Source organism: Sciurus vulgaris (assembly GCF_902686455.1).
Source record: "Sciurus vulgaris genome assembly, chromosome: 17".
Lineage (NCBI taxonomy): Eukaryota > Metazoa > Chordata > Mammalia > Rodentia > Sciuridae > Sciurus > Sciurus vulgaris.
In genome coordinates this window covers 60,796,335-60,925,031 of record NC_136478.1, presented here as the reverse complement: position 1 = coordinate 60,925,031, position 128,697 = coordinate 60,796,335, and the positions used below count along the sequence as shown (strand labels likewise).

Below are 128,697 nucleotides of genomic sequence, written 5' to 3'. Positions count from 1 at the left end.
TTCAAGAGCTCCGAAAAAAGTCTGGTGTGGATGCGCGTGCCTGTAGTCTCAGCAATTCAGGAGGCTGAGGCAGGATGATCCCAAATTCCAGACCAACTCAGCAATTTAGTGAGGCCCTAAGCAACTTAGTAAGACCCCATAACAAAAAATAAAAAGGGGCTAAAGTTGCAGCTCAGTGATTAAGCATCCCTGGGTGCAATCCCCAGTACCAGGGGTGGGAGGGAAAGAGCCATGAAAAGTTTAGAGGCAGAGGCCCCAGCCCCACCCTGCCCCAAACACAGCCCCCCCAGCCTCCTGTCTCTTCCCTTGCTCTGCAGGGCCTCCAGGTCTGGGGGGACCCAGCTTGGGAAGCTGGGACTGGGTGGATCTGGGATGAGTCCAACTCCAGCAAGCAGAGAAGAGGGCTGGGCCCACTTCCCACCATCCCCTCACCTCTATGTCGCTTTTCCCCTCTGAGTCAGGACAGGCCACCATCAGCCACCACAACCTGAGTGTCACCAGGGGTCTAGAAGGAGGAAGGTTAAAAACCAGCACAGACAAGTTCAGAGGTCTTTTTTGTATGAGCCCAAAGGATGACAAGTCCTGGCTCTGGGGACATGAGGGCCCCTCTTAACACTTGCTGGGACAATAGACAGGTCCTTCACTGGTCCCTGAGCCCACCCTCCTTTCAAGAAGCAGATATTATAGGAGATTCAGAGATGAGCAAGACCTTTCCTGAGTTCAGATTCCAATGACTGAGCTGGAAATAGAATCAAGGTGGAAGATCCTTTCATTTTCATCTTTCCACCGGGTGAAATGCTCCTTGACCCTCGCAGCTTGGGTGCTGGCAAGGGGCCCACATTTCTCAACCTGCAGTGCTCCCATAAACTCAGAGAAGAAAACAAGGACATGCAAGGTGGTCTCCATAAGCATGGAGATTGGTGGTCTTGATGAATGCAGAGTTAGATGCCTCTGCCCTGCCTGCCCCGGAATGGCCAAGGTAAACTCAATCATCACAGGCAACGGGCAGCAGTAGTAGAGGAAGTATTTCCGCTATGAGTCTCTTGTCTGCCTTGTTCTGGCTGCACAACATCCAAACCTGACTCCTTAACCCATCTGTCGTGTCCACAATATAATAGAATAAATCTGCTTCTCCTTCAACTGGGTATCATAGTGGATTCTGTTGTTTGCAGCTAAGAGCCTTGACCAATACAGGTTATTTCCAGATAGTGATCTGCCCTGGAAACATAGAGCCCTAGAGTTCTTTCAGAACTAGACCACACCAGTCTTGGAACCCAGTTCTAAAGGAAGAGTTCCAGGCATACTGATAAAAAAAGTTTCAACGGATAAGAATACAGCTGTGCAAGACAACTGCTTTGAAGGGTGAAGTACTAGTTAAGACAAGTTAGTCCCAGCATGTGGTTTTTTTTTTTTTTTTTCACTCATCGAATGTGATGTGTCTATGACTTCCTTCGGTGGACACAATGACGACTCACTCAGTAGTATTGAGAAGCCACCCACGGCCTCCCTCTTGATTCCTGCTCAAACCTTCTCCAAAACCTCCTCGGGATCAGGAGTAGAAGATCACCTAACCTGATTCTACTCGTGAGCAAGCATCAGACAAACTCGAATTGAGGGATTCTATGAAATAAGTGGTTTGCACTCTAAAAATGTCAGTATCATGGAAGAGAGGGGCTGAGGACTGTCCTAGGCATAATTACGGATCAGATCCTTGACTGGAAAAATGTTTTTGCTATAAAGCATAGTATTGGGATAGCTGGGGGAAATTGAAAAAGGCCTCTAGGTTAGATCACAGAAGTAGACCGATGTCGACTTCCTGATTTTGGACATAGAGGCAAACGTCCTTGTTCTAGGAAATACACACTGCAACATTTATGAGTAAAGGGGATTGGGTCAGCAACACACTCCCAAACAGTTCTGAACAATAATAGGTGCTCGTGTGGTACTAAATGTGAGTGATGGTCACGACACCAATGTGATGAAATGCCACAGCTGGGAGACCTGTACGGAGGGACACAAGAGCTTTTCTACTATTGCTACTTTTCTATGACTCTAAAATTATTTCACATAAAATTACCCTTATTTTTACACTAACAAATAGGGGATTAGGTTTTAGAGTCATACAAAGTACCAAGATAAATAGAACTGTCCTCTGAAAATCCCCTCCCAGGTAAGAAACACCCCAAATGTCCATCCAGAAGGGATCGGTTACATATATCATGGAGCAGCCACCAGGAAAATGTGTTTCCCTTGAAAGTTGTGATTTAGATCAATTATGATTGACATAGAAACTGTATTAGATGCATTTTTAAATTTTAAAAAGCAGATTACGACTTGTATGGTACACTCCCATTTTTGTAAAAATATGTGTACCAAGTGTCTGGGAGGATATAGAACCAAATTCCCACGTGTGCTGTGAGAAACGTGGCACAGCGTTTGCATCTCATGCTCAAGACCTTGGGTTCCATCCAAGAAGGAGAAGCGGTGGGGGGTGATATAGATGGCTTTTATGAAGTCTTCTTTTACATTTTCAGGGGTCATGAACTCTTTATAAGGAGCACACGCTATCATTGTTGTGTCCACAACAATGAAATCATTTCTATCTTTAAGAAGCACTAAACATAGTCCTAAACCATACAGCAAAACCTAATTAAACGTGAATGGAATAATAAAGATAAGTGGCAAAAGACTTATTGTCGAAGCTGAACGATGGGCACATGGGATTTTGTGATGTGAGCTTCTCTACTTGTGTGCATGTTTGAAAAATTTCCCTTTCCACTCCATATCTTCTAATCAAATAGAAGAGCTCCTTGCATGGCTCCCTCCCCCGAGGCCTCCCACACTCAGCAACTCTTTCCACCCAGGTCCATCTTCAACTCCACACCCGGGCCCCAGCTCAAGCCTCTCTTCTGCCAGTACCACCAACCCAGCCTCCTCTGGCCTCCAGCTTCCACTTCAGCCCATTTCCAAGTGGCCCCAGGGCTGCCCTTACTTATAACCCTCCATGGTTCCCCAGTGTCCCAGCACCAGTTCCCAGCATCCGCACTTTGGCGACCCCACCATTTCTGTCCAGTGTTACCTCACCTTACTTGCCAATCACGCTCTGTGCCAAAGAAACCCACAGGTCACTCTCAGGAAGCAACTCCCTGGCCCTGGGCCTTTGCATATGCAACTCCCTGCCCCTTTCCCCAGCTGTCAAATTCTCAATTCATCCTTAGACAAAGTATCATCTCTCCTGGTGAATCACCAAAAGTGGTTGACTGCTTTCTCAGAACCTCTGAACACTCATTCCAAACATTCACTTGTTTATATAATTAAAATATCTATTTCCACTGGCAGTTGGGCATGCCTATAACCCCAGCTACTCAGGAGTCAGGAGGCTGAGGCAGGAGGACAGCAAATTCAAGGTCAGCCTGGGCAACTTACCAAGACCTTGTCTATAAATAAAAGGAGCTTGGGATGTAGCTCAAGGGTAGAGTTCTCCTGGATTCAATTCAATAAAGTACATACTCATAACCAGAAGTATATACTCAAAACTCATGGTACTGGCATTTCTAGATGTGTTTTGGGGGTGGAGAGAAGGGCGCAGCAGAGAGCTGGTAGAGGAAGGGCCTATTTCTTTTTGTTGTTGTTCTTTTTAGTTATGTGTCATGTAGTTTATTCTATGTGACAGTAGAATGCATTTTTTAAAATATAATTCTTTTTTCTTTTTTTTGGTAGAATGTATTTTGACATATCATACACACATGGAGAATGACTTCCCATTCTTGAGGTTGTACATGATGTGGAGTTACACTGGTCGTGTATTCAAATATGAACACAGGAAGTGATGTACGATTCATTCTACTCTTTCCCATTCCCAGCCCCACATCCTTCCCCCCACTCCTCCCTGCTCAATCCAGTGAACCTCCACTCCTCCCCACTTCTGTTAGTCAGCACCAGTTATCAGAGAGAACATTTGATCTTTGGTTTTTTGGTATTAGTTTATTTCACTTAGCATGGTAAGTTCTATCCACTTACCGGCAAATGCCATAATTTCATTTTTCTTGAAGGCTGAGTAATATTCCATTGTGTATATGTACCATATTTTCTTTATCCATTTATCTGTTGAAGGGCACCAAGTTGGTTCCATAGCTTAGCTATTGTGAATTGAGCTGCTATAAACATTGATGTGGCTGCATCACTGTAGTATTCTGATTTTAAGTCCTTTGGGCACTTGCTGAGGAGTGTGATAACTGGATCAAATGTGGTTCCACTCCAAGTTTTCTGAGGAATCTCCACACTGCTTTCCAGAGTGGCTGCACCAAACTGCAGTCCCACCAGCAATGTATGAGTGTGCCTTTTTCCACACTCATAAGGGCCTAGTTCTTAGATCCCAGATCCCTGGCCTTTCTCCTTTATCAGTAACTTTGTCCTTCTAACCTGGGGTCCTCCTGCTTTCTAAAGTGGAAAAGGCTTCAGCAGAACAGCCTCAGAAGGGCTTAGCAACCTTCACAAAGAATGTCTCAAGGACTCCACCCACCTCCCCAGAGTGCCCAGGGACGCCGACTCTGCCTCCCTTTAACCAGCCTCAGGTCCTTCCAGCAATGGAAACCATCCAAGTTCAGGTGCATCCATGGGAGCAAAAAGAAGGGGGATGGTTAAAGAGACGAGAGGAGTGGAAAGCATTAATAAGAACTTTTAAATATCCAAATAGAGTTCTTGAGCAAAGAAAGGACTATTTGGGGGAATTGGGCTTGTAGCTCAGTGGTGGAGCACTTGCCTAGCAGGTGTGGGGCACTGGATTGGATCCTCGGCACCACATAAAAGTAAATGAATAAAGGTATCATGTCCATCTATAACCAAAAATATCTTTTAAAAAAAGGACTATTTTGCTGCTATTTGGTTTTGAAACAAACATGGAATCTCTTAAAATTATTTCAAAGTTTTCCTTAAGACTCCACAAACAAAATAAATGATTATATTTACAATTATAATAAGAGTTCTGCTAATGCTGAGAGAGTGGGTGAATTTTCCCCTTCCATTTCCTTCTCTGTTCTCTCGTGCCCCTGGCAATTCCACAGGTGCTTAGAACTCTGAGAGGAGACATTTCCTGCCTGGTTAGGACTCTGAGGTTGTAAGACGGTGGCACAAGTCTTGGTTCCTTTGTTCCCCTCTGTGCCTTCCTGCTACTTGGCCCTGGATGTAGGTGCAGACACAAAAAGTGAGCACACCTGGTAACTAGGGCCCTAAATTCCAGCTAGAGGACCAAACAGGGGAGGGGGACCCAGCAAGTACCAGAAAGGGAGAAGCCTGGGAAAGGTGTCCAGGGAAGTTTTTTGAAATGAATTCCTGGGCTTGTCTCAGAGTCACACGTGTGGTCTGAGCCCTGAACAGCAATCCAAAGACTCTGAGAACAAAATTCAGGGACATACTACTCTATGCTCCAAACTGACCAGTGGGTAGTCCACATGGAAGACACGGCAGAAAAGCACAGATCTGAGAAGCACAGTTTGAAATAAGAATGCACAATGAAACCACAACCCACAGCAGTCTGCTCAGGACCTGTGGCCGGAAGCAAAACAGGTCAATGAACTGTCTAAACAAAATGTCAACACTCCACAAAGGATTTAAGCAAGGCCAGAGCTTCATAACTTAACATTCAAAATGTCCAGGATACAGTCTAAAATCACTCACAGTTCACGGGAGAAAATCAATAGGCACACAGACGATGTGAATGTTGGAATTGAGAGACATACGGCAGTGATTAAAGCAGAGTAAAACAACATGTCTCATTGACAGAACAGGGAAACACGTGTTGCAGGTTTCCTTTGAAAAGGGTAGGGAAAAAAAGGAATGAGGAACTGAGCATCAGCAAATAATATCCAACAAGAAGCCACCATTTTGGTGTCTCAGCATCTGTTTCCACCAATCTACCCTTATGTAAACTCTTGTACAACATCAAAAACAACACCATGCTCCCATCTACTAGGATGCTGTTAGGGTAACGGGTGCAAATATCCACAAAAGACACAGCTCTGAGTTCAAGCAAAGGAGTTGAGTTCAAGCTCTGAGTTCAGCTCTGAGTTCAAGCTCCTCTGCAAGGAGCAGCAGCCTGCAGGAAGAACTTCTGAACTATACAGTCATGTACAATGGAGTAGTTAAAGAAGAATCAGTCTGGCCCTGTGACTGTTACTTGACATCTTTGCTGTGGTTTCTGTAGTTAGGGACTCTATTGGGGTGGTGGGTGGGCAGGTGCTGATTTTCAAAATGGGGTTACTTTGGCCTAAGGACCTAACATTCCGGCCTTTTGTCTGATAATGATAAGGGACGTCATTTGTTCTGGCCTCTTCAAGCTGAACAGGGGCAAAGAAGGGTTTAGGCTGGAACTTCGAGGAGGGGGCTACGTTGGCTCATAAAGAGTTGGTTTACAGTCTCATTAGTGAGTGCCTTTACTCGATCTTGTAAAAAAAATTTCAGGCAGTTTAGCAGACAAGGTCCTAATAAGAATAGTATGATGGGTGTAAGAAGAGGGCCCATCAACAGGAGCAGCCAGGGGAGAGACTCGCCCAATAGGTTCCAGGAAGGTGACTGCTGCTGTTCCCAGCGGCATTTGTCAGTGTTCTCCCAGGGTTCAGCTATTTTTCCTTGAACTAGTCGGAAGTTGTTGAAGTAACAGCATTCCTCTCCTGGAAAGTCACAGGTGCCTCCCTTCTCTACTATTAGTGAGTCAGTGGCTCTCCTGTTTTGGAGAACCACATCGGCTAAGGAGGTGACTTGGATTTGAAGAGACTCTAGGGAATATGCCCCAGTGGCAAAGTAGGGGAGGTGCAGCTTTGACCGTCAGGGGCTAATTGTACAGGTTAAAACTCGCACTTAGGAGGGTGGCTGGAAAAAGGTTGAAACTCATTGTTTTTATTCAGGGATCCATTGTTTCCCAGAGTTTCAATATTTGTGGTGGCTCCATTTAGGGCTAATTTGTGATGGGGGAAGGTCTAAGTTGAGGGCCCATTGTCATTAGGAAAGGGTGTGCTGGGAGAGGTTTAATGTTTGGCCAGTTTCCTCTCCCTCCTCCCATGCCACACTGTTCCTCTGTTTTTCTTGGGGAGTTGTCTTTGAGGAATATCATTCTCCATAACCCTTCATTCAAAACTCTAAAAGGGTAGAGAGAGTCGAGGAGTCAGGTCAGATCTGGCTGCTTCAAGCTGAGAAGGGCCAAATGGGGGGACTCACCTTTCAGAGTTCTGGAATAGAGCATGGAGATCCGTCGGGGAGGGGTGATTGGGGAGAGCCTTGAGGTCATCCCTTTGTGGTCCCAGTGGGTCAGGAGGTGAGCAGGAAATTGGCGTCCACATGTTCCAGGAGGTGGATGGGGCCGGGCAGGGAAGCTTATTAAGAAATTGTTCCTATACAGAATTAAGAATAGGCAGGGAAAGGTTATTACAAGTACAGTGAATCAGGAGATTATAAGAAAGGGATGATTGATTGATTTGCTAGTACTAGGAAAACAATTTTCCAGTGTCAAAACAGGACATGTTCTTCTAAAATACCAGGAATCATGCACCTCAAGTACAGCAAACATGATTAACTTTGGAACCAGAATTTCCTGGTGTTTTAACCATCCCCATCCTGCTTGACAAATTATGCAAAACAGGAACCAAGATAAAATTTACAGTACAGTTATAGCCAGTAACCCAGCTACATGTGTAGAAAAATATTTAAAAGGGTTAAGAGAAGAAATTCCTTCAGGTAAACTGCCCCAAACTTCTTCATTATTAAGAGTGGGCACTTTTGCATTGGTCATGGTCAGAACCTGAGATTGTAATTTTAACACATTATATATTGTTGTCCAGACAATAAAACATAGGTACTTAATACATATGCTGTGAGATAAAATTCTTCATGAAAGGAAATATTAAGATGGGTAACATTTTTAAACTTATATTGAAAATTACTGTTTGAGATTTGAAAAGTTTCCTGAGTCAGACTTATTTTCCATATTTCGGGTGGTCCTAGAGCTGTTTAACCTTGTCTCTCATCACTCCAGATTGGTTTACATAGGAAAAGCATTCTTCCCTGATTGGTTGTAGGATGAAAAACGTCAGGGAGTCCAATTGAGTTTGTAAAGTCAGTACCAAATCAGTGACCCATTGGATATCTGCAATAACCTGTGCTGACTATTTTTATAGTGAATGAAGTTTCGTAACCCTGCTACTCCTGTGTTAATCCTGTTTTTAGCCCTATGAATAAGGAAATATTTGGGGGGTGGCAGGCAGCTCTTGCATCTGGTGTCTGCTGTTATTGGAATGGGTAGGCTTTGGTTGTGGGGTAAAGTGTCAGTTTGAGGAGTAATTTTGGTAGGCAGGGATACATATGAGCCTCCAAATGGGGGGAAAAACACGTAATTTGGGGACATCTGGGCAGTGGGACTGACACAAGTGTAGGTCTTAAGTTCCAATAAAGGAACTATTGTCTTTCTTTTTAAACCCAGTTATGTCTGTATTTTGGTCATAACTGGTTTTGCTAGGTATTCAAGACCAATCTGGTCAAACTGACCTTGCTCCTATCTGCTGTTAAGAGCCAGCCGAGTTCCCACAGTTGTCACTCTTGAGGAACTTAAGAGCAGCTTCTTAGCTCCTTTAGTGCCATCTGCTAGGTAGGGTCTCTTTAATGAGGTGGCTTCCCTTGGAAGGATCAGGGATGTCTCCCTTTTCCAATGACCATCCTCTTTGCAGCAGGAGTACTGATTGGCTTTCTGTTCTCCAGTGGTTTAATCAGTCTCCCTGATCAGGAGATCTTGTGGCCCAGAGGTGCAAAGCTCAGTAGAGAAGTTCTCTCATTTCCTGGGTTCAGGCTGACTCTGAGGGCAAGAGTCAAATACTGGTTTCTGGGCCCTTTTGTGTTAATCTTGATTTTAAACTTGATCTTAAACAACCAGCAAGGCAGCCTCACCAGTCTTAAAGTAAGAGTACTGGGCTTTAACTTTAATGTCTATAACCTTACAGTCATTTATCCATTTATTTAACTCAGGTCTGTATTAGTACTGGAAGTTACCACTCTATACTATCTGTCCTGTAGGTGATGGCTTATTATCTCTAGGTTGTGTGTTCTTGAAGCAGTACCTCTGAAAAACATTAGCAGGTAACAGTTTTTACAAAATGAAATTAGCAAGAGTAAAAACATATTCAGTGCGCATGATAGCTATCTTGAATCTTGACTGAGTTATATATTATGTCCCCTATTTGAGATCACAACAAAATAAATCTTTTGAAAACAACTTTAAATGAGCAGAGTCTGGCCTACTGTGGAGCCATTCTAACACACAATGATGTGGGAGGCAGAGCCTTATCTCAGGTAAGGTGGGGCTCTTCACAAATCTTGGGTAAAGTGTTCTAATTTTGAAGCTGATTTTGCTACTTTCTTAAGTTTCATTTTACAAAGTTTACCTATATTGTTTCCTGAGTCTATTTGAACATTAGTTTATACCATATAACATTATATCTAAAACATGAATCAAAGAAAGACTGAAAGAGCTTTTAATTTTCCTTTTGTGTGGAAAAATGGCAAAATTCTTTCATGTTTCATGATATTAACCTTTAAACAGATCAGGTTCTCATTATATTTTAGAAATACATTTACATTTTTATCCCAGTATAGAAGGTAACATAAGGTTCAGGTCCAGTTACAGAACATTAAATGATATAAATAAATCCCCAATAAAATTCACTATTCTTATAAGTTTGAGATTATCATTACAGACAAGTTTAGTTTGGAGAATAGCAACTTGATAAAAATACTCTTTTAAATTTTCTGCTTTAAAGGCCTGTATACCTGGAAGATATGAACACATTTAGTATGCCATACTAATTTTTTTATATTAACCAAGTTTAGCTTTTAAAGGGAAATTCAGACTCTGTAATGTAATTATTTTCTGTAAGAGAGAGAGAGAGAGCCTTAAAACCATTTTTTCTGTGTTGCAGTCCAGAAGTTTAAAAGGGACACCTTTTTCCCCTTCAGTCTTAGGTTGGCTGCTCGCTGGGCCTGCTGGCTATTGCAGTTTACATTCCAGTGCAGGCTGCAGTAAGGCTAGGCAAGGGAAATTTCTGCCTAGGCTTTTTAACCCTTTTTTTCTCTGGCTGGTAATCAGGTCAGGTTTGGATGCAAAAAATTATGAAACATTATCTCCCACTGCTTTTGAGGGCTGCTATACTATACTCCTTGGTGAGACATGCCACTGGCTGTTGGGCTGGTTAGGGTTATTTTTCTCTCTCTCTCCGTGACAAGCTGATTAAATTTTTGCTCCATAGGTAAGTTGAGGGTAGGAACTTGAAATAAGGGTTTTTACATGACTTTGGGCTGGGACTTCACTCCATTTGCCATTTTGAAATAAATGATTTTTAATTTTTTGAGAATTTCTTGATCAAAGTTTCCATGTTTGGACTTATGGAAGGGAAATGAAGGGTGAGGGAGGCTTGAAATTTTTAGAGGAGCTCTCTCCCCATTAAGGAAGTGGGGCAATGAAGCATAATTAAAAAGGAATGGGTTAAAGGAGCTCCCTCAATGCTGAGGGTTGGCTATGCATGGGTTGGAAGTTATTCCCTCTACCCCGACTATAGAGATTTTGGAAGGTCGAGTTGGTCCCCAAAATTCTGGCAAAGCTGAAAAAGTTGCTCCCATATCAATGAGGAAAGAAACTGGCCTACCTGCAACAGTGGCAGTTACCCTGGGGTCCCGGTGGGTGATGGTCATCAGGACAGAGTCCTGGGCACCTTCAGTCCTCAGAGTTTTGGCCCCTCACCTCGTTGGGTGGAGAGACAATCGACTCCCAAGGGTCCATCCCTTTTGCATTTAGGGCACAGGCCGGGAGGGGGTCTGGGATCAGGGCATGTATGGGCCCAGTGTCCTTCCTGTTTGCACTTGAAACAGGGTCCAGGAGGTGCCTTGTGGTGCCCTTTATTGGAAGCTGGACCTTGGGTTTGCTGTGCAGGGCCCGTGCTGAAAGTTGGAATTTGGTTTTATCTCTTTTCTCTTTGTCTATTTTATGTTGTTCTTCTCTATAATTAAAAACTTAAAAGGCACCATTAAGGATGGTTGATTGGGGCATTTGGAGGTCTTCCTCTAAAGTTTTTTCCAAATATCTGGGGCAGATTGGGAGATAAAATGGGTCATTGGGATGATAGTGCCGCCTGGGGGTTGTGGGTCAACCTTGGTACAGTGTTGAAGAGCCTCTGTAAGACGGGAGAGAAACTGGGCTGGATTCTCATTAGGTTCTTGGCTAATTTCCCTAAGATCATCAAAATTAACCACCTTCTGAGTGGCCTTTTTAAGATCTGCCAGGAGACTGATAATGCCATGGTTGGTAACCCCAGTGGGCTCCTCCAAGGGAGCTGCAGCAGCTCCCACAGGGTGAGCGGGGTTGGTTCGGTGTGTCCCATCTGTGTGTGCTCGGGGCAGCCGAATGCTCTGTCTTTCCTCAGGAGGAGGGAAGAGGAGAGACTGATGCAGATATCATGCCATGTCGGATGGTAGGACTGGGTAAGGTCCTGGGATTTTTTAGTATGGGAATCAGGATCAGTAGAGTAGGACCCGAAACGCTTCTCAGTCTGGGAGAGGTCAGTGAGCGGGAAGGGACTGACCAGGCAATGCGGGGGCTGCTGCTGGAGCAACCGGGTGGGCCCATGAGAGCGGGTGTGAGGAGAGAGGAGGCGAGGCGGGAGTGGGGGACATGGTGTTGTGAAGGGGAGTGGGGACAGAGATGGGAGCAGACGGGGAAGACGGATTTCTGTTTAGTGAAGGTGTGTCTGAGGGGATGAAGGTGTGGCTGAGTGAGCAGATGAGGAAGCATGGGTGAAGAAAGTTCTTGAGGTTGAGAAAGTGAAGCGTGATCTGTGGGTCAGAAGGGGAAAGTCGTTAGGATTGGGAGGTGAAAGGGTTAAGGGAAAGCCAGCGAGCAAGAGGGACCTGTGCTGGGGAGCAGGACTGGCACAGAGGGGCGAGAGCGAAGAGAAGAGAAGGCTTGAGCATAGGGGATCTCTACCCGGTTGCCGCTACGGAGGCAGAAGTCATGTAGATCCTGTTTGATGGTGGGATTGAAAGTCCCATTCTCTGGCCATGAGGAGTCACTGTCTAACTGACTGTGTTGCAATAGGAAATGAGCTTTCGAGGTTTGAGATCTGGAGTCAAATGCAGAGGCTGAAGGTTTTTGAGGAGACAGCCAAGGGGGTGGGGGTCATGGAGAATTTTAGATTGGGCAGCGCACATGGCTAAGAGTTCTCAGGAAACTAGAGAAGGGAGACAGGAGAGGAAAGGGCGTTCCTGCAACCTCTCTGATTTCCCACGTAGGAGCAGACCGTCAGTGAGGGTCCTCACGGTTCCTGACAGGTCTACCACCAAAGCCGAGGGAGACTCTGACCCAGCACTGGGATTTTTGGAGAGAGAGAGAGAATGAGAGAGAGTGTGAGTTCAGGGCCACCACAGAATTGTCCAGAGTCAAATTCTGTGGTGGGTGAGGAGGTTGGCAATGGCAAGAGGCAGAAACACCCTATGGTGGATACTGGCCAGGGGGCACGGTCAAGGGGACTCGGATCCCCGTGAGGGGAGAGCCAGCAGGCAATGAGTGTGGATCCCCTCCCAGGTTTTGGCACCAGAATGTTAGGGTAACTGGCACAAATATCCACAAAAGACACAGCTCTGAGTTCAAGTAAAGGGTGATTGACAGAGAGAGTCTGCCAGGCTGCCCCCCTGCAAGGAGCAGCAGCCTGCAGGAAAAACTTCTGAACTATACAGTCATGTACAATGGAGTAGTTAAAGAAGAACCGGTCTGTCCCTGTGACCATTACTTGACATCTTTGCTGTGGTTTCTGTAGTTAGGGACTCTATTGGGGTGGGCCTACTGGGAAGGTCATGCCTGGGTGGGCAGGTGCTGATTTTCAGAATGGAGTGACTTTGGCCTAAGGACCTAACAGAGTGCAACTATTCCTTCTAAACAGGAAGTTGTGCCAGGTGCAGGGGAGCATACTTGTAATCCCAGCAGCGCAAGAGGCTGAGGCAGGAGAATCATGGGTTCAAAGCCAACTTCAGCAACTTAGCAAGGCCCTAAGCAACTTAGCAAGACCTATCACAAAATAAAATATAAAAAGGGCTGGGGATGTGGCTCAGAGGTTAAGTGCCCCTGGGTTCAATCCCTAGTACAAAAAAAAAGAAAAAAAGGAAGTTGAAGTTGTCCTTGACCTTGACTTCTCTCAGAAAAGTAGCAGTTAACAGTGGCTTTGACATGTGTCAGAATTTCTCATGGAGCCTCCTAGTCCTTTATGATGATTCCAAGCTAGATCCAGTAGAGATGGTGGCTGCATGTGCTTAATTAGATTCCTCCATTTAGACACTTGAGTTTAGATGGGGTCACTTCAAATGGTTATGGACACATGTAATATAAAAATTGAGTTCATGAACAAATCTCTGCACTTAGTTCCAGAGGGAGGCAACCCACGGCAACCCATGTGTTGTCCTTGGAGTAAAGTTCTGAGCATCTAGTCCTGGCCGGCAAGTCTGTTTAAAGGTGTGCTTCAACCAGACCTGGGGAGTACTCTGGACTGAAAGGCAGGGCAGCAATGCCATGGACCCTCGGTCGCCATCACGGAGGACGGCATGAGTGTTCCACTGGATTTGCCCCTCTTGGAACCAGGCTGTCCCACTACTGAACAATGCTGATTTTTTTTAAGTTTTGCAGGTCAAGTCCCCAGTAAGCCAGTAGTTTGTGTAACGTAGAAGGCCCAAACATCTCTGCATCTCTCTGATGGTTGCTAAGTCCTTAGGGGCCAGGTTTGTTGAGTCCAGGAATTGATTTCACCTTATTTGCAAGCTAATAAGTTAGCCTGTTCCTGTTCTATCCACAAAAGACACAGCTCTGAGTTCAAGCAAAGGTTGATTGACAGAGAGAGTCTGCCAGGCTGCCCCTCTGCAAGGAGAAGACACAAGACTCCTGGGTCAGAGACAGAGGATCTTATTACTCCCAGCACAGCAAGAACAGTAAACGCCAGCAGGTCTGCACTGACTCCCCTCCTCCCCAGATCCCACAAGGGCCTGCACACACTGTGGAGAGGAGTCGTGATCTGGGCGAGTCTGCTGCCTTGTAGCCAGCAATAAGCGAGCCTCTCTCCACGAGGCAGGAGACTTGCCTCGTCTCTTAAGGTTGCTCGCGGCCTAAGCAACACCAAAGGAAGAGTGACTGGGGCCTGCAGGCATGGCACATCCCGCAGGACACACAGGACCAGGACATCAGTGGAGGACATTCTCCCAGCAGTACTCCCGCCCCTGAACTACCTCATTTCTGCTTCTGGCAAATTTTCACGTGGCGCTGGCCCTCCGTCAGTCACTCTCACAGAGGCTGGAATAAAATCTTATCAATTTTTTTCATTAGGCATTTAATCAGGACTACTCTCAACAGGACCCCAAGCAACAGGGTGAGTCTAGCCTTGAGCACTGACTTCAATCATGCCCAAGTGGCCCAGACTCGGCCTATGTGACTAAATCCCAGGGGAATTTCAGACAGCCAAGACAAGGTCTAAGGCTGGTCCACTGTCTGTTATGACTTTCATAAAGAAGTTCAAACTGATCCTGCTCTTTGGTTTCATTACTAATAATTATAGGGTGACAAGGGATGGACCCCAAAGCCTCTCCCAGCCCCATGGGACATGCCATGGCTCACCTTCCTTACACATAATGCATATAACCTGGAAAGCTACAGTCACTGCAGTTTTGTGGCCAGACTTGACCTGGATCACGGTCACTTGGTCATGGTTAAGCCATGTGTGTAACATCCGCAAGCATTTTCGAGCTAAGATGGGAGCCAGCCAACTTTTTCTGTAAAGGACCAGATAACAAATATTCTGGGTTTTGTAGGACATATGGTCTCTGTTACATATTCATCTTTTATATATATAAACACAGACATAAAACTCCTTCAAAATATAAAGACCTTTACCAACTCGTAGGCCGTACAGAAACAGGTCACGGGTCAGGTCGTCCTACAGGCTATAGTTTGCTGCTGTTTGAACTAAGGACTTGAGAGTCCAAGCAAAAAATCCTGGAAGCTAACAAGAATCAAGTTTGCCACCCAGAGGGCAAACTGCCAAGCTGTCCCATGGGAAGAGAGGTGCAGCATGCTCACGAGTGGCCAGGAAGCAAGGTCCTCAACTTTCATAAGAGGTTTCACTTTGGTCTCAGTCATTATTAGAGGCGGTCAAGGAGAGTTAAGTCCCTCTGGGGACTGTCACATTCAGTGACCAAACGGTCTGAGGTGTGTGGACCAGGAGAAGTGTGGAAGGTAGAGTCAGAAATCCTTGCTAGGTGCCTTGGCAAGTGCCTGTAATCCTAGCGGCGTGGGAGGCTGAGGCAGGAGGATCCTGAGTTCAAAGCCAGCCTCAGCAACTTAGCAAGGCCCTTTCTCAAAATAAAACAAAAGGGCTGGGGTTGTGGCTCAGTGGTTGAGCAACACTGGGTTTAATCCCTGGTACCAAAAAAGAAAAAGAGAAAATGCTTCCAGCAGGTTTTTGGGGAGACTGTTCCAGCATTGAAGAGGGCCATGTGCCTGGGGGTAGGAGGAAAACGAGGGTCTCACACAGAACCTGAAACTGCAGCTGTGACCAGTCTTCTGAGTGGGCCTTGGATGACTGCTGTCCCCTAGTGGACAGCACGGTCCTTGACCAGAACCAAACCAGCCAGTAATTTAGGGGAGCCTCTACGCACTGAGGTCCCCATGGCGCCTGCTTGCTTCAGTCCCTGTGGGGAGGCGGGGAGGTGAGGCTGTCTGTGAAGGGTGGTCTCTACTTTTCCACAGAAAACGGAGAGGACGTGAGGACCCAACCACGTGAATGGATGTACCTTAGGCTTAACCGGTTCCACCTTCACAGCCATCAGTCTGAGTTGACCTACCCCCAAATGGGGGTGTGAGGCCAGGGAGTCAGGCGCCACCGGTCTGGGTTTCCCTTCAAGGACAACTTGATGGCATTAACAGCTGCCTTTCTCAAGGGGCACATTTGGTGGCTGCATCAAGCAGGGGGGGTGTGGTGCTGGGAAGTGGCCTCTTCGATTTATCCTGTAGCGATCAAGTTGTTAAAGCTCTGATTTCTTTTCCTCGTCCTGGGATCCAGCTGTTTCTGGCAGAACACATGGAGAGGATGGCTGTGCATGACGGTCCCTGGCAGAGACAATCCACGCAGACTTATGGGGCATAAGTAGCAAGAGCACCATCGATGCTCACATTCAGCCGTAGAACCGTATGCCAGTATGTCGACTTGCCCAAAGGGTCCTGCTCAACAAGGTCACTTGGCTTTCCTTCCCCACTGTTAGCCTTATAAGCGGAATTCAGGTACTTCTTCTCCCTTGGGGAACTTGGACCAAAAAGTCAACCTTGCCTTGAATCAGTAACTGCAGTCTCAGCCACCAACCAGAAGCAAGGTTGGGGCTAGCCTGGGCAAACAGCAAAGGCAGGGTTGTTGACCTTTATCCCCCTGACTCTCCCCTCAGGATCGGTGCCCACGGATGTACTGCAGGCGCTCCCAGTATCAGCAGGGACTCAGGCAAAGATCCCCTCTCCTTCTGCCCCTCCACGTGCCATCAGGCTCAGCTCCAGTCCTCAACAGTGTGGTCAGCCCTGTGACCAGCTGTGGGGCTGGTCCAAATCAGGCTGAGGCAGGGGCCAGGAGCTAGGGGGGTGGGCTCTGCACTGAAGTGTCCAGTCTATGCAAAGACTCCACCAAGCAGCAAGATCCTCATTCTTTGATTTTTAAAAAAGTCAGTTCACATTTAACATTTAAGCAACATTAATTTCCAACAGACAAATTCACTAGCCATTAAACATTCCACAAAAATATTACAAGTAAGGTGTTAACCAGATGTACACGAGACTTTCTTTTTTTAAAGCAAGAGTTAAAAACAAAATAGTGGTTGATTGTCCACAGGTTCTCTAGAAGTGGTATCCAACTTCTTGCATGGTAAGATGTATTTGGGCTTTTCTTTCAGACATACCCATCCATTCCCCAGATGTCTTCCTGTAAGTCCATTCATTAACCAACAAATACTTACTGAGTGCATATTTTTAACATAAACTGTTCTAGGTGCTGCTGATTAGAGGTAAGCACACAAAACAGACCAGGTTCTCGCTGCCCTGGGCTTATGGCTTCATCACATAAATACAGCCCTGTACACACTAACAATACCTGGCCACTGCCCAGGAGTGCAGACACTTTCAGAAGAGAAATACTTAGTCAAAGATTCAGGTCTTTAAAAACACATCCCAGACACTAACATCAGAACTAGACTGCCATTCATGTCACAGGTTTTGCTGTTTGGGGGATGAGTGGTCCAGAAGGAACTACAACTCTCTGATTTTAAATCAGAATGTTTGATCGGATATAAAAACCTTAGAAGGGCGGGGTTGTAGCTCAGTGGCAGAGCACTTGCTGAGCACACATGAGGCACTGGGTTTGATCCTCAGCACCACAGAAAAATAAATAAAGGTATTGCATCCGTCTGCAGCTAAAAAATAAATAAATAAATAAATAAAAAACCTTAGAAGGGATATATTTTTGAAAAGCTTGGAGAATGAAATGTGTTTTACAATACACAATAGCACTGTCTAAGCACCTGCACCCTCCATAAAAATAGAGCCAGGGGTGGTGGCACAGGCCTGTGATCCCAGCGGCTCAGGAGGCTGAGGCAGGAGGATCACAGGTTTGAAGCCAGCCTCAGCAACTTAGCGAGACCCTAAGCAATGTTCTGGGACCCTGTCTCAATTTTTAAAAAAGCTGCTCAGTGGATAAGCACCTTTGGGTTCCATTCTTGCTTAAAAAAAAAAAAAAAAAAAAAAAATCGTAGAAAATAACTCTGAGTACACCAGCCTGTTCTCTGCTTGCCTGGCTTCTTCAGGAATTTCTCAGGGTCGGTTTCCTCTTCGCATGCCCTGGTTTCCTTGTATTTGTTCTCAGACCCTTTGTTATTTCTTTGCTCTCTTCCTTCTCTTCCGGTGGCCCTGACCCAGCAGGGTGTGACAGCGGACTACAGGGACATTGACACTGGTCTGTGGTTTTTCTTTCCCCTTTTTCTTGAAGGAGGATTGGGTTTCTTCAGATGTTGCATCCACCCCTCTCAATCACTCTCACTTCTTTGCCAGAAAAATCAAACACCTGGGTGATTTAAAGAACTTTTTTTTTTTTTTTTTTTTTTTGGTTGTAGATGGACACAACACCTTTGTTTTTTATTTATTTATTTTCATGTGGTGCTGAGGATGGAACCCAGTGCCTCAGGAGTAGGCCTCGGCCACTGCTCCCCTGCCCCGCCCCCCACCCCCGGGGGTTTTAACTTGGGTTTCTCTGACTTCTCTGTTTGGGCCAACAAGTTCCTTGGGCTTGTCTCTCCCGCCTCCTCGCCTGCCTTCACCCGTGCGCTCCAGGCAATTCCGACTGCTCCCTGGTCCTCCAGGACGCTGGGCCAGCGCTCACCCCAGCGCTCGCTCGCCCTCCTCCTCTTCCCTGCATCCTCTGACCCTTCTTCCAGCTCTTCCTAAAGTTCCTTCCTCCAGATTCGGGCTTGGCCTCGGCTCCTTCCTCCTCCAACAAGAGGCCACTTGGTGTTCCCTTCCTGGCCTAATGCCGAGCCTTGCTTTTTCCCTTGCGTTTTCCGCGCCTGACCTTCGCCTTCCACCTAGATTTCCAGATTCGTCTACCTCACCTTCCCCACACTCTCCCCAAGGCGACGGGGGTCTCCGTCCTCCACGGAGGTGGAGAGGTCTTCCTGGTCCAGTTCTCCCTCGGCGCTGCCACCCGGTGTCGGATATGGAAAATCAGAAACCCCCAGTGGTGTGGCCTGGGAAGAGTGAGAGGAGAGCAGCACCCTGATGGCTTTATCCGTCCCCAGTGCGCTCTTTTCCAGTGACAGAACAATCCCCAGCAAGGAAGCCAAAGCATTGATCCTTTCCCAGGGACAGTACGATGGGACCCAAGGGAAAGATATAAGTGCTGAACGTGGACCCCAGACCCTCCATGCTTCTCTAAGTAAAAACAATGCCCAGTTAAAACAGATTTAAAATTCTCACAACCCATTTCCTGAGCATCCAAACTGATGTCTGACCCTAGACTCCCCCATCTCGCCCAATGAAACAGACCCAAACTGACAAGCTCATTGATTAAGTCACCTCTTGGTATAACCTAAATAAGCATTGGCTCCCCCTTGGGCCCATGGCTCATTTCCACCAGGAAAGTGGGTCCATCATAGGTATGATTCCAATCCTGAATAAAGGCTTTGGCTGGTCCGTGAAGTTTGCATCCAGCCGGGTCCTTTTGTGCTAACACTCTGGGTCAGCAGCCCACAGGATGGCAGCAGCTGCCCCCATAGGAAGAGTTCCAGGGAGTGATTCAGAGAGCTGGGGTGGTGGCCTGGGCAGCCTCTGCCAGGTCCTCACTTCCAAAGCCACTTATTTTAGCTTTAGAGACCCTGGTCTCAGCATTCACAGCCATGCTGCCCTCTGACCGGGCCCGTGGGGCTAGCTGCCTCCTTTTGGTGACAATTCTCCCCCCAGCTGCCTGGACAGTGAGCAGCAGCCCAGGCCCAATTGGATCAGTTTGTTTCAATCTTCCTTCCCTTCCCTCCCCCTCCTCTCCCTCTCTCTCCTTCCTGGATGCCAGGAGCTGAACAGCTTTCCTCTGCCACACCCTCCTTCAGCCTTGATGTTCTGTCTTACCTCAGGCTCAAAGAGCCAGAGCCGGCCAACCACAGACTCAAAACTGCTTTCAAGATTGGGAAGCATTGGGCTGGGGAGATAGCTCAGTCGGTAGGGTGCTTGGCTTGCATGCACAAGGCCCTGGGTTCGATCCCCAGCACTGCAAACAAAACAAAAAAAAAGATTGGGAAGCATTGCCAAAGAGCAAGGGGAGAGGGCAGCGGTAGAGGGTCTTGCTGAATTGGCCAGGTTGGCCTCTAACTTGAGATCCTCCCACCACGCCTGGCTGTCCAGAATCAAGTTTACATAGGTCCTGAGCAGTGTTATAAGAGTCCAATCAGTATTTGTCACCTTTATTTTAAAACTAGCATTTGCAAACACCAAAGCTATCAACATGGATTGGTTTGACCAAAAACCAATGATATTTACAACCAAAAAAAAAAAAAAAAAACCAAAATCCTACTTTGGGTCCCATTTAAAGATAGGACTGTGAAGACCTTCATTACTGGTCAACCCTCTGGATGACAAAAGTCTCTGCTGGATCCCAAAGTCTTCTCATATCCTGGGACCAAGTCCACGGAGTCCTTTTCCTTCCTATTCTAGGAAGTCATGCCTTCGTCATAATGGCACCCTCTCTGCCGGTGCTGCCAGGCCTGGTGTGTTACTATGCCCCACTCAGTGGTTAACCCACTGCTGCCTCGTGGACGTCGCCAGCCTCCCCAGTCAGAGACAGCAGACTTCCTATTACTCATGCTCAGCAGGCAGCATGAGCATCAGCACATTTGCTTGGTTCCTCTGGATTTCCAAGTCCCATGGGGGCTTCTCCAGACATCTGTGGGGTCTGGAGAGGATGAGGAGTTCCAGAATCATCTGAAGGATTCTGGCAAGAAGGACTCCTACTCAGACTTGGCCTGGACACTTGCTAGAGTGGCTTTAGTGAAATTGCTACAGGTGGGAGATGTTGTCTCCAAGAACCAAAAGGGCTGGAGGCTGCAGAGCCAGCATGCCGGCCTAGCTATGCAACAAAATGTCTTCTTGAACCACAGCCCAGATAGTCCTCAAAATGCTGATGTGGATGACAGGGCCTTCAGTTATGTCTTCGTTCAGGCCCATCTGCCCTTAGTTAGCCAAGACTGGGTGGCAGGCAGTGCATATAACCAGGGGAGGTCATTCACAAAAAGTCTTTCTTTCCAAAGACAATACACAAATGGCTAAAAACAATGAAATTATGCTCAAAATCACTAGTCATTAGGGAAAGGAAAATCAAAAAGTACACTGAGGTTGTACAGGTGCATGTCTGCAATCTCAGCAGCTCGGGAGGCTGAGGCAAGAGGATCACAAGTTCAAAACCAGCCTCAGACCCTAAGCAACCTAGTGAGACCCTGTCTCTAAATAAGAAATTTATAAAGGGCTGTGGATCTGGCTCAGTGGTTAAGCACTCCTGGGTTCAATCCCTGGACCAAAAAAAGGTACACTGAGATGCCATTTCATACCTTCTGGGATAGCTACGATTTTCTTTTAAAAAATTAAAAATAACAAGTGATTGGCAGGGATGTAAAGAAATATGAACCCTCACATATTGCTAGTGAGAATGTAAAATGGTCCAGTGTCTGTGTTAAGAAAGCTTGGACGTTCCTCAAAAAAGTGAAACCTAGACTTGCCACATATCTGATCCAGTAATTCCACTTCCAGGTATCTACCCAAAGCACTGAAAACAGGTGTTCAATCAAAAACTTGTACCCAAATGTTCACAACATTAATCACAGTAATCAAAAGATGAGCACCCAAAAGTCCATCAACAGGTGAATGGATAAACTGGCACATCGACACAATGGAGCATTATTCAGTCACAAAGCTGACTGAAGTTTTGATACATTCTGAAATGTGTGTAAATCTTGAAAACATTATACTAATGAAATAAGATGCTAAGGCCATATATTTTTATTCTATTTAGATGAAATGTCCAAGTAGGCAAGGTTGGGTGCAATGGTGCATGCCTATAATTCCTATTACTGGAGGTTGAGGCAGGTGGATTGCAAGTTTGAGATCAGCCTCAGCAACTTAGTGTGGCTGTAAGCAACTTAATGAAACTCTGTCTCAATAAAATATAAAAAGGACTGGATGTGGCTCAGTGCTAATTGCCCCTGGGTTCAATCCCCAGTACCGCCCTCAAAAAAAAGTGTCAAAGCAGTAAATGCTATATTTTGTATATTTTGCAAAAATAAAAAATAGAATCGAGAGAAAAATTGCCTCTATTTATAGACAGCACGATCATGTACACAGAAAAGCCCAAAGAATATGTAAAAATAATACTAGAATTGAGTTTAGAAAAAATATAGGACAAAAGGTCAATATAAAATATCAGCAGCATTTTTGTATACTAACAATAGGAAATTAGGAATTAAAAATTTGCAATCAGTACCATGTACAATAACATTGGATAGGGATAAATCTAACAAAATATGCACAAGATTTATATGCTGAAAACCAGAAACATTCATAACAAAAGTCAAAGGAGACCTAACTGAATTGAGATATACAATGTTCCTTAATCAGAAGATTCAATTCTAGTAAGCTGCCAATCTCCCCAAATTGATTTGTAGATTCACCCAATTCCAAGCAAAGTTCCATGAGGTTTTTGGAAAAAATGACAATAGGGTTCCAAAATTTATCTAAAAAAATCAAAGAAGTAGAACAGCTAAAAGCAAAAAATTTTGAAAAACAAGAACAAAGTTGGAGAACACACTCTACCTGATTTTAAGATTTGGCATAAGCTATAGCAATCAAAACAGTATGGTAATGATAGACAGACACACACAAGTATTGCACTGAATGGAGTATACAGAAATAAACTCAGGCATACACAATTACCTTTTGACAAAGATGCCACAATAATTCAATGGAAGAAAAAAATAATCTTTTCAGCCATTGGTCCTAGAATAATTGGACTATCTTTATGAAAAAGAAAAGAGAGAAAAAGAAGGAGAAGGAGAGGGGAGAGGGGGAAGAGGAGGAGGAAGAGGAGCAGGAGGAGAAGGAGGAAGGAAGGAAGGAAGGAAGGAAGGAAGGAAGGAAGGAAGGAAGGAAGGAAGGAAGGAAGGAAGGAAGGAACCTTGACCCCTATATTGCTTCATAAAGAAAAATTAACTCAAAATAGATTGTAGGCCTAAATGTAAAGCCTAAAACTCTAAAACTCTCAGGAGAAAATCTTTGTCATCTTGGGTTAGTCAAAGATTCTCAGATAGATCACCAAATGGCTTGTACTTGATCCTTTTCCACCTGTATGTCTTCCCTCAATGAATTGATTTCATCTGTATCCTTAGCCCTAGTGCTACATATCCTGACCCCTTTGCATGACAATGGTGACCTCAAAACAAAATTACTAGGTACTGTGCTTGTAGAAGCAAGATGGAGTTTAACTGGACCATTATGGAGGTGAAACCAATGGTTCCCTCCTAGTGGGGTGATGGTGACAAAAAAGGCCAGCAAGTACTGAGTTCTAGTAACAGAGTGGGCAACATAACCATGGTCTGCTCATTTAGGGTACTCTGGAAAGGTCAGTGAGAGGGTGGGACAGCTGTGATGTCCACTAACCTGGAATCTGGCAAGATTCCCCCCAACCAAGGTGCTCTAGATCTTGGACGTGAGGAAACACAGGTGGACATCAACAGAAGAATATGTGAGCCCCAAATCCCTCAAGCAAGTCATTTGAAAAAGAGGTGCATTTTACACACAAAGGAAAGTAGGTAGTGAGGCTGCAAATCATCATGGAGGCAAGGAGGCGGGAGGATGGCAAGAATGCATATGCTTTTGGACTGAAGACTGAGGGACTGATAATGTTAAAGGTGTAAGTGCAGCTGGAGGAGATGAAGTCACAAGAATGGCTCAAAAGAACACCCAAGCAAGGGGGCTACAGCTCAAATCCCAAATGAACCACCTCAGAAAAGAAACTACAGAGAGTTTTTCAAGATGGCAGAATAGAGGAGGTCAAGTTCCTGGCTGCTCCATAGTGTGAAACCAAGAAAGCAGACAGGCACCTTCTCTGCAAGGTGGGTCAACAATGACGACAACAAAAAGTGCGGGACTTTACTGGAATTTAAAACTGGACATTCAAAGTAGACCAGGGACACAGGAGGTTGGATATAATAAAATAAGGAAAATATCCCCAGAGGTACAGCCACTGCTGTGACTGGGCCAGAAGCACCAGCCAGAGTGGTCCCTCTGTGAACACAGTACAGGGATAAGGGAATTAAAGGAAGCTGCTTTTGGGGAGGAATGAGGTAGTCTGGGTACGGAGTGTTCAGAGATTAAGGACTTTGCCTGGCAGACTTGAAAGATGCACTGCATGACATCCATGTGCAGAGAAAGAAGCCACCATCCCTCCAGGTGGCTGCAGAGGACAAAGGGAAGAACCACTTAGCAGCTGCTGCATGGGGACTGGCACCTGAAGGGGCCAAGTCCTGGCAAACCCGAGTTTGGCCTGAAATACAGCCCAGTAAACACACGCTGCATGACACAGTGTGCTTGAGTGACCAGGAGAAAATCAAACATGGAGAGAGGGTCACACAGGGGACAACTGGTCATGGAAACCCACCCAACTTCACCCTTGCACCTCCAATCTGAATGCTTGCAGGACCAGCTGGGAGAGATGCACCGGCCGGAACTTGGAAGGGACAGTTTTGGAGAGATTGGAGACTGAAACCAAGACCAGGAATTGTGGGGTCTGCAGGTGATGTAGGGGACTAAGAATTGGCTTCTCCTCCACATGAGTGGAACCCAAGGGAGATCTCTGGGGTCCAGTCTTCCAGCAAGGAGCAGCAAGTACTGGTCCCTGGAGGTGTGCTGAGTTACTCTCCAGACCAAATGGCATTCAGCAAAGAGCCTGGAGCCCACCTAAGCCTAACTCCCCCTCTAGGAATTCTGCCTTCAGAATTGCCTCTCTCACTCCAGCGATGCAGAGGGCGGAGCATCGCTCTCTAGAGACCCCACCTAACACTGCTGAGAAGAGAAGCTGAGAACATTTTGAACTCCAACAGAAAGAATTCTTTAACACTTCATCAAGTTTTTTTTTCTATTCTTTTCCCTTTTTAAAAAATTCTTTTTCTCTATTTAATTGTGACCTTGATGGTACACAGACATTTATATATTTTCATATTGGTTTTTTTCTCACTTCTATAGTTTTTGAAGCCAGTCATTTTTCATGGATTAGTTTTTTGTAAAATATTTTTAATTTTAAAAAAATCTTTATATATTTTTTCTCCTGTTTTATTGATTCTTCTGCTAACAACCAATCTCTATTGTACTCTTTTACTCTTCCTTTAATCTTTTACTTCTGTCTTCTCTCCTCTTCATAATCATCACATCCTATAACACTTCTGTTCTCTCCCTGTCCACCATTTGAAATTGTAAACTCTTTTGCAAATGTACAGTTTTTATTATAGGCATAACTGATCATATCATTTCTGCTTATTGCAATAATTAGCATTGTAGACATCATAGTAGGAACTATTTGGTTTAATGCTGTATATTGTTTGCATTGGTTGTTGTTATTATTTGTCTCCCCCTAAGCAGTGAGGTACTGGAAACCTTCAGGGACACTACAAGTCTACAGGGTAGAAACTCTGCTGCCTCAGATCCATACTGTTAGATGGATAGACACACAAACAACATGAAAAAGCAAGGGAAAAAATCACCCTAAAGAAACCAAGATACTTCAATAACAATACATTGACACCACAGTGGAAGAAATGTCAGAGAAGTAGTTTAGAATGTACATAGTTAAACTGATCTGTGAAGTAAAGGATGGTATAAGAAAAGAAATCAGAGAAAAAACACAAAGATCACTTCAATAAAGAGGCAGAGATCCTGAAAAAAGTCAAGCAGAAATCCTCAAAAGGAAGGAAATAATAAACCAAATTAAAAATTCAATAGAAAGCATTACCAACAGACTAGACCACTTGGAAGACAGAACCTCAGGCAATGATGACAAAACATATAATCTTGAAAACAGAGTTGACCACAGAGAGATGGTAAGAAACCATGAACAGAAACTCCAAGAATTATGGGATTACACGAAAAAAACAAATTTAAGATTTATCAGGATAGATGAAGGCACAGAGATACAAAGGAATACACAATCTTTCCAATGAAATAATACCAGAAAATGTCCCAAATCTAAATAATGAAATGAAAAATCAAATGCAAGGGGCTTCAGGACCCCAAATGTACAAAATTACAACAGACCCACACCAAGGCACATTATAATGAAAATCCCTAGCATACAGAATAAGCAAAGAATTGCAAAGACTGCAAGAGAAAAATATCAGATTACACGTAAGGGGAAACCAATTCCAACCTCCACTGACTTCTCAACCCAGCCCCTCAAAGCTGGTCCTGGAATAATATATACCAAGCTCTAAAAGAAAACAGATGCCAACCAAGAATCCTATGTCCAGCAAAATTAAGCTTCAGATTTGAAGATGAATAAAAATCTTCCATGGTAAACAAGAGTTAAAAGAATTCACAACTAGAAAGCCTGCACTACGGAATATTCTCAACAAAATATTCCACGAAGATGAAATTTTAAAAACCACATGAAAACCAGCAAAGGGAGGAACTACACTAAAGCAATAGTCAACAAAAGGAGAAACTAATTCAAATTAAAAACTAGAAATAAACCAAAATGACCAGGAATACAAATCCTATTTAAATAATAACCTTGAACCTTAATGGCCTAAAAGCATCAATCAAAAGACATAGATGGCAGATTGGATTTAAAAAAACAAGACCCAACAATCTGCTTTCTCCAAGGGACTCACCTCATAGGCAAAGACATCCACAGACTGGATGTGAAAGGATGGGAAAGAACACATCACTTACGGATCGTGTAAACAAACAGGGGTTTCCATCCTCATATCACATAAAGTGGGTTTCAAGCCAAAGCTAATCAGAAAGGACAAAGAAGGACATTTCCTACTGCTTACAGGAATACACATCAACAAGACATAACAATTGTAGATATTTATGCCTCAAACAGTGGAGCATCTACTTATATCAAACCAACCCTTCTCAGTTTCAAGAATCAAATAGACCACAACACAATAATACTGGGTGACTTTAGCACTGTCATTACTGGATAGCTCCTCCAAAAACTAAAGAAGCTAGAGAAGTAAAAAATACAAGTGATCACTTAGACTTTATAGACATATAGAATATTTCATCCATCAATGACTGAATACACTTTCTCAGCAGCACATGGATCCTTCTCTAGTACAGACCATGTTATATAAGCTATCACATGTTGACAGGAAATCATATTATTACCTTGATATACTTTTAGTATCTTTAGTTATTTTGGTAGCTCTCTTTCCACTGATATTAATTTTTGTTGTATTCTTGCTTTTTTCTTGATTAGATTTGTTTGATTTTATCAACTTTTAGCCGTATCATTTCTTCTCTATTTCATATATGTCTGCTCCTACTCTTATTTTTCTTCCTATTACCTAATTGAAAATAATTTGAAGATTAATCTTGCTTATTCTGTTACAAGTACTTTTTTTTTTTTTTTTTTTTTTTTTTTTTTACAATTCAGAATTTTTATTTCAAAACAAAGAACCACAATAACATGAATAGAAAATCCATATGGAAATATTCACAATCTGGTCACTGAAAAGTGGGAAAAGTTCTACCCTGCATAACTGCTAACTCACAGAGGAGCCAGAAGTCTGAGAAGTCCCCTTTTCCGACAAAGGGCTATTCCATAGTCATGTGAGTTTGCATCCAAAGGTTCAATGACCAGAGGGACTGATGAGAACTGGGGAATAAAATACTGTTATATGCAGGGGTTTGGCTAAAGGATCTGACGTGTAAGCACCAAAATGGGACAAGGGGGGGATCAAGCAACGTATGAAAAAGGGAAGAGAGGGTATGTCCTCAGGGTCAATCTCCACTTTAGAAATGCACTGGGGAATTAGGAGATGGTTGTGGAGGTGTCCAGGACCTGTATGGGGCAGGAGTAAATCTCACCATGTATAACCCTCTGAAATACTCCAGTTAGAATCAAGTCCCCATATCCAACGTCCCCAAGAGTCAAATGCCCTGATCTTACACTCTTTCCTATTCCCATTGTCCCTCCCATGTGTAGTGAGGCTGAGCCCTACATCCTGAATCTCAAGATATAGAAGTTCTCCCCAACTCCAATAGGGAAAGGTAGCCAGATGAACTTGAATCTAAAGTTCCACCCAGCTGAGGCAGTGTTACCTATGTACATAGGGATGAGTTTTAATACAATGTATTCAAAGAAGGCTATAGGAACAAACAATAAACTACTTTCAACCAGAGCAAAGTGACAGTGCACATACATTCATATTCTCAAGTGTGGGCTACACTGTACATTTACTCGTACTATTTCAAATGTGTCTATCAGAAAGATTCAAGTCCCCAAAGGGTACCTGATATAGTATCAGGGTAACATGGTAATAAGGGTAATTTGACATGTAACAGACACAGACAGGCATGCCATGACCTTAGAGCAACAACATACTGAAACTAGATAATAATCGTTTCAAAAAAAAAAAAAAAAAAAACCCTTTCCCAGAGCTGAGGTTACAAATTCCAAGTTAGCTATAAACATTTTCCTTTGAATCCCTTTAAAAAAAGTTAAAACATATAAAATCTTAACAAAATGGAGAAATACTGAACCAATTCAGCAGGAACCAATTTTTTTAGGTTTTTCATTTGGAGGGCTCTGCCACCAGATAGGTAATGGAGTTACTTAAAACATGAGTCCACTATCAGGAGAAGGAATTGTTTGGATTAAGGAAGTGGTTGGGAAGGGAAGAAAGCTTTCTGCAAATACCCCTCCCTTCTCTGGACTCCATCCAAAATTAAAATGCATCAACCGCCATTAACTATAACACCCATCTTAGTAACCATTAGATTTCAAGTAATACTATAAACTACAATCTTAAAGAAAAGTCCCAAAGGAAACCAGTAGCTTTTTTTATATAGGCACATGACTCTTCTGAGAAATTAAACTGTTTCCATCTGAAACACATTGTCATTATACAACATGCAGACTTCAGGCACCATATCACATACCCTCCACCAACAAACATTTCTTCCTCCATTCTTCCTTCTTGTACCTTAACCTCTCTAATATCAAATCTTCTTTGCCCTGTAACCTCTCTTTAAACACCTCCCTCTAACCTTTATTTCCTTATGTTTTCATTATTTGGTAAAATTACTTTATACTTAAAAAAATAAATATTTATGCAATAAAACCAGAAGATAAATAAAACTCAAGTTACTTTGCTGTGCAGAGCTGTATGAAAATGAGGAAGGTGCTCTTGTTAAATTCCCCACAACCCTCCACACTATGTATAACTGCTTCCTGACAAGTCTGACGTTGGGGGAACTGCACCCCTATGTGCCCCAGTGAGGCAATTCTCAGAACCTAAGGGAAGAAGAGCTGGCAAGTTGTCATATGCCAGCAGCCAATCCCTCCTGAAATGAAGGTAGTTTCACTTGGTCTCTCCTAAACAGGAGAGAATGTCCAAGAAATGAAGAATTTAAAAAGCATTGAAGATCTGACTAACCCCAGCACTGGGTTCATCTGAGTGTTCAGGAGTGTGTGGGATGAGTAGGGAATCAAGTAGCAGCATTCGGAAGCAGTCCTGGGTTCATCCTGATGAAGTTTCTCTCCCTATTCAGGGAGCGGTTGCTTTCTATGTTGGGAGGGAGGTGGAAGGAGGTCTGACTAGACATTGGTGGTGTTCTCTTTAATAGGTGGGATGCTGTTCATCTCCACCACGGAGCCTTTCCCAGATCTACTGGACTCATTAACCTGCCCTTCAAAGGCCCATGTGATATCCTCAAAAGTCCTGCCTCGGGTCTCAGGGACTTTGAAGAAGGTGAAGATCAGGAACATAATGAGGAAAGTGGCAAACACAAGAAAAACATAGGCTCCCAAATAGACTGCAGCTGAGGAAAAGAGCAGTCCAACTAAAAAGTTGGAGGTCCAGTTAGAACAACCAGCCACTGCCATGGCAGCTGGGCGTGGTCCTTGTTCAAAGAGTTCAGCCACAATAAACCACGGAATGGGGCCTGGTCCAATCTCAAAGAAGGCCACATAGACTAAGATAGCTGTGATACAGACAAAGCTTATCGAATCATACTCATCCTTCAATAACAAAGAAATAGTCATCATGATGGAACACACAGCCATCCCTCCAAGGCCTATCATATGTAAAGTCCTTCTTCCTGCCCTTTCCACCAGAAACAGAGAAACTACAGTGAAAATAATGTTAACCACACCCGCTCCAATGGTGGCATATATTGGCTCCTCAACACCTGCGTCCTTGAAGACTCCTGTTGAGTAGTAGAACACAGCATTGATCCCAGAGAGCTGCTGCGAGAGCTGGAGCACGATGGAAATGAGGATGGGCTGTTGGTAGCTGGATGATCTAAAGAGCTGCAGCACAGAGACTTGCTTTTCTTGTGACATTCTAACACTCTCTTCTTTCATCTCCAGAATATCTTGGTTCACATCCTGTGTGCCCCACAACCGTTGGAGGATCCTCTTAGCATTCTCCTCTTCTTTTCTGTTAATAAGCAAGAATCTAGGACTTTCAGGGCAAAATGGAAGAGCTATACTTTGTAGGATAGCTGGAATGATTGTTAAGCCCAACAGCACAGGCCACCGTTCTTCAGAGCCCAGGATAAATTCCAGACCAAAGATCTGAGCCACCAGAATCCCAATGACGATCCCCAGCTGGTTGAGAGTGCCAAAGGCACCCTGCAGAGCAGTGGGTGACACTTCTCCAATGTACATGGGCACAAAACCTGTGCAGAGTCCGCAGAAAAGGCCAATAATCAGGCGACCCAGGATTAACATCTCAACTGACTCAGCAATCTTGCAGAACCCCATGAGGCAGCCACCAGCAATGGCCAACAGGTTGACAATAAGCATTGAATTACACCTGCCAAAGCGGTTGACAAAGAGTCCAACTGAAAAGGAGCCCATCATACCACCAACAGAAAAGATGGCCACAGACAAGGACCAAAGGCTTGTGAGCAATGTCGTACTGGGAAGGTCTTCTAACCTCTCTTCCAAAGTGTAGTTGAGAAAGTCTTTTATGATGGTCTCAGGAGCATTGATGACTCCAGTGTTGTAGCCAAACTGGAAAGAGCCGATTGTAGCCACAGAGATAGCAAAGATCAGAGATGGGGTCACCTTCTGTGTCCCCATGGTCCTAATTTAGTTTTCTTCAAATCCCGAAGAAAGATCTAGGGATGGAATTCCAGAGACACCTCTTCCAGCCAACAAAACCTTCAAAATGTCCTTCTCGGCAGCCAAGTTCTCTTCAGGTCTTCAGGAGCGATGGGCACTCACTCTCACCAATACAGCATCTCTCACAAGTACTTTAAATTATAAATGTTCATCTGAGTATTGTTTCATCCCAGAGACTCTGACATTCTAAGCTTTTATTATCACTTATTTCAAAGCACTTTTTCTTTACTTTTCTTTTTCTTTCTTCCTTGACCTGTGAGATATTTATAAGTGTGCCATTTAATTTTGAAGTAGTTGCCACTTGGGAGTGGGTTCTACATAACTTAAGGTGATTGTTTTCTTTTTCTTTGCTTTGCTTTTTTTTTTTTTTTTTTGGTATTGGGAATTGAACGCAGGGGCACTCGACCACTGAGTCACATCCCCAGCCCTATTTTGTATTTTATTTAGAGACAGGGTCTCACTGAGTTGCTTAGTGTCTTGCTTTTGCTGAGGCTGGCTTTGAACTCTTGATCCTCCTGCCTCAGCCTCCCAAGCCACTGGGATCACAGGTGTGCACCACTGCATCTGGCTAGGGTGATTGGTTTTTAATGTAATAAATCATGCGAGAAACACATGCATGCAGTCTGCATGATTTCAAATTTTAAAAAAATAATGGTAATGCTTTTTATATTGATTGCATTGGTTACATACATGTCAAAACTGATCAAACTGCATACTTCAAACATGTGCATTTTATTGTACTTCAATTTTACTTCAATAAAGCTATAAAGAAAAAAGAGAAGGAAAGCAACTACAGCTGGGAACCAAGGGCACTTGCCTGTAATGCCAGTGAGTAAAGAGGCTGATGCAGGAGCATTGCAAGTTCAGGGTCAGCCTCAGCAATTTAGCAAGACCCTGTCTCAAAACAAAAAAACAAAAAGGGCTGGGGATGTAGCACCATGGGCTCAATCCCCAGTACCAACCCCCGGCCAAAAGGCAAAAAAAAAAAAAAAAGAAAGAAAAAAAAAGAAAGGAAACCAACCACCTGACTGGACTGGATTAAGATGTGACACCTATCATCACTCCTGTGTATTTCTCGCTGGTAGAGAAGGAAAGTTCCAGGGGCTTCCCTTCATCCTTAGTATCATAATACCCCTCACTCCACAGGCAAAGAGAAAAACGAGGGATTTTTCCAGTTGCCAAGAATACCTCCAGGAATCTCCATACTGCTTTCTATAGTGGTTGCACCAATCTGTAGTCCTACAATTAATTGCAAACCTAGAAAAAAAATTATGGGGTGGGTTTTGGATTTGTGGAACTCATTAGGCCCAAATACGAGGGCCCACATTTTTTAAATGTTTTTATTTGCTCTAATTAGTTATACATGACAGTAGAATTTATTTTTAAATAATTTTTAGATGTTGATGGACCTTTATTTTATTCATTTATTTATATGTGGTACTGAGAATCAAAACCAGTGTCTCACACAAGCTAGGCAAGCGCTCTACCACTGAGCTACAAGCCCAGTCACAGTAGAATGCATTTTGACCCATCATACATAAATGGAGCATAACTTCTCATTCATCTGGTTGTACATGATGTAGTTACACAGGTCATATAATCACATAGGCACATAGAGTAATAATGTCTGATTCATTCTACTACCATCCCTACCCCCAGGCTCCCTCCTCTCCCTCCCCTCTGTTTAGTCCAAAATACCTCTATTCTTATTGTGAATTAGCATGCACATATCAGAGAAAACATTTGGCCTTTGGTTCTTCGGGATTGGTTTATTTTGCTTAGTATATTTTCCAGTTCCATTCATTTACCTGCAAATGCCTTAATGTCATTCTTCTTTAAGGCTGAGTAATATTCCATTGTGTATAGGTACCATATATTCTTTATCCATTCATTTGTTGAAGAGCATCTAGTTTGGTTCCATAGCTTATCTATTGTGAATTGAGCTGCTATAAACATTGATGTGGCTGTGTCACTGTAGTATGCTGATTTTAAGTCCTTTGGGTATAAACTGAGTGGAATGAATGGGTCAAATGGTGGTTCCATTTCAAGTTTTCAGAGGAATCTCCATACTGCTTTCCATAGTGGTTGCACCAATTTGCAGTCCTACCAGCAATGTATGAGTGTGCCTTTTTCCCCACATCCTCGTCAACATTCATTGTTGCTTGTTATTCTTGATGACTGTCATTCTGAGTGGAGATGGAATTTCAGTGTAGTTTTGATTTGCATTTCTCTAATTGCTAGAGACATTGAACATTTTTTCATATATTTGTTGACTAATTTTATTTCTACTTCTGTGAAGTGTCTGTTCAGTTCCTTTGTTAGGGCCCAAATTTTACTTATCACCTGATGACCCACCATAATACCTCACTTTATAAGTTACAATGGCATTTGGGCCCAAATGGAATTGTCAATTCAAAGCAAATTCAGACTCTACTAATTCCTGAAAAATCTGAGCTTGTGCCTTCCCCAATACAGTTATTTTCAAAATATAAACTTATAGAAGTATTTAATATCTTAACAGACTCCTTTTCAATTTAGGGACTTTTGGTCTCCAAATTGGTTTATGTGTGGAATTTGTGCAAGAGGTTGCGAGTCTACATTTTGATGACTCGTATCAGAGTTATCCCCATGAGACCAGGAGTTTTTCTGTTATATAGATATTCCAACAAAGATAAATGAATACAAGGGTCTCAGATCAATTAAACGGGTCTCAGAAAACTATGGAAGGAGTGAAAAGGAACAGTTACCCCAGGACTGCAGGCAGAATCAGGCAGCCATGTAGAGCAGAAACCCACCTAGAGAAGGGCTGGCCAGCTGGGGCTGCTGTGGCCAAAGGAGACAAAGAAACTGGAAATGACAAAAAATAGAAGTTGACACCTGGAAGTGACTAATGTAGTCTAATGTTGGGGGGCAACATTCAGGAACCAGAATTAATAGGAAAGAGCAAATCCCTTCCTCCTCAGGGGCCAGCCCACCTCCTCTCTCTCTCCCTCTCCAGTATCCCTTTGGGGAAAGCCTAGTAGGAGCCCAGTGGCAAATTGAGGGTGGCTTGCAGTCTCAGCCCCAGAGTCACACAGCCTTGTAGACGAAGGTGGATTTGAACTTCAGACAGTAGTTTAAACCTCACGAGGACCGAATTCCAGTGACTTTGCAGCATTTGACATTCCTAAACACAAAGTGCATCACAAAGGCTTTGGATCCAGGTTGCCCACGTTTCTAGTCCAACTCAGGAACGTTTGAGTTGTGTGACTTCATGGGAGCCACTTACCTTATGTACCTGTTTCCTGTGCAAAGTGAAGATGACACCTTCTGTGGTTACCATGAGGCTTCTCTGGTTTAGTGCACGTGAAGTGCTCTCGATGCCAGACACAGACAGCACTGTGTCAGCCAGCATTGCTGATGCTGCTGCTACTCCCGCCATCCTCATTACCATGATTACTACTACTTGGGTTGGTGAGAACTGATTCAGCATTTTCCAGAGAAGTCTGATTGTCACGCAACACTTGGCAACATTTCAAAGCTACGCTGTACCCAAAGAGGCAGAGAGTTGGACTCCCTCCAATTTGGAGGAAGGATGTTTTGGTTTTGATTTTTGCATGTTGGTTGTTGATGGCTTTCTTGCTATTTAACTAATAATTGCTGTCACCTCAGCCTTGTCATTACCAGTTTAGTTTGTTTTGGGTCATTTAGTAAAATTGCATGTATAATGATGCATATTTGCCTCAACCCCATGCATGCGTGGCCTGCAATTTTCCACTAATTAGACTTTTTAAAGACACATATGCATTTATCTACTCAAATTTGCATCATCTGTTCGCCTATTGCCAAAGCAGATGTACACAGCACCCACTCACCCCTCCGGAGAATATAATTCACTTATTATCACTGAGTTATTTTTCCACTAGAAAGTAGAAACTAGGGGCGGCCCAGATGGGTTCTCATCCTCTGCAGTGAGGGCCATCAAAATAGCATAGACAAAAGGTGCTGGGCCTAAGTCAGGCAAGAATAGTGGTGCTAACAGAGGGAGAGACTCTTGGGTATTTGAAACACAGCAGTAAATCTACCGAGGACCACACACCCACCAGCCTAGTTCCAGGCACCGCCTCAGAAAGGTCTTGACACCCACCAGTTCCTCCAAGTCAAAAATCCACATACTACTCATCTCAAATGGCTTTATTTCCCCAGTGTGGGGAAGCTGTGAATAGGGGCTGTGGTCCCTGTAGTTCCAGGGGCCCTCCAGCCTCCCCCTGCTGAGGCAGACCCTCAAAAAGTCTGGTCCTAGTTTTATCCTCCCAGAAGGGGACTGGTCCTGGGAGGAGCCTGGCCTGCTGTGGTTTGAATAGATGACGCTCCAGAAGGTGGTCCCAACAACTGCCCAGGTGTAGTTCAGGAGCACGGGGCCCACCTCAAAGACAAGGCCGCTAGGTGCACAAGTTGAGGCCAGCTGGGCCTCACTCTAGGAGCAAAACTCCCTGTGGGGGCTATTCACTGAAGTCCGCCAGCAGCACTCAATCTGGAGGGAAGAGAGAAGGGCAGGTGATACACACCCTGCAGAAGTACAGGAACAGAGGCCAAAAATGCACTGACAGGTCCTACACACCAACCTTTGGGCCCAGGCAGGGTTGGGGGCGGTGGCCCCCCTGGTGGCAGCAAGGCAGACCGGCTCAGGGCCTCGGCCACCCAATCCAGTACACGACTACAGTGTTGGACCTGGGGAACAGAAAAGGATCAAGATAGGAGAGGGGAGCTCCGGTGCCCCAACCCTGCCACAGCCCCCCAGCTAGGTCCCAGGTCCTCACCTCCTGCTCCAGTCCTTTCAGACGTCGCTCATACTCCCGGATCTGTCCCAGCTGCTTCAACGCTGTGTCCACTCTAGGAAGGGAGGCCTTTGGGCGGGTGGCAACCAAACCCAGAGACCCCGCCCTCATGCTCCAGGCCCCGCCCTGTCTCCACCCAGATATGAGACCCGCCCCAGGCTAGAAGCCCCGCCCCACTCAGGCCCCACCCTCACTTCTGTGAAGTGCGCTTTAGACGCTCGGAATCACTATCCCGCTTGTCCCGAGCTCGTGCCAGAAGGAAATTTTCCTTGTGCACAGACTCCCACGTCAGCAGCCTCCGCTCGGCTTCCTTGGAGAGGTAGACACCTGGAGGGCGGAGTAAGGATGAGGCAAGGGGACACGCCCCTCCCCACGCCCCACACCCCCGGCCCCTTTGCCAGTTCCCTAGACCCCGCCCCTCGGTGTCCCTGGAGCACGCCCCGCCCTCACACCTGAGCCACGCCCACAAATCCTAGGCATTTCCCCCCCCCTTCCATGTTGAACTTTCCCTAAATCCCGCCCCCGTAAGACAAGTGCTGTTCTCACGGAAATGCTCGAGGACTGGGGACGAGGGCAAGTTGGCCCCACGACGCCTGCACAGTCGGCTGATGAGGAGGCGCACGTGGGAGATGACGATAAGGGGCGGGGCCAGTGCAGGCCTAGAGTGAAATTCCCGGATGAGGCTATATCGCTGCGCCTTCCAGTAGAGGTCGCTGTTGCCCTGTACTTTGCCAAATGTGTAGCTGCAGAGGCCAGAGGTTAAGGGTTACCGTGGTCATGGTCCAGTCAGGGACAAGGGATCAAGATTAGATGTCAGGCAATATCTGTTCAACATCCAAGGCAGCAGGAAGATGTCAAGGTCAATAAAGTCCGACTATTACAAGATGTGATTAGAAAAGTCAAGTTAGAAGGGTCAGATGTCAAAGGTCAAGTTGGAGACATCATGAATTAGGGTAGATGTTGGAGAAAGGACTGGAACTGGACTCAGAAGTCAGCCTGGATAAAAGTAACTAAAATTAGAAACAAAATGTGAACAGCACTATCCACGTTGAAGAAAAAAAAGCAATGCAAGAGAATGTACGTTAAATTATATAAATTTCAATGAAATGTACAAATTCCTAGACACATACAAGTTACCTAAACTGACTCAAAAAGAAGCAGAAAATCTCAAAAGTAAAGAGATTGAATTACTAATCAAAATTTGTTGTTGGGCACAGTGGCCCATGCCCATAATTCCAGCGGTTCAGGAGGCTGAGGCAGGAGAATTGCAGGTTTAAAGTCAGCCTCAGTAATTTAGTGAGGCTCTAAGCAATTTAGTGAAACCCTATCATAATATAAAAAAAAAAAAAAATTAAAAGAGTTGGGGATGTTGCTCAGTGGTTAAGCACTTCTGGGTTCAATCCCCAGTACCAAAAAAGAAAGAAAAAAAATTCCAGTCAGGCATAGTGATGCTCACCTGAAATTCCAGCCTACTCTGGAGGCTGCAGAAGAAACTCAAATTCAAAGCCAATATAAGGGATTAAGCAACACCATTTAAAAAAAAATTTAAAGCAATTGTATCACCTTGTGACGTTGTAGCCATTTAGTTTATGTAAGTACACGCCACGCTTTGACACTCACACAATGGAGAAATCACCTAACAACACATTTCTCAGAACATATCCCCTCTATTAAGTGACACATGATGAAAATCCAAGAATCCTGAGAAAGCTCCTAGAGCTAATAAATGAATCAAGTCAAGTTTCAAGGTACAAGAATGCACAAAAATCAGTTATGTTTATTACACCTGCAATGAATAATCTCAAATGAATATTAAGAAAGCAATTCCATTTATAATAGCAGCTAAAAAAATAAAACACCTAACAAGAAAGTTAAAAGGTGAAAGACCTGCATACCAAAATCACAAAATATTGCTGAAAAAAAATTTTAAGAGACCTAAAAAACTGGGAAGGCATCCTGCATTCAAGAGAAGGAATACTTGATATTGCTAACGCATCAGTGCCACCCAAAGCAATCTGCAGATTCAATGCAATCACTATGCAAATTCCAACTTTTGCTGGTGAGATGGCGCACACCTGCAATCCCAGCAGCTTGGGAGGCTGAGGCAGGAGGATGGAGAGTTCAAAGCCAGCCTCAGCAAAAGCAAGGCACTAAGCAACTCAGTGAGACCCTGTCTCTAAATAAAATACAAAATGGGGCTGGGAAGGTAGCTCAGTGGTCAAATGTCCCTGAGTTCAATCCCTGGTTGAAAAAAAAAAAAAAAGAAAAAGAAAAGAAAGAAAGAAAATTCCAACTTTTTTGTAGACCCAAAAAAATCCAATCCTCAAGTTCATTTGGATAGACAAAATAATCTTACAAAAAAATAAAATCAGAATATTCACCTTCTCAATTTCAAAATATGCCAGGAAGCTACAGTGATCCTAAGAGTGTGATATTGGCATAAAGACAGTCATAGAGATCAGGGGACTAAAAGTCCATAAGTAAACCCGTAAATCAATGATTGTTATAGGTTGAATGTAGTTCTCTAAAAAAGATATGGTTAAGTCCTAACCCCTACTACCTCAGAATATGACTTTATTTAGAAATAGGGTCTTTGCAGAGGTGATCAAGTTACAATGAGGTCATTAGGTAATACCTAATCTAATACAATTGTCATTATAAAATGGGGAAATCTGGACACAGACTCATGGAGAAAATGAAGCAGAGGTTTCAATGATGCATCTACAAGCCAAACACAGCCAACAAACCACCAAAAGCCAGGGGAGAGGTGTGGCATGGACTCTTCCTCCCAGTGCTCAGAAGGAGCCAACTCTGCCCACACCTTCTTATTTTGGACTCCTAGCTTCGAGAACTCTGAGACAATAAATTTCCATTATCTAAAGATACCTAGGTCTTTAACTCAACATTGTAAAAGCTGTCTATGCTAAGCCCAAGGCCAACGTCATTCTAAATGGATGAAATTGAAAGCATTTCCTCTAAAAACTGGAACAAGGCAGGGATGCCCTCTTTCACCACTTCTATTCAACATCATCCTTGAAACTCTAGCCAGAGCAATTAGACAGAAGAAAGAAATTAAAGGGATACAAATAGGAAAAGAAGAACTCAAACTCTCACTATTTGCCACCAAAATGATTCTATATTTAGAAGATCCAAAAATTCTACCAGAAAACTTCTGGAACTCACAAATGAATTCAGCAAAGTAGTAGAATATAAAATCAATACCCATAAATCCAATGCACTTCTGTACATCAGTAATGAATCCACTGTAAGAGAAGTTAGGAAAACTATCCCATTCACAATAGCCTCAAAAAAATAAAATACTTGGGAAGCAATCTAACAAAAGAGGTGAAAGACTTCTATGATGAAAACTACTGAACACTAAAGAAAGAAATTGAAGGAGACCTTAGAGGATGGAAAGATCTCCCATACTCTTGGATAGGCAGAATTAATATTGTCAAAATGACCATGCTACCAAAAGTGTTCTAGAGAGTTAATGCAATTAGTAGTAAAATCCCAATGACATTCTTCATAGAATTAGAAAAAGCAATCATGAAATTAATTTGGAAAAATAAGAGACCCAGAATAGCCAAAGCAATCCTTAGCAAGAAGAGTGAAGAAGGAGGTATCACAATACCAGACCTTAAACTATACCACAGAATGATAGTAATAAAAACAGCATGGTATTGGTACCAAAACAGACATGTTTACCAGTGGTACAGAATAGAAGACACAGAGATAAACCCACATAAATATGGTTATCTCATACTAGACAAAGGTGCCAAAAACATTCACTGGAGAAAAGATAGACTATTCAACAAATGGTGCTGGGAAAACTGGAAATCCATATGTAACAAAATGAAAGTAAACCTCTATCTCTCATGCTGCACAAAAATCAACTCAAAGTGGATTAAAGACAGGCACTAAAATAAAGATCCTGTGCCTAATAGAAGAAAACTTGGGCCCAAATCTTCATCATGTCAGCTTAGGATCTGACTTCCTTAACAAGATTCCTCAAGCACAAGAAGTAAAATTAAGAATCAATAAATGTATGGATTCAAACTAAAAAGCTTCTTCTCAGCAAAGGAAACAACAGTGTGAAGAGAGAGCCTAGAAATAGGAGAAAATCTTTACCACATGCACCTCAGATAAGCACTAATCTCCAGGATATATAAAGAACTCAAAAAACATAACCAAAAAACCAAATAATCCAATCAATAAATGGGCTAAGGAATGGAACAGACACTTCACAGAAGAAATATAATCAATCAAATAATATATGAAAAAATGTTCAACATCTCTAGCAATTAGAGAAATGCAAATCAAAACTAAGATTTCATCTCACTCCAGTCAGAATGGCAATTATCAAGAATACAAGCAATAATAAGTGTCAGTGAGGATGTGGGGAAACAGGTACACTCATACATTGCTGGTGGGACTGCAAACTGGTGCAACCACTTTGGAAAGCAGTGTGGAGATTCCTAAGTAAACTTGGAATGGAACCACCATTTGACCCAGCTATCCCACTCTTCAGTTTATAGGTCTTTTTTTTTTTTTTTTTTTTTTTTTTTTTTTTTTTGCGGTGCTGGGGATCGAACCCAGGGCCTTGTGCTTGCAAGGCAAGCACTCTACCAACTGAGCTATCTCCCCAGCCCCCCACTCTTCAGTTTATACACAAAGGACTTAAAACCAGCATACTACAGCAGCACAGCCACAACAATGTTTATAGCTGCTCGATTCACAGTAGCAAAACTATGGAACAAACCTAGGTGCCCTTCAACGGATGAATGGATAAAAGAAATTGTGGTACATATACACAGTGGAATATTACTTGGCCTCAAAAAAGAATGAAATTATGGCATTTGTAGGTAAATGGATGGAACTCAAGAAGATTATGCTAAGTGAAATAAGCCAATCCCAAGAAAAACAAAGGCCAAATGTTTTCTCTGGTCTATAGTGGCAGGGGGTTCAGGGGGTTGGGGAAGAATGAAGGCACTTTGAATTATGTGGAGGAGAGTGAGGGGGGGTTGGGATGGTGAGGAGGGGAAGGATGGTAGACCCTATATACATGTATGATTACACTACTGGTATGACTCAGCACCATGTGCAGCCAGAGTAATGAGAATTTATGCTCCATTTGCGTACAATGTGTGAAAATGCATTCTACTGTCATGCATAACCAATTAGAACAAATAAAAAATTATGAAAATTTTCCAAATAAAGAAATTTATGATTCCTCTCTCAATAAAATAAAAAAAAAAGATACCTGGGTCTGGTTATTTTATTACAACTGCCCAAGGAAACAAATATAATGGCTGACTGATTTTTAACAAGGATGCTAAGTCTAGTCAATGGGGAAGAACAGTCTCTTCAACAAATTGCCCTGGGATGAATAGATTTCCACACGCACAAAGTGTGAAGTTGGGCCCTTACCTCACACCAAACACAAAAATTGACTCAAAATGGACCAACACCTTAAATATAAGGGCTAAAACCATAAAACTCTTATAAGAAAACACAGAAGTAAACCTTGCTGACTTTGAACTTGGCAATAGATATGATACCAAAACTACAAGCAACAACAACAGCAAAAAAAATCTGATAAATTAGAGTTCATCAAAATTAGCAGATTTTGTGTATCATAAGATATTATCAGGAAAATGAAAAGACTACAGAATGGGAGAAATTGTTTGCAACTCATAAATAGGAAATAACTTTAATATCTAGAATGTATGAAGACCGGCTACAACGCAACAACAGAAGGCAACCAATTTAAAGATGGGCAAATGGGGCCAGGGCTGTGGCTCAGTGGTAGAGTGCTTGCCTGGCATGTGTGAGGCATTGGGTTCGATTCTCAGCACCACATATAAATAAGAAAATAAAGTAAAGGTCCACCAACAACTAAAAAAATTTTTGAAAAAATAAAAATGGGCAAATGATGTGAATATACTTTTTTCCCAAAGATGTACAAATGGCCAACAAAGATGTGGAAAGATGCAGCGACCATTAAGGAAATGAAAGTCAAGATCACATCCCTTTACAACCACTAGGACAACTATAGTTTTTAAAAAAGAAAATAACAAGTGTCGACAAGGATATAAAAAAATTAGAAGCCTCATAGCTGCTAGTAGGAATGTGAAATGGTGCCACTACTATGGAAAGTGGCTGAACAGAATTACAGTGTGATCCAGCAATTCCAACTCTAGATATACACACAAAAGAAACAAAAACAAGGACTCAAACTGATAGCTGCATGCCAGTGTTTGTTGGAGCATCATTCACAATAGCCAAAAGATGGAAACAACACAAGTTTCCATCACAGATGAATAGGTAAACAAAATGTGCATGTGTGTACAAGGGAATACTCTTCAGCCATGAAAAGGAAGAAAGTTTGATGCATGCTACAGCATGTTTCCAAGTTACACCTGGAAAACATTATGTGAAGAGAAATGAGCCAGAACAACAGGATAGATACTGTATAATTCCACTTATATGAAACACTCAGAATAGGTCAGTCCATCCAAAAATTCATTTGAGGTTACCAAGGCTAGGAGGATGGGGAAACCCACACTTTCTGCTTGGATGACGAAAATATTTTGGATAGTGGTGATGACTGTAGAACACTGTGAATGTAATTACTATCACTGAATTGTACACTTACAAATGGTAAAAATGTAATTTTATGTATGTTTAACCACAATTTTAAAAATTCACCCCAGGCTCAAGGTGAGAGTCCAAAGTCACGTCGGGGACAGAGTCTGGCTGGGTTTAGAGACAAGGCAGCATCAGATTTGAGGCGGATTATAAAACTAATTAGCGAATCATGAATCAAGACAGGGTCAAGAGTCAGCTGGGTGAGGTCGGGTCAGGGAGCAAGGGGCCTCACCTGAACATGGCGATGAGCAAATTGAGCAGCAGGATGTTGGCCACGAGCAGGAAGATGATGAGGAGCAGCACCACCAGCCAGTTGGCATAGAGCGAGACGCAGGAGCCGGCCTGGATGCCGGGCGGGCGCGCCCAGGCGCCCTGCTCCGACGTGCAGTTGATGTGCTCCATGAGGGCCACTGTGAACGGGGACGCGGATGGGCCAGGGGGACAGGAAGAGGCCGGCGCTCGGGAAGGGAAGGTGGGCGGAGGCCCGGGGCAGCGCGGGGAAGACCCGGAGCGAGGGGGACAGAGACCCTACCGTCCATGTCCTCCTGGGGTATCTGCCCGAAGATCTGCAGGTAGGGTCGGTAGAAGACGCGGCGCAGGATATTCGGGAGGTCACGGTCCCGGGGCCTCAGGAGCCCCTCCGTGGCCACGCCGTAGGCGACCAGCCACACGCCGAGGAAGAAGAGGAAGAAGAACACGTCCTTCATCTGCGGGCAGAAGTGGTACCACCGAGTCGGGCCCCGTCCTTCCCTCTCCTGACTCCGCCCCACCCTTCAGGCCACGCCCCCTCCCCAAAGCCCGACCTTCCTTCTGAAGCCCGGGTCTCGCCCTCCCTGGCCCTCCCCTGGCCCCACCCCTTTTCATCCGGCCACGCCCACCAGGCCACGTCCCTCCGTGGCGCTGCCCTCACCATCTTGCTCACGATGACGATCTTGGGGCCCAGCTGTTTGTTCACCGTGAAGATGTGCAACAGGCGCAGCGTGAAGACCATGAAGTCCAGGCACAGGACAGTGCGGCCCAAGTCGTACAGGCCTGGAGTCAGCCTGGGGTGTGGGGAGACGTGTCAGTGGTCACTCGAGGGACACAGTGTGCCAAGGAAAATGACAGTCTTCCCAACACCCTGCTTCAGACGAAACCGAGGCCTTAACAGGGCAGAACCAGCACCCTCTGTTTCACCAGGAGTGTACTCAAATTTACTCTGTGCCAAGTTGGACCACACGCAAGGCACTGGCACCACTAAAATAAGGGCTGAATGAACAGCTGCTTTAGCAAAAGTCCAACAGTCCCTGTAAGAATCAAGTTGGGAAGACCACTGAAATATCTGTCCAACTCATAAAGGCAAAATATAGAGAGATCCTGCAAACCAGCAAGCAAAAGACAAGCAACCTAACAGGAAATCAGAAAAAGAGTAACCACATACACTTAATTCTCAGAGGTAATTTAAAACAAACACCAAGGTTTTCTATGGGGAAAATAAAAACTACATCCCTAGTTTGCATCATCATGCACGTAAACTTCAGATAGATTAAACCCACAGTTAAAAGGCAAAAATTAAAGTTTTCAGAAGAAAATATTTCATGAGAAGAATTGTTTCATGAGTTGGGTAGGATAGGATGTCATACAAAGAAAGTCTTACAGAAAAATCACAATAAGGAGCTGGGTGCCGTGGCTCACACCTGTAATCCCACTTACTTGGGAGGCTAAGGCAGAGGACAGTAAGTTTGAGGCCAGCCTAGGCAAAATTTATTGAGGCCCTAACCAATTTAGCAAGATGGCCCTTTCTCAAAATAAAAATTTAAAAAGGTTGGATATGTGGCTCAGTGGTAAAACGCCCTAAATTCAATCCCCAGTACCCCCCCCCTAAAGAAAATGTTACAGGTGTAAAGTATCAAGTATTGCCAAGCATGTTCTCAAGGGGCACTCTCCTACCCTGATGGTAGGTGTGTGAATGGCAATTGAGAAGGAAATCGATCCATGTGAAGAATATACTTGAGCTGGGGGTGTAGCTCAGTGGTAAAGCACTTGCCTAGCATGTGTGGGGCACTGGGTTCAATTCTCAGTACCAAATATAAATAAACAAAATAAAGATCTATCGACAACTACAAACATTTTTAAAAAAGAATATCCGTGAACTTACATCTAGGATGTAAGCTTTTATTATTTTGGAGTAACAAAAAGTAGAAATAACTGAAATGGTCCAGCCAGAGGGAACTGGAAAAATAAAGGATGATTTGTTCATTCAATCCTAGAAGTGACTGGACAATTCTCCTTTGCAAACTGAAATTCTTTTCATTTTCCCATGGAACAATTCTCTGGTCACCAGGGAATTGACAGCTTGAAAAAAATGTCAAAAATACCACTGGCATTCCTAGATCATGGTAGCACATGGCCTTAGTTCTTTTTCCTAAGTTCTTTAGTCTCAAAAGACACTTTATATAAAATGCATCTCTTGCTCTCTGTTTGAATAACTTATTCATGTCTGATTGTTTGGCATGGTTCTAACACAGAGGTAGCCTGTGCCTCTCAGCCTGCTGAGGATCTCAAAAGGGAGTGCTGCTTCCCTTGTAAATAACTAGCTTCCAGGTTGCCTCAATGCTTTTTGTCTGCTCCCCTCAAAAGGAGGGGGTTCTCTAAAGCTCAGACTCAAGGAAGGAAAGAAAGAGAGAGGGAGGGTGGGAGGGAAGGAGGAAGGTGAGGAAGGAGAGGTGGAGGACTAGAGCTAAAGCAGTTAATATCTAATGATAACTTTATACCGTCAAGAATAGAAAATGAGGGGTTGGGGATATAGCTCAGTTGGTATAGAGTGTTTGCCTCACAAGCACGAGGCCCTGGGTTCAAATCCCCAGCACTGCTTTAAAAAAAAAAAAAAAAAAAAAAAAAGTAGAAAATGAGTCTTTGTTGAGAAGCTCTCCAGATGATTTTTAATCTCTTTTTAAAAATTTTTTTTAGTTGTAAATGGACACAATACCTTTATTTTATTTATTTTTATGTGGTACTGAGGATTAAACCCAGTGCCTCACATGTGCCAGACAAGCTCTCTACTACTGAGCCACAACCCCAGCCCCTGATTTTTGTCTCTTCAACTTCAACACTTTCATCTCATTGTCTTATAAAAAGAACTAATTTATTCATTAAATTCTGGCAAAGAGCATCCAGTCTTGTCTCATCTTTAGCCAAAGATGGCTAAAATCCTTTCTTCTGGAATTTGATGTAGATTTACAGAGAATGAGGTATATTTGCAAATACTGACAGAGAAGGAATTTCAGGACATATTGTAGAGAAAAAGAAAAAAAATTGCTAGAAGAATACATTAAATATCATGTCATTTTTACAAAAGATGTTATGTGGGGCTGGGGTTGTGGCTCAGTGGACAAGCGCTTGCCTAGCATGTGTGAGGCACTGCGTTTGATCCTTGGCACCACATATAAATAAATAAAATAAAGGTACATGGATCACTAAAAAAAATAAATAAAAGTTTAAAAAGATGTTATGGATATATATCATCCATGGAAATGAATAGAAAAAGAACAGGCAGGGCATGCCCCAAACTGTTAACGGAAGTCACCACTGGGAAAGGGCACAATGCTTCCACCATATGAGGAAAATCTTGTTTCTGTTCTATGTTCCTCTTCATGTGTATAATCTTGTTCAGTGAGGATGTATCTTCCTATTTCTTTGGTAACAGGCTACATTAAAAAGATGGTTTAAGTTGCTGGAAGATGAGACAGAAGTCATGTGAGGAGTTTATAATCTAGTGTGAGGACAGATAGCACAAGCCATGGTCAGAGCACCACTTGGGGGGAGCTTGGGGAAAGACACAGGAGGGGCCCAGAGGAAAGGAAGGCTTCAGAGACAGGAAGAGCCAGCTGAGGTCTAAAGGAGGTGTAGGAGTTGGCCTGGCAGAGGAGAGGGGGATTTCAGAGGAGGAGCAGCATAGACCAAGACCCAAAGGCACCAGGAGTTGTTTTCAAGGATACTTTGACCTGCCCTGGGGCAGCACAGACCGTGATCTGGATCTATGGAAGAAAGGAACCAACACTGCACAGCCCCGTCCGAGCCACAGAAGATACTGAGAGTGAACGCCTCGCCATTTGTGGGGGTGTTTGCTTTCCTAGCATATGCACGCGCCGGATTCCAGGCCCAGCACGCAAAGATAAAAGTTGGGGAGACAGCCCTGCAGAAAGGGGCAGCCACCATGTCAGGCGGGGCCAGTGGGTGACAGCAGGCCCACTGTGCTTCCACTGACCGGGACTGGGTTCATTTTTGAACTCGGAGACACTATCGTGAACTGCTGCCCACCGCGGAGAATCAAAGGGCAGCGCCCTGGAGGGGAGGGTCAGAGGTGGCCCCAGGCCTGGTCACTCACCTGCAGCCCACGCCCAGGAGAAAGCAAGTGAGCGCCACCAGGTCGCACTGGTTCCAGGCGTCGGCGAGGTAGAGGCGCAGGCGGCGGCGCAGAGGGGTCTGGCCGGGCCGGGGGCCCCCGCTGGCCAGGCTGCCCCAGCCGCCGCCCAGGCCCTGGCGCAGCTCCTCGCAGAGCAGCGTGAAGGCCCAGAAGTAGAGCAGCAGCTCGGCGGGTCCTGGCGCCGCCGGCTGGAAGTCGAGCAGCAGCACGTGGGCAAAGAGCAGCAGGAAGAGCAGGTAGCTGACCACGTTGCCCAGGAAGGCCGTCACCGGCGCCCCCCAGAAGTGGGACCAGCGGCGCAGGCACCCGTGCCGGGCACAGCCCCCGCCGCAGCCCGAGGGCCTCGGCTGCCGCCGCCCGCCAAGGGGCACCTTCTCGGGGGCGTCCTTCGGCCTGGCCGGGGAGAGAAGAGCAAGGAAGTTCCCACCAGACCTGAGCCCTGGCCTTCCCGGATCCGGGCCTCTCCCCTTGCACATCTGCCCTCCTTCACCTGCTCGCTTGGGATCCTGCGCGACCTGAAACTAAATCTGGCCAACGCCACCTTCTTGACCTATGACCCCCGTGTCTAACCTCTGACCTCTGAAATCTCCCTTGATCAGGTCTGAGGCCCTCCCATCTCTGACTTCCTCCACCTTTGAATTCCGACTGCTGACCCCTGTGTGGCTTTGGACTCTGGTCTTTCACTTCACAACCTCTGGTCTTGTATCATCTACTTGACTCCCAAAATGACCTGTGACCCCCTGGCCCCCAGACTTTCCGTGATTGGACCCCCAGGTTTAACCACCCATGTCCCTAAATATTAATCCCTGGTCCACAAATTTCCATAGCAGATTATCTTTCCTATATCTGATGAGCAACCACACAACCATACTGGACCCCTGCATTCTGGCCTTTGGGGTCTGCTCTAATCTCTGACTCTTCTCACCTGAGCTCTGATCCTATATTCCAATTTCATTCTGACTCTTATTCCTGACCCCAAATCAGAAACACCAAAATGAGCAGTACTACTAACAAGCAATTCAAAAGCTAACAGGAAAACAAATGGAATTGGAGAAATGTCTTTTCTTTAAAAGTTGAGCAGAGGACTGGGGGTGTAGATCAGTGGTAGAGTGCTCACCTAGCATGCAGGAAGCCCTGGGTTCCATCTCCAGCACAATGAAGTAATAATAATAATAATAGTTATTATTAAATATATAATACTTATTATTAAATGTAATAATGATTATTATTTTAAAATAATAATAGTTATTATTTTTAAAAAATACTGAGCAAAAAGATAATAGTCTAAAAGTGGGCACAACCAAATGTCATTAACTGATGAATGGATAAATAAAATGAAGTCTGTCCATACAAGGGACTATTAAAGATAAAAAAGGGATATTAAGGGATAAAAAAGAATAAAGCACTGAAACATGCTATCACATGAAGAAATCTTGAAAACCAGTCATATAGCATATGACTCCACCTCTACCCAACCTTATTCAGTGGTCCAAATGTTTGTCCTAGTTTTTTCTCTTCCATCATGATGAACAGTGTGTTTTCATTGTATACTGTCTCAGAAAACTATACACACATAGTCATATGTCACTTAACAACAGGGGCACATTCCAAGCAATGCATTATTAGGTTATTTCATCACTGTGCAAATATCAGAGTGCATGTACACAAACTAAGACAACTCAGGGCTGCCCGCACAGTAGGCAAGCACTCTACCACTGAGCTACACCTCCAGACACACAGGGCCTGACGTTAAGTGCCTTCCTGGGTACCACAACACAGTGACTAAGAGCAAGGGTCCTGGTGTTAAAAAAGTAGGTGGAATTCCTAAATGAACCAATTCTAGGTGATTCCACTTGATACTGAGGAATGGAAGCACCTGTGGCAAGAGGTAAATGACCTCTAGTGAGGACTTCCTTGGTGGCAGAGCCAAATCCTGAACTTGGCATTTGAGAAACTTCCTCAGGATCTTCAGTGGCTCGCTGAATCCTTATCTACCAAATTCCAGTTGGCACCTGTGCCCTTGCTCTTGTCCCCAGCCCCTAGTGGGACATGAAAGCTATGCGCTTGTGCCCTGAGACTTCCCGGGGCACCCCCACCTCCCATGGTATTGAATGTCACTCACCCGACAGGCCCTTCCCCGTTAATGCCCCCATCCACGTCTAAGTCTGGGGCCTTCTGTATGGACTCCTCTTCTGATTTCCTGGCACGAAGAGAAGCACAGGGTGAGAAATGGAGGGCAAGAGGTCTCCAGAAAGACTCCAACTTCTTCACCCAGTGACGCTGCAGGGAGACAGAGAGCTGGCCTGCTGTAGTCACCCCAGAGGGGCCTTCCCCAGGAACCACAGCCAGAAAAGCAAAGGAATTGCCCCTAGAAAGACTGCACAGAGCACCCCAAAAAGCTCACCTACAAGAATATTCCCTCCAGGGGAGGAGGGTCCCTTGTCCAGCAAAGGGACACACTGGGTAGACCAAGTAAGAAGGTGGGCAAAAGTGAGCAGGAAGGAGCAGCTGAGCACCCCCATGCCAACCTCCCGCCGAGGGACTGACCTGAAGGTGAGGAGGTTGGTGTAGATGAGTGGGGGGCAGAAGAAGGCGAGAACCAGGGCCCAGATGGGTGTGGTGCTGTCCATCTCCCCCCACCACTTCTGTGTCAGCAGAGACTGTGGGGCGTGGGGAGGGTTAGGAGCCCGAATCCCCCCACAGCCCCTTCCCTAAGACGCCCCCCAGGGCCTGGATCACAGCTCCACAGCACGCAGCAGGTTCCCAATGTGGGGGTCATAACTGTCCAAGGAGGTGGACGTGGGTCCTAGTGGAGATGCCTCGGGTTTTGGCTAGTAGAGATAAGCAGCCAACATTCCCTGAACTAAGCGCTTTACCTAGATGAACTCATCTCACCAGGGCCACCCCAAGAGGATGGTACTAGTATTTGCTCCTTTTCACAAAGGAGGGAAAGAGGTTAAGGAAATGGCCTAAGGAAACTTAATGGACACGTGGTAGACCTGGAACCCAGGCATTTGTTTCACCAGCACTCAAAGGATGGGCTCTGGATCATTACTTGAAATGACTGTCGATGAGCAGGACCTCCTTTGAGGTTACAGGGATTCCCTATGGGAGTGGACAGAGCTGCCTGTGAGAGCAGGAGCTTGTCCCTGGAGCCAAGGGCCTTCCTGTGCCCGCAGTGGGGACGCTGGCTTTCTGTGGTAGCACGGGACTCACGGGAGGAGAGATGAGCAAGGCTTTCTCAGGGAGGACCTGCTCCCAAGGGCAGGGGGGCACAACCCTGTAGTCCCCAGAGTAACGCTCACCTGCACCCCATCCTGGGCAAAGAAGGCACGGGCATCAGCCTGCATGGCAAGCTGGAGGCAGGTGGCATCCCCCCACAGGGGACAGCGGCGGAGCAAGAGGCGCGCAGCCCTTTCTTCGCTGCTGCGGTAGCACGCGCCAAAGAGGTCTGGAGGGGCCCAGGGAGGAGAAAGCGAGACGAGAGGAGTGGGAGATGCACATCCCCTTCCCACAGCAGCCCGGTCCCAGCTCCCAGGCGCGGTGCCCACGCACCCACGGCCATGCCCTCAAACTTGACCGCCAGGTCCTTTCGCCGCGCAGCCTCCTCCGCCTCAGGTTCCAAGCGAGCCATTACCCGGAGCAGCAAACAGGCCCCCAGGGCTGAGGCCACAGAGTTGCTTCCCTGGAGAGACAGAGAAAGGGAGCAGGGATGGGGTCAAATATGGAGTGAGGTTCAGGAGAGGGGGCAGAGAAAGCCTGTCGTCCAGGGAAGGGACAGAGCCAGAGATCAGAAATTGGGGTCATCAGGGGCCAAGGATCGCGTAACCCTTCATCTAGACAAACACAGCATGATTTCACTTAGATGGGGTCCCTGGAGTGACTGGCCACACTCAGAGACAGACAGTAGAACGGGGGTTGCCAGGACCTGGGGGAATGGGGAGTTTTTAATTCACAGGTACAGAGTTTAATTGGGGAAGGGGAAAAAGTTATTGAAATAGATCATGGCAGATGGGTACACAATAATGTGAATGCTGCTTATCTATATACTTAAAAACGTTAAAACAGGGTTGAGGATATAGCTCAGTTGGTAGAGTGCTTGCTTAGCAAGCATGAAGCCCTGGGTTCAATCCCCAGCACCCCCCCACAAAAGTTAAAACAGTAAAATTCCATGATATATGCATATATATATTTTTTGTTTTGTTTTGTTTTTTTGGTTCGTGGTAGTGGGAGTTGAACTAAAGCCCTCTCACACATACTAGGCAAACACTACACCCCTGAGCTATGTCCCCAGCCCTTTGTAAATTTTATTTTGAGACAGGTTCTTGCTTAAATTGCCCATGCTGATCTACAGCTTGCAATGTTCCTGTCTCAGCTTCCTGGGTAGCTGGGATGACAGGTGTGCACCACTGCATCTGGCTATATTTTTTAAAACAGAAAATAACAAGCATTGACAAGGATTAGAGAAAACAGAATCCCCTGTACATTGCTGGTCTGAACGTACAACCACGGAGGAAAAGTCTGGCAGTTCCTCAAAAAGTTAAACACAGTCACTCTGTGCCCCAGCAATGGCACTTCTGGCTGTAGACTCCGAAGAGCTGAAAACACACATTGAAACAAAACTTGTGCATGCATATTCATAGCGACGTTATTCTCAATAACCAAAAAGCAGGATAACCTGAATGGATGTGAGATAGGGATTTAGGGTGAAGAGAGAGATGTACTAAATTTTAAAGGAAAGGCCCACGAGCCATTAAGATGCAAAAAGCACAGTCAGAGCTCTTAAGCATGTGCCTTGTAAAATGAGGGAAATGCACAAGCAAAGGAAAAACATGCCCCAAATTGTGGAGCCCCACCCCAACACCACCTCTGGTCCAGCCCCTAGCACTGGCCCTCTATAAACATGAACCCACAAACTGCCCTCTCTCCCCTGGATATGACCCCTATTCTCCCTTCAATGCTTATTCCTTGCTTTCCCCCAAAGGCATCTCTCTTCTGGGATTATCCTCATTCCCCCTTGAATGTTTATCTACTTCCTAAATAACCCTCTGGCTGTGCCTTTGACTGGGCATGCTGAGATTCTTTTCTCTCACATGTGCCAAGAACCCCACTGGTCCTGAGTTGAGTTCCCACTTCTCTCTGGGAACTCCACAGACCATTCTTCAGAGACATCTCTTCTCCCACAACAGAAGGATGGACAAATAAACATGGTTTATCCACATAAAGAATATTATTTAGCCATAAAAAGTAACAAAGCACTGATAACTGTTATAATGCTGATGAACTTTGAAAAGACTATACTGAATTGGGTGTGGTAGCACATGCCTATAATCCCAGTGACTTGGAAGGCTGAGTTCAAGGCCCGTCTCAGCAACTTAGCAAGACCCGTCTCAAAATAAAAATCTAAAAAAAGGCCAGGGATGTGGTTCGGTGGTTAAGCAACCCTGGGTTCAATCCCCAGTACCTCCCCAAGGAAAAAAAAAAAAAAGAAAGAAAGAAAATATTATGCTGAATGAAAGGAGCCAGTTACAAAAGGTCACATAATATATGACTCCATTTATATGAAACAGTCAAAAAAGTCAAATCCACAGAGACAGAAAGCATATCTACAATTGCCAGGGGGTGGGGGAGGAAGGGATGGGAATGTGGAGAGACCCATGAGGGAGTAGGAGGCTTCTATTTGAGGTGTTAAAAAGGTGCAGATCTAGGTAGTGGTGGATGCACAACTTAGTGAATATAACAAATGTCACTAAATTGCACACTTTTAAATGGCTTAAGTGGTCAATTTTATGTTATGTGAATTTTTATCTCAATGAAAGAAAATTTGTTTGAATTTAAGAATTCGTGTCAATGACCCAATGGGTTCAAACAGCCCACTACTGAAAAGGCCACTATCAGGATGTTTCTATGACATAAATTGTCTTTGAACTCCTTGAGCGTCACTGAAATGTCCCAGCGACTCTAGCCCACTGCCCCAGTCAGACCTTCACCACTGCTGCCTGGAGAACACCCCTGCCTGCCTTGCCTCTAGTTTGTCCCCTTCCACTGGCAGCTACAATGACACAGCTACACCACAGGTGGAACTCTGTCTGAATGGCTCCCTGTAGCCCACGGGATCAGGTCTGGTCTTCTATAGGCAACAATTTGGAAAGAACAAGATTGAGTTACTTGTGTGAACATGGAAAATTCCCAATATATGTTGTTAATGGAAAAAACAAGTTATGAACAGTGCATGAGAAAAAGCAGACGAAGCCGTCGGAGTCACGGACCTGAGGCTGAGCACGGAATGTGGGCCGGCGATGTCAGAGGTCAGGGCATCGTACAGGGGTCCTTGGTGTCCCCAAAGCATAAGACAGAGATGTAGGAGAGCAGGATCCCAGATGGGAGCCGACACTTACCTTCTCCCAGAAGTACAAGGCCATCTGGGCTCTGTTTAGCAGCAGCGCCCACAGAAGCAGGTCACTCCAGGGGGGCTGCCCAAAGGCAGTGTCCATCGAGGGTTCCAAGGTGGCCCAGTCCGAGAGCAGACAAAACTGTAATCAAAAGTAGGCGTGGCAAGAACGGACCCTCCAGGACCAAACCGCTGGCTCCCTCCTGGGCCCCGCCCCCTGGGGTCGGTTGCACCGCCTTTTCTCAGGCCACACCTCCTCCCTGATGTAGCCCCGCCCTCCACGCACCCTCAGCCTCTCCGGGTCCTTACGCTCTCACTGCAGCCCTGGACTGTGCGGAGGTCCCGGACGTCCCTGGCGGGGTACCTCGGTGCGCACGTCTCCCCCAGCAGCGTCCTCAGCAAGTGCCCCACGTTGGGCGGCCGGAGCTCCGCGGTCCCCCCTTTTAGAGCCTGGGCTTTGGTGCCTGACCAGTGGGACGCCTGGTCCAGAAGACTGCGGATGAGGGAGTTGGGGGGCACTGCGCTGTACAGCTGGGTCAGGCGTACCGGGGTCAGGAAGTGGCCCAGGCTGAGGCCGTGGGAGATGAGCAAGCGCACAAACTCAGGCCGGTCATTCAGCAGAGCGTCCATGAGGGACGCCTCCAGGTGGAAGGACTGTGGGGTGGGGTGAATGGGGGAAGAGATTAGCCAGGTGAGCTCAGAGGTTAAGGGCAAGAGATGGGGGTGCCGTGCAGTGAGTGACGGATGGATGGGAACAGAAGAATAACCCCAAAAAGTTGGACAACTAGGGGAAGACAGGACCAGGTGACCAAGAAGTCAGGGAGGGAAACAGTGCACCCCTTCTGCCAGAATCCCTAGCCCTGACCCCTCACCCGCCATTGGATGTCTCCCCGGAAGAGTTCACTCTGGGCAATGTCCACGCGATTCCAAGCCACAGCCAAACGCAGCTCGTCAAGGTAAGCTGAGGCCTCAGAGGTCCCACAGGCTGGAAAGATGAGAGGGAGAGGGGGCAGAAGTGAGGGGAGGGCGGGAACATCAGACCAACGTGCAGTTGGCTGTGTGAGATGCCTGGCAGGAGCTGCTGGACAGAGGGGGCTTTAAGCAGGCTAATAGCGGATGAGGTCCTTGGGCTCAGAGCCAGAGCACAGACCACAGGTTCAGAACCACCAGGAAGAAGGAAAGGGAATTCGTTAAGATAGGTTATGGACCAGGCAAATGGAGCGACAGAGAGAAATCAGACCATACTAGCCCTTAAAGCTCTATTAGGGAGATACGGCGACACACAGCCATACCAGCATGCTCTGGGCCCTGGGTAATGGGCATAGAAAATGCCCAGGGCCCACAGGAGGCCACTGTCTGAGACATGGAGTGGCCTGAGAGCTACCCCTGAAACTGGGTGCCAAGGCAGGACTTGTGAGAGACCGCTAGGATTTGGAGGTGTGCTTCTACATTGGGGAAGGGACACTCCAGGCTTCCAGAGCAGCTTGGGCAGTGGGCTGGGTGTAGGAAAACAGGATCCGATTACACATGGGAGGCTTCTGATTTCTGAAATTTGCAGTGTCTTGTGAAAGGACAGAAACAATAAAAGCAGACAATGAAGCTGGGAAAAAAAAATCTGAACAACAGACTGACTCTAGTTTCCTCAGTTTCAAGAAAAGAAAATACGATATTTTACAAGATGTTGCTTTAGAGTCTGCCTTAACCTGGCATCATGTGTCACACGATCCTCCCTGGTTCCTTCGAGCTCATCAAGTCTCATACTGAACTCAGCATCTATCCTCAAATCCATGCTCCCCTGGGCCTACCTAGGCAGTGAGGCCCACTCCCAGGAAATGTGCCTGCCCCTCCCTCCCCCCAAATCTCACAGCCCATCAGTCCCCAGGAACATCTTCCACTCCCAGCTCTGTCTTCTCTGCCTCCATGGCCCCTGCTACAGCCCAGGCTTCACCTCCCCTGGCCCACCGGAGGGTCCTTCTGCACACAGAACTGACTCTAGTTCTCCATGACCTATCAGGACAAAGTCGTAGCCCCTCAGCCTGGAATCTGCAGTCCCAGGTGGTTGTGACCCCCACCTCCCTGGCCTTGCTCCCAACCTCCTTTCCTGCTACATTCCATCCAGGTGAGCCTCTGCCTCTCCCCAGACATGCCCCACGCTAGGGACCCAGAGTCTGACAGACCTGAGTCTTGAATCATACAAATCCTGACCACTGTCACTAGCTGGATGACCTTGAGCAAGTCACTTCTCTCTCTGAGCCTCAATCCCTTCACCTGCAAATTGGGGGGACTCTCCTTGAGGCAGGAATGGAGGATAAAGGGCAAGAGTGGATGCCAACTGCTCTCACGCTGCTCCTGGACCATCCAGGACTAAAAGGAACACAGGTTCCCTCCCCCTCCCTTCTCCATGAAACCCCATCCTTTCAACTCCACCACCCGCAGCAGCCTCTTCAGTTTCCCCAGGGGACAGCGATCACTTCTACCTCTGCAGGCCGCAGACACAACCCTGCCCCCTCCACCCACATCTTACAGAGCGGCTGTTTTTTCCCCCAGGAGACTGCTAAGTTAACTTCTGAAAAGTGAATCCAATTTGTTCACTGACATCCCACATTTAAGGATGTGTCCCCACAAGAAACAGAATCATATTAAGAGTCCCCACTGGGGACCTGACACTGCTCTTATGTTGCCTCTGGGGCTCACAATTGCCTACAAGATATTGTCTCCATTTTTCATAGAGAGAAACTGAGGCTCAGCAAGGGGAAGTCTGTCTGGCTGTCTCTCTTTCTCTCTCACCAACTACCACCTCTTCTTCTTCTTCTTCTTCTTTTTTTTTTTTTTTTTTTTTTTTTGATACTGGGGACTGAACCCAGGGGTGCTTTGTCACTGAGCCACATCCCCAGCCCTTTTCATTTTGAGACAGAGCCTCATTAAGTGTAGGGTGCCAAGCTAGCTCAGGCACGGGTAAGAGCCAAGGAGTCATAACCCAGACCCCGGGAGTTGGGTAAAAGCAGGCTTGTGGCGAGCAACCTGCAAACTCATTTATTGCAGGGGAAACCATACATTTCATAGACTTTTAACCCAATCACAATGTGCCACCGGGGATCAGACCACCAGGCCCCTATACAGGTTCCCTTGGTAACACTAGGTCAATTTGGAGACAGTTGTTTACTTTCCTAAGTGACCAGAGCGGAATGCTTCTCTCCATAGGTATTCCGGACGGGTGTGAATGTGTGAAGGTTTTCCTTACACACTTGAGACATTCACAGCTGCTAGCCAAGACTTAGGATTTCTCCCAACAACTAAGTTGCTGAGGCTGGCCTCAAACTTGCAGTCCTCCTGTCTCAGCCTCCCAAGTTGCTGGGATTACAGGCATGTACCACTGGACCTGGTGGGAAGTCTCTATTAATGTAACATAGCAAGGAAGGGCCAACTGGTACTTAACTGATTCCAAAGTCAAAAGCAACTGCTCTTTCTGCCACACCGTGGTGGACGCAACTGGACTGGGGACCTGTGCTGCTGGGGAATTTTTATCTAAGAGAGTATTTTCCATGTAAAATTCTTCTGGAATTAAAAATGTCCCTCCCTACCACATCCCCACAGAGTCCTTTGTATCCTCCTTACTAACTATTCTATCCCACCTCTGCTACTAAGTCCAAACTCTACTGACTCTTCAAGGTCCAGTTTAAATACCACCTCTCCTTGAGATTTCTCTCCTGCTGACAGTGATTCTTCCCTGTTTGGATCTTAAATTTTGCTTAAAGATGTGTCCAGGGCTGGGGATGTGGCTCAGTGACAGTGCGCTTGCCTAGCATGTGAGTGGCCCTGGGTTCCATCCCTAGCACCACCACCAAAAAAAAAATGTGCTCAGACAACCCTACTAGGATAGGATCTGAACTCCTCGAGAGCAGAAGCTGGACCTGCTTCCATCTCTGGAGCTCTGGACGATGTCTGTTGAATGAATAAACGAGCCCCATTATGTTCCCTGTCCTGGTGTTCAACATGCAGTCTGCTAAGCTGCCACCTCTGGTGAAATACCACGAGTTTCTCACTGAGGAAAGAAAGGGTTCGGCTCACGTCTAGCAAAGCGCTTAACACACACTGGAGGCATGTGGGAAAGGAAGAAGCGGGGGGTGGATGGAGGACAGAAAAATGGCTAGATGGATGGAAAGATGGACGGAGAGAAGAATGAGTGGATGGAACTGTCAATGGACATGTGGACACACAGGTAAAAGGGTGAGAGGATGGATGGATGGATGGGAGGGAGAAAAAGAAGAATGAGGACGAATGGAATGTTGGCTAGATGAACAAATTAAAAGGTCAATATACATATGGCTGGATTGATGGGAAGATGAAAGACCAGATGGGTGGATCCAGCAGAGGAAAGCAGACACTGAAACACAATGAAAGCCCCTGAGGAAACCGTCCAAATAGCACCACGCAAAGCCCAAAGAAACTGCAGCTATCTGATGTAGTGACCACGCCTGTAATCCCAGCCGCTCAGGAGGCTGAGGCAGGAGGTTCGCAAGTTCAAAACCAGCCTCAGCAACTTAGTGAGGCCCTAAGCAACTCAGCAAGACCTTGACTCAAAATAAAATATAAAAAGGGACTAGGGATGAGGCTCAGTGGTTAAGTGCCCCTGGGTTCAATTTCTGGTTGCCCAAGAAGGAAGGAAGGAAGGAAGGAAGGGAGGAAGGAAGGAAGGGAGGGAGGAAGGGAGGAAGGGAGGGAGGAAGGGAGGAAGGAAGGGGGGGAGAAAAGGAAAAGAAAAGAAGAAACTCTGCAGAGGGAAGGGACATGAGAAGGGGCAAAGGCCTTAGATCAGAGATGAAGGATAGTGTCCAGGCCAGGAAAGGTGCCCAAGGTTGAGATGAGAGAGGGAGAATCTGAGAGTCCAGGTCTTACCTTTCACAAGGGCCTTCAAAACGATGGTCTCGAATTCTTCAGAGCCATCCTCCGATGAATAGACTGTCAGCAGCTCCTTCCGGGTCATGATCCGCTCCACCTGCATGACACCCGACTCTACATCCCCAGCCCAACCCCTCTTGGGCCCTGTCCACAGAGACACAGGAGCCCATTCCCCTCCAGCACCTAGTAATCCAGTCATACCTGAGCCTGCAGGACCTCAGGGTCCCCTTTGGGGAAGAAACGCTTAATCCGATCGTGGGCTTCACCTCTCCTGGCTCCCCCACTCCCTGGAGCCAGGGTGTCTTCCAGGGTCTCTGCCAGGCAGTCTGCAGCACCCCCAGAGCCAGCCACCAAGAGGCAGGGGAGCTGAGCCTGGGTGGCATCCTCTATCCGCTACAGGTCAGAGGGGAGAGAGGGTCAGGGAAGGTAGGATATTCACCACCTGGGTTCAGACCTAAGTCCCTCCTTCCCTAAGACTCAGGCCCAGGAGCCCCAACTCCACTGCCCCTCCGACACTGCAACTGTACCTTCAGCATCTTCTCATCACCATCGATCAGGAGGAGGAGGACAGGGATGTCGATTCCAGTCCCTGGGAGAGGAGAGCCAGGAACTTGGTCAGCTCCCATCAGCCTTTACTGGGGATGGGGGAGAACCCCATTTCCCAGGACTCCCTGAGGCAAACATCAGCTTCTTTCCAACCTTGTGTTCTGAGGTTCATGGGAATTGACAACTCTTTTTGCACTTTGGGAAGGGGCCAGATTTTGAAGACAGTAATGCTTCAATTTCCCAAGGAAGGAGAGGCTGGGGAACGGGACTCCTGAGCCCCTGAGTGACCTAGGTATTTCTTGTATAGTCAATCTTATAATTGATTGGCCACTTGGAAACTAGCTGAGGTGAGTTCAAGTAGAAAATGAAGGAAATACAAATACAGAGAACTATTGAAACACAATATTTATCGAAGTCCAGTAGCAATTTCATGAGGTGGTTTTAACTCTCTCCCCATTAAAATAATAAACTAGACTGCATAAAACTAACTCTCTTCCCATTAAAATAAACTAGACTGCATTACTGCCAATCACACTCCCTCATCCTGGAGTTCTGAGCTAATGTAATGACGTAATAAAGTGAAATAACTAGCCAGGAGCGGAGGTGCACACCCATAATCCCAGCAACTCAGGAGGTTAAAGCAGGAGGATCCCAAGCAGGATGGTGGTGGCAGGTGGGCGGGTACCTTGAAGAGGGATAGGACTTTCTAAGACACAAACCACAGGGCAGTGAAAGAGACAAGACACCAAATGACAGAAAAAGGATATAACCCGGGGCCACGGGGTGAGCTCCTGCCTCCTGTGCTCCTTCCCCAGGATCACGAGCCAAAAAAGAAAAGCTCTAACCACATAAAAAGGGTAGAATTATTTTTAAATATTTTGTTTTAATTGTGGGTGGGACACAAAACCTTTATTTTATTTTTATGTGGTGCTGAGGATTGAACCCATGGCCTCACATGTGCTAGGTGAGCGCTCTACCACTGAGCCACAACCCCAGCCTCAGGATAGAATTTTTATAGCACTACACACCCATGTTAAAGTACCGTGTGTGTGTGTGTGTGTGTGTGTGTGTGTGTGGTGCTGCAGACTGAACCTCAGCGTGCTACACAAGCACTCCATCGCTGAAGTACAATCCCAGCCCATCTTTTTAAATTTTTATATGTATCACAAAGATTCATGTAACACAAAGAATTCCTATAAAAAGGATAAGAAAGAAAGAACCCAATTTTAAAACATGCAAAGAATGTGAAGAGATAATTCATAATGGAGGAAATCTGTTGAGTAACAAAATATATATTTTTTAATAGTGGTTAGTGAAATTACAAGATGGAATTAAATACAAGGTACCATTTTTTTTGCCCATCAAACTGGCGAAACTAAAAAGTAAAAAACAACCGGGTGTGGTGGCACACTCCTGTTATCCCAGGGACTCAGGAGGCTAGGGCAGGAAGATCACAGGGCCCAGACCAGCCTTGGCAACTTAGAGAGATTCCGTCTCAAAAAAGGTGGGGGGCTGAGGGTGGGGCAGGGGGAGTGCCCCGGGTTTAATTCCCAGTACCTCAAGAAAAAGAAAAGTAAAAAATAAATAAAAATTAAAGCAAAAATATCCAGAGCCAGTTGAGGCTGGATGGCAAAGAGACACTCATGCTGGGTGTTTTTGGTGCCTGCTGTGGAATCCAGGACCTCATGAATGCCAGCAAGTACTCTACCACTGAGCCACATGGCGGACATCACTCATGCATCCTGGATGAAAGTGAAGATTGCTACAAAGTTTTAGTCCCCCCAGTCCTATGTGTTAAAATCCACTCCCAGCAATCCCATGCGAATAGAAGTGGGATTGTACAGAAGCTAAAACACCCTTAGGTAAGGAAGCCCATACAAAGATCTGTCCAGCGCTGTTTGTACTGCCAAACACCAGTAAAACCTTAAGTATATGTCAATTGGAAATTTTCTTAAAAATAAGGAATACCATTAATTATTAGAAGCAGCAGCAAGTTGGAGAAGTTTGAACCTAAAGAATGTTCATGAAAGGCTGGGTGCAGAACATGCCCATAGTCCCAGTGACTCAGGAGGCTGAGGCAGAACCCAGAGGCGCTTAACACTCAGCCACATCCCCAGCCCTTTTTATTTGTTATTTTGAGACAGGGTCTCTCTAAGTTGCTTAGGGTCTCACTAAGTTGTAGAGGCTGGTTTCAAACTTGTGATCCTTCTGCATCAGCCTCCAGAGACACTGGGATTACAGGCATGTACCACCATGCCCAGAGGAGGATTGTTAATTGCCAAGCCAGCCTCAGCAATTTAGCAAGACTCTGTCTAAAAATTAAAAAAATAAAAATAACAGTTGAGGGGTGTAGCTCAGGGGTAAAGTGCCCCTGGGTTCAATCCTGCGCACAAAGAACAAGAAATACCATATAGATGGAAATATAATGGCAAAGAATTTTATAACAGAGAAAGGTATGAAAGGGTTAACTCCAAACTATACAACACTGATCACACCAGTGGAGGAGGAGGGGAACTGGAAAAGGAAGATAATTAACTTTTTATTCATATGCCTTTTTATGATTTGATTTGTTTCAATGAGCACATTAAAGTTACCATAATACCTTTTGTTGAGCAAAGAAAGCCAATACCAAAAGGTTACCTATACACCTTTTTATGATTTGATTTGTTTTCTCAGACACATATTAAGGTTTCCATAATACCTTATCTTGAGTAAAGACAACCAGTACCAAAAGGTCACATATCATGTTACAGGTTGAGTACCCAAATGCAAAAATACAGAAACTAAAATGTCCCCAAATCTGAAACATTGTGAGGGTTTCCATGATGCTCAAAAGGCTTAAATTATGGGGCTGGGGTCGTAGCTCAGTGGTAGAGCACTTGCCTAGCACATGTGAGGCCCTGGGTTCTATCCTGAGCGCTGCATAAAGATAAATAAATAAAATGAAGGTACTGTGTCCATCTACAACGACAAAAAAATATTTAAAAAAAAAGGTTTGAGGCTAGGGTGGTGGCTCAGTGGTACAGCGTTTGCCTAGCACATGTGAGGCACTGGGTTCAATTCTCAGCACCGCATAAAAATAAATGAAGATAATAAAGGTTTGTCAACATCTAAAAAAATACATTTTAAGAAAAAGTTTGAATTATGAATCATTTTGGATTTCAAAATTTTCTGATTGGGGATGTTCCACCAGTAAAATCTATGTAAATATTCAAAAATAAAATCTGAAAACCTCCAAAACTGGAAGCATTTCAAGTCCCAAGCATTTCCAATAAGGGTTAGTTACTAAACCTGTCTTCCATTTCTATGACCTTCTCACAAAGACAAGACCGTAGTGATGGAGAACAGATCATGGTTGCCTAGGTTAGACACACAAGGGAAATTCCTTTCTGGTAACAGAGCTGGTCTGTGTTCCTTTTGTGCTCATGGGTACACAGATCCATACATGTGCTAACATTCACAAAATTCCACCCAACTGTCACTTTTACTACTGTATGGTAATGGTAATTTAAAAAAATAAGAGTAACACTGAGTACAGAGAGAGAAGTTTTAAGAATTAAGTTAATTTGGGGCTGGGGTGCAGCTAAGCAGTAGAGCACTGGCCTACCACGTGGGAGGTCGGGGTCCCAGCCCAGCACCACACGCACACACCAAAAGTTTACCAAGGTTTTGCTGTTTCATTCACTTTGTTGATTTTTCTCCACCATACGTGTGTTCCTATTGTATTGATTTCCGCCCTCCAGTTTATTCTTTCCTAGCCTCCCTCCATTGGAGCTGCTATTCTGGTTCTGGGGGAGAGGAGGTTTATGTTTGTTTTTCTAATTTGGAAGCTGAAATAACTGATTTCCAGCCTTTCCTCTTTTCAGCACCTGCATTTAAAGCTATGAATTTCACTCTCAGGGCTGCTCTTCCTGCATCCCGTCAGTATGAGTATGGCATGCGCTCGTTATCACCCGCTTCAAAAAAAACCACGTTCCCTGGGCCTGGAAGTGCAACTCAGGGCTAAAGCACTTGCCCAGCATGCACAAGGGCCTGGACTAGAATGGGGACGGTGATGACCTTGAGGGAGACCAGAAAAATTGGGGACTGGTAATATTCTTTTTCTCTTTCTTTCCTTCCTCTCCTGCCCCTTACTGGGGATTGAACCCAGGGGCCTCTCCCACTGATCCACACTCCTAGCCCCTTTTATTTTTTATTTTGAGCAAGGTCCTACTAAATTGCTGAAGCTGGCCTCGAACTTTCTATCCTCCTTCCTCAGCCTCCTGAGTCACTGGGATTACAGGTATGTGCCACCACACCCAGCAAGATACTTCTAAAACAGAAAAGGAGGGGGGAATGTTGAACCACAGGAAACTTCCCCATTTTTTTTTTTTATAAGTTGTAGATGGACACATGCCTTTATTTTATTTATTTATTTTTATGTGCCGCTGAGGATGGAACCCGGTGCCTCACACGTGCCAGGCAAGCGCTCCACCACTGAGCTACAGCCGCAGCCCTCCCCAAACTTTCATCACTGTGATCCTGAGCTTTGGTCATGGGTCACAGGTCCAAAAAGTCACTCACCTCCCACGCCGGTCTTCTGCTGCGACACATAGGACTCAAAACGCAGGCGGAAGCGGTCCTCGCCGCCCATGCGACCGTGCGTCCCATCGTCCACTAGGAAGAAGGCCGAGTAGTTGTAGTCCAGGGGAAACTCGATCCCGTCCTCAGGGTCGCCGCGCCACCGGTACCTGGCGGGGAACGAGCCCTGGCGGACAAATAGCCAGACCAGTGAACCTTTGGGTGCGGGGCGGGGCGGCGCTGCCTCTCCCCCACCATCCAGGGCCCAGCCCCAGCCCTCCTCCATCAGCATCAGGGGTTCAGGCCCCCAGCCTCCAGCCTTTTCAAGACCCGGGGCTGTACCTTGGGGTTGGTGAGGGTGCCTCTATTTCGAACCACACCCCAGGGGGCCACTCCCATGGCCACCACCTTGGTGCCCCCAGTGCTGGCCATCTGGTGGTCCCGCACAGCCACACCAACATGTCGGCCAATGCCTGTGTGCAGCCCCCCAGTGACGATCCAGGCCCCTACACACAGAAAGACACGTAGAGACAGGGAGAAAAACAGAATGTGACACCGCTGCATAAAAATTGGAGGTGGGCAGAATCCAGAGAGGCCAGGAGATGGCAGTGGGCTCATGCCCCGGAGACACCGCCACCCCCTTGATCACCTGTGCTCTGGGCAGCCCGCACCAGCCCGCGACGCAGCAGGTCCTGCAGCCAGGTCTGGAGGACAGGGCCACCTGACCCCCCCAGCACTGACACCACCAGGTTCGGGGCTCGAAAGCCCCATGCACGCGTGACCAGACTATAAACTGTGGCCGGATCGGTGCGGTCAGAGAGCCGGAGGAACTGTGGACACACGGGGGAAGGAACATGGGGAGGGGAACAGAGACCCAGAGACAGGAGGACAGAGGCCCAGGAAGACAAGGATAGAGACCAAAGAGAGAGGGACAGAAACCCAGAGACAGTGTAGGACAGAGAGACCCAAAGAGAGAAGGACAGAGACCCAGAGACATTGGACAGAGACTCAATGCCAGGGGACAGAGATGGAGAGAGAGCCAGGGATGGGCAAATGGAGAGTCACAGCCTTCAGCTCGGGCAGCCCCAGACCACAGCTCTGAGAGCCCCCAGTCATGCTCAGAGCCCCTGCCCTGTCCAGGCATGCAGGCAGGCCTCACACTGCTAGGCTTGCGACCGGCGCCCACGAAGTCCAGGTCCCCGTAGGCATCAGTGGGCTTCTCTGTGGTGTGCACGTCACTGTCCCACTCAGTCACCACGGCTGCCCCAAATGCATCCTCCACGGCCACTGATGGATGGGCACTCCGAGGACGCCCACACTGGCATAAGTTCCCTCTGGGGGGTGAAGGCGAGCGTGAACCCAGAAGGATCCTGACGGATTCCCGCATCCTGAAGACGTGTCCATATTTCTGCAGAGGGGGCTGTCTATATTGACCTGTGGCCCCAGAGGCAGTCAGAGTCCACACTGACCCTGACATGGGCTCCAACTGCCTGAGTGAGAGACTAAGGCAGGGACAGTGACCTTTTCCCACCAGAAGGAAGTCACAAGTAAACTCAAGTAGGGAGGTTGACAGGGCCCCCCTCTCGCTGTGACCTGAAGGGCCGAAGGGAAAAGCAAAGACAGTCATCAGTGGATGTGCTCATGGCCCCCAGTCCATGAATGATGGTCACCATGAAAAGGAAAATTTGAAAAAGGAGTTTTTTCTTTTTTTTTAAATAGAAAAATCCAGAGGGTAATTCAGAAACAGCTCATGTGCTCGAGGTTGAGACAGCTGTGTGACTTTGGGCAAGTGGCTGCACTGCTCTGAGCCTAAATTTCCTCCTCAAATGAAAAGACAATAATAGCACAGCCTACTCCATAGAACTATAAGGAGCCAACGAAATAACGCAATGTTTCCTGAAATGAGAATTGCCTCCAGGTCCCAGTTGGAGAGGAGGCTGCGTGAACTTCACACAGAGCTTTAAATAACCTTGAATAACAGAGTGAGAAAGTCATTCCTTTTTCTGACTACAGTCAAGGAGAGGGGCTCAGCTGGGGGCCTGAATATCTTTCATTCCTAACCCTTTGGTACTCCTTGTTTTTAATGAGAAAAGCAGGCCTTAGGCCCAGAAAATGGGACTGGCAACAGCACCCAGCCAGAAGGTAAATACCTTTAATAAGCTGTTCTGTGTCTAGCCGCTGTAGCTTCTTTCCTTCTCTTTGTGACAAATGGAACTGAATTTCCATGTATGGTTACCATATATAAATTATTTTTCTCCCTAAATAAATGCACAAACTTCCTTTGCTGCTGTGATTGGCACCCGAGTTTCAAAGAGCGAGAAGCCGAGATTTGGGGAATGAGGATTCAGCTGAAATCATTTCTAAATTTCCTTGCTTCAGAAGATGTTCAGATAGCCAGGGAGACCTGTATTTGTGTGAACCCAGTGAGTCAATTTGAGGACCAAGTTTACAAAAATGCTAATTCAAGTGGCGTGTGAATTTGGCAAAAGCAGTGGAGACACTAAAAAGAAAGGACCAGGGATCCATGCGCAGGACACAGGAACAGACACCCTAGGCCAGTTGCTGACACGGAGAACTCTGTCTCCACTCCTCTGAGTCTAAGTCCAGCAGCCTGCCAGGCCTCATTTACCCACTTCATCCTTTCACTTATCTGAACCCCATCCTAGGCACCCCTTGTTCCTCCGCGGCTGCTGCTTATGAGCTCTTTTTAGCACAACTTGTGCAGGGAATGTTCCAAAACCCACGCTGTCTAATGCAGTACCCCTAGCCACATGGGGTTCCTTCCGTTCTTGGGACTCCTTACATTCTAATAAATTAAAATGAGATCAAAGCAAAACTTCAGTGCCCCAGCCAAATTTCAAGTGCTCCCTTGTGGTCAGGGGCTGCCATATTGGAACATTTCTGTAACAGGAAATTAGAGGCTGTTTTTGCCAAAGGCACTAACTCTTCACTTGAGCCTGCAGATGTCCGATGCATAGCTAAAATCAGGATGAAGCTTGGCATCTCTGCCTTCATCTTGTATTTGTCTCCTTAATTGCCTTAAACTTTGGGTCGGATTCCTGCTTAGCTCTGCTCTTAGGCAGGTTAATCATTTAAGGATTGTCTGGCAATACAAGGTTTATTAGTCCTAAATTTACCTAACCTGTCTCATTCCCCTTCAAGACAGAGGACACCAAGATAAGAGTAATTAAGGTTATTTAAAAGATTTGTAGGGACAATCAACTGCCATATTTTACAAAGTCCTATTCCAGACCAGAGGAACACCTAGAAGTCTCCAGTTATTGCCCTAAACCTACATTCGCCTTGGATTCCAGGAATGGTAGAGACTCCCAGACAAATCATTCCGTGATGAGATCACCCTCCTAAGTGGGAGCAATTACCTCTTGACAGGGCTGAGGCTGCCCTTCTTAAGCAGGAGCAATAATTTCATGGGAACCAGATTGGCCCTAATCATCACGCTGATAAGGACTTCTCTGGAGTTACCTCGCAGAACCAGAACTGAGATAATGATCAACCAGACCACAGTTTGATCAAGACTGCTTAATTATGCTCTCTTCCTCCACGTCCACCCCAGTTCTTCCTCTGTTTAAACCTAAAGCTCACATCAGTGCCCCCAAAACATGACTGAGACTCTGGACTTCACCTGCCTCCCCCATATGGCCAGCCATATTGATTAAAGTTCCTTTTCTGCTTTTCACCATTCCTTTTTCTGTTTGATTTTTGTGCAAGTGGCCAGACCTGATTTGTTGGGAACCCAGACTCAGGCCTGTGTCCTAGAACTCCATTAATATTTCTGCCACTGCAGAAAGTTCTGGTGGATGGCGCTAGTAGATATCCCCCATGCCAGCCTCACTCCTGCCCTCGTGACTCAGGATGGCCACTGAGGCACAATGGCCCCTATTCAGGTCTCATCTGACTGCAATGTAAGTGGCTCTGGCCACAGTTGAAAGACTCTAGTTCTGGAAAACCTTTACTTTAGCAGTAAAGTATGCCTAGCCTCCCCCCTGCTGCTCTGTCCCTGCCACATTTGTGGCCTCTCTTTATCCCCCTGAGTGCAGGTGTCCCCCAGTGCAGGGGCCACACTGGTCTCCCTTCCCAGTTCTCAAATTTGATGCTCCCAGGATCCAGGCAGGTAAGTCAACAGAAAGACGTTTGGTAGAAAATAGATGGCTGGGGGCTGGGGAGATAGCTCAGCTGGTAGAGTGCTTGCCTCGAAAGCACAAGGCCCTGAGTTCGATCCCCAGTACCACCAAAAAAAAAGAAAATAGATGGCTGTGTTAGAAGTTGTGGTCACTTGAAGCGGCAATGTCTTGAACATTCAAAGACAGATTGTTGGTTTGGGGTTGCTTTCTGTTTGTTTGCTTTTGGGGTTTTGTTCTTTGTTTGTTTGCTTTTTGGTGCTGGGGAAGGAACTCAGGGGCCTCATGGAAGCTAAGCACACACTCTACTACTGAGCTGTATACTCCCAACCCAGACACAGGTTTCTAAACTCTTCCATGCAAAAGAAAAAAGAGAGAAAAAAATGGCTATAGAATCACCAGTTTGCAACCCCCCGACTTTATACAATTTATTTATTTATTTTGGGTCCTGGGGATTGAACTCAGGACCTCACACATTCTAGGGCACTGAGCGATGCCCCAGCCCTTTTACACATTTTTTTTTTTTAACCCTGTCACATCTCACCTATTTCCATGGTGTCAATTACCATTGATAGCCAGGACTTCTCAGATCCTTCCGTAGGTCCAAACCTTCTCCTGAGTTCCAGCCCTGGGTCTCTGCACCCCACTCCCCAACAGGAGCAACACTTCCCAAACCTGCTCATCCTCCTGGGTTCGCCATCCTGGGGATGACCCCACTGCGTCCCAGTCACCAGATGGCATGTCCAGGAATGAGCCACCCATCCTCCCCACATCCATTAGCCCCCAGGCTCCACCTCCTGCCCAATCCCCTCCTCTCTGTGTCCGGCACGGCAACCTGGTTTAGGCCTCTCCCTTTCCTCCTCTCAGACTCTTGTCCCAGCCTCCTCCTGCTCATCCTCACATAGTCCCCACGCCAGAGTGGACCCCACCCCTGTGCTTGCTCCCTGATACAAAGGACAAGGTCCCAGCCACTCAGGGTGGCTTCTAAGGCCTGTTGAGGTCTAGCGCCACCCTCCTCTGCAGTCTCCTCTCTGGCGACTCTCCTGGCACTCTGACCTTTGTTTCATTTTGAAGCCACACCACATCAACATTGGGGAGACTTTTCACTCGCTGTTCCTACTTTCAGAATGCCTTTCCACCAGGCTTTCTCAAGCCTACCCTCCCCTGTCAAACACCAATTCATCCTTGATGTCACTTCAGGGGCTCCTCCTCCTCCAGAAATCTTTAGTGATAATCTGTGTCCCCTCCCTACTAGCCAGACCCCTCCCCTAGGCTCCCACAGATCCGGTGACCCATCCTCGGCAGCTGTCAACTCCTGGCCTTACAAGAATCACCTTCTATGTCTTCCACCTGCTGTCAGATTCAAGGTTCCTGAATTTTCTCCAGACCTCCCTTCAGTAAAACGTTTTTGAGCACTCACACCCAATGAGCATGTATTCTTTTATTTATAATCTGCAAGCCATACCACACCGAGATAATCAGTTCATAACAAAGCACACAGTAATTCGAGAACATGGAAGCTTCCAGTGCCCCAAGACTGTCCTAAGGACAACTAGAAAGTGTGGACCCACTGAGGGACCATCACGGGAGACCAGGAGCTCCTCCAGGGCTGTCTAGCTCAGGCAGTGTCACCAGCACCCAGCACAGAACCCACACACTATGGTAATTGCTACTTTCAAGTGGGAATTGCAGAGATTTTCCAGTGCTTATTAGGTGCTGGGCACTGTTCCAGAAATTCACAGCATTAACTTGTTTAATTCTCACAATTATCCCAAGAGGCAGGGTAGCTTTTATGCCCATATGACAAACAAGGCCCAGAGAGGTGAAATGATTTGCCCAAAGCCACAGAGCATCAGTCTCAAGTGAAATTTGAAGTTGGCAGGGCCGCCGTTGAATTTTGCGGAATGCACCGCCTCCCTTGGGAACGCTGAGTGCGGTTTACTGGACCGAAGAGTGAATGAATGAACGCATGAACAAAACGAGAGATAGTCAAAATAGACGAAGCGACACAGAGACAGTCACACAGAAGAAACATAGGGAAAGAAACAGGAGCGAGCCCTGGAGCGTACACGGACCCTGAGCGGGAGAGCGCAGACTTGGGGTGTCTTCACAGACTCCCAAAACTCCCCAGGGGAGCGCGGGCCGGGAATGCCCTTGGGAGGGTCCGCGAGGCCTCGGACAGGGGAGGGGCGGGCGGGCGGGGCGGGGCCTGTCTGCGTGGGCGGGGCCAGTGGGCCCGGTGCTCCCGGGTCATTCCCCGCGCGCTCCTCACCCGGGATCTGAGAGGTCAACTATGAACGTCGTGCAGATCTTCTTCCTGAAGATCTTAGGGATCCAGCTCTGGAGACCGGAACAAGGAGTGGGACCAGGGACCCAGTTCAGTCCCGAGACACCGAGGCTCCTCCCGGCGCCCCACCGCCGACACCGGCGGCCGGGACCCCAGCGCCGCCACCCCCAGGCTCGCGGGGCTCCGCCCCGGTCCTGCCGGTCCCCGGAATCCCGGCTCCCCGCCCTCCCGTCTGACCCCGGAGCCGGGTCTCCAGCGCCTGCTCTCTGGGCACCAGGAGCCCCAGCCCCGCTCCGCGCTGCCCCTCACGCGGCCCGCGCTGTACCTGCTCCTTCTCCGGACCCACCATGCTGCCGCAGCCACGCAACCTCGAAGCCCTCCGGGCTCTCTACATTCCCTCCACGCCCTTCCAGTCCCGCCCTGTACAAACCGGATCCGCCACTTCCCTGCCCAGCCTGGGGCGGGAGTCCCGGAGATACGTCAGCGGGAGGCGGGGAAAGGGAGGCCGGAGGCTGCGATAAAGAGATAGAGGGGGGACGGCGACCCACCGGTGCAGAGGCCCGGAATAGAGGGCGTGGGGTGCGAGACAGGGTATAGATCTGAGCCTCAGGACCAAAGGTGCATGGGAAGGAGGAGGCTCAGAAAGAGGGATGCCAGAGAGGAGGGAGGGGACACATTGATCAGAGAGAGACAGAAGGGAAATAAAGACCAAGAGAGAGGTGGATTGAAACTCAAAGAGAGGGCTACAGATTCAAAGAGAAGGAAAGGGGGAGAGAGAGAGAGAGAGAGAGAGAGAGAGAGAGAGAGAGAGAGAGAGAGAGAGAGAGAGAGAGAGAGAGAGAGAGACCCAAAGAGGAGACAGAAAGATAAGGAGAGGGGACAGATTGAGGGCATGAGACACAAACACTAGGGTGGTGAGCAGATATCATAAAGGAGGGGGAATAAGGAATTGGGGCAGGGGGTTCATTGACCCAGAAAGAAAGACAAAGTCTTGGGTGGGGGGCAGGCGTTCAGAGTAAGGGGGGACAGCCAAGGGTGAGGGGAAACAGAATCCTGTGTAAGAGGAGCTGGGACCCTGAGAGAACAGGAGACAGAAATGAAGGAGGGGAACCCAAAAAGAGAGACAGAGACCCAAAGAGTGAGGGTAATCATGGCAGGTAAGGAGTGGGAGATACTGGCACACAGAGACAGGCAGGGCTACATATCTGCTGCCAGCTCTTTCTGATGGGGACAGCTGGGGCCTTTGTAACCTGACCCCTAGCACCCTCCTCCCAGCTGTATTTATAGCCCTGGCCTGGTGATGTCCCCTACCCCCAGATCTGAGTTCCAGGGACAGGAGGTCATGGGTATGTGTGCTGGGGACAGGGTTCCTTCACCCCATCCTAAGGCCTTTATAGTGGCGTCCACCTTCTTAACAAAGCAGTCCCTTCCAGCTGGAAATTCCCCATAATTACACCCTAACCTTTCCATTGAGAGGTGTCTCCCCTGACATGTCCCTCCTGCCCTCCCCCTGTGGATCTAGGCTTCCCTAACTTGGCCCACTGAAAGTCCAGTCTTTATCCTTGCAGCACCAAGCAAGAGCTTGTTGGCAGTCTAAGATCGAGTCCCTTGGTCTCCGATCATCATCAAGGGAGAGACCCCCTCCACTCACCCCCGACCCAGCAGGTTGGAGGAACAAGAGAGGAGGGGCAGGCAGGGAGTGACCCAGAATAACTCAGGGCTGAGAGTAAATTTAGCCACAGAGAGGGGAGGGGAGAGACCCTATTGGCTGGGCAGTGGGGAGGGAGGATCCAAGAGGGGGGTCCGGGACTCCAGAGACAGCCTCAGAGGGGTATCCAGGGCCAGAGAAAGACAGACAGGCAGAGATCAAGAGAGACAAAGTGAAGGAGAGACAGAGAGAGAGAGAGTTAGACCCAGAAGGGGACAGGACCCCTACATTGATCACGTAGCCTCAGAGGCAGCTGGAGCCAGCCCTGAGAGAAAGCCTGCTGCCTAAACGTCCCCATGGGCCACCGTCGGCCATGGTTGCACACTTCTCTCCTCTGGGCCACAGTGGTCAGCCTGCTCCTCCCTCCTGCCATGACCCAGCAGCTGAGAGGGGCTGGGCTGGGCCCCAGCAACTGGAACAACAATGCAAATGTCGCTGGGCCCTCAGAGGACATATCGGCTGAGGTTAGCCACCAGATCTACAACCATGGAGGCCATCGAGATGAGAATGAGGATGTTTCCGCAGAAAATGGGCATCATCTCCAGAGTCACAGAGCACATGGAGAGGAGGAGGATGATATCTCCCAGGAATATGGCCTTCCGCACAGAGACCACAGTTACCAAGGCCATGAGATAGCAGATGGGCACATCTCTGAGGAGGTCTTCACAGAGCGTGTTGAGCAAGCCTATGGGCACAGAGGTCAGGGCAAGGAAGACGTCTGGGACTCAGCTGAGCATGAGAACCACTTCCCCAGCCACAGGAGCCACAGTCAGGAAGATGAGGATGAGGAGGACATTGTTTCCAGTGAGTATCACCATCGCAGCCCCAGGCAAGTGCACCAGGGTCCTGGAGTGGGAGATGACGATGAAGGAGAAGAGAAAGAGGAGGAGGAAGGGGAGGAGGAGGTCTCTTCTGAGTACAGGCATCAGGGCCACAGGCATCAAGACCACGGGAATGAAGGGGAGGAGGACATCTCAGATGAATACCACCATCATGTCCCTCACCATGGGCACCAAGGCCAGAAAGAGGAAGATGATGACGATGATGAAGATGATGTCTCCACTGAGTATGGACACCAGACACACAGGCACCGAGGCCACGGGAATGAAGAGGAGGAGGACATCTCAGATGAGCATCACCTTCATGTTCCCAGCCATGGACATGGAGACCACAAAGAAGATGATGACATTTCTACTGAGTATGGGCACCAGACTCATAGGTATCATGGACACAGGAATGAAGAAGAGGACATCTCAGATGAACACCACCATCATGTCACTGACCATGGGCACCAAGGCCATAGAGACAAGGAAGATGAAGATGAGGATGTGTCCACTGAGCATTGGCACCAAGTTCCCAGACATGACCACCATGGCCTTGGGGATGATGAGGAGGTCACAGTCAAGTTCAGCCAGCATGTTACAAGGCACCAACCCCAAGGCCACAAGAGTGATGAAGAGGAGGACTTCCCAGAGGAGTATAAAACAGAAGTCCCTGGCCATCTCCACCATGGAATCTCCAAGGAGGAAGATGAGGATATCTCTGCTGAACTTGGCCATCAGGCTCCCAGCCACAGGGAACAAGACCACCAAGATGAAGGGATTGATCGGGGTCATAGAGGGTCTATTCAAAAGGACATTAGTCATCAGTCCCCAGAGCACATGAGGGTTGGGAGAGAAAGTGATTCAGGAGAGGAAGAGGAGAAGGAAGAGGTTGACGGCTCCCATGAGGGAGATGATGAAGGCCCAGAGCAGGGAGAGGAAGGAGCCCAACACCACCGCCTGGCCCAGGACGATGAGCAGGATGAGGAGGAAGGTCATGGCCTAAGCCTGAGCCAGGAGGAAGAGGAGGAAGAGGAGGAGGAGCAAGAAGAGGAAGAGAGGAGGGAAGAGAGGGCTGAGGCTCTGGTTCCCCTGAGCCAAGATCACAGAGAAGAGGACGAGGACGAGGAGGAGGAGGAGGAGGGCCTGGAGGAAGATGAGCTCCCCTTTACCATCATCCCTAACCCCCTGGCTGGGAGGGAGGTGGCTGAGGATGGCTCCAGTGAGGAGGAGAGTGGCCAGGACACAGGTAAGTGGCTGCTGGGTGGGGGTGGGGAGGAGTGGATAAGTTTGAGTCACAGCTGCCTTTCTGTTCCCACAGGTCAGCAGGACACCCAGGAATATGGGAATTATCAACCAGGGTCTCTGTGTGGCTACTGCTTCTTCTGTAACGTATGTCCCTACTCAGATCTACACACCAACTTGTCCATGGAATTTGTCCCAGGGGTCCTGGGGTGCCAAGAGAGGGCTCTGAGCAAGGGCGGGTCCAGGTGAAAAAAAGATCTTTCTAGGATAAACTGGAGGCCAGGAGGTTGGGGAGGAGGTGGGGAAATGTTCCAGAAGGGAGATGGTGAGAGCTGATCTGCACCTGAGGGCGTAGGACACAGACCAGGGTCCATGGCAAAGAGTCATGTCAGGAGAGTCAGGCTGGAGGACTGACAGCCTGTGGGGAGAACAGGGAGGGAGAGGTGATGAAGAAGCACTCACAGGACCAGCCCACAGTGACTCCCTGAGACTGGGGAACCAGGGGCAGGCTGGGAGCAATCTGGGGGAAGATACTGAGCTCAGGGTCAGAGGTAATGAGGAGGAGTCTGGGAAATGTGCAAGGGGCAGGAGTGGATGACTAGTGTCTCCTAAGTGGGGTTAGGGTTTCCATCTAACCAGGCTCCTCTGGTCCTCAGAGATGCACTGAATGTGAGAACTGTCACTGTGATGAGGAGAACATGGGAGAACACTGTGACCAGTGCCAGGTGAGACCTCTCCTCAGACTCGAAGCTCCACCAAGTCTCAGGTACCATCTGAGTACACCCAGGACTAAATCCTGACCTCTGATCCCAGACCAACACCTGGTGCATCCATGACGCCATATCCTATACCTACTGCAAACTTAACCTTCACCTATGCCAGGCCCCAGTCCGCGCGCCTTTCCTGACTGTGTTCTCTCCCGGTCTCCTTCCCTCCCCCAGCACTGCCAGTTCTGCTATCTTTGCCCTCTAGTCTGCGAAACTTTGTGCACTCCAGGTGAGCACCAGCGGGGCGGAGAAAACCTTGTGGAAGGGGCCAGGCCCATCAAGGTGAACCCTGGTGGGGGCGGAGCCAACCTGAGAGATTGGCCTGGAAGGCTAATGGGGCGGAGCTAGGCTTGGAGGTGCGGCCAAGTTCTGAGCAAGTGGGCGGTGCAGGGTCTGACGCCAAGAATGAGTAACGGTTCAGGGGCGGGTCAAGACGTGAGTGGGTGGGGCCAGAGCTAGTAGAAATTGGAGGGGAGGGGCTACTGGAGAATCAGCCTGTCCGTAGTAAGAAGGGGCGTGGCCTTCAAAGGAATCCCAGTAGGAGTTCAATTTGAGGCAGAAATTAGAGAAAAGGGGTGGGAGAACTAACCCTAATCCAGCACTTACACCGAGTATTCCCCTAATGTCACTCGTGGAGTACCTTCTAGCCTCCTTTCTCTGCCCTCCCACAGGAAGCTACGTCGACTACTTCTCCTCCTCCCTGTATCAGTAAGTGGGTGTGTGAGGGTGGATGACAGTTTAAGGGCCCAGTCTAGAGAAACACTATCCACTATAAGTTAGTGGATGACCCTGGGACTCCATTTCCTCGTCCGTGAAGTGCACAGGGTGGTAATGATCTCTAAGAGTCCTGGGGTAAGCTCTGGACACTGGCTATCTAACCTCTGCGTCCTCCTTTCCAGAGCCCTGGCAGACATGCTGGAAACTCCGGAACCCTGACCTGGCCCCGCGGCTGCATCGCAATTTTACCTCCCCCTGCCTTCCACCCCCTTACCATGAGCCATATTTATTTCTCTGAATAAACGTGTTCCCCGAAACCATTTTCAGACGTGGGGTCGATTCTCAGAGCATCAGGAAATGTGGGTGGGGGCTGGGGACCTGATCGTAAGTCTGCGGGAGAAAGGGGTTGGACTCTGGCCAAGGCATGAGGGACCTGCACTTCTGGGTTGTCCGACGTAGTGTTTGTTTTCTTAATGTCCTGACCCCCTTACCCACCACCCCCTCAAAAAAAAAAAAAAATCAACACGAGCTTTTTGAAATAGCTCTCTTTACCCGTGATCACTGAGTGACGCCTGGGGCCGGGAGGCCGACCGAGAGTCGGGGGCGAGGGCTCCCCTACCGTCCGCACTCCCCCAACGCCACATCGCCCAGTGGCATCGTGGAAAGAGGATTCTCCCATGCAAACCCCGGAGCCGGCGGGGAACCGGGAGCACAATTCTGCGCTCCCTACCCCTGGGGCACGGACACGGCCACAGCACGGGGGACGGGGAGGCCCCGGGGACACGAGACACGGGGGGAGGGAGAGGGGACCCCGCCCGCAGATGACCCTGGGACTGGCGACCGTATGCGGCGGGGAGGGGCTGAGTGGCACGGGGGGGCGAGGCTTGTAGCAGCGAGTCCCCCTCCCCTCCTTTCGGACGAAGAAGGAAGACTTGGGCCCCGCGACTGGGCAGGAAAAAGGAGAGGGGGCAGCCTCTTCCCGCATGCGGCTCCGGAGGGAAGCCCCGCCCCTTTTCCGCGGGTGAAGGGCTCCCGTCTCCCACCGGAAAGTGATCAATAAATTACAAAGTAGAGAAAAGGGAGGCAGAAGTTTGGGGCGGGATTTCTTCCTGCTCTTTTCTTCCCCCTCTCAGTCCAGTTCATGTGGTTTGGTCCTGGCCCAGTCCATTTGTGAGGCGGGGACACGCACTCCCGGTTTGTCTGTACAGATGGTCCGGTCCGCGGCGCGAGCTCCCCAGACCGCTTTCCCCGGACAGACCATACTCTGGGCGGGAGGGGGAGCGGTCCAGCCTCTGGACGATTCTTCCATCCGAGTGAGATCACCTGTATTGACGCCGGACAGTGCACAAGGTAGTGAAGATCCACTGTGCTGACCCACACCCGCAAGCTCGCCCAGTACAGTCCTCACCTGAAAGCCTACACTAGCAGGAATAGGTCCGGACCGAAACACCATCTGCCCGGGAACTCCCAGAAGTCTGGCCTGGAGGGAGAGAGCAGCGGTTCAGAGGGAGCACACACAACCCCACCCTCCAGTTTCCCCCTCGGGTTTCTGCGAACTTGGGCCTCAATTCCGGGAATGCTCCCTTGGACTTCCCCTCCCGATGTCACAACCATTGCTTGGTTCCACGTGGGTTCTCTTCTCTTCCCACAACTTGAGACTAAAATAAGGTACCCAGATGGCTCTGAGAGAGTTCATTTCCCATTCTGGAAAGGGCACTGGGTGTGGGATTAATTCATTCCAAGGACAGTCTGGAATGCTGGAGGGGTCCTTTTGAGAGGTGAATCTGGAAGGCTGTTAGTCCATTTCCCACCCTGGAGATGGTCCCCACCTTCTGGCTGCAACTTGCGGAGAGGGAGTCCCGGTGAGCCCAGGGCTCCTGCTGCAGCCGAACGAAAGTTGGGGGGCAACATCTCTGCCGAGTCGGGGGTTACGCCTCGGAGGTCCTTCTCTCGGAACATTTTCCTCCAGGATGGGGAGCGGCTGAAGGACTTGGCGCTGTCCTAGGGATAAGCAGGTGAGGAACAAACGCCCCGTTTCGACCCCGCCCTTCGTTTGGCCCCACCCCTCAGGGTCTCTCCTCCCCCTTAACCCAGCCCCTCCCTGAAGCAGCCTCCAGTTACGATAAGTTGGCAGAGCCAAGCTCCACCCTTTCATTGCCTATAGTGGAGGCGCTGCTAGCAGCCGGGTCTCCAGAGCTGCTGCCGCGCCCACCTCATCCAGCCGGCGGTCTGTGCCCAAGGAGATGAGGTTGCTGAATTCCTTCTCCAGGAGTTGTCTGGCCTGGAAGTAAAAGAGAGGTTGGAGCATGCAAACTGCGAGGTGGGGATGCCCAGCAAGCTCCAGGCCCAGCGGCAGCTCACCTGTGCATTCTGCGTGGGAATCTGCAGGAGCAAGGCCAAGTCGGAGTAGTCGAAGGTTTCGTCCAGGGCGAGCAGAGCCCCGTGCACTCCGCTCTCCGTGAGGTTAGTGGCGAATTCCTTCAGGCCCAGCCCGGACACCCAACCCATGACACGCTCATTGGACCACACCATCACGTCTGAGGATGGATGGGGCCTTCAGTCGTGAACCCTGCCAGTAGTTAGGCCTGTCCAGTTTAGCCCATGCCTCCTCCCCCATTTGCTCTTAACTGGCAACGCCCTCAGACTGGCTCCACACTTCGTTTACGGTAATGATCTTTTTCTTTAGGCTCTCTCCTCATCACCCCTATCTCAACCCTGCTCCGTACCCTACACCTGGCTTCCAGAGGGACTTAGTCTCTTCCACTCACCTCGGATCTGGGTCTGGCTCTCTTCTCGCCTCCGCTCGAGGTCCTTCCGGTCATAGTTGAGTCGTTTCAGGCACATGATCCCATAATGCAAACTCACCCTGAGCAGCAGGGGAAGAGGAGTCACAGAGAAGCCTTCGCAGCCCCACTGACTACTGCTTCTATTAGGCCCTCTCCATTGGCTGTGGTCTTCTGGGAGAGGTTGGGGAGTTCCACTGATCGACTGTTTTGATTGTTGGCCCTCCCAGGAGGTGGGTTATTTTCAACATACAATTCCTATTGGCTAACCTGGACCGGGTGTGGAATTAACTAGGCAAATTGTCTTGGGCCCTGAACTTTGAACTTTTCCTGTGGACCGACATCTTGGTGGATGGAGCACAGAATCAGGATTCCTGAAAACCCGGACTACAGAGCCGAAGATAATACCAGGAACTTCCAATCGCCAGCCCCATAGGTCAAAGACTAGGGGTGGGGCTTCCCCTTGGACCGTCCCCATTGGCCAGGCAGTCCCCACCTGTGGAAGCTGTCCACCATCTTGAGTTGGCCCCGGAGCTCCTTCTTGTTAAGGTGATCTAACATTCGGGCATCCACCAGCGACTCCATGAAGTAGCTGCGGTACTGGGGTAGCCCCAGGCTGGGCAGCCAGTCGTTCCCCACCCACTCGTGGTTCATGTCGCCATATGCCAGGATCTGGGGCCATGGGCAGGTTAGGGAGAGGTCAGGCTCTCTGGACTAATCCCATGTGTGTAGGAAAGGGGTTCAGTCCAATCCCTCAACCCAAGGGTATCCTTTCCCCACCCCAGAGCAGACAATGATCATCAATGTCTGCTTGGGCCAATGGACCAGTCCAAATTTGTCTCCTAAGTCTACAAAGTGTGGCCCGTGGTCCCTGAGGATCACCATCACCTGTGTCCTTGCTGGAACTGCAGAACCTCAGACCCCACCGCAGGCCTACTGGAATCATATCTGTGCTTTCACAAGATCCCCAACTATACATTAACTTTTAAGAAGCACTGTTTTTGGCCCAACATCACTTGCCTTCCAAGCCAAGCCAATGAATTATGTCAATGCAGAACAAAGAACTGTCCATGTTTTGAAAACACTAGTCTAATGCTATGTCTGGCCAGGACAATGTTCTGAATCAGATCAAAGTCATTCACCCTCTTTTGCATAAGGAGACAATCTCTCTGCTGGAAGCAAAGACCAAGTCTAACACAGTTCACTGCCACCCCCAACTTGAGACCAAAATGCAGCTTGTCTTCCCCAGCTTCTCATTCAATCTGGCCTGCCTCATCACTGCAATCCCCAGCGATTCCCGCTGCCCAAGTGAAGTGGGAATGATGCAGCATGGCCTCCCGCTTCCTCTGAACTGAAGGATAAACAGGCTGCTCTGGGTCTCCTTCTAATACAGCAATGGAACATCCCCTAGAGCTCCCGTGACCCAGGACAACAGAACGGCTGGTGCACCAGACTGACCAGGGAACAGTGTGGGCTTCCACATTGCCCCCCACAGTGCCACAGTGAACCAGTCCAGAGCTGAGCTCCAGCTGCAGCCCCCTTCTGGGATGACAGAATGTTCTGGAGGGGATAGGGGCTGGGCTCAGAGAAGGAGGGGCATCCATGCAGCGTGCACAGCCTTTTCATGCACCCACGCCCGCCCCACGCCCCTACCTGCTCCCAGCTGATCTCCTTGGTCTCCTGACCCGTTAGTGGGAAGAGGGGAGAGAAGGGGTGGATTACGGGGCAGGCAGAGGAGGACAGAAGGGACAGACAGCCATAGACTCAGTCCCTGCCCCCACCCCCAAAGAGAGTTAGTGCCACCCACAAGGCCTCTAGTTGGGGGGGGGGGGGCACTCACAGGCTTCGTGGCAGCTGTAAGGGACTCCATCTCCTCATGTGTCATCCATACATTTCCTGTGGGCTGAGTGGGAAGGAGATATTGTGATAATGAAAGCGGACTTTGGACAGGGGAGGAGAATGGGGTCACGTTTCAAAGGCCACTGGGCCATATGTTTCTGGACATTCTGCTTTCTGACTCTGGGCCCAGCAGTGGGAGAAGAAAAAAGTGATCCTTTCTCCAGCATCTATCATGTTGCAGGCAAAGAGTTAGAACTGAGGCCCAACTAAGCATTTTGATGTGTGGCCCTGTGCAAAAGATATCACCTCTGTGACTTGGCACAGACTTACAGAGTGAGCATTGAGAAGGAGGCTGCAGATTCAGTAATGCAGCAACTGTTTGGCAGTGGAAGTGGGATCCACTCACATTTGTTGAGTTATTGCTTCAACAACCCCATGCATTAGGAACATATACATGCATTCAAATGTTTATGAACCCCTGGTGAGTGACAGTCACTGTTGTGAGATCTGGGATATGGTAAAGAATGCAACAGACAAGGTCCTTTTCATGGTAGGGGAGATACAATCAATATAAACATGTTGGGGAAATATGAATATAGACTGACTAATAGATGAAATTAACAATATCCACACTCGGGTGCAATAGGGCGTGGCTAAAGGATGTCTGCAGAAGTAATTTTGGAGGCTAACAGTAATGATGTCCTCAAACTACATCCGAGTACCACAGAGACAGACACACAAGTAAACAGCAACTATGACGGAAGGTTAACAATTGCGGCGTTAGATACAGGTACACTTAATTTTCTGGATGTTTGAAACTTCTATGAACAAAAAGATGGAAGGAAAGGATAAAATTTTAGAAGGTAGTAAATTCTATGGGAAAAATTTAGAAGGAAGTGCTGTCTTGGGGGTCCAGGGGTGACTGGTTCAATGGTGGAGCTTGGGAAAGGTCTGTTGGAGGTGGTGACATCTGAGCTGAGACCTTAAGGATGAGAAAGAGCCATTCTTGGGGAAGACAAGCTAAGGGAGCAGCAAGTGCCAAGGAGCGGAGTGAGTCAGAGAAGAAGGTGGCGGGAGCCGCTCAGAAAAGACCTGGTGAAATACACACCGGACTGGGGCGGAGGCGAGGCCGACAGACTGGAGCTAGCACAGCTGGAGTGAGCACGAGGGCGGGGGGATTGGCTAGTCTCAGGAAAAGGGGCGGGGCCAGAGGCAGCAAGGGTTGGGATTGGCCGCCCGGACACTCACCGTGCGGGAGGAGGCGGGAGCTGAGGGGGAGGTGAGCGAGACCATCTCCTGGATGGCGAGGCGCAGTTTGAGCCGGTGCAGAGGATTGCTGATGCCAATCTCGCGCTGGATCTCTGTATCCGACAAGTTGGCCATGATGGCACCACTCTTGACATTGGCCCGGCAGGCAGCCACATACCATGCAGGCATACCTACCCACAGCTGAAGCACAGAAAGAGAGGGACGGGGGGAGGGACAGAGAGGACACGGCAGGAGAGATGGGGGAGACACAGAAAGAAAGGGAGAAAGGGAGACAGATGGGCGAGGCAAGTGGGGGCGAAACAGAGACATGGGAAAGTTCGCAGGAGGAGAAACAGGACAAGGCGCATAGACGTGGGAGAGGCAGAGAGAGACAGAGAAGTGCCAGAGTTGAAGGGAAAAGAGGGAGTGGAGAGACAGTAGGGGAGAGAGAAAGACACACAGGGATATGGAAGAGAGATCCAGAGGCAAGGGGAATAACAGAAGTACAGTCAGAGATGGGGAGAGAAGCAGAAAGAGAGACAGAGAATCCCACACGTGGAGAGACACAAGACCAGAACCCAGGTGGGCAGGACCAGAGGGGCAGGGGTGGAAGGAGAAGAGAGAAGCTGTTTCCATTGACAAGAGGCCTATCCCCCTCCAGGTCCTAACCTCCCCACCTCGCCCCATCCTGGCTTGGAGTAGGAAGGTGCTGGGTTCCCCGCCAGCCCTTCACGGTGGGGTTGTCAGAGGTTAGTGATCAATAGGTCATTTCTGTGCCCCAGTACCTCCAGCCAAGAGACCACAGTGGGCCCGTCCCAGGCAGCAAAAGGCAGACCCTGGCGGCAGGCCTCTTCCAGCAGTTCATGCCTGGTGGGGAAGGGCAGGGAAGGAGTTATCAGGGGTGGAAGTCCCCAGTCCTTTGGATAGACCCCTTCACCACACACACACAAGTGTGATTATATTTTATGAATGTAGAAAACATGGCAGAAGGTCAAAAATTACATGTAAATCTTTGTAAATCCATCTTCCCCACCCCCATCAAAAGAAAGAAACAGGGTGCAGTGGTGATCAGGGAGGCTGAGGCAGGAGGATCACAAGTTGGAGGGCAGCCTTAACAACTTAATGAAACCCTTTCTCAAAATAAAAAAATAAGGGGTTGGGGTTGTGGCTCAGTGGTAGAGCACTTGCCTAGCACTTGTGAGGTGCTGGGTTGGATTCTCAGCACCACATAAAAAGATTTAAAAAATAAAATAAAATAAAGGTATTTTGCCTATCTACAACTAAAATTTTTTAAATAAATAAAAAATAAAAAGGACTGGGGTCTTGTATTCAATCCTGAGTACCAGAATAAAAAAAATAAATAAATAAAGGGGGGAGAGATAAAGAAAAAGTTTAAGAGTTCCCAGATTCCTAAGCAAGCAAGTTCAGGACCATGGACATCTGCTTCCAGCGTTTCAGTCTCATATCTATGGGCTACCACCACCCCTCCACACACAGTACACGGTCACACACTCACTTCCTCTTGTTTCTTCGGTCCTTTTCTCCTGGGCCTGTCAGCTTAGCTAGCCCCAGAGGGTCAGTGGCCAATGTCTCATCTGAGGGTGTTCCAGCTAGAGGCAGGGAAGGGTCAAAATTTGGAAAGTCAAGGGGAGGCAGAATCTCTCATGCTGGGGATGGTAAGCATGCCAGGATGGCACAGGCCCTGAGGGAGTTGTAAGGCCACATTGAGGGAGTGATAAAGCCAGACAGAAACCAATGTCACCTCCCAGGTGATGAACTGGAGACATACCCAAAGAAGGACTGGATTCACTAGACTGGCCTTGGTAAGGTAGCAGTGGTGTGCTGGGAAATGGCTAACAACTGGCTTCCTGGGGAGGGAGGATCCCCTGATTGGTAGTGTTTGCCAATTTCTGTGGCCAATTTTGAGCTATCCAGGTGATGTCAAGCAGCTCACAGACTTCCTGAAACAACTGTGCTCACAAACCTACACCAGTAAGTTCCAGCACACCACTGGAAGTTGCCCAGCTTTTAGGAGTCTATACCCTCTTTCTGTTTAAAAAGTAATCAAGTAAATTCATTTACCCACCCAGTCACCCAGGTAGGTGACAAAGGGCCCTTTCTTTTTCCCTCCTCCTCTGTCTACCTCTGTAAGTCAGTCTAAGTAAATTACCAAACAAATGAAGACATGAAAGAATGTCACATCAAGATGAAAAGAAGGAATTAAAGGGAAGGGGGAGGGGAACAAAGGAGAAAGGGTTTGGAATTAGAGCACTCACCCAGAGAAGAGCTGTCCCGGCCTGGGGGTCCCATTCGCCCCTTCTCTTTCTTGCCAAAAAGTCGGCCTATGGATGACTTGATGCTCTTCTTTTTGGGAGCTTTATGAAGGGAATCTGGGGTGCCCTCACTGGTAAGCAGGAGAGAGTAAGGGCAGACTCCTTCTGGGATGGCCCTCTTCTTTCAAGTCCTTGTCTACCCCCCGTCTCATCCTTCCAAGCAAGCTCCTCCCTATTCCCATCCTTTGTCCCTGCTGACCTTCCCCGTGAGGGTCCCCCATCTTCTAGGGCCCCCGCCTGCAGTGCCAAGGCCTGGGTCATTCTCTCAAGACGGGCAGATCGGGGTGTGGGTGGCGGGGTATCTCCTGGGATGGCTGGTACCTCCCCTCGTGGAACACCAGCTTCCTCCTTGGGAACATGATTCTGGGGAGAGAAAAGCATATATTCTGAATGAAGTTGGAGGGATCATATTGGAAACTCCCCATTAATTGGGATGTCTACTAGGGGACTTGTGGGGATGGCCCTGGTTTGGAGTACTCTATCTGAAGGTAGCCTACATTAAGTGGGGGAAATGAAGCCAATGATGGAAGCTCCCCTGGAGCTTGACAAGCTCACATTTATGGTATCTTTGCTTTTAGTGTCAAGAGTGAGATATGCTTGGCCTCAAAGAAAGCAAATGAGTTATAAGTCCTGAAAATATGAAGCCTGGGTTTAAGGCAATAGAATAAGGCTAGTATCTCTTTACCTTCCTCAAAGGTCAATTCTGAGGATCAACTGTAATTCTCAAGTGTATGTTTAGTCACAGTTATAGTGTTTTTTTAAACACTATGTAGCAAGCACAATGACATATGCCTGGAGTCCCAGCTACTTGGGAGGTTGGGGCAGGGTAATCACTTGAGTTTGAGTTTGACATCAGCCTGGGCAACATATTGAGATCCCATCTCAAAAAAAAAAAAAAAAAAAAAAAAAAAAAAAAAAAAAAAAGAGGGGGATATGTCTCAGTGACAGGATGCTTGCCTAGTATGTATGAGGTCCTGGGTTTGATCCTCAGCACTGCAAAAATAATAAATGTTCTTATTTTTAAAAATCCTATGCAGAAATTTGAGGTATAAGACAAGCAGACTGGATCTGAGTAAAGTAAAAGTTAATTTCAAGAACCCATTGACTGGGTCTACCTTTTGTTGGAAATTTTAGGGAAAGCTAAGGATGTTTTTGAAAACCCCTAATGTACTGAGCTACTACTGCTGCTTTTGGGGAAGCCCTGTTTCTGACCTGTCCTCATCCTCCCCCAGGCTGGGGAGACTCCAGAACACTCACAGCCTTGTCAGTGCTCTCACGGGCAGGGCTAGGGGGTGCCAGGCGAGGTGTTGAATGGCCAGAGCTGGGAGGGGAGGGGCTGGCAAGAGTAGAGGTGGTGAGGGAGGGGGGTAGTGAGCAGCTGCTGCGGTAGCGGCCCAGCGAGTCCAGGCCAGAGCTGGACACTCGGCTCTCTAGCTCTTCTGCCCTCTGTTCTGTTGTCTCCTTCTCCTCTTGGATCAACCTGGGGAGGCAAACAGGAGAGATTGGGTGACAAAGCTGAGAAGGAGAGGGAGACGGGGGACCACAATGGGCCAGAAAGGTTTGGGGGGACAAGGAGAATTCTGGAGAATGGGCCATGAAGTCAAAAGCATGGGTGGATTGGGATGGACTCGTTAGTTCAACAGCAGTCAAGGAGTCATAGTAGTCCAAGGAAGTCATAGAAGAATTAGTTTGATCAGGGAGATCAGGATCTGTATCAGTTTAGCTTTGCTGATAATCAAATGGTTCTGCAAAATCATTAAAAGATTATTATGGGCAAGAGATAACATTCCAAGAAGGACTGTAAGAGCAAGGTCATAACAAAATCATGATAAGATCAGATACAGGTCAATCCAGCAGCTGGGAAGGTCATGGAGGCATTCAGTATGTGAGAGCTAATAAATCAAGGCAGAGTTTGAGTGGAAAGTGCTGGTTATGTTGTTCTACTTGCTGGAGGATAATGGAGAATATGTACTATAAGAGAATTGCCAAATAAAGGCAATTTCTGGGAAATCAGGGTAGACATCAATGGGGGCTTTTTAATAAATTATGGACTTTTCTTCTATTAGGTAAAAATTCTTTGTGTATAGAATTGAGGTTTTTGTTTCTGTTTTTGGTACCAAGGATTGAACACAGGGGTGTTAAACCATTGAGTCATATCCCCCCAGCCTTTTTTTTTTTTTTTTTTATGACAGGGTCTCGCTAAGTTGCTGAGGCTGGCTTTGAACTTGAGATCCTCCTGCCTCAGTCTCCCAAGCTCCTGGGGTTATAGGAGTGCAATACCATGCCTGGCAAGTTGAGGTTCTTGATTAATGTGTTACGGTAAAATCCTTGGTGTTTCAGGTTAGGTACCTTGTGTTGACACTCTTGGTGTACTTGGAGAATCTGGGTATGGGTTATATGAAGCCATGAAATCCATAGTGTGCTGGAAGATTCTTGATGTACTGAGTTGAAATTTTTGGTATTTTGGAGTACAGTCTTTGATATGTCTGGAAATTGTGAGTTACTGGCTGAGGGACAGATACATGTAATTTGCACACATGGAAGACTTGGGTGTATCCTAGGGGATTAATAGACACTACAGAGAATGCTGAACTGAAAGAATCCCTTATGGATGGTGGGAAAGGGAATGGACTCAGGCCTTCAGCAAAGTTTCTGGAAACTTGAGGGGCTGTGTGGTCAGCTCAGGCAGGACAGAGCAGAACTGGGCCAGTACTCACTTGATCTCCTTGTTGATCGCCTCCAGCTGCTCCTGAAGCATGATGGCCAGGGTCTGCACATCAGCCTGCCCACTGGGGGACAGCAGCTCAGCCCCAAACATCCCCTCCGCCTCTTCCTCATCAGAGCCATCCAATTCCCCAGGGAATGGGGGTGGCATGGACCCTGATGGAGCAGACCGCTCCCAGTCCTGTTTCTGTGGGAACAGAAGGACATCTGGTGGGTGGAGGCCAAGAATGGCATTGGGTCTTCACCCGTCAATTCTGACCTTGCCTTCCGAGGGCACCCATCCTGCCCACATGCCCTGATTCTGTTCCACAAGCCCAGCTCACTGTATCCACAGGCCCTGTTCTTAACCCCTCCCCCAACTCTCCAAGCCACGCCCATGCCCATGATTCCACCCCTCTCCCCTGACTCCCATTGCCCTGAACGCAGCCCACTTCTCCTCTTCCTGGATCACCCACTCTGGAATTCTACACTCTTCCCCCCATCTGTCATTACTCTCAGGTGCTCACCAGGTAGCAGGACAGCCACATGAAGAGGTTCACAGGGAAGTCAAGATGAGAGAATTTGGTGGCAGGAGGAAAGAAGACAGGTGAGTCCAGAAGACCCTACCTCTTAACCATGCCCCCCTCTCCCTGAGCCCCATGGATTGGGCTCTATTCCCCACCACGCCCTGCTCAGTCCAGGCCCCAGAGGTGGCTGCTGACCTTGGAGGGCTCGTCTTTGACCCCTGACCAGCGGCCCCTCTTGCTTGCCCGGCCACTGCCAGCCCCATAAGGGTCCAGGGGGGTGCCAGAAGGTAACGTGGGTGCCTGGGAGTAACGGAGTTCCAAGGCACTGCCAGGGAGAGACCTGTGGGCATGGGGAGGGCAGTCATGGGTTTGTGGATCAGAAAAAGGTGAAAGAGATCAAGGGTCACAGGGATAGGCCTGAACTCAGGGGTCCTGAATTCAAGGTCAAAAATAAGAGGTATGAGTGATTGCCTCAGGAGAATAGGGAGTGGTGATCAGAAGGGATGAGCTTGACCAGAGTGGATCCCTGGACAGAGGAGGGGCAAGAGGGCATCTGTCACCTGGAGTAGGAGGATGGTGGCCTCCCCCGCAGCTGGTCGATCTCCATCTGCATTCGCTCCATTTCAGCCAAGAGCTGCTCCTGGGGGAAGGGCATTGGAGGTGTCAGGTCACCCTGAGTCATGGGCATGGGCATGGCTTAGAGTCAGGGAAGGGTTTAAGAAAGTGAGTTGTCAAGAGTAAGATGGACTGGGGAAAGTGTCAAGTGCCTGCCCCCTCCTTTTCCTGAGGCCAATTCCAACCTCAGTACCCCCTGCCCCACTTCCCTCCTTCCTTCCCCAGAACCCTCACCTTGTTAAGCAGCAGCTCATCCTGCAGTTTCTTCATGTTGGCGATCTCCTCACTCAGTGAGTTCTAGGGGAATAGGGGTGAAGTGAGAGGGGGGCCCAAACCCAGCATGCCCAGCCACCAGCGCACAGACAGGCCTGGGGGACCCAGAGGAATGTCGGGGTTGACAAATAGTGAGCTGAGAGGAAGGGAAGGTGGGTTGTGGGGCCTAAAATGTACCTCCTGGAAGCCTGGGATCGGAAGTCTTGTGCTATCTTGGAGGACTCAGGGATTGAGGGACCATATGGTTGGGAAAAGACAAGGAGTCAGGGTCTGGATGCCCTTAGAATTCAGCTCTTGGAATGTTTACATGAAGTGAAAAAATGGTCTCAACAACAGATCAGAGAAGACTTCGAATTCAGGGTACTCGGGTTTAGGGACATCTCAGATAACAGATCTGGGGGAAACGTCTGGGGCCACAGGATTCCTGGTGGTCGGAGTTCTGGGTTAAGATGCACCTTCTCCTCCAGCGCTCCCATGCGCTCTTTGAGGTGAAGCTGTAACCGCTCATTGGACTCGCTCAACAGCTTGTCCACTGTCTCGGACAGCCGCTTATTATGGTCATCGTTCATCTTCTCTCTCTGTCGTGCCTGCGCATGGAAAAGCAGGACAATGGTGTTCAATTTGGTCCTGCACAGAACCCCGCCCTTTTCTAAGCCCCGCCCCAGCCACACCCCCTTATCTAAACCCCACCCTAGCCCCAAAGCTCAACATTCTGCAGTCTTCAAACCCCTCACCCGCTGCAGCTCCTGGTTCTTCTCCTCCAACTGGGCCTCCAGCTGCCGAAGCCGCTCCTCAAAATTCCCATGACGCTCCTCAGCCTAGTGGACAGAACCCACGGTATCTAACGTTACCCCAGCAGGATCTAGTCAGGTCCCTGGCCCTGCTGTCTTCAAGGCCAGTTACAAGGTCCCACCCCACAAGTTCCAGGTTCCTCTCCAGCCCCTGTGATTCAGGTCCTGCTCCTGTGTCCAGTCTACATTCGCAGGAACTGTTCCAGTCCTTTCCGGTTCCAGGCTACCCATCCTTGTAGTCCAGACTATAAAACACAGTCCACCCACACCAAACTTCCAAGTTCTGCTCCATCAAAGTCCTTACCCCCACTTTACCAGCACCCCCGCCCCATCTTTCCCCAGAAGCCATCCAGATGTTCTGTCTACTACCTTTTCAGATGGGGCCTTGCCCCATCTCCTCAATGAGGCCTCTCCTCACCTTGTTGAGGGCGGCCACGCGCTGGGCTAGCTGCGCCTCTATCTCGGGCAAGGTCTCGGCCTTCTGTAGTGTCTGCTGCAGCTTCTGTTTAGCATCGTCCAGCCACTCCGCCAGCTGACGACTCTTCTCTTCACTCTGGAGCAGGGAGAGGCAGGGGGAGCGGAAGCGCTAGGTTACAGGGGCCACAGTCCTTTTCCCTTTGCCCCTTCAGGGTTCGCCCCCACCTGCCGGTACAGCGACTCCTTGCTAGCCAACTCATTCTCCAGCTTGTCATTGGCATCGTGAAGAGACGTGGCCTCACGCTGGGCGCTCAGGTAGCGCTTCTCCAGAGTAGTGATCCGCTCTTCCATATCCTCCCGCTGAGCCAGCGCCTGCAGAGGGCCAAGGCCATGTGGACTACAGCTCCCAGAAGCACTCAGGGAAGCCTAGGCTTAGAATCCAGGGCAAAGTGCCCTAGGGTATCCTGGGAAATGATGTCCCCTTGGCTTCAGACGGGGCCACACCTCCCAGTTTTTTCTGTTCGTTTTTCCCTCCCTCCCTCCCTCCCTCCCTCCCTTCCGTCCCTTCTTCCTTCCTTCCTCTCTTTCTCTGGTACCAGGGATTGAACGCAGGGGCACTTAACTATTGAGTCACATCTCAGTCCTTTTTTATTTTTTATTTTGAGAAAGGACCTCCCTAAGTTGCTCAGAGTCTCAATAAGTTGTTGAGGCTGGCTTTGAACTCACAATCCTCCTGCCTCAGCCTCTCAAGCCACTGGGATTACAGGCAAAAAGCACCATGTCCACACCTCCCAGTTACTAAGATAGTTCTGGCTTAGGCCCTCTGGTAAAGATGACTGAAAGCCCAAGCAATGTGAAGTCTTGAATCAAGCCACCCTTCTCAAAATCTAAGTCTCAGTTTTCTCAGCAACTTCTGACTCAGAACAGTCTTAGAATCACACAGGAAGTTTCATGGGAAACATGAAACAAAGTTCCTTGTATATGGAAAGCAACACGTCCCAAGAGCCACCATGATGCACAAACATAAAAGATAAGCTACACATTCTGGTGGGAGATGAACTCTTCTCTGGGAGCCCTCGTGGTGGGATCACACTTCCTAACAGCCTCCACCCCACCCCTTTCCTGCAGTTGTCCAGGCTTACAGTCCCAGATGAAGACCCTAGTGGGTGATGAGAAATAAAGTGCTCACTCTACCTTCTCATTCACTGCCTTTGAGAATCCAGGCCCCACATTTCCCAACAGATCCCCAGGCATGAGAATTAGGGTCAAGGAGTCTAAGCCAGGAAGGGCAAAATGCCAACAAAAAATTAAGAGACACAAGAGAATGTCACCATTGTAATATAATAATGAGGATCAGTTATTGAGTACCTACTCTGTGCCACATACTAACCTTCTGATAAGGGTCATAAGTCCCATTTTACAGGTGAGGTAACTGAAGCTCACAGAGGTGGAGAGACCACACAGGCTGGGGACTGAATCCAGGTGCCACCATTCATGAGCCCAGGGACTTTGGACAAAGGGGGAGGGAGAAGAGTAGGGACACAGAGGCCCCTCACTAGGGGCTCCCACCTTACCTCCTTAAGGTCCCGCTGCAGCTTGGAGTTGGCTTCCTCTGCCTTACCCAGCTCCCGGTGAGCGGTGCCCAGCTCCTCCTCCAGCTGGCTCATCTGACGGCACAATACCGCCAGGCGCTCCCGCAGCTGGCACACCTCTGCTCGCTGCCGCTCCAGGGCTTCCTCCAGCTCTGCTGTGCGGCGGTTGGCATCCCCACCAGGACCCAGGCCATTGGCAAGGGTCTGGAGTGAGAGAAGAAGAGACAGATCCCAGAGCGAGAAATGCAAAGACACAGAGGGAATGCAAAGAGATAATTGATCAGCTGAGGTGTGTGTGAGGGGCAATCAAAGATCAGTTAGGATCATGCAGTTCAGAGTCCACAGGGGTCACAGAAGTTAGCTAGGTGAGGTCAAAAGCTAGTAAAAGTCTTAGAGGTTCAACTGTCCCAGGGTAAGTGAGAATCATAACAACCATCAATATGATCATAACAATGTCAGGGAGTTGAGTGGAGGTCACAGAAAGAGGACTTCCTCCTCTCACCTGCCCATCTCCATCCTTGCCTGGCTCTTCCAGGCCTGACCGCCGCCTGGACAGCTGCTCTCGAAGGCTCAGAGTCTGGAAGAGTGAAAGGGGAATCAGGACAAGGGATCTTGGAACACTAGCTTTACTTCCCACCATAAGGTGTTTTCTCTTTAGCTCCATCTTTCCCTATCCAACTATTTTCTCCTAAGTCCCAGCCAAAGCCCCAGCTCTTGTTTCTCATCTTAGTCTCATTCACTGAGAGGTTCTCACCTTAGTCCTGCCTACTGAGTTCCTTCTTAGGAACTCCACTGGTTTCTTTTTCATTGTCCAACCCCTTTGGAACCCGCCCTATTAGCCCCACCCATTGATACTTCCTTAGTTGCAGTCAACCTCCTTTTCTTGGCCTTGCCCCCACCTCCTGATTGCTCAGCTCCAGCTCCTCCTCTAGCACTGCCACTCGCTCCAGCGCCATCCGCAGTCGCTCTCGGACCTGGGGATGGAAGCAGGACAGGAATGAGAGGAAGACCTGTCAACTGCCCCAGTCCGAGACAGTTGACCTTGGCCGAAAACACCCCGCAACAGGTCTGATAAGGTAACATAAGGATCATCTCTCTATAATGGGTGTGCAGCTCCTCCAAACAGGTACCAGGCAGCCTTTTCCAGTCGTAGCCCCCGCCTCAGTTCATTTTTCTACGCTCGACCGTCAAGTTGGGTCCCCCGCGGCCCCCCCCCCCCCCCCCCCCCCGCATAGCCTGTCTCGATCAGTGACAGTAAAAATTCTTCCCACTTGGGACATCCCTAATCAATCAGAGCAAGAATCGCTCCCACTCAGGACAACTCCTGTCAACTACGGTTTTCTGTTCTTCATCCTGACTCTTCCAATTCTCATACCTTCTCATCTAGGGCCTTGTGGTGCTCGAAGAGGGATTTTAGAGCTTTCAGCACCTCCACCTCAGAGGAGACCCCACCCGGGGACTGGGCCTGGCGCTTCACCACAGTCATGCGCAGTGACCTCTCGTGCCTGGACACCAGGCACTCCAGGTGTTCCAGGAGGAGCTAGAGGGGGTAGAATAAGGAGTCAAGGAAAAAAGTCCAGGGAAAAGGGATAGGATCAAGAAAGGAGGTGACAATGTAAAAGACATATGGAGGAAGAGATGGAGCCAAGGGGAACCTTGAGAGACAGGTCAGGAAAAAAGAAGAATAGCAGAAGTAGAGTCAAGAAAAGGGTGGTGCAAGAAAAGAGAAAGGTATGGAGATCAGAGAGCGGACAGGAGGAAGGAGTGAGACCAGAGTGGGAGACCAGCCAGAAAGTGGGAGTAAAGAAGAGAGGAGAAGAAAATGAGATGCAGAAAAAACATAGGTCAGGCAGAAACACCAAGAGGGGTCATCTGCCCAACTCCGGTCCAGCCCTTAACATCCCTCACCCGCGTGTTGTTCCGCTCTGCCTTCAGTTCTGCAATCTCTTCTTCCCTCTCTAGCAGCTGCTCCCGACATAAGTTCAGCTCCTTGGTCAGAGCTGCAAACTCCTGTCCAGGCGTGGGCAGAATTGGGGACAAAGGATCATCTTTTTCTATCTCCCTTCTTTCTTTAGAGTTTGAAGGCCCCGCCCCGCCCGAATAAGTCCGGCCCCTTCTTGCTGCTCAGGCCCCGCCCACCAAAGGAAGCCTCTCCCAGCTCCTTTCTAACCACCAAACCACGCCCCTTCCGGACCTCCCTCTCCTCTGCAGGTCCCGCCCCGGCCCCGCCCAGACCTGGGGAAGCGCGATGCTGAGTTGGCGTTGCAGCGAGTCCTTCTCGTGGCCGAGCTCGCGCAGCCGCAGCTGCGCTGTAGCCAGTCCGTCCTGCGCCTCGCGCAATGTCTCCAGCAGGCGCTCGCGCTCCGTGAGCATCGTGACCATGAGGCGCTCCAGCTCGCCGCCTGCCTCGTCTGGGCCCAGCGCCGATCCCCGCCGGCCATCCTCGCTGATGGTGGGCATCACCTCGCACATCATGGCGGCGGTGCGGGCCTACGGTGCCGGGAGGGGTCAGGGAACAGAAACCAGCCTTGTCAAGGCACCAGCAGAGAACTGAGGCACAGCTGCTCCGATACTTCATGAGGGAAACAGGTGGGGCCATCCAGGCACTGCATAGGAGAGACTAAGGCCTAGACACTCTGATCATGACACGAGGAAACTAAGGCACCGCTACGGGACAGTCCACCGGGAAACTTAAGGATTGACCACCAGGTGCTGCCAGAGGAAACTGAGGCTGATCCGTGGTAATCAGGGCACAGGATAAACTGAAACCCATTTCTTTTAGGAAAACGACCCTGGCTACTTAGGTGAGAAGCTTTTAGGGAAACAGGTCAGACTCCACCACCAGGCACTGGCAACAAACCTAGGCCTGGCCCACTCAGAACAGAAGTTTGGTGACCCAGTCATTGCCTTAATTAATGTGGAAAAATCAGTTTCTACCTACTCTGACTGCTGAGAATACTCAACCCACTGCATAGGCAGGGAAACGGAGACCAAGCCAAAACCATGCCTTCAGAAAGCCACAGAAATGGAGACACAGAACTAGGTCACTAGGATGTGATTACCTGTATACTGTCTCAGAGATGGTCTTCATCTACTTTCCAGCCCAACTCCTGCCCTCCTTCAATTTCCCAGATATCTAAGACCCCCGCTCAGAAAAATCTACTTGAAAAAAAAAAAAAAATTAGTTTTGTACCATAAATTGAACCTGGGGGCGGTTAACTACTGAGCCACATCACCAGCCTTTTGTTGTTGTTGCTATTTTAAATTTATTTAGAGACAAGGATCTGGCTAAGTTGCTCAGGGCCTCACTAAGTAGTCGAGGCTGGCTTAGAACTCACAATCCTGCCTCAGCCTCCTGAGCCACTAGATTACAACCATGTGCCACAGCACCCGGGTCAAAAAAAAAAAAAAAAAAAAAATTAAAGCATGGGGCCAGGGGTGTAGCTCTCAATGGTAGGGCGCTTGCTTAGCATGTGTGAGGCCTGGGTTCCATTCTGAGCACTGCCAAAAAAAAAAAAAAAAGTTAAAAAAAAAAAGTTTTAAAAATAATCAACTAAAATGAAATGAAAATGAAAAGCAGAGGGGTGCAGCGGTCGCAAAGGTGCTTGCTCGCCTGTAATCCTAGTGACTTGGGAGGCTAAGTCAAGAGGATCGCAAGTTTGAAGACAGCCTCAGCAATTTAACAAGAACTTGCCTCAAAATAAGGGAGGAGGGGGCTATGGGTGTAACTCAGGGTAGAGCGCTCCTGCATTCAATCCCCGGTACAGGAAAAAAGAAAGAAAAGAAAGAAAGAGAGAGAGAGAGAGAAAAGGAAGGAAGGAAGGAAGGAAGGAAGGAAGGAAGGAAGGAAGGAAGGAAGGAAGGAAGGAAGGAAGGGAGGGAGGGAGGGAGGGAGGGAGGGAGGGAGGGAGGGAGCGGGGGGAGGAAGAGAAAGAAAGAAAGAAAGAAAGGAAGAAAGAAAGAAAGAAAGAAAGAAAGAAAGAAAGAAAGAAAGAAAGAAAGAAAGAAAGAAAGAAAGAAAAAAAGATAGATTGGGAGGAAAGAAAAGGAAAGGAAGGGAAGGAGGGGGAGAGAGAAAGAAAAGAAAGAGAAGGAAAGGGCAAAGCAAAGCATGGCGGGACTAAGACTGTGCTAGTCATCTCCCTCTTCAGGACCTGAGAATCCAAGATCGAACCCCCTGCTGCTTCAGGTCACAGGATCCTAGGCACCACCGGGCCCTTTCCTCCCCTAGACCAAAGAGTCTGTGCCTCCACCTGCCTCCTCCCCAGTCCTCCGAGTTAGAGACCACACCTCCCTTCTTTCCCGGAGATTTTTCAGCCTCCTCCCTTAGAACCAGAAATCCCAGCCTTCAGATCCCTCCTCTCCAAGACCCTAGAAGTCCAAGTGCACCGCTCCTTCATCAGGATCCACCCACCGGTCTGGGACTGTCCTGCAGCCGCCAGTCCGGCCCTCGTGGGGCGTTAACCAAGGCTGGCGGGGAGGGAAGGGCGGAGTTTCTGAGGCGGGAAGGCGGGGCTCGGGTTACAGGGCAGGTGTAGAGGCGGAGATGAAGCGAGGCCCCACCGAGCCCGCTTCAGCAGCTCCCGTGCACGCTTCAGGTCCGACAGGTCCAGCTGGCCGAGCCGAAAGCAGGAGGGACTTTCATTCGGTTCCCTCCTTTCCTTCCACCCTACGGGCAGCGGCATAACCGGTTCTGAGAGTGGATAATTCTCAACCCTGCCCAATATGCAGACTGTGCCCAGTCTAGGACTGGGGCCTCCTCCCCTGAGGAAAGGAGGGGGTCTAGAAGCTCTGGAACCTGGAAGAGGAGACTGCTGGATGCCTGCACCCTTGGATCTTTGAAGTGGCACATCCCAGAATCCAGAACTGAATCCCATCCCCTGAATGTCAGCACTCAGAGGCCAGATATAGGAAAACGTTTAGAAGACGTGAGGCCAGCCTTAGGCCAAAAAAACCAATATCAAACCCACAACCTACTCAGAAGATGAGAATGAAGATGTTTTAGAGAGACTATTCTAGTACCTCACATTTACTGAGGAGACAAAACACAGCAGGGTTGGAGTAGGGTCTAGAAAGTCAATGGCATGAAAACAATACAGAGTGCAGAAAGGACACATGCTTCCATGCTTACCACATTAAGGGACTGGGGTTTTCACTCAGCAGTAGAACATTGTGCAAGGCCAGTGGATTCTATTTCCAGCACCAAAAAGAATAAAATAAAAATAAAAAATGCATGCATTGGGCTAAGTAGAGGGACATATTCTAGAACTGAGGTGTAGAACCAAGAATTAACCAAAAGCAGCTCAGTAACTTAGAGTGTCTTGGTTATCCCAGAACCTCAAACACAGAAGGAGCATAAGGATACCCAGGAACATACCTAATGTAATACAGAAGATGTGATCTAGAATTCAGAATCTACTAGGGATGAAGGTATCAAAATGGAATACAGCAGCAGTTGCATTTTTGGTTTGATCATATTCTAGATAATGCAAAAATCAGAAGACAAAAGCTGTGCTGTAGAATGCAGAACATGAACTGCAGATGAAGAAAAACACGGAAAGTTGCAAGGAGTTTGCCTGAAACTTGCAAGTGTCTTAGGGGAAATGCAGAAGGATAGATGCTGAGAATTAAGAATTTCCTGAGAGTTGGGCATGATGGTGCATGCCTGTAAGGCCAGCTACTCAGGAGGCTGAAGCAAGAGGATCACAAATTCCAGGCCAACCTCAGCAACTTAGAAAGGCCCTCAGAAACTTAGTAAGATCCTGTTTCAAAATAAAAAATAAAAAGAGCTGGGGATGTAACTCCAGTGATAAAGTGACCCTGAGTTCAATCCCCAGTACCAAAAATAAATAAATAATTTTTTTTTTCTTGAAATGAAGACTGAACTGGGGCTTGGGTTGTGCCTCAGTGGTAGAGCACTTGCCTAGCATGTATAAGGCACTGGGTTCAATTCTCAGCACCACATATAAATAAATAAATAAAATTAAGGTCCATTGACAATTTTAAAATATTTTTTAAAAAGACTGAACTGGCAAAGGAGGGGGATGTTCTGGAAATTAGAACATTTCTAAGCTGAAGACTCCAGAAGAAGAGACAGCCTAGAACATGCTCAGAATGCCAACATGGCAGATGGAGGAGAAAGTCAACAATCCACTATGGAACAAGTTCTACCCTAAGGTCACACTAGGGAAAAAGATAGAGAAGGTAGAAATGAATGGGCCTAGAAACTAGAACCTGGGGAAAGAAAATGAAATATAGAACACTTCATTGGGAATCTTCTATATTTAAGATTGTGAAATTAAATGGAACCTAAAACAGAAAAATGCATTCTAGAATTGAGAGCACAAATTGGAGGAAGGCCAGAGCAGGTAATTGAACTACACATATTCTAGAACTTGGAATGGCCATGGGAAGAGAATGGAATCTAGAACAATGCCAAGGATGGGGCTAGAACCTAGAATACATCTAAAATGAAAATTTAGCAGACACTAAGTAAGGACTAGTTGCCAGAAATCCAGAATATGTCTGAGGAGATGGCAAGGTCATAATTTACTTTGTGGACATTATCTAAATGTTTGAAAAGACAAATGAAAAAAAAAAAAAAAAAAAAAAAGACATGCCCAGAATTTAGCATCTGGCCTAGAACTTAGATCATCCCTTGGGTGAAGATAGAACAGAGATATTAACTGGAAATGTTCTAGTATTGAGAAGGAATCTAGAACACAGAACAATGCAAGGGCACATGTGTAATTAGAAATATGGAAGATGGCAAGTTCTAGGTTGACTAACGAGCCTGGACACAGAACACATCTGGGGGAAGGGATCTATGTTTGGCTCATTGTCCTGCGAGTGTGTACTTACTTAGACAATGGTGCATCATGATATAGGGCTAAGAAGGAAATATAGTACTGAAAACATCTCAAGAATCCAGGACTTAGGGCACAGAGGACAGAGGAGATTCCAAAAACCTAGCACTGAGATGGTGGGGATGAGGCAGGGGTTTGTCAAGGCCACAGGAGAAGTGAAGTTGATGGGACTCATGAGACTATGAGTACCTGGACCTCTAAAAGTGAGAGCTAAGAAACTAGACACCATGGTGGAGCTGAGCTGGGGGCCTGGACTCCTGAATCCATGAGGATATAAAGATCAGAGTGTTCGAAACTTGAAGCCTAATTCCTTGTTGGAAGGGAGGGCTGGGGAAGGTGGCCTGAGTAAAAGCTGATGGGAGTACTGAAGCTGAGGTCTGAATTCTGGATCTTGAGGGGATGCAGGACCCAGGACAAGACACCTAGTTGTATAAGGGGACAGGTGAATAGAAGCCAAGGAATCACATTAGAGATTGCATTCCAGATCCCTGAAAGCAAGAGAGTCGTGGCGCCTGAGTTCCTGAGGGAGCAGATGCTGAGGTACCAGAAGGCTCAGTATATTTTCTGAGGGGCATGGGGGCTGTTAAACTAGGTGCTAAGGGACATGGGTGGGCAAAGGCTAGAAAACTGGATTCCTAGGTCCTGACGGGGTGAGGGTTATCAGCTGGATCCGGCAGAGGAATGAGTGCTGACAGCTTCCAGAAGCAGGTGGGAGCTGGATGCCCAGGTGCTAAGGTCTCTAAGGTGAACAGAGCAGGAGCATTCAGAAGCCCTGGTTCCTTGGAGAGCAGCTGGAGTCCTAGAACTCTGGGGCGCTGAGGATGCGGCCTGAAAGCCTGGCCAGCGGAATCCTGCGGCCCAGGTCTGGGAAGGCCTGGGTATCCCCGGGTCAAAGGCACAGCCGGGGGTATCCCCGCGCCGCCTTGCGCCCCCTCCCTGGCAGCGGCGGCATGAGGTGGGGGAAGCAAGGCTGCCAAGCGCGCTGACCATGGACAGCTCCAGAGCGGGCCTGTGTCCAGGGCGGCGGACGAGCCGGCCTGGACCGAGAGTCGTGGCCGGCTGTTCAAGCCTGAGGCTAGAGACCGGCACACTGGTGCGCAAATGGGGGACTAAGTGGACGCGACAGGGAATGGCCGGCCGAAACTGGGGGAGTCTGAAACAGCCGCGGCCGGTGTCTGGAGCTCCCGGGACTGGGCCAAGGTTAGCGATCTAGGTTCAGAAGGGGTACCGGGGCTGAAGTGGCAAATCCAGGCTCCTGGGCCCTGGAAGAGGCGCGAGGAGGCAGTACGCCTGGGAGTCTAGGGTTCCGTTGGGGACTCCGGGCGCCAGTAAGGGGCACGCCTGTGTCTCCAGTGTTGGGTTGTGAAATCTGGGTTCTGGGGTCCCCTGGGACCAGGAAGGAAATCCAGGATCTCTGGGAAGCGGGGGAGTCTCGCCGAAGGGTCCCCAGGGTGGGCGCTGCCAGGCGGGCTGGGCCGGGCTCTTACCTACCTGGTCCGCGGCGGCTGCGGGCGGAGCTGGGCTGCAGGAGGGACGTGGGGTGGGGTGGGGGGACCGGGCGGGGCCCCTGGCGGCGGCCGGGGCCCAGATCTGTAGCTCCGGAGCCCTGTCTCCGCGGCTCGCGCGGGCTCAGCGTCTCTTGCTCGGGCTTGGGCGCTGGGGACCCCCCCTCCCTCTCAGTCTCACAGTCCTCTACCCCTTAAAATAGCCCCCTGTCCCTGTCACCGTTCAGCCTCCCCCCGTGAGGCCGCAGCTGCCAGATCCAGGGGTGCCTACCAGCGCCCCCCAAATACCACCTTCCCCCCCCAAAAATTCCTCCTCCCTCCCCCTCCCCCCCTACAGCTCCCTGGCGGTCTTGGCCCCTTTAACAGGAGACTGACAGACGGCGCTGGGTGACCAATGAGAGTGAGCGTCGGCGCCGGCCGGCGACTAGACCCCGCCTCTGCACGGGCAGGGAGGGGTCGCGCGGGCGGAGAGTAGGAGGCGGGGCTTAAGGTGACTCGGCCAATAGGAGCTTGGCGTGCGGCGGCTGGGGCGGGAGGCGGAGCCCGACTGGGGGATGATGTCACCTGGAGCGAGTAGCGCGCGGCGTGGAACGCGAGTCGCGACCCCGGATCCTGGCGGTGGCGCGCGCCGGCCCTCGCGCCGCACGGGACACAAGGGCTGGGCGGGCAGTGGGATGGGGATAAAGGCTGAATTTTAGGGCAAGGGCGGTTTCCGGAAAGACGTGCTTTGGTTGGAAGGTAGGTTGAGTGCTCGACGGATGAGTGGACCTTATTCTGCGCCCCTGTGCCCACCTCGCGAAACTACACTAGGCACCCCCATCTCCCACGCAGACGATAGTGCGGCCTGCGGGCTCCCCCGGCGGATGAGGCTAATGGTTCGCCCTGCCCCGCCTACACAGAGGCCGCCACTGCCTCCGGCTGCGTTTCAGGACTTCTTCGTCAGACCAGTTACGGAGAAAGGCGCTTGGCTCTTGCCCTGCGACCCTCTTAGGGGTTAGGGCGCATAGTCTTCAGTTTGGCCCCCTCATTCAGACTCCGCCTCCGTCCTCCGACTTGTCCCTAGAAAGCCGGCCTTGCTTCCGCCATCAGACCTGGGGAGAGGTCTCTACCACTGCTCTCTGACCAGAGTCTGGGCTTCTTTAGGTCTTAGTCTCCATCTCAGCCCTTCTCCCTCCCCCACACCTCAAGACAGTCTAACCCCAGACTGCAGGACAGATACACGGACACTCAGTGAGGGTCAAAGATCTTTAAATAAGGAACCAGTGACAATAAATACTGTACAGAAGGACAGGGTGAAGGTGAAGGTCCAGATCTGTGATTTCAGCCTCGAGACTCTAAGGACCTGCAAGGGGGTGAAGAGAGGGGAGCCAGGCTCAGGAAAGGGACCCTGGGGAGCATGAGAAAGTTAGAACTGGGGTTCCTGAGGTAAGGGCCCAGGTAAGGGTCGAGAAATTCTAGGAGTAGATTCCGGATTTGGGGATGAGAGGGAACTAAAGAGTTCCAGGGAATTAAGCCACAATGGGCCCAGGAGGGAGCCTGAGCCAGGGGTTAAGGGTGAGAATGCCCAAGAAGAGGAGCAGGGTTGGGGGTGGCCATCAAGGTCCCAGAAATCACTGGCTTGGTTTGAGAGTCTGGGGTTAAGGTAAGGCAATAGAAGTCCCAGGGACATGGCGACCAGGGGCTCACGAGTAGCTCTGGTGCTGCTGGCGCCTGCGCGCAGAGCGCATCTTCTCAAAGCGGGCCTCCATCTCCTCCAGCACACGAGGTGTGTAACGCACCACCAGCTTCACCGAGCCCTGGGCCGCCTTCAGCAACTCCACCGCCTTCTCATGCTGCTCACCCTCAACACTCTGCAGGGCAGGGCCACACAAGACCGCTGGGCCTGGGCCTGCTGCCTTTGCCCAGCCCTGGCCCAGGAAATGGGACAAATGTTGGTGAGGTGGTGCCTGGCCTAGATGCCAAGGGTTCCTGTCTTGCTTATGGGAGAGTCATTGACTTTTGGCTCAGCATCCTCTCTAAAACATCCAGATTCTCCATGCCAGGGACAATCCCATGCCCCCAGTCACTGAGCCAGACATCTCCCTCCCAGAAGCCCACTAATACCCTCCTTCCTTGACTTCCTCTTCTTGATACTCACAGCCTTGGTCGAAGCTCAGGTCTTGTCTTCTTCCCTGGCCTCCCCTCTCCATCCATCTCCCACAGATTCCCAGAGGGGTCTTTCTGTACATCCAGGCTAAGCCTCTCCCTCAGGTACTCTCAGCCTTCCTATGACTCCACAGCACCCCTAGGGCAAAGTCCCAGCCTTGCAGGCCCCATCACCTAGTAGCCTTCTACTTTAACCACCTGGTTTTAATTAGCTGCATGCCTCAGACCTCCATCAGACCAAGCCCTTTCTCTTCATCTCAGAGGAGTGTAGAGTTACAGCCCCTGCCTATAACACTCTCAGCCAGGAATACCTTTCACTTTGTCTGGAAAACTCCAACTCATCCTTCAACACCCAAATCAAATATTCCTTCTGCAAAAACTTCCCTCATCTACACTGGACTGGTGCCATATCTGGGCTCTCACAATGCTTTGGACTACCTCATGGTTATGTCTGTAGATTAGGACTATTTCAGTCAGGGTCTATGTCTGTCACTAGAGAGGGAGTCCTTGAGTATTGGAGGCACTTCTAGCTTCTCACAGGGTCTGTACAGCGTAGGACTGGCCACAGAGGCAGTACTAAGCCAGTGCATTGAATGAATGTCAACCAGGGACTGCTACAGATGGTGTCCCAGTCCTGCTTCAGCCCTCCACTCACCACACCATTCACTGACAGCAGTTGATCCCCACGTTTGAGGCCTCCATGGCGATCGGCCACTCCTCCAGGGATGACACGGGAAATGTAGATGGGCGAGTTCTGCTCTTTGCCACCCATGATGTTGAAGCCCAGGCCCTCATCTGTCTTGGGCAGCTCCACTACCCTGGGATGTGCATGGCCCTCACTGGCTGTGAAAGCAGCCACGGTGGCCTGGGAGAAAGTGTCCAGAGGTGAGCACCCCCTCCATGGTGGGCAGGTGCACTAGGGTGGGGGATCTGGGCAGGGGGACAGCAATTTGAGCCAGATTTTTTTCCCAGAGCATGAGGGAACCTGCCATCATTCTACACAAAATCACGGGTTGATGATGGCATGACCTTTTGAGTTCACTTGTGTGCTTCTGGCATGTCAGGGAAGTAAGTCTACAAATGGTGTTTAATTGAATACTCTGCACTTGACAATCTTGCTTTTAACAGGTGAAAACTAGGCCTGAAGGGAACGGAGAGCCTCCAGGGAGCAATGAGAAGCATCATCTAACTACAGTTTAGTCAGATTTCCGTGTTCCAATGGCATTCCACTGTATAGATGTTTAGGGTTATCTTCTAGGCAGCCATGCGATAACTGCTTCTATTTGTAGTTGCTAAATACACCTTTGTATGATATTTAAGTTAAAAATGTGCGGTTGTTTAAAGGAAATTATAAATAAATAGCCATAAGGATGGTGTATAGATTTGGCAAAAATCATGGAAAGAGGAAATGGGAACGATTGGCCTCAAGAAGGCACTAAGCTAGAGGTGCGGGTCTTGGGATGCCAAGAGCAACCGGGCGGGGGCGCCTACCTTGGCTGTGGCATGAGCCCGTATCTCAGCACTTCCAGTGATGTCCAGCGTGTCGTAGAGCTGCTCATACACCTGGGCAGGGACGCAGCAGTGTCAAGGAGCCGCCAGTTCCCTCCTCCCTCAACTGGTCCTAGTTGTCCAGACCCCGGAACCCCTCTTCTCTCCCACCCAAGGATCCATCCCGCAACCGGAGCCTGAGGAAACTACAACTCCCAAAGAACCCCGGAGCTGCAGCGCGGCACCCCACGGCGGGTCGCCTCGGGAGCTGCCGGGAGGCGTAGTCCCCAGGCTTGGGACGATCGCGAGGAGGACGGCGGCGGCCGCAAGCTGTGTCCTGCCCTGGCGGCTCACCTCACGGATGGCGGAACAGAAGCGGCTCTGCAGGACTCGCTGGAGGGCCTGCAGCTTCTGCGGGGGCAGCTCCCCGCTGCGCTGGAGGCGCTCGAGGAGCTCCACGGCCCGGGACACGTCTGCGGGCGGGGGCGGGGCGCAGAGACACACGGAGAGTCAGAGACACCAAGACTCGGAGCCACCGAGAGATGCTGGGAGAGGTGGAATAAGGGCGAGCGAAGACAGCGCAGGGAAGCGCAGCCAAAGCCCAGTCGGACATCCCGCAGAGTCAAGGGTGGCGGAGTGAGCGACTGCGCCAGCCGGGTACCCTGTCAGGTGTCCAGGACGCCCCTCCAACACACACATAGAGGTGCGGGTGTACCGTGGGCGCCCCTGCCCAAGCCGCTCGCCCACTGACCCTCCCACGCCCACGGACCGCCGGGCTCTCAGCGCCCCGCCCCGCCCACCCCGCCAGGTCTGCCCGCCCATCGCGAGGGCTTGGCCGGGGCGGGCGGGGCCGGGATCTGGGGCGCCGGCGGCAGTCGGGTGGGCAGGGCCCCCTGGCGCGCTTACCCCGCTCCAGCCCCAGCGGCTCCACCAGCGCGGCCATGTCGGCGCCACAGCCGCCAGCCGCCCGCCTGCCCCGTCGCCGGCGAGGAGGCGGGACTCCGCGGAGCCACGCCCCGGGCGACGGGCGCCCCCTGCGGAGGGACCTCCCGCGTGCGCTCGGCTCCCGGCGCTGAGACGTTGGCCCGCCGCGGGGTTGGTCTTTTCTTTTTCTGATCCGTCGTATTGCAGCTTCGGTCGGTCTGCCGAATCCCGGTCCATATCTCCAGCTTCCTGCCCATCACACCTTTCCCCTCCCTATCTTTTCCCCATATTCCTACGCTCAACAAACGCGTGTTCAGCATCTTCGGGACCCACGGCTATAGACATGATAGTGAACAGTACAGACAAGCCCATTGTTATAACTGGGCGCCCATTCTATAGAGTGGTCGACAACTAACTACGCCTGTGATTAAGAGTTGAGAGTGGGAGTCCCATGGAGTCCTGGGACTCTATCAACAAGATCAGCAAGAGGTGACCACGTGGCTGCAGAGCTGTTATGATTAAGGTGAAATAGCTACCAAGGTATGGTTTAGGGCCGTTGCAAATGAAGAATTTGGGACTTCATGCAAACATATAAAAGTAAAATGGGATACTTGATTGTATTTTAAGGTCTCTGACACCGTGGAGAATGAACTGGATGGGAGGTCTGAGATGTCCTGGCAAGCTGCACAGTGGTTAGTACCAGGCGGAAGCATAGAAGTGGAGACAAAGAAGGTGTCCACACCAAGCCTCAAGCTGAACTCTAGGTGGGGGTCGGGATGTGGAGTTGAAAGGAGTGTTAGGTGGTTTGTTGCCATTTGCCTGGAGGAGGAATAGTAGATATTTTGATTTTGCACAGCCTGTGGTGTCCAAGGGAATCACAGATAATCCAGGACTAGAGCTCAGAAGGCCTGGCCTGCAGGTGGTTTTTGGGATTTGGACACAGGTGGTAAATAAAACCAGAGGAATGTATGAGAATGCCAGGTGCAAGAGAATATAGAATAAAGATGACCTACGACTATTTCTCCAGACTCCTAACATGTAAAAGTCAGGACAGCAAAGGATGACAGGGAAGATAGGAGGAAATCCAGGTGAGAAGAACCAGTAGCAGACAGTGTTTTTAAAAAGAGGAGTAGTGGGGTGTGGTGGTGAACATCTGTAATCCCAGAAGCTCAGGAGGCTGAGGTAGGAGGATGGAAAGTTCAAGGCCAACCTCAGCAATTTAGTGAGCAATTTAGCAAGATCCTGTCCCAAAATAAAATATAAAAAGGGCGGGAGATGTGGTTTAGTGGTAAAGCACCCTGGGTTCAATCCCCAGTACAAAATTAAATAAATAATAGGAGTGGTCAGTGGTATTACATATTACATGCTCTAGAGAGGATGAGATAGGAAATGTGGACAAGGCTTCTGACAAATCTGTTGTGCCAGTCTCCTGGTTTAGTTACACTGTAATGTAGGGTCCAGAAAAGGGTTTTTCATGTTGGCAGGAAAACAGCAATCTTGTCCAGCTAGCCCTCCCACTTCTTTAACAAAAAATAATGTATTCACAGAGTTAAAAACAAAGTCATATAGCAGAGAAGGGATAATAATGAAAGGCACCAGTCCCTGCACACCTCATAACTACCCCTTTCCAAAAGTAACAACTTACAGGTGTATCCAAATACATGGTACTTCTTGATTTACAGATTAGGTGTTGGTAATATATTACATACAGATTTCCTGTTCTCATCACCTTTCCCATCTCTTCCTACGACTTTTTAATGGTGACAGCTTTGGGTTCCATCTGTAAAGTGCCTGCACCATTTCTGTGCACAGCATTGCTACTACTGTAGGGTCCAAGTCATGTTCTGGGTTTACATGTCCTTCCAAGAACAATAGCTCCTTGCTTTTTTGGTGATTTCTATACACCTTTCTTTTCCCACATTCTCAGTTTCTCCCCAAGTCTCCCACACAACAGAGATTTTTATTTATTTTTATCCCAAAACTCCTTGGAAGCATCTTGCTTCAATCTGCTCTTCCCGAACTGTCATTCTGGGGCATTATCTTTCCTGAATTGAATCATCCTGCCGCTACCCCGGAAATGGGAATTGAACCCAGGACCTCCTGCATGCTAGGCAAGCACTCTACCACACTCTCAGCTCTTTTTTTTGACAGGGTCTCCCTGAGATGTCCAGGATTGCCTTGAATTTGTGACCCTTCTGCCTCAGCCTTCCGAGTATCAGGTGTGCACCACCATATCTGCTAAATCATTTAAATCCATTTTAGTATAGTATGTCATATGTCTTCAATTATGTGGTTTTTTGTTTTTTAATTTTTTTTTTGGTACTGAGGATTGAGACCAGGGCTCTTTACTGCTGAACTACTACATCCCCTGAACTTTTTTTGAGACAGGGTCTCACTAGGTTGTTTAGGGCCTCACTAAATTCTGAGACTGACCTTGAACTTGTGATCCTCCAGCCTCAGCCTTCCAAGTTACTACATACTACTGTAATTCCAAGGACTACAGGAGCATGCCACCACGAGATTTTTTTTAAGTGCCAGGAATTGAACCCAGGGGCACTTAACCAGTGAGTCACACCTGCAACCCTTTTTCATTTTGACTTAGGGTCTCACTAAGTTGCTGAGGTTGGTCTATGTTTCCTAGGATTTCTAGTGTTTACACCAGGAAGATTTCAGGCTAACTAGTGTCTAATCAAAAAAGCCCACCTACTAAATTCCTATCGTTTTAGAATTTCACTGACTGAGACCCCAGATCTTTCCCTATTTTGTGAAAATATTGTTTTGACTCAAACATCTGAATCACCCTGGATTTGTTTCTTTTTCCCTTTTGGCTTCTTGAAACTTAAGCATGCCTGGCAATTTCTGAGTGGATGCTGATCATTGTAACTACAAGTAATAGTATACGTAGCAGTTATGTCTTCCTCCAAAGAGGAAGGCAGGTCAACTGCCTAAATCCTGTCGAGGTCTCATTTTAGGTGTTCTTTCAGTTGCAGTCTTACTCTGATATTGTGGCACTCTGCACCTCTCAAGAAGGGCCATTCCCTGGGTGGGGGTGGGGTGGGACATTTATTCCCCAGTCTGGACTCCCCAGAACAGCATGGCTGCTCAAGTTTCTCTCTTTAACCTCCCAGTTATCCTGCACTCTGAAGTTCCAGGGGTCTTGCAATGGCTGAACAGCTTGGGTTGAAATGCAGGGGTAAGCTGTATGAGCTCAATGTCCTCCGTCTGGGAATTTTGCCCTGAACCTCTGGAACTCAGTACCTGGAAAACTGTTGCTTTTGAACGATCTAATTCCCAATGCTAAATTGCTGAACACCCTTATGCAAGATGCAAAGGTTAACAGGAAGTGCAAAAGGGATCGTATTCTCAAGTTTGGTCTACATTGGGTTGTTCCAATGCCTTTCACATCTTTATGTGTCTGGGCGACCCATCTGTGCAACATTAACATTAGCCCAAAATTGCTATTCTTTACCAGAAGTCTACCTGCAACATGTGAGATGTCTATTAGGAATTTACCAATGAAAGGTGTTGTGTGTGTGCACATCCACACTTCTGGGGCTGAACCCAGAGCCTTGCTTGCACATGCTAGGCAAGTGCTCTAGCACTGAACTGCATCCCTTGCCTTTTTGAGATGGTCTAGCTAAGTTGCTCAGGTTGGCCCAAACTTGCTATCCTCTTGCCTCAATCTCCTGAGGAGAGGGCATGACAGGTGTGTGCCACTACACCTAGTCCAATACAAGGCATTGAGTTCTTCCTAAATCATTTGTTTTTCTTTCATATTTTTTGATGCATTTTTTTCTCAAATGCTGGGTATCTTTGTATGCTTAAAGACCAAACACCTTAAAAAGCAGTCAAGTCTTGCATGTCAGATTTAACTGACACACGGGCCAAGTTTGCCTTTGGGCTGAGAGTTCCAAGACAAAAGTAGGTCTTGACTTTTGTCAGCCAAGATGCACATGCCCAGCTTGGGGCATTTTGAGTCCTGCCAGGAGGTTGGTGTGCTATACACAGGCTCTGCCTCCAGTCCTACCCTTGTTCTCCTGGAGTTGCAGTCTTGACCTCCTCCAGGATTCGGCAAAGCCCAGTGCTTGTTTTTCAATGCCAGAATGAGTCTTCTCAGCACTGTCTCAATTTCATCCAGAAACTTTTTTTTTTTTTTTTGTGCTGAGGATCAAACCCAGGGCCTTGTGCTTACAGGGCAAGCACTCTACTGACTGAGCTATCTCCCCACAGCCCCTCATCCACAAACTTTTGCAGAAAACCTCAATTGCTGATGAAACTTGTTTCTGTTCATCATTCCTCATTACTATTAAGTACAAATGCTCATTCTGAACTCTACCTCTCTGTTCTGGCTGTGGCTGGGCCTTTCTCTCTCCCATATCTTACCCACCTTCCTTGCAGTCATTTTTCATTTTTTTTCACCCCTTTTCCTTCTCTCAGATCCACACCACTTACTTTCAGCTTCAGTGGGACATGCTGCAGACCTATAATCCCAGCATCAGGAGGGTAAGGCAGGAGGATCACAAGTACAAGGCCAGCCTTGAGAACTTAAGCGAGATCATGTCTTAAAATTTAAAAACGTTTAAAAGCCTGGGATGTACCTCGGTGGAGCAAACCTGGGCTTAACAGCCAGCACATGGGGTGGTGGGATGGCAGACTGCAGCTCCTGGTGCACAACCTCGTCCCCTCCTGTAACTCACCCCCCAAGATAGGATTAGAACAGCCCCATGAGGAACATATGTGCCAAGAATGGTGGAATGGGGGAGCCCTGGTATCCTGGGGGTAGCCTCAGCTTCAAGTCACAAAGCCCAAGATCCAGGCATGCCTTGGAAACCAGACACCAAAGCATGGTCACCAAAAGCCAGCTGACAACCTTTCGGAAAGATGTTAAGATCAGTTAGGAAGAAACCGAGGTGTCTACCATCAACAGGAAATTAATTTTATTTTTAAATCCAAGGAGCCAGAACAAATGAAATTCCTACCCTTGGAGGGCAAACAGGTGACCAAGATTGAGAGAGAAAATGACAGTAGGGGCCAGATAGGGGCACGTCCAAACAAAACAGATGAAGAGAACTTCACTCAGGTGCGGCCTCCATCAAATACCCGTTCTCTGGAGCAAGGTACCCGTCACCACCCTCAGACTCCATGTACATGTCTCGGCTGTCATTGCCCAGACCCTCCAGCCCGTTGTCCTGGCCGCCACCCCCTCCTCCTCGAGCTTCATCCCTGCCCCGCTCCCCGCCCCGCTCCCCCCGCTTGTGTTCGCGATCCCGGTCACGGTCCCTGTCCCTGCGCCGCTCCCGCTCACTACGGTGGCTCCGACGTCGTTCCCGGTCACGATCACGGCCTTTCTCCTCTGGACCATCAGGGCCATCAGGACCAAGCTCTCCAGGAGGCCCATCATCAGGAGGTGCATCACCAGCCTCAGAGGGCTCAGCCATGTCGCCGCCGCCGCCGCCACCACCGCCACCACCACTGCCGCCGCCACCTCCACTGCCACCGCTGCCGCCGCCGCCGCTGCCACCACCACCACCACCGCCGCCACCACCACCACCACCACCGCGCAGCTCCTCCTTGCGCTCGCGTTCCCGACGTGCCCGCTCCCGGCTCCGGCTGCTTCGCCGCTTTCGATCCCGATCCTTGTCCTTGCTCCGCTCCCTGGAGCGCCGCCGCTCATCCTTGTCTCGACTCCGCGAGCGCCTCCGCCGGTCCCGAGAGCGGGAGCGTCGCCGTTCCCGTTCCTTGTCTCGCTCCCGACTCCGCTCTCTGCGCTCCCGCTCGCGGTCCCGGTCCCGGTCCCTGTGGGGAAGCGGGGAGGGGCCGGGCCTGGATGAGGTGGGTAGCGGTGTGTGGCAGGGCTCCCCAGGTGACCAACCCCCATCCCAGGAAACTAGTCGCCCAATCTTACCTCTCATCATAGCGGGATGTATCATCGCGGCCTGAATGCCGGATATTCACATCAGCCCCACCTCTGCGGGTACCACCAAGGCCACCACCTGCAGGCAGGGCAGAGGATCACAGGGTCAGTCTGGACACGGGCAGGACACAAAAGGAAAAGAGCAAACGGCAGAAAACTAAGAACCTCTGCTGGCGGCCCTGGGACCAAGTCCCACATTGCTCCTCTCCATGTGCTCTTGTCACAGGACAGCCACATTTTACTTCCACAAAGTGCTAGGTGGAAACCCCCAAAGGCTGAGTGTCGCTCAGTGGTACAGTACCTGCCTAGCATGTGTGAGACCCTGAGTTCCAGCCCCAACCCCCTCCCACAACAAAGGGGGTGGCTGTGAGAACATCCTAAACAAAAACCTGATCCAAAGCTTCTAACCTTGCCCACTGCATACTACATGGCCTCTCAAAACCCCCCACTTTAGCCCTCCTCATAGACCTGATGCCAATGGGCTTTCTAGGTGAAAATGTGACCTGTTTAGAAGGCTGCAACAGCTTCCAATGCTTTAAATCCAAACTTATCAACCGGCAGGAATGTCCTGGGAGAGCTGCCCCTTCAGGTTCCACTAAGGACTGGGAACTTTCTATCAGAGGAGTTTCAGGTCTCCTGCGCCTCCCCACTTCCTCTGGCCACAGTTCTCATGCATGTGCATCTCTTTCCCTGGAATGACATCACCCTCATCTCCTAAATCCTACTTAAGCCTCAGGTCAACTCAAACATCACTTCCTTACAGAGCTACCCAGCCCTACAGACTAAGAGGTTCTCCACAGTCCACCAACAAGTCCTTTGACCAGGATCTCAAAGTTGCTGATTCTGCAAGGTAATAACTGCCTGCACTCCATCTTGAGAGTAGGGACTGTGCCTGGTTGTGCTCAGTGACCAGCACCTGGTCTAGAAGAATGATGTGCATCTACAGAGTAGATAAATGAACCCTAAGGAGATTGACAGTCTCATCTTTCAGATGGGGAAACACTGTTACATCAATTCACTTACACCCAGTGACAAGGCAAGAAAGGGGCAGGGCTGGGACAATACTCCTGTCTTCCTGCAGAGCCTGCCTTACCAAGTGCTGTTCTGTATCACCATGCCTGGAAAACAGCTTGAGGCAGGGCTGAGGTCCAAAGAACAACTTTTAATGAAGATAACAGAGGCTTGGCATGGTGCCACATGCCTGTAATCCCAGTGGCTCTGGAGACTGAGGCAGGAGGATCAAGTTCAAAGAAAGGCTCAGCAAGGCCCTAAGCAACTCAGTGAGATCCTGTTTCTAAATAAAATACAAAAAAGGTTTGGGGGGCTGGGGTTGTGGCTCAGTAGTAGAGCACTTGCCTAGCATGTGTGAGGCACTGGGTTTGATTCCTAGCACCACATATAAATAAATGAAAAAAATAAATAAAGGTTAATTGACATCTAAAAACCTTACAAAAAGGGGGGGGGGCCCCCCCGCTGGGGATATGGCTCAGTGATCTGAGTGCCCCCAAGCTCAATCCTCAGATCCTCGGTACCAAAAAAAAAAAAAAAAAAGAAAGAGGCTGACTGATGCCAGCAGATAATTCAGAGGTTCAACTAGGAAGCAGGCAGTTGACCAGGTTACTGGAGTGTCACAGAACACAGTGCAGCTTCATGAGTGCATTCAATTTTCAGGTCACAACTCAGCAATGGGTCACACTATCAAACTAAGGAGATACAAACAACATCTTAAAAAAATTAATTAAAAAATCTCAGAATTTGGGAATCTGAGGCAGGAGGATCAAAAGTTCAAAGCCAGCCTCAGCAACTTAGCCAGACCCCGTCTCAAAGTAAAAATAAAAAAGGTTGGAGATGTCACTTAGTGGTTAGGCACCCCTGGGTTCAATCCCTGGCACCAAAAACAAAAACAACAAAACACACACTCACACACACAAAAAAAAAACAGAGCTGGGAATGTATATGGCTCAGCAGTGCTGCACACACAAGACCCTGGGTTCAATCCCTAGCACTGCCCACCCACCCCCCAAAAAAAACAGCAACAACAAAACAAAAAACCCTAGCAGAATATAAAGTACTACTGTGCACTGCATGTAGAGAACATTATTATTTCACAGAACTTTTGTTTGGGTTCTATTTCTACACACATTTGAGTCAAGATGCATGGCTAATGCCATCAAGAAGTTTGAATGCCAACTGAACTGGAAGATTCTGAGATTCTGGAAACATTTTGAGATTCCAAGACTCTTCCACAACAGAAAGTAGAGCTTAAGCACCCACCCCCATTGAGAACTAAAGAGTAAGGTGAGAACAAGTTCAGAGGCCCAGCTGACAAGTGTGTGTAGTCTACTCGGCACAGGTGCATCAAGCAACAGCAAAGCTGAAGAAACAAGTGGGGGTAGGTAACACTGCCTGGGACAGCTGCACAAAACGCCTTTTCCTTTTTTTTTTTTTTTGGGGGGGGGGGGTGCTGGGGATCGAACCCAGGGCCTTGAGCTTACAAGGCAAGCACTCTACCAATTGAGCTATCTCCCCAGCTCCCAAAATGCCTTTTTCTAACAACTGCTACCAAGCAGTGTGATGACAGGACCTCCACCTTAGGCAGAGGCCGACCACACAGAGAACACAGAACAGAGACTCGTCCACAGCTAGTATCCAGCAGGGAGCTGTTACATGCATGCTACACCAGGACACGGCACTGACACACAGAGACCAGCATGGAGACAGCTAGCACGCCACAGCAAACTGCAAGGCGTGAGGGCTTGGCTGCCTGAGTCCCTTATGTCTGAAGGTCCAGTTTCCAGGTCCTCTGGAGATTCACTAGCACTTCAGGACTCTGGACTCCAAGAGACACCTAAAATCCTGCATCAACAGGGCCCTTTATGTATTAGGGAGCTCAATTGTATTTCTAAGACTTACCACCAAACTGACTCAGATGGTGAATGACAATGGGGGAGGGACTGAGTGCACAAGGCTTGTGGGCAGAGACTGTGGATGTCCTGCTATAGACTAGAAGTCTGGTGCACAGCTGAGGACCCAGGAGGTACTTGCTGAGTCAATGAATGAATGATCAAATGAGTGAGAACAAGAGGAAAATATAAGCAGGTGAGCAAGTGACATCTACAATCCCATCATGTGAAAATTGCTATGCTGGGCAGCAGATGCACCCAACTTAGTGAAATCCAAGATTACTCCCACTGTCCAAGATGAGGAAAGCAAAGCAGAAATCCACTGGCCAGAAGCTGAGCCAGGAAGGCTTGTGGGCCAGTCCTTTAGGACACGGAAGCAGGCACAGAACCACAAAGGTGATGAGATGAGCTAGAAATGGAGGGAAGAGTGGGCAGACAAGCAGGTGAGTGAGCAGGAGACAAAAATAATCAAGGGAATGGGGGTGAGGGGAGAGGGAAGCATGAGGCTACCTTGTGCAAGGCCAGAATATGCTCACCTAGCCGCCGGGGCCTCCAGCCCTTCACAGTTCGGCCCCTCTCCACGTCCACAAGGACTCTCCTGCCATCAATCTTCTTGCCATCTGCGTGTTTGTAAGCGGCTGCAACAGATGTGGGGAGGGGGGAGGGGAGAGGAGTCCCCAGAGGGTCCTCTAGTCAGGACAGGACCTAGCACTGCAGTATCCCCACCCTCAAGAGACCCCCATCCTCTCTCTCTCTCTCTCACACACACACACACACACACACACACACACACACACACACAACCAGCCAGCCAGGCAACTGACAGCCAGACCAACTCTCTCCCAACCCGGTGAAGGGCCTGCTCCATCTTAGTGCTTCCTTTCTTCTTAATAGCCCCCCACTGCTACTTGGGGGGTGGACAAGATGTCCTTCCCCAACTGCCCTCCCTAGACTCCCAGGCCCTTCCCAATCCCACATGATGGAACAGCCCCCTCCTGCCAGGATGGCCAAAGTTGCTGCAAAGAAACTGGAGGTTAACTTAATGCTGGACTCTGCTGTGGGGGAGGGGCTCCTCCACAACCCCAGGCATGCACCCTAGAACATCATGCTGGGGCAGGAGGCCCGACTGGGCAGCTCCACACCCCAGTTCACACCGGTTTTTCTGTAATGCTTTTTTTGGGGGTGAGGAGGTGTGTGTGGGGAAACAGACATCAGAACAGAAAATGAACCAGAAGGGGATGGGAGAAATCTTCAGGAAATGGCAGGGAGCAGAAAGGCGGGTTATGCACTCCCAGGGGGCCTGGAGGGGCCCCCCCAGCAGGGGACATGGAGGGAGGCATGGGGAGACGTGCGGTGCTACTGAAAATTCCTGCCTTACCTGAGACGACTGACCCTGACGCCACCCAGCCCTGCCCCATCTCTCCTCTCCACACCCCAGCTCAACACATGCTGGGAATCCAGCCCAAGCCTGAGCCTACCAGGGAAGGGTGAGGAGTAGAGAGGAGACGAGGCCCATCACTGCTCTGGGCAGGGCACAGCACAGGGCAGGCCCAATGCCCAGGTCTGTAATCACACGGGGCTACTGGGAAGGCCAGAAAGACCCTGTCCCCCTCCCCAGCCCTGGCCTAGGGGAACTATCCTCAACCAACCCAATACCCTGCCCCGCCCCAGCCCGTTCCCCCCCAAATAACAACCAGAGGAAGAGAAAAATGTGCCATTTACCGATGCCGGCCTTGCGGGTGTCCAAACCGAGCGGGATGGGGGGGGCTCGGCAACTCCTGGGGGCCTGGCGAGGAGGCGGGCTTCCCGGGGGGGGGACACGGGACCGCTTACCTGGAGCCCCCAAGCTTACCTGAGCACGCGCACAGACCCCACACCCACCACCATGGGGTCAGCTAAAGCTACAGGGAGGGGAAACTGAGGGTCTCAGGAGCCCCCAGTGGGAGAAACCACATCTCCTGCACCACCTGGAGACAGGCCGAGGAAGAAAGTGGTGGACCCCACAGAAACCTCATAGACAAATAATTAACATAAAATCTGGGGACTGGAAAGCCCTGGGTCTATTCTCCTTGAATTAAAAAAAAAAAAGGCTGGGAAGACTTAGAACATGTCACCCTCGCCAATTCCCGAAACAGTCACACTCAACTAGACACAGACCCTCCCTTCTCAGAACAGGGAATGACTCTTTCATCTCCAACTCCACATGCCCTCCCACCAGCAGCTACAGCTCTAAGGCTGGCGCTCAGGGGACATAGTCTGGGGTCCAGGAGATGGAGTGCTACCCGTGCTCCAAGGAGGGGCCACTTGGCCCCTGAACCCAGAGGAGGGTAGTGGGGAAGAGAACTAAAGGACCCGGGTCATAGTAAAACAAAGGAATCCTGCTTGGGTTCAGCATCCCAAACCCCAGGAGAGGCCCAACCCGGGAGAATAGCAAAGAAAACGTGTGATTGTGTCCGTCTAGGCTTCTCTCTCTTTCCCTCTCTTTTGTCTCCAGACAGTGGCAGGTCTTGAATAAAATCCTACCATACCTTTAGCCTTCACAGTCTGCTTCTTGATCCCTCCCACACCCCAAGCCCCAATCCCATGCACTTCGGGGAGTGCCTGACCACCCCCTGGAGGGGAGCTGGGCACCACAGCCAGCCCTCAAGGGAGGCCTCAACCACGTTAAGGAAGACAGGAAGTGGGCAGAGCACCTGAAACTAGCAGCCAAAAACTCTCCAGGGCCACCACAGTGAGAGCCCCACAGAAGTCATTTTTTTTTTTTTTTTTGGAAGGGGGGAGAGAAGGGCTGAAGGGTTCCATGTAGAGCCCGGCCCTATCACAGCCCAGCTTCAGTATTCCCGCCACCTTGCCACTCATGTCATGACGCCAGGTAAGACGGGGGTTGGGTGGAGCCTGAATGGAAAGGCCAGTTGTCTTTCCCATCAAGGTCCACCCATCCCCTCCTGGGATCAGCAAGATAATCAGAGAGCATATGGATGGGGGGCAGGAGGGGCAAAGGGCACCCAAGTAAGGAAAGGGCTGGGTGCAGGGAGGCTGAGGGGGTGACCAGGGTGGGAAGAGGGATGCCTCGCTGTTCCTGTGCTGCCTGGCTAAGCTGGACTGGTGTGCGGTGCTGAGTGATCTTACCCATGATACAAACCCTTATACCAACCATACACTGAGGTGTTGTAAGGGGAGCGTAAGCATCAGCTGCAAGCCAGCTGCGTGGTGGCTGCAGTGACAATAAGAACAGTCAATTAATACGGCGGCCCCTGGACACGCCGCAGCCCTGCCCGCCCCCACCCACCCATCCCTGCCCATGTGGACGCCGCGCAGCCTCAAGGGGGCCTTGGAGCTGTGGGGGCAGACGCTGAACACGACCACCAGCCCACTGCCCACAGAGGAACAGGGTCGGAGGCAGGGGTGGGGAGGTGGAGGGTCGGGTGGCCCAGCCCCAGCTCTACTGGGGGGAAGAGAGGGCAGGTTCAAAGGCCAGTCCTCACTTCAACCTGGTGGTCCCCAACTCCAGTGGGGGAATAATGGGGAGATGCTCCCCGAAAGTCCGACCCCTCCCCCCACCTCCAGCTGGCCCCAGCCCCCACCCAGTTCCCTCCTTGCCCCTGAGGTTCAACGTGTGACACTTACCTCCCCGAGCTCACACACACACACGTTGTGGGGGATTTGGTTTTTGTTTTTTAAAAAACATGTATATATAAAAAAAAAAAAGATATATCAGAAACAGAGGGAGGAGGAGAAAAGACACTGCTCATGTCAGGTGTGGCAGGGAAAGGGGGACAGACGACGGGGAAGGGGCTAGGGCAGCAGAGAAGTGAGAGAGGGTCAGAGGGACAGGCTGAAGTGGGAGGTACTCACAATGCATGTCTCGCTCATGCTCATACTCGATGAAGGCATAGCCTCTGGGCTTTCCTGACCGCTTACTGTAGACCATGTGTATCTGTGAGGTAGATGGGATGCAGGTTAGTCCTTCCGCTCGACAGCCTACCCATTGTATAACCTGTGTGCCCAGGCTGAAGGATACCAGAGACAGATCCTCAGATTTTCTCTCTGTACTTCAAATTTATTTTATTTTTTGCAGGGGTGGGGGGAGGAGATGGGGGGATCCCAGGGATGAGACCCAGGGGAGTTTTACCAATGAGTTATGTGCCCAGCCCTTTTTATTTTGAGACAGTCTTGATAAGTTGCTGAAGCTGGTCTTGAGGCTTCAAACTTGTGATCCTCCTGCTACAGTCTCCCAAACTGCTGGGATTACAGGCATGTGCCAATGCACCTGGCTCTCTGTCCTTCAAGATGCCCCTGTGACTTATGCTCTGAAGTTGAGAACAAAGGACATAATGGAAACCTGAGGGGCACAGAGGCAGTTTCCTGGAGTGAAGTGGAGCAGCGGTAAATCCAAAGACCAAGAGCTTGGGAGAAGCAGGCTGATACAGAGGGAACTGGGGATGTAGTACAGTGAGGATAAATGAAACTTTTTTTTTTTAAGTGATACTAGGGCTTAAAAATCAGGAACACTCTACCAGTGAGCCACATCTCCAGTCTACTTTTAGTTTTTGAGACAGTCTTGCTAAGTTGCTTAAACTGGAAATCCACCTGTCTCAGCCTCCCAGCAGCTGGGATTACAGGCAATGCCTCCACAACTGGCTCATTATAACTACTTTTAAGTGTACAATTCAGTGTCATTCACAAAGTTGTACAAGCATCATGGCTGTTTCCAGAATATTTTCAAACAGAAACTGTGTCCCCAGAATAACTGGGATTACAGGTGTGCACCATGGTCCCTGGAGAGAATGGAATTTATTTTGATGGTAAGGGTCCTCAGGAGATTAGGCAGGCACCAGGTCAAGTACCCCCAATGTAGTCTGGCTACTAGGAGGCTGAGACAGAAGGCTGCAAGTATGAGAAGAGTCTCGGTAACTTACCAAACCCTGTCTCAAAATAGGAAGGGTGGGGGATATAGATAGTCCAGACAAACAGTCCATGTGGAGTTAGAGAGACAGAAGAATTCTGAATGCCAAGAGGGAAAGAGAGTTCTAGGGTTAAGAGCAGGGCATATACAAGCTTCATCTAAGCTGAGTGGTAGAGTGCTTGCCTAGCATGCATGAGGCCCTGGACTCGATCCCCATCATCTCTTACGACATGAGGTGGGGAGAGAAGAGCAAATGCAGTCACGAAACTCAATATGTGCAAAGCAAGGGAGAAGTGAGTGTGGAGCATTGCAGGAAGAGCCCTACCTCAGAGATGGAGACAGGACAGAGGTACATAAGCCATATAGATAGCAAAGGGACACACGTTAATGGCCCAGAGATCAGGATGTAGCTTCCAGACCTATGTTCTAATATGCTAGAGAGCCACAGGAGGATGTGAGCAGAGAAGTTGGGGTCATCTCTGGACATTAGAAAGACCCTTTTAGAACCACATGTGGGATGGATTAGATAGGAGAACAATGGCGCAACAGGGTTGGTCAGACAGAGGGGGCCAAGATCCATCCAGGATGACTTCTACGAAACAATAGCATTTGAGTTGGTCACTGAAAGATGGCTAGTTCTTCACTTACATCACTACTACTCAGTGACCTACCCCTATCACAAATGGGTATGGTTCTAGTTCTAGGACTTGAACCTTAGGATAGCACAGTCTCCAAAATCCAACTGAGTCAGGCACAGTGGTGCACACCTGTAATTCCAGCAACTCTGGAGATGATGGTAGGAGGACTGCAATTTGAAGCCAGTCTCAGCAACTTAGTGAAGCCCTAAGCAATTTAGCAAGATCCTATCTCAAAACAAAAAGAGCTGGGGAGGTAGCTCAGTGGCAAGCACCCTTGGGTTCAATCCCCAGTACCAAAAAAAAAAAAAAAATCCATCTGAGATTAAAAAATGACTCAGGGCCGGGCATTGTTCTGGCTACCACCCTCTTCCTCCATGCACTCCCGATTCAAATACACGTACCACCCCAATTCACTTACTCTTTTGATGGGTCCATACACCTCAAACTCTCTTCGAAGCTTGGATTCTGTTGTGTCATAGTTCTACAGAGAGAAAAAGAGATGGAGTTAAATGAGATGAGATCTGTCACAAAGCCCTTGAACAGACCTGCCTTCTGTCCTCTGTCCAGACCCAGACTCTTAGTAGCTTGGGGTCAAAGGTTTAGGAGCTGCACTCACCACTCGAGCCACGAAGAGAGTCTTGAAGGCATCACCCTGAGCATTGGGATCATTGTGAGGGTCCCCTGTGCAGGAAGGAGAGAAACTGTAAGTAGAAAGTGTCTACAATCTCAGGTAACAAGACCGAGAGAGACAAATGGGCAGAGGCCAAGGAGATAAAAATGAAATGGGGGGGAGGGGGTGTGGAGGGGGAGATGAAATTGGAGAGGCACCCAACCAATGGAAAATAGTTGGTGACCTGGCAACCTGAGGAACATCCTTCTCAAGTGCTGTTTTTTCTGAAACATAGCGGCCTTTACCAGAGTGACTGATAAATGATTTGGGCTGATATGGAAGACTGACTTTAAGCAGAGAGGGTGTGACATGCTTAAGTGCCACCTCAGATCTACATACCCTACAGTCCTCATCTCTCCCAGGTCAAAGTGATCTAAGCTATCACTAAGTCCAGTAAGGGCTCTCTGGAGACGCAGCCTGATCTCAAGAACTGAACTTACTCGGCTCCCTCCTTCCCTTATCCATAGCTGCACTGCCATCCACTGGACAAAGACTGAAACTACAACCCACAGAAAACCAGAAAGCAAGGATCCTAAGGCTCAGAGTAAGAGCCAAAAAGGTCCAAGACCTGCTTCTAAACCCTGCTGTAGGCTGGTGAAGCAAATGAGAAGGGCCCCTGGCATCAGGTCAGATTCCTACTCCAGCCTTGCAAAGCAAGAAAGTCTCATACCTAGCCCTGAGGAATAACACTCTCCAGAGATGCACTAGGAATCTCATTAAAAAACCAATTCCAGCCAGGAGCTATAGTACACACCTGTAATCCCAGTGGTCCAGGAAGCTGGAGCAGGAGGATCACAAGTTCAAAGTCAGCCTCAGCAACTTAGCGAGGCTCTAAAGTAACTTAGCAAGACCCTATCTCTAATTTTTTTTTTTTTTTTTTTTTTTTTTTTTTTGGTGGTGCTGGGGATCGAACCCAGGGCCTTAGTGCATGCAAGGCAAGCACTCTACCAACTGAGCTATCTCCCCAGCCCTAAAATATTTTTTAAAAGGGCTGGGGATGTGGTTTAATGGTTAAGCGCCCCTGGGTTCAATCCAGTACCCTCCCCCCCCCAAAAAAAAAAAATTCCATGAATGATTCTGCTATGTCAGGCCCAGAAATAAGTCCTTTTCAGCAAATGTGGTGGACCCAGCACACACAATGGTCCTGACCCCTGCCAGGGTCCCAAAGCACTCCACTCATCATTGCACAGTGGAGGCGTTTCTCTCAGGGTATAGTATTACCCTCAGAAGGCCTGTCATGTTCTGAAGAATATGAAAAAAGGAATACTGATAATTTACTAAGCACACACCATGGCCCAGATAGTGATGGATTCTGATTTTACTGTTTTGCCAATGGAAGCAAAATAAAATAAACCCAAGATGCGGAAAAGGTGAAGTGTCAAAAAGGAAAAGGAGTGCAGAAGGCTTTATATTCCATCCTGATGTCAACAGCTCAAACATTCTAACTACCAGGCCCACATCCTAAACCCTGGGATGTTAGTTTCTCAGAAGATAATTTGGATGTTGTAAGAAGCCAGAAACATATATTCTCAGATCTGTTTCCCATAAGAGGGTTCGGCTACAAGCATAAACTAAGGAATTTTTTAAAAGCCAGAAACCTGAGCCCAGAATTACAGAAGTAACTCTCTGGGGACCAATGGAAACTCTCAGAGACAACTCTTAACTGTGTGTTGTGTACCCTGCTCCTAGCAAGTCTCTTGCCATACATAATCCCTCTGTGTTGTACTTTTCTGTGCCCAGGTCTCTCAAACTGTACTGGCTCTCTCATTCTTTCAATAGGTAATTATTAAGTACCCAATATGTAGGGATTTAGCAGTAAACAAGACAAAAAAGACCCCTAACCTCAAGGAATTTATGTACTAATGGAGAGAGTAAACAAGGTAAATGTGAAGATCATATACTCTTATAAGATGAGGACAAATATTGGGAGAACGGATTTTAAGAGCAAACTTAGGAAAGCCCTCAAGGAGATAATGACATGTAACAGAAAACCCGAAGGTGTCATGACTGCAATAGGGCATGTACCTCCAAACATGAGGCACTTGCGGTGTTAACAGGTACCATCCAGTGAATGCTAGGAGTGGCAGTGGGCAGGAGGAAGTCAAGGAAGAGTTTAGCACCCTGAAGGGCAGCCAGGAAGTGCCCAGCAGACAAAAGGGGAAAACAACCCAAACACACTGCATGAACTGCCTGTAGTTCTTGCTTAACCCAAGGGACCCTGGAGTATGACTAAAGGCAAAAGCACATGCCACCAACTCAAATATATCCAAGTATATGAAGGATCACTTGGAATAAAGGTGGCAAAGAACTAATGATCACTAGTCCACCAGTCTGTGTTCATGTGTATATGCATAGTTGCACCCCATCCTGCCAACTACACTACCCTTAGGAACTTCTGTTAAATGGCTTACATAGGAACCATTCCAGAGCAGGGGCTCAAAAAACTGAACTATGAAGTTTGAAAATCTCACTGTGCTTTTAGACAATTAACACCTCAGAATTCTCGCTCTTTATGAGGCATTCTACTTTGACAAATCTTCATTTTTCATATTAAAAAAAAAAAATGGAAGTGACGCCCAGACATGGTGGTGCATGCCTGTAACCCCAGAGGCTCAGGAGGTTGAGGCAGGAGGATTACAAGTGTGAGGCTCTAAGCAACTTAACAAGACCCCGCTCTCAAGATAAAAATTTAAAAATAAAAAAATAAAAAGAGACCAGCCTGAGCCACCCTGTGAGACCTTGTCTCAAAATTTTAAACAAAGGGGGGATGGGCACTTAGAGATGTATCTCAGAGGAAGAATGAAGAATGTTCCTGGGTTCAAAAAGAGCAGAGGGTGGCAAGGTGCCATTGAATGGAGGATGTTAATTTTGACAAGAAACAGCAAGCTTCTACAGTCAGGGAAGGAGTCTCTCAGGGCAGAGAAATCCTACAGTATTTAATCCATTCTTTTCTTTTTCTGTTATGGAGAAATTCAAACACTGGAAGTAGAGAAATGTATAATGAATCCTATGAACCACCTTCAATTATCAACATGTGCCCACACTTGATTCATCTCTTATGTTCCACACTTGGGTTTCTAATAAAGGCTTCTAAAGAAATTGTAACCCCAGGACCATTATTACATCTTAAAAAGTTAACATTAGGATGGTGTAGTGGAGCACACATGTAATCCCAGTAGCTCAGAAGACAAGAGGATCACAAGTTGGAGGCCAGCCTCAACAACTTAGCAAGGCCCAAAGCAACTTAAAAAGACCCTGTCTCAAAATAAAAAATAAAAAGGGCTGGGGATGTGGCTCCCCATGGTTAAGTGTTCCCAGATTCAATCCCCAATACCAAATAATAATAATAATATTACTAATTCCTTAACCTCATCTAAGACCCATCTTTAACTAGAACTGTTTCAAAAACACATTTTAAGGAAAACCCCTATCAAGTCCTCCCACCCTGCAAAAGTTGTCTCTTTTTTTCCTCACTTTAATAAATCCCACTCTTAAAAAAAAAAAAAAAATTAGTTACCTCATTTAAATTGGGATCCATCCAAGCTGCAAATATCATTTGGTGGCATGTCTTCTGACCTTTTAATCCATATGGTCCCCTCGCTGACCCACCTTTTCCTTATCATTTATGAAATGGTCACAACTCTGCCCTGCACAATATCCCACATTCTCAATTTGGTGCAAAGCAAGTATGGGTAGGCAGGGAAGGAATTATGTCTTATGGCAGAGGGCAAAAGGAAGCTGTTAGTTGAGAGACTGACACTATACTTCAGAAAGCCCAGAAGTAGACTTGGGCTGGGGAAGAGACCAAGGAAAACCAGGTAGTCTCTATTGTCCAGGCAAGGAGAGCCCTGGGTGATGGTGGCAATGGCGGTAGACATGGAGAAAAGGGTCAGAAGTGTAAAATTTAGAGAGTTAACAGGAATCAATCTTGGTGATAAAAAAAAAAAAAAGAAAGAAAGAGAACAAACTAGTGGGCTGGGGATATAGCTTAGTTGGTAGACTGCCTGTCTTGCACCACAAAAAAAAAAAAAAAAAAAAAAAAGAAAGAAAGAGAATTAGTGGCTGCACACAGTAGTACATGCCTGTAATTCCAGTGACTCCAAAGTTTGAGGCTGGAGGATCACAAGTTTGAGGCTAGACATGAAAACTTGGTGAGACCCTGTCTCAAAATAATATTAAGGGATGGGGACATAGCTCAGTGGTAGAGTGCCCCTGGGTTCAATCCTCAGTACCAGTGGGAAACAAAACCAAACTGGGGCTAGGGAAGTAGCTCAATGGTAGAAACGCTTGCCTAGAATATTCAAGGTCCTGGGTTCCAGCCCCAGCACCACAAAAAGCAAACTGGTGGCAGCAAGAAAGCTCATGACTTAGAGAGCTGAATAACCATGTCTGGGAAACTAGGTTGTTAGGGAGAGGAAATCCCTGTTGTGGTTTGGACACTGAGTCTAAGCTGTCTTGGAAGCACCTGAGAAAGAACATTCAGACAGCCATGAAAGTGCCCAGAGCTCCCAGCTGGACTGTTATTGTGCACCTGAAGACACTGGCCACTTTAAGGAACAAAGTTCAGAGAGAAGTGATTCACTAAAACCTCACAGGTCAAGAAAACTCACATAGTCTGACCACAAAGTCTTCACTCTTAACAAGTTGATATTTGATCCTCTTGTGAATTTGGTTAATGGTCCTAAGGTACCTCATCCCTACTCTAATTCCTCCTTAACTGGAAGGGACGGAATATACCAGTCCAAGGGTTAGGGAGCTAGGGATGGAGCCAGGACCTACTCACCACTTCACACCTATCTCAGCTTGTGAGACTCCCTTGGGTAATGGTAGCCTTTCCAGTGTACTCCCCAGCAGGAAGGGTCAAGGTACCAGGTGTCTCCCCTCCTGCTAACCTTTGTCCTGGGCTCTCCTGCTTAAAAGCCTAGACCAAATGTACTGCTTGGCAAGTGGGGAGAAGGCAATCTAAATAAGGAAACCAACCCCTTTCTCTAAAATAGGCCCCTGGGTGTGACCTGGGAAGAGGAAAATTAAGGGAATCTGAGGGAGAAGAAAGGAGGAAAGAGAGACTTACACATTTTTAGCTCTGTCTCCACTTCCTGCTGTCGCCGCTCAATCTTTTCCCTTCTCTGTGAGAAGAAAGAGGAGGTTGAGAAGTGAGTGCACATAGAAGTGCCTTGATGTCAAGGACCATCTGGAGAAAGTGGCTAAAAAGACACGGGGTTAAGAGACAAAATTCACATACCTTCCTCTCCATGCGTTCCTCCCGGGTTTCTGCACGAGTTGGAGGAGGGGCATCTCTAGGGTCCTGGGGAAAAGAAGAGAGGTGACAAAGGGAGGAGGACTGGAGGAAATGGTAAGAGGCATTCATCAAAGCAATTGTGACTCTCAGTCACCTCCAATACACACCCCACTTTTCTACACAAACGCCAACAGTTCCTGTATCACAGGGGAGTTGGGAGTGGCATGGCCCATGGACCCGCACGGCTCACAAACCATTGCTGGTCTGTGACAAGTACAGAAATGGGAAGTACTTAAAAACTTCTATAGCAGCTCATCGCAGTGGTGTACACCTGTAATCCCCAGTGGCTTGGGAGGCTGAGGCAGGAGGATCATAAGTTCAAGGCCTTCCTCAAGTTAGTGAGACCCTGTCTCTAAATAAGATAACCAACCCCTTTCTCCAAAGAAGGGACTGAGCATGTGGCTCAGTGGTTAAGTACTCCTAAGCTAGTGAGACCCTGTCTCTAAATAAGATAATCAATCCCTTTCTCTAAAAAAGGGACTGAGCATGTGGCTCAGTGGCTAAGTACTCCTAAGCTCAATCCCTGGTACAACAAAACAAAACAAAACAAAACAAAACCTGTAATCCTAACTACTCAGGAAGTTAAAGCAGCAGGATCCCAAGTTCAAAGCCAGCCTGGGCAACTTAGTAAGACCCTTTCTCAAAATATAAAATTTTAAAAAGCTGGGAATGTAGCTATGATAGAGCAGACTTTGGTTCAATGGGTTCAATCCCCAGTACCACCAATTAAAAAAAAGTACCAAAAGTTTTTGTATCCCATACTTAGGGAACATGCTGTTTCTCAGTTTCAAGAGAACAAAGTGCCTGAGGAAGTGATGGCAGTAGGAATGAGAGGTCCTTGCTTACAAGTGCCAAGGGAACAGGACCAGGTCTGAAACAACAGGAGCTGATAGAACAAAGCTCTGAAGCAGACAGCTGGACACCCTCTGAGGGCAGGTCTTAAAGGTCTCATCAGACATTTGCCAAATAGTAAATGGCACATGACCTGCAACATCAAAGGATGCCTCTGGTCTATATGTACCCATTAAATTCATTTAATTGGCTAATAACATTTCCCAAGTGTGGGTTCACCAAGGGTGGCAAATTCCACTAAACATCCACCTTTCTGTTATCTACTAAATTCTGTTTTTCAACTCCAATTCTCTTCACCTCCAGCTGCCTTTCCCATCCAAGGCCAGAATGGTCCTCTTATGACTTCTGGCTGTGCGCCAGCATTTCTCAGGTGTGCTAATGGTAGATGTGGATATCCCAATTTTTCAAATCAAAGAACTAAGATCCAGGACCTTAAATTGTTTATTCGTGTTTGCCTTACAGGTACAGAGCTGAAATGCCCAAACACATGGTCTTAAGTTTCCAGTACAGTGTGCTGGAGACTCTTTATGAACATTGTCTTATTAATGAAAAAAGTAATAAATACAGTAACAAATACAGATATTTACTAACTGCTTGGTGCCAAGCCCTTTCACATAAATTTTGCCATGTAATTCTCCATGGATATTGTGAATATATTACTGTTACCCTCCTGCTAAAAACAAAGAAACCAATGTTCAAGAGGATACATTTGCCCAAGGTCACACAGCCTACAAATGCCATGGGTCAAGAACTAAAAGACTCCAGAGCCTGAATCCTTAGTCACTACCTAGTGGATTTCCACAAAAAACACAAAAATGGATGTATCATCAAACCCATTCAAGACAGAAACTGAATATCAGAAAATTCAAGTCACCTACCTATATTCAAAATTGTACAGTTAGAATGGCCAAAAGCTGGACTCCCAATCTAGTCCCCTGCCTCCCAGAACACAAACCACTCCAGTCTGCTCCGTGAACTCACCTCAAACTCTCGGATGTATGGTGCAATGCCACAGTAAGGCTGATTGTGGTGTTTCTCATGTGGTAGCTTCTCCAGGGGTGGCAGATATGGGATGGGGTCTCGGGGGGCAAAGAGGGCCAGAAGGTTGGGCGGCAGGAACTGGGTCATCTTGCCAAATCTGAGAGCAGAAGCAAGACAGACTTATGTCAAGGTAGACTGGTTAAGATGGCTCCCCTACCATCTTACTCTCTTACCCCTTGACTCTCTTTAAAAAAAAAAAAAGGAAAACTGGAAAGAAGTCTTAGCACTAAAATAGGGTCCACAAGGGCAGAGAGCAATCCAACCTAGACGTGGGGAGGTAAATCTAGATGAGAATGCAAGTCCTTGCGGGGAGCGGGAAACAAAGGCTAATAACAAAAAGAATGGACAAGGTTTCTGAATAGTTTAGTCTCCTCAGTCAATAACTGTAGGGCTCATAGTCCTTGGAGGCTTGTGGGGATTCAGGGATCTTGAGGAGACAGATACAGATGCAGAGCAGTGCGGCCGATGGTCCCCTACCTTGCATTACAAATTTTGGGACACAGAGCTCAGAGAGCTGGGGTTGGTAGTCTCCGAGCAAGCGGAGTCATCAGAAGAAATCCCCCAAGCCAGGGGTTGTGGGTAATAATCTGGGCTCCCAACAGCGAAAAGAATTATGGGTAAGGGTCCAGGACGCTACAGAAAGGCAAGAAAGAAAAAAAGGCAACACACCGCAAGGGCCTATGGGTACGGGACCGTGGCGGGGGCGGGGGGAAGCTCTGAGGTAAGGGGGCTCGAGTACCCAGAGAACTCTGGATAAGCGGTGCAGAGAGGTGCTGAAGCGGCGACGCGGGAAAAAGGCCTGGCCGCGGGGAAGGAGACTGGGGTCCACCGCAAGGGCTTGTGGGTAGCGGCCCCGCACCCCTAAGGCCACTCACTCACACTCACCCGCCGCGCGGCGCCCGCCTCGACCTGGCGTTGGTCCTGGGGCTCGCGGCAACTGCGGCGGCCCTTCAGCAACAAGGACTCCTGCTCCGGCTTCGACTCCAGCGGCGTCCGCGTCAGTCTCCCTCGGTCGCCCGCCCAGCGCGCGAACCAGGCCGCTGCTCACGAACCCGCGCGGCCTCGGCTCGCGACGGGAGGAGGGGGGTGGGTCTCGGTCTCAAATCCCTCCGCCGCCCTACTGCGCACGCGCTGCTCCAGAAGCGCGCAACCCACCCACCAGGACCTGACTCTGCCGCGGAAACAGCGCACGCGCGAGGTCACTACCCTGCCTTCCGGAGCATTAAAGCTACTTGCCGCGGCTGACCAGCGGCCGCAATGCGCACGCGTACTCTGCACCAAGCGACTGCCGCACCTGGAACTCTTGGCTCCAAACCGTCTGTATCCGCGAGACTCTCCCGATGCTCCGCCCCGTTCTCCTAACACTTCCCGGATCTTTCGCGCATGCGTGCGTGTCATGGTTCGTGCTATACCCCTCCGCCGCCCGGTAAAGAGTCCCTTAGTGTATACAGCGATTGCTTTGACGTCTGTTTAATCGGTAATTGCTCGTCTTCTGCCTTGCTTGTGCTAGGCACTGTGGGTCTTGCGGCCACGCCACGTGATAAAACAAAAATCTTCCTTCTTGAAACTTACTTTGTACTGGGGCAGACAATAAACGCATTTAAATTAAAAAATATAATTTCAGATAGTTGCCAGCATAACGAAGAAAAATAGAGCAAAGTTAAGGAAATGGGGAATGGGAGCGAGGCTATTTTAGAAAAAGGGATCATGGAAAATTCTTCTGAAGAGGTAACGTTTGAACAAAGACTGGATAGAAGGAAAATCCAGGTGGCTTTAACAGCAAAGTATAAATGCTCTGAGGATTTGGGATCAGATGACTGTGATCGTACATGAGTGAGTTTGCAGCCATGTAGGTCTGTAAATTAAATTGTAGTTTAAGTTTCTTGGATTCCGTTATCTGTTTAACCACAGAAATTATTGCAAAATTCAAATTACTAATTTCATGTCTGCAGAAACATGAAAGAAACCATAATATGAAAGCCCTATTTATAGCAGCACAATTCACAATAGTCGAACTATAGAACCAATCTACGCGTCCATCAGTGAAAATATGGATTTTAAAAAATGTGATGTATTAATGGGGGGTGGGAGAGGGCAAGAATGGAGGAAGGAGGAACTGTATAAAGGGAAAAGAGGGGTGGGGGGGAAGGAAAAAATAACAGAATGAATCAAACAACATTACCCTATGTAAATGTATGATTACGCAAATGGTATGCTGTTACTCCAGGTACAAACAGAAACAACATGTATCCCATTTGTTTACAATAAAAATAAATTTTAAAAAATGTGATGTATGTACACAATGCAGTTTTGTTCAATCATAAAAAAGAATGAAATTAAGTCATTGCAAAAACATGGATGGAACATTGTGAAGCTTGATAAGCCAAACTCAGAAGGTCAAGGGTCATATGTTTTCTCTCATAGGTAGAATTAGGAAAAAGGGGGATTTTAAGACAATTGAAGGGCAATCAGTGGAGGAAGGAAAGGGGAAATACTGGGGAATGATTGTGGCCAAATTGTGTTGTTGTGTCGTTTGCGTATATAAATATCTAACAATGAATCCCACCATTATGTACAATTAAAATACACCAATAATAAAATATGGGAAAATTAAATATTTTGAAAAAAGCCCGAAATGTGCATTAAAACATTTTGACAGATTTTGCTTGTGTGTGTATATGTGAACTCTGTTTCTCCAACTTTTTCAAAAGTCCAAAATTGTTTCAAAGTAAGTTTAATGAAAATAAGCAAACTAATCCTGTCTTAGCAGTTTTTCCTATACCATATGAAAGTATATTCCAGAGGCATGTCATCCCCAAGCACTTAAGCATGTATTTACTAAGAATGAGGACATTCCCCTACATAAACCTCAGTTTTCTCTGCTAAGAAAATTTACCCAGACCTTATTCAGATTTTCCCAACTGACCCAAGAATATCTTGTTTTAATCTGAACCAGGATCCAATCAGGGTCCACACAGTTGGACATGATCAAAAGTTTGAGGTAAACCTAGGCAACAGCCAAACCCTGCTTAAAAAGGAAAAAGCAAAAACAAAAGTTCACACATTGTGTTGGTTGTCCTGTATCTTTACTATAAAAGAGAATAGGCACACACTTTTTTTCATGACTTTTTCCCCCCTCAAGTTCAGACCAGTTTCCTGTTAAATGTCCCACATTCTGGATTTGTCTGATTGTTTCCTTGTGGTGTTTAGTTTTTCCCACTACTCCTGTTTTCCCTATAAAATGTAAATTGAGTCTGAAGGCTTGAACAGATTGAAGTAAAGCAAGAACATCCTTGGGGCAAGAACATCCTGCTAGTGATATTCTGGATTAAAATTGGGTCATGTTTGGAGATGCATAACTCAAATAATTCCACTGTCACCTGCCCAGCGTCTCCTTGTAAAGGTACATTTTCCCCTTGGTAATCTGAGCCGTGAGACTTTAACTTGTGTAAATATTCTGTTCCCCAATTCTCTCTTATCTGAGGATTG

General features: G+C 48.3%; 6 protein-coding genes across 17 annotated transcripts; 1 reads left to right on the top strand and 5 right to left on the bottom strand.

Annotated features, from left to right (window-relative positions):
• Positions 1 to 29,155: 29,155 nt before the first annotated feature.
• Positions 29,156 to 31,101, bottom strand: LOC306648998 (solute carrier family 2, facilitated glucose transporter member 3-like). Its single transcript, XM_079119561.1, has one exon. It carries the CDS (start codon positions 30,939 to 30,941, stop codon positions 29,451 to 29,453), a length of 1,491 nt encoding a protein of 496 aa, XP_078975687.1. The 5' UTR covers positions 30,942 to 31,101; the 3' UTR covers positions 29,156 to 29,450.
• A 4,040-nt stretch (positions 31,102 to 35,141) lies between these two features.
• On the bottom strand, positions 35,142 to 70,255 carry TRPM4 (transient receptor potential cation channel subfamily M member 4). 6 transcript variants are annotated; one of them, XM_079117145.1, is made up of 26 exons: positions 70,004 to 70,255; positions 69,664 to 69,731; positions 64,412 to 64,586; positions 63,902 to 64,082; positions 63,595 to 63,758; positions 63,256 to 63,439; positions 58,674 to 58,735; positions 58,348 to 58,539; positions 58,144 to 58,243; positions 54,120 to 54,232; positions 53,557 to 53,901; positions 53,255 to 53,389; positions 50,412 to 50,541; positions 50,162 to 50,307; positions 49,404 to 49,516; positions 48,979 to 49,056; positions 46,818 to 47,249; positions 43,362 to 43,494; positions 42,984 to 43,158; positions 42,684 to 42,861; positions 36,347 to 36,543; positions 35,995 to 36,127; positions 35,783 to 35,855; positions 35,588 to 35,693; positions 35,473 to 35,496; positions 35,142 to 35,388 (listed from the first exon to the last, which is right to left on the bottom strand). In XM_079117145.1, the coding sequence occupies exons 1-25, from the start codon at positions 70,025 to 70,027 to the stop codon at positions 35,492 to 35,494; spliced, it is 3,642 nt and encodes a 1,213-aa protein (XP_078973271.1). In that variant the 5' UTR covers positions 70,028 to 70,255; the 3' UTR covers positions 35,142 to 35,388; positions 35,473 to 35,491. The 6 variants fall into 6 exon arrangements, with proteins under 6 accessions (XP_078973271.1, XP_078973269.1, XP_078973270.1 ...); XM_079117143.1 differs by lacking the exon at positions 35,473 to 35,496 and having other exon boundaries at positions 35,142 to 35,404; positions 35,580 to 35,693; XM_079117144.1 differs by having other exon boundaries at positions 35,142 to 35,496; positions 70,004 to 70,253.
• A 1,230-nt stretch (positions 70,256 to 71,485) lies between these two features.
• Positions 71,486 to 75,256, top strand: HRC (histidine rich calcium binding protein). Its single transcript, XM_079117153.1, has 6 exons — positions 71,486 to 73,456; positions 73,529 to 73,599; positions 74,109 to 74,177; positions 74,394 to 74,448; positions 74,891 to 74,927; positions 75,119 to 75,256. The coding sequence occupies exons 1-6, from the start codon at positions 71,683 to 71,685 to the stop codon at positions 75,153 to 75,155; spliced, it is 2,043 nt and encodes a 680-aa protein (XP_078973279.1). The 5' UTR covers positions 71,486 to 71,682; the 3' UTR covers positions 75,156 to 75,256.
• Positions 75,257 to 76,120: 864 nt separating this feature from the next.
• PPFIA3 (PTPRF interacting protein alpha 3) lies at positions 76,121 to 98,709 on the bottom strand. 4 transcript variants are annotated; one of them, XM_079117150.1, is made up of 30 exons: positions 98,411 to 98,709; positions 92,293 to 92,547; positions 91,966 to 92,067; positions 91,433 to 91,597; positions 90,957 to 91,031; positions 90,560 to 90,634; positions 90,040 to 90,261; positions 88,691 to 88,837; positions 88,467 to 88,601; positions 87,992 to 88,075; positions 87,713 to 87,844; positions 87,219 to 87,281; positions 86,930 to 87,009; positions 86,565 to 86,709; positions 85,857 to 86,044; positions 84,397 to 84,619; positions 83,339 to 83,502; positions 83,083 to 83,210; positions 82,323 to 82,416; positions 81,592 to 81,673; positions 80,807 to 81,007; positions 79,560 to 79,622; positions 79,373 to 79,399; positions 78,216 to 78,391; positions 77,705 to 77,802; positions 77,298 to 77,473; positions 77,149 to 77,217; positions 76,766 to 76,937; positions 76,345 to 76,416; positions 76,121 to 76,259 (listed from the first exon to the last, which is right to left on the bottom strand). In XM_079117150.1, exons 2-29 carry the CDS (start codon positions 92,530 to 92,532, stop codon positions 76,358 to 76,360), a joined length of 3,585 nt encoding a protein of 1,194 aa, XP_078973276.1. In that variant the 5' UTR covers positions 92,533 to 92,547; positions 98,411 to 98,709; the 3' UTR covers positions 76,121 to 76,259; positions 76,345 to 76,357. The 4 variants fall into 4 exon arrangements, with proteins under 4 accessions (XP_078973276.1, XP_078973275.1, XP_078973277.1 ...); XM_079117149.1 differs by having other exon boundaries at positions 98,415 to 98,709; XM_079117151.1 differs by lacking the exon at positions 98,411 to 98,709 and adding an exon at positions 93,120 to 93,141.
• Positions 98,710 to 99,659: 950 nt separating this feature from the next.
• Positions 99,660 to 103,099, bottom strand: LIN7B (lin-7 homolog B, crumbs cell polarity complex component). 2 transcript variants are annotated; one of them, XM_079117696.1, is made up of 6 exons: positions 102,968 to 103,099; positions 102,416 to 102,534; positions 102,065 to 102,136; positions 101,229 to 101,438; positions 100,115 to 100,335; positions 99,660 to 99,770 (listed from the first exon to the last, which is right to left on the bottom strand). In XM_079117696.1, exons 1-6 carry the CDS (start codon positions 103,002 to 103,004, stop codon positions 99,749 to 99,751), a joined length of 681 nt encoding a protein of 226 aa, XP_078973822.1. In that variant the 5' UTR covers positions 103,005 to 103,099; the 3' UTR covers positions 99,660 to 99,748. The 2 variants fall into 2 exon arrangements, with proteins under 2 accessions (XP_078973822.1, XP_078973823.1); XM_079117697.1 differs by having other exon boundaries at positions 100,115 to 100,278; positions 102,968 to 103,098.
• Positions 103,100 to 107,900: 4,801 nt separating this feature from the next.
• SNRNP70 (small nuclear ribonucleoprotein U1 subunit 70) lies at positions 107,901 to 126,532 on the bottom strand. Of its 3 annotated transcripts, none has more exons than XM_079119860.1 (10): positions 126,094 to 126,532; positions 125,149 to 125,305; positions 123,259 to 123,321; positions 123,088 to 123,142; positions 117,963 to 118,027; positions 117,765 to 117,827; positions 115,658 to 115,739; positions 112,339 to 112,440; positions 108,891 to 108,978; positions 107,901 to 108,781 (listed from the first exon to the last, which is right to left on the bottom strand). In XM_079119860.1, exons 2-10 carry the CDS (start codon positions 125,293 to 125,295, stop codon positions 108,058 to 108,060), a joined length of 1,389 nt encoding a protein of 462 aa, XP_078975986.1. In that variant the 5' UTR covers positions 125,296 to 125,305; positions 126,094 to 126,532; the 3' UTR covers positions 107,901 to 108,057. The 3 variants fall into 3 exon arrangements, with proteins under 3 accessions (XP_078975986.1, XP_078975985.1, XP_078975984.1); XM_079119859.1 differs by having other exon boundaries at positions 107,901 to 108,808; positions 126,088 to 126,531; XM_079119858.1 differs by having other exon boundaries at positions 107,901 to 108,808; positions 126,094 to 126,527.
• Positions 126,533 to 128,697: the final 2,165 nt, after the last annotated feature.

Coding starts and splice junctions, on each gene's coding strand:
- LOC306648998 (XM_079119561.1), bottom strand. CDS start 30,941: ATGGGGACACAGAAGGTGACCCCATCTCTGATCTTTGCTATCTCTGTG.
- TRPM4 (XM_079117143.1), bottom strand. CDS start 70,027: ATGGTGGGTCCGGAGAAGGAGCAG. Junction 64,587..69,663: donor GTTGACCTCTCAGATCCCGG/GTGAGGAGCGCG, acceptor TTCACCCCCCAG/AGGGAACTTATGCCAGTGTG. Junction 63,440..63,594: donor GCACCCTCACCAACCCCAAG/GTACAGCCCCGG, acceptor TTTGTCCGCCAG/GGCTCGTTCCCCGCCAGGTA.
- HRC (XM_079117153.1), top strand. CDS start 71,683: ATGGGCCACCGTCGGCCATGGTTGCACACTTCTCTCCTCTGGGCCACA. Junction 73,600..74,108: donor GCTACTGCTTCTTCTGTAAC/GTATGTCCCTAC, acceptor TCTGGTCCTCAG/AGATGCACTGAATGTGAGAA. Junction 74,928..75,118: donor TTCTCCTCCTCCCTGTATCA/GTAAGTGGGTGT, acceptor CCTCCTTTCCAG/AGCCCTGGCAGACATGCTGG.
- PPFIA3 (XM_079117150.1), bottom strand. CDS start 92,532: ATGATGTGCGAGGTGATGCCCACCATCAGCGAGGATGGCCGGCGGGGA. Junction 88,076..88,466: donor GCGTGGCCGCCCTCAACAAG/GTGAGGAGAGGC, acceptor TCTGTCCACTAG/GCTGAGGAGCGTCATGGGAA. Junction 79,623..80,806: donor CTCCCGCCTCCTCCCGCACG/GTGAGTGTCCGG, acceptor CTTCCCACTCAG/CCCACAGGAAATGTATGGAT.
- LIN7B (XM_079117696.1), bottom strand. CDS start 103,004: ATGGCCGCGCTGGTGGAGCCGCTGGGGCTGGAGCGGG. Junction 102,137..102,415: donor TCTGTTCCGCCATCCGTGAG/GTGAGCCGCCAG, acceptor GTCCCTGCCCAG/GTGTATGAGCAGCTCTACGA. Junction 99,771..100,114: donor CAGCAGCACCAGAGCTACTC/GTGAGCCCCTGG, acceptor ACCCCCTTGCAG/GTCCTTAGAGTCTCGAGGCT.
- SNRNP70 (XM_079119859.1), bottom strand. CDS start 125,295: ATGACCCAGTTCCTGCCGCCCAACCTTCTGGCCCTCTTTGCCCCCCGA. Junction 117,828..117,962: donor CTCTCTTCGTGGCTCGAGTG/GTGAGTGCAGCT, acceptor TTCTCTCTGTAG/AACTATGACACAACAGAATC. Junction 108,979..112,338: donor CTGGAGGCCCCGGCGGCTAG/GTGAGCATATTC, acceptor CCCTGCCTGCAG/GTGGTGGCCTTGGTGGTACC.